We start from the raw sequence: 144,179 nt of genomic DNA, 5'->3' as shown, positions 1-144,179 counted from the left end.
CAACTATATAAACTGCGCATGACCGCACGGCCATGCGCTAGTGTACAATTGTTAATGTGTGTATGTTGTGAGTGCAAGTCGTCCTTGGATACCCCTACCCTATTGAATGTCTGTTCGCGGAAGGTGTATGGTTGCTATCTAGCGCCCGACTTATCCTACAGCACGAATCACACATTACAGCGTCCAGTTGCTGTGACCGCCAGTACGGCGCCGTGCACTTCCTCTGTGCTTTCCTTACCCAAGCCTGGGTGGTTAGTGGCGTTCGTCAGTGCGGCACCGCATGCACTCTTGTGCCTTAATATTGTTATTTGGTTTCCTTACACACCCAGTTGCGGTGTTGTGCCAGCAAGGGTCTAATCGGACTTCAATCCTAGTTGGGGTTGAGTTCGCTGACTACTTGCTCGCGCTCTATGTGCGGTACCGCGGTCCTGTGACGCAACAGGATCGCTTCCTTCACGCTGGGTGAAGTTTAACCCACGTGTGTATACTTATGAGTACCGCCATATAGTCCGTCATGTCCTAGCAGCAGGTTCCATCTCTGCACGGTGGACCCCGGGCTGCGAACGCACCATACTCTATCTGCCTTATTATTTGGTGCGTTCCGCTAGCCCTAACACTGTGGATGGCTGCGTACTCCCTCCCTGAAACTCCGAATACGCTCCGCCTACTTCTGTATGCATCCTGTTTTTCCCTGTGTACCTATCTTTAACATTGGGTACGCAGGGACATGCGTTGTATGTGCATGCGTCTGCATGTGGCGACTTGACTTCTGTGGTGACCACATGAAAATGCTAAATTTTGCGCTTGCATGCGGTCGCTGCACACGTCAAAACACTGCATGCGAACGCATCCGCATACAACGCATGTCCCTGCATACTCAATGTTAAAGATAGGTACGCAGGGAAACGCATGACGCATGCAGAAGTAGGTGGAGCATAAGCAGAGCTTCAGGGAGGAAGACGGGAGGAAGTACACAGGCATCCGCAACCATCCTGAACGCAAATGTGAAACCAGCCTAATACATGTAAAAAACATTGGGTACACCTTGTCGCAGTGGAAAGACTTTTACGCTTTTTTGATTAAAAAAAGTCAACTATGTGTCCAGTCAGGATGGTCCTTGAATCTAGTATTTCATTTCGCTGTGTACTATCAGGCCTCAAAATAGATGAGGGCCTAATTGTGTTTTAAACCTGCCTGTTAAAAGCTTATTATTTAAGAAAAAGAATGTTTTTTTTTCTCTGAAATGATGCAATAAGATTTTTCTGTAATTGCTCGCAGTACATATATATTTATGCACAGTTTAGTGAAAAGACATTTAATGAAATTACAATGTTATTCAGATAAATATTTGAAAATGAAAGGGGCATTATATTAATATGAAAAGGGTTGTTTAGTAGATTAAAGTCTCAGATCTGGAACCAGCAGTTATTTTTGGAATTGGGAGCTGTGGCCGCAGTGACAGGAGAAGTGACTCTGCAGTTCTTTCTATTCAGCGACATGGTATTTACTAATACAGCTGAGCGCGTTTGATTGGCTGATATTAGAACTCCTGATCATGACTATCTGAACACCTCCTAAGATACAAATGTATTTATGAAAGAGCCAGTGCCGTAACTATTTATAACAGTTTACTTGCCACCGCATCAGGGCAAATGTAAAGATCAAGGCAAAGCACCAGAAATGGCACATTTAAAGGATGTGCCTTTTCTGGAGTGGCTGTGGACTGCCAATTTTAGGGTGGGAGGGCCAATATTCCTAGTCCCTTCCCAGACTGAGAATACCAGCCCCCAGCTGTCTGCTTTAGTTTGGCTGATTGTCAAAAATGGGTGGGACCCCATGCTATTTTTCTACTTATTTATTTAAATAATTTTAAAAAACGGAGAGGGGAACCCTCTATTTTTTGTAATCAGCCTATATAAATCTGACAGCTGAGGTATGCAGACCTCGCAGCTATCTGTTTTAGCTTGGTTGTTATCAAAAATTGAGGGGACTCCATGTTATTTTTGAAATATTTCTTTAAATGCACTGAAGCTGCGATCCGTGAGACCCGGCTGCTGGGAACTAAGGTGATGTCAGTAAGGTTATTTCAGTTCACAACTCCAAGTTCCCACAGGGGCAGGGCCTCATTGGACTAAAACAAACTTACTGTAAGGTCACCTGAGTGCTGGATTGATGAATGACCGCTAGTCTGGCACCTGGTACTCTGGCATTCATCAGTCCATAACTTGAGCTAAGGTGAGACCCTGTGGCAGTAAACTCAGGTTACCAGAGTTCACACCCACCTGGTCTCCCTGCAATTTGGAGGCCTATAAACCTCATGGGGAAACTTTAAGGGACACGCTAAGGTTACTTGTGTTTCCAGCTTCTGGAACACCTGAAGGCTATCAACAAACGTGACCTTAGGCGTGTAATTTCTTATACTTGTTAATAAATTTAAAAAAATAAAAAATGCGTGGGGTCCCCCGTAATTTTCATAGCTAGCTGAGGGAATGCTAACGGCTGGGGGCTGATGTTAATATTCTAGGAAGGGTAAAAAAAGTGAAAACAAATGGAGTTAGGTGCCCCATGATTTTCATAACTAGCTGAGGGAAAGCCGTGGGCTGGGAGCTGATGTTATTATTCTGGGAAGGGACAATAGCCATGAAGGTCTCAGGCTATTAATATCAGCTTACAGCTGTTTGATTAGCCTTTACTGTTTATTATAGGTGAGATCCTCCAAAAAATGACCCTCCTTATATTTACTAACCAGCAAAGACTATGCAAACAGCTGTGGGCTGATATTAATATTCAGGAAAGGGAACATGGATATTGGCCCCCTTACAGACCAAGAACATCAATTTTGTGGTGGCAAGTGGGGTAGTAGTTGTGGGGTTGATTTCAGCTGACATCAAGCCCAGGAGTTAGTAATGGAGAGGCGTCAATAAGACACCCCCATTACTAACCCCATTGTGAAAATTAAATAAAAACACAGACACAGGATAAAGTCCATTAATTAAACAAAACACACATATAAATCCTTTAATTGAAATAAAGACTCTCCACTCTCTTTTGCCCATTTATTACTGTAAAATTAAAAATAATAAAATATTTCCTCACTGTGTCCAGTTTTGGTCACCGGTGCTCAGGAAGGATATAATGGAACTAGAGAGAGTACAAAGGAGGGCAACAAAATTAATAAAGGGGATGGGAGAACTACAATACCTAGATAGATTAGCGAAATTAGGCTTATTTAGTCTAGAAAAAAGACGACTGAGGGGCGATCTAATAACCATGTATATATATGAGGGGACAATACAAATATCTCGCTGAGGATCTGTTTATACCAAGGAAGGTGACGGGCACAAGGGGGCATTCTTTGCGTCTGGAGGAGAGAAGGTTTTTCCACCAACATAGAAGAGGATTCTTTACTGTTAGGGCAGTGAGAATCTGGAATTGCTTGCCTGAGGAGGTGGTGATGGCGAACTCAGTCAAGGGGTTTAAGAGAGGCCTGGATGTCTTCCTGGAGCAGAACAATATTGTATCATACAATTATTAGGTTCTGTAGAAGGACATAAATCTGGGGATTTATTATGATGGAATATAGGCTGAACTGGATGGACAAATGTCTTTTTTCGGCCTTACTAACTATGTTACTATGTTACTATGTTACTTTTTTGCCAACAATCCATTTGTCCTATGAAGAGGCCAACAATGCTTAATCTGGAGTGCATGGCTGAGTTGTGGCATGATGTGACCGTGCAGGAGACACTGAGCATCAGAACGCAGCTTCAATGCCAAGCTCTGATATCACCTTTCTGTCATCACTTTTCAGTGGTTGGCATGGAAGCTGAATTCTCAGGCTCAGCTCAGCTCAGTGTCTATTGGATTCGCAGCTATGCGGTTGCATCATGTCACTGCTCAGCCATGCAATCCAGATAAAGCAGAGTTGGACTTGGCAAATAGTTAAGTAATATGATGCTTTATTATTTTAAAATTTATAGTAATAAATATGTACAAGAGGCTGGGGAGTGTTTGTTTCCAATAAAGGAGTTTTTCTGTGTGTTTATTTCAAATGCCCCCTTCTCAGTCTGAGAATATCAGCACCCAGTTGTCTGCTTTAGCTTGGCTGGCTGTCAAAAATGGCAAGACTCCACACAGTTTTTTTTTAAATTATTTAAATAATAAAAAAAAAGATGTGGGAACCTTCTATTTTTGATAACCAGCCAATATAAATCTGACAGCAGGGGGCTGCAGCGTGCAGCTGTCAGCTTTATTTACACTGGTTAACACAAATAAAGTGGACCACGCATCTTTTTTTACACAGTGTGCCACGACCAATCATAGCCTTATCAAGTGATTCTGTCATTCTGGCTGCTAAACCCGAACAGTAGTACAGATTTCCATATTAACCCCTTGTACTGTAAAACTTTTGTTCCACTGGAGAGAGGCACAATTTCTTTTCACCTACTAGCAAAGCTGTACAATATTAACTAAAGTTGGTTACAAGAGCCCCACAACAACTCCATGTGCTGTTTTTATGGTATGAACACTGTTAAAACCATGACATGTACTTGCTCGTAGAAGGATAACTTAATTTCAAAACAGGGGAATTGGGGAGATTACTTCGTTAAGTGCTATAAATGTTATTTCCTTCAAACTGAAAAGCATTTTGCTGTTAAATAGAAATTCTGAAAAGTAGTGCTGCTTATATCCAACAAATTTCTTTTTTGAAAACAAAACACCTTCTTTTCCCAGCTGAGCTGCTTTTACATTTTAAGTGCAAAGAAAACTGTGAAATGCAGAACATTTTAATCAAACTGACCTAGCTATAAAAAATACAGAGACATCAGAAGTAGGAACATTATTTAGGTTTTTGTAGAATGGTATGAAAAAATACTGAAAGTTCACTTGCTGATGTTACAGTAAAATAGAGATTTCTGACTTATGAGTTTGATAACTTGAAGTCCTAAGCATTTACTGTAGACAAGGGCTTCATGGAAACTTGTGGCCATGAGACATTAAGATCTCAAATAATGTGCTGACTAGTGTTGAGCATTCCGATACCGCAAGTATCGGGTATCGGCCGATACTTGCGGTATCGGAATTCTGATACCGAGATCCGATATTTTTGTGATATCGGGTATCGGTATCGGAAGTGTAAAATAAAGAATTAAAATAAAAAATATTGTTATATTCACCTCTCCGGCGGCCCCTGGACATCAGCGGGAGGATCCGGCGTCCGGCACGGCTTCTTTCTTCAAAATGCGCGCCTTCAGGACCTGTGGTATGACGTCCCGGCTTCTGATTGGTCGCGTGCCGCCCATGTGACCGCCACGCGACCAATCAGAAGCCGCGACGTCATTCCTCAGCTAAAGTCCTAGAATGAGCGCCTTTTAGGACCTGAGGAATGACGTCGCGGCTTCTGATTGGTCGCGTGGCGGTCACATGGGCGGCACGCGACCAATCAGAAGCCGGGACGTCATTCCACAGGTCCTGAAGGCGCGCATTTTGAAGAAAGAAGCCGTGCCGGACGCCGGATCCTCCCGCTGATGTCCAGGGGCCGCCGGAGAGGTGAATATAACAATATTTTTTATTTTAATTCTTTATTTTACACTTTAATATGGATCCCAGGGCCTGAAGGAGAGTTTCCTCTCCTTCAGACCCTGGGATCCATGAGGATACCTTCCGATACTTGGTGTCCCATTGACTTGTATTGGTATCGGATATCGGTATCGGCGATATCCGATATTTTTCGGGTATCGGCCGATACTATCCGATACCGATACTTTCAAGTATCGGACGGTATCGCTCAACACTAGTGCTGACAGTTGAATCTAATCACAGTAAATGTGGTGTCATGGAGATCCAGCATACCGTATTTTTCATTCTATAAGACTCACTTTTTTTACAAAAATTTTTTGGGGAAAATGGGGGGGTGTCTTATAGTCGGAATATACATACAAATACTGTGGCAGCTGCAGGAGTCAAGTGATTCTACAGCGGTCCTGGTCTGACATTGCTGGGCGATGATCACACTCCCTTCTCAGGCTGGTTTGGCTGGTGCAGCATGTGCGGCAGGTTCGGCGGTGGTGATCTGTGGTGCGGGGGGCTCTGCTGCATTATGTGAAAGCCTGGAGGTCTCGCACATCCATTTCTGCGATGTGGTGGCCTCTGGGAATATGGTCACCAGGGGCAGTGCATGCTCAGATTGAGATCTCGGCAACGAGATCTCATACCGAGATCTTTTCTCCTGAGATCTCAGGACACCATCTAGTTGCCAAGATCTCAATCTGCTGCGATGTGGTGGCCTCCGGGAAAATGGCTGCTGGGGCAGGCGCATGCTCAGATTGAGATCTCGGAACGAGATCTCGGTGCCGAGATCTCAAACTCGGGGGCCATTTTCTCGGAAGCCACCACATCGCTGTATTGGATGTGCGGGGCCTCCGGACTTTCACACCCCTGCACCACAGAGCACCACCTCTGAACCTGCCCACACCAGCCTCACTTGTTCACACCACCCACAGCTACCCACACCAGTTTCACCTGCCAACACCAGCTGCACCTGCCCATGAAAGCCTCACCTCTCCACACCAGCCTCACCTGCCCACACCAGTCGCATCTGCCAACACCTTCCATACCAGCTTGGGATGGCATTTCCCAGAGGCCACCGCACCAGCCTGGGATGGGAGTCACATTGCCGGACCACCGAACACCTCTTATGACCACGCTCCACAAGCACTGCCGATCCCCCCTGGTAAGCTGAATTAGGACTGTAAGATGGACCCCCATTTGACACATTAATTTTTTTACCTACTTTGCTTCTGAAAATTTCGGGTGCGTCTTATGGTCCGGAGCATCTTCTAGCCTCAAAAAATATGGTATTTGGTTTTCTAACGATTGTTAGTCAAGATGATTGCATCAAATTTGAGTTAAATTTCATGAAATCTGTAGGTCTAGATTAATTCAAATAATGAGTAGATTCAATATTAAGTCCGGATTACGATCGTCAAATTTGCAATATTCTCCGATTAATTTGTTGAATATTCGCAAAAGATAATCGAAAGTCATTCATGTCAATGGGAGGCAAAAACAAACGCATGCACAACAAATTATAACGGTTAAAACACATCAAATGAGGAACAGCCGCCAAGAAAGTGGCATCAATTCACCCACTGTACAAATTGTAGCATGGCAATGCCGCAATCAGTCAGGTATGAGGTATCAGGTTCTGGGACATCATTTACAGCTTTCAATTGACCATCACAGTAAGACAAGGTGGGTGAGGGATCAATGTAATCCTCCTTTGCTTGGAGCCCTGGTATCACATGCAACACATACAGTGGGGCAAAAAAGTATTTAGTCAGTCAGCAATAGTGCAAGTTCCACCACTTAAAAAGATGAGAGGCGTCTGTAATTTACATCATAGGTAGACCTCAACTATGGGAGACAAACTGAGAAAAAAAATCCAGAAAATCACATTGTCTGTTTTTTTAACAATTTATTTGCATATTATGGTGGAAAATAAGTATTTGGTCAGAAACAAACAATCAAGATTTCTGGCTCTCACAGACCTGTAACTTCTTCTTTAAGAGTCTCCTCTTTCCTCCACTCATTACCTGTAGTAATGGCACCTGTTTAAACTTGTTATCAGTATAAAAAGACACCTGTGCACACCCTCAAACAGTCTGACTCCAAACTCCACTATGGTGAAGACCAAAGAGCTGTCAAAGGACACCAGAAACAAAATTGTAGCCCTGCACCAGGCTGGGAAGACTGAATCTGCAATAGCCAACCAGCTTGGAGTGAAGAAATCAACAGTGGGAGCAATAATTAGAAAATGGAAGACATACAAGACCACTGATAATCTCCCTCGATCTGGGGCTCCACGCAAAATCCCACCCCGTGGGGTCAGAATGATCACAAGAACGGTGAGCAAAAATCCCAGAACCACGCGGGGGGACCTAGTGAATGAACTGTAGAGAGCTGGGACCAATGTAACAAGGCCTACCATAAGTAACACACTGCGCCACCATGGACTCAGATCCTGCAGTGCCAGACGTGTCCCACTGCTTAAGCCAGTACATGTCCGGGCCCGTCTGAAGTTTGCTAGAGAGCATTTGGATGATCCAGAGGAGTTTTGGGAGAATGTCCTATGGTCTGATGAAACCAAACTGGAACTGTTTGGTAGAAACACAACTTGTCGTGTTTGGAGGAAAAAGAATACTGAGTTGCATTCATCAAACACCATACCTACTGTAAATCATGGTGGTGGAAACATCATGCTTTGGGGCTGTTTCTCTGCAAAGGGACCAGGACGACTGATCCGGGTACATGAAAGAATGAATGGGGCCATGTATCGTGAGATTTTGAGTGCAAACCTCCTTCCATCAGCAAGGGCATTGAAGATGAAACGTGGCTGGGTCTTTCAACATGACAATGATCCAAAGCACACCGCCAGGGCAACGAAGGAGTGGCTTCATAAGAAGCATTTCAAGGTCCAGATCTCAACCGTATAGAAAACCTTTGGAGGGAGTTGAAAGTCCGTGTTGCCAAGCGAAAAGCCAAAAACATCACTGCTCTAGAGGAGATCTGCATGGAGGAATGGGCCAACATACCAACAACAGTGTGTGGCAACCTTGTGAAGACTTACAGAAAACGTTTGACCTCTGTCATTGCCAACAAAGGATATATTACAAAGTATTGAGATGAAATTTTGTTTCTGACCAAATACTTATTTTCCACCATAATATGCAAATAAATTGTTAAAAAAACAGACAATGTGATTTTCTGGATTTTTTTTTCTCAGTTTGTCTCCCATAGTTGAGGTCTACCTATCATGTAAATTACAGACGCCTCTCATCTTTTTAAGTGGTGGAACGTGCACTATTGCTGACTGACTAAATACTTTTTTGCCCCACTGTATAAGCCTACAACCTGCAGTAACCACCGATCCACCAAACCGCTACACCACCAGCTCTGCCCTCACCTATTGTATCCTCACTAGTGTTGAGCGATACCGTCCGATACTTGAAAGTATAGGTATCGGATAGTATCGGCCGATACCCGAAAAATATCGGATATCGCCGATACCGATATCCGATACCAATACAAGTCAATGGGACATCAAGTATCGGAATGTATCCTCATGGATCCCAGGGTCTGAAGGAGAGGAAACTCTCCTTCAGGCCCTGGGATCCATATTAAAGTGTAAAATAAAGAATTAAAATAAAAAATATTGTTATATTCACCTCTCCGGCGGCCCCTGGACATCAGCGGGAGGATCCGGCGTCCGGCACGGCTTCTTTCTTCAAAATGCGCGCCTTTAGGACCTGTGGTATGACGTCCCGGCTTCTGATTGGTCGCGTGCCGCCCATGTGACCGCCACGCGACCAATCAGAAGCCGCGACGTCATTCCTCAGGTCCTAAAAGGCGCTCATTCTAGGACTTTAGCTGAGGAATGACGTCGCGGCTTCTGATTGGTCGCGTGGCGGTCACATGGGCGGCACGCGACCAATCAGAAGCCGGGACGTCATACCACAGGTCCTAAAGGCGCGCATTTTGAAGAAAGAAGCCGTGCCGGACGCCGGATCCTCCCGCTGATGTCCAGGGGCCGCCGGAGAGGTGAATATAACAATATTTTTTATTTTAATTCTTTATTTTACACTTCCGATACCGATACCCGATATCACAAAAATATCGGATCTCGGTATCGGAATTCCGATACCGCAAGTATCGGCCGATACCCGATACTTGCGGTATCGGAATGCTCAACACTAATCCTCACCCATCCCTTGTAGAGTGTGAGCCCTCACAGGCTGGGTCATCTCTCCTCCTGTACCAATCGTGACTTGCATTGATTAAGATTATTGTACTTGTTTTTTACTATACAAACCGCTCCTCACATGTAAAGCACCATGGAATAAATGGTGCTATAATAATAAATAATAATAATAATAATAACACCTCTACCTGCTTTCATGCTGAGCTACACAAAGGTGGCACAAATATCAGTTAGTAGATGACAAATGTCAGAAAAATTTAAGGATAGTAATACGGGTAGTTGAGTCCAAGGAAGTGGATGCCTGACTGTCAGATCTTTTGGAACCCCTAAAGTGAACCCGCAGAACCACGACAACGAACCTGCCAAGGGTGAGCTGGCCTGGTGGACCACCCCCAATACAGGGAGTGTTAGGGGCAGGCCCGAGGGAGACTATTGCTGCAGAAGTTGACACCAGGGGACAGGAAGTAGGCACGGAAAAGATGCAGAACTGGCTATAACGGAGACACAGGACAGACTGGCAATGACTGAGACTAAGAATAGGCAGGATATGGCGGATGCCCAGGATAGAATGGATATGGCGGAAACACAGGACAGGCAGGTTATAGTGAATGCCCAGGACAAACTGGATATGGCGGAGACACAGGACAGACTGGCAAAGACTGAGACACAGAATGGGCAGGATATGGCGGACACCGAGGACAGACTAGATATGGTGGAAACACAGTACAGGCAGGCTATAGCAGAAACACAGGACTGTCAGGAAATGACAGAAAAACAGGACAGGCAGGGTATGGCGGAAACACAGGACAGGCAAGGTATGGCGGAGACACAGGACAGGCAGGATATGGCAGACACACAGGACAGAGCAAGGCACAGAAGGACCTGGGTCAAATGAGGATAAATGACAATCAGGCATGGAGCAGAGGAATGAGTTACCTTAAATAGACCGAGTGCTGCAGAACTTCCGTGTCAAGATCCTCCAGAATCATAGAGTGGAGGAACGGAGCCTCTGCAGACCAGAGAGAGGAAGTGCGCGTGCATAGTGAGAGGCGCGCATCCGACGAGAGCCAGGGACCGGCGGTGAGTCAGGAGAAGAGACCGGTAGGCGTGCGCACACCACTGGAGTGCGCCGGGTCGGGTAAGTATGTCAGCGTGCAGAGTGAGAGGCTGGCGCGGCGGCAGGAGCGGCGGCAGATGGCGCCGTGACACTGACGGTCTTGGAGGTCTACTGCTGCACGAAACACACATATAGGAAACCCAACCAGGAGTCTACACATGTTCAAAAATTAGTGGCAGACATTACCACAGTTGCATCAATTTCATCACCATAGAAATAGTATAATAGGGACTGATAAGTCTTCAACTACGCACAATCCAGCAGATGGACACCCAACTCGGAGTGTACATATTTAAACAAATGAGGACCTTACACCACAGAAGTGGCATAAATTTCACGAGAATAGAAATAGTATAATAGGGACAAACATGTCTTCCATTACACTCAATCCAGCAGATGTGAACACCCAGCCAAAAATTATTGGCAGACACAACCGAAGGGGCATAAATTTCACCACACTAGAAATAGTATAATAGGGATCAACAGGTCTTCCACTACACCGAATCAGTCAGGCATGAGGTATCAGGTTCTGGGACTCCATTTACAGCTTTCAATTGACCATCACAGTAAGACAAGGTGGGTGAGGGATCAATGTAATCCTCCTTTGCTTGGAGCCCTGATATCACATGCAACACCTATAAGCCTACAACCTGCAGTAACCACCGATCCACCAAACCGCTACAGCACCAGCTCTGCCCTCACCTATTGTATCCTCACCCATCCCTTGTAGAGTGTGAGCCCTCACAGGCTGGGTCATCTCTCCTCCTGTACCAGTCGTGACTTGCATTGATTAAGATTATTGTACTTGTTTTTTACTATACAAACCACTCCTCACATGTAAAGAGCCATGGAATAAATGGTGCTATAATAATAAATAATAATAATAATAACACCTCTACCTGCTTTCATGCTGAGCTACACAAAGGTGGCACAAATATCAGTTAGTAGATGACAAATGTCAGAAAAATTTAAGGATAGTAATACGTGTAGTTGAGTCCAAGGAAGTGGAGGCCTGACTGTCAGATCTTTTGGAACCCCTAAAGTGAACCCGCAGAACCACGACAACGAACCTGCCAAGGGTGAGCTGGCCTGGTGGACCACCCCCAATACAGGGAGTGTTAGGAGCAGGCCCGAGGGAGACTATTGCTGCAGAAGCTGACACCCGGGGACAGGCTATAGCGGAAACACAGGACCATCAGGAAATGGCGGAAACACAGGACAGGCAGGGTATGGTGGAAACACAGGACAGGCAAGGTATGGCGGAGACACAGGACAGGCAGGATATTGCGGACGCACAGGACAGAGCAAGGCACAGAAGGACCTGGGTCAAATGAGGACAAATGACAATCAGGCATGGAGCAGAGGAAGGAGTTACCTTAAATAGACTGAGTGCTGCAGAACTTCCGTGTCAAGATCCTCCAGAATCATAGAGTGGAGGAACGGAGCCTCTGCAGACCAGAGAGAGGAAATGCGCTTGCGCAGTGAGAGGCGCGCATCCGACGAGAGCCAGGGACCGGTGGTGAGTCAGGAGAAGAGACCGGTAGGCGTGCGCACACCACTGGAGTGCGCCAGGACTGGTAAGTATGTCAGCGCGCAGAGTGAGTGGCTGGCGCGGCAGCAGGAGCGGCGGCAGATGGCGCCGTGACACTGACGGTCTTGGAGGTCTACTGCTGCAGGCAACATACATGTAGGAAACCCAACCAGGAGTCTACACGTTCAAAAATTAGTGGCAAACATTACCAAAGTTGCATCAATTTCATCACCATAGAAATAGTATAATAGGGACTGATAAGTCTTCAACTACGCACAATCCAGCAGATGGACACCCAACCCGGAGTGTACATATTTAAACAAATGAGGACCTTACACGACAGACGTGGCATAAATTTCACGAGAATAGAAATACTATAATAGGGACAAACATGTCTTCCACTACACCCAATCCAGCAGATGTGAACACCCAGCCAAAAATTATTGGCAGACACTACCGAAAAGGCATAAATTTCACCACACTAGAAATAGTATAATAGGGACCAACAGGTCTTCCACTACACCGAATCCAGCAGATGGACACCCAACCTGTCATGACCCACAAGTGTCGGTCCAGCAGACAGCTCAGTAAACACCAACGGGATGGAAAAAGGAAAAAAATGCCCTAACAGTAGGGAATGAGGAATGGGGCACCTCCTAACACAGCCTGATTCTATCCCTAAGCTCCCCTAACATCCTATGCAGGTCCTTCCCCCGCCGCCATCACGTGCCTAGTCTCTAGCTCTCACCTCACTAAACCCTGGCTAGTACACTTGCTGGCAAGACCCTAGCCTCACCACTGCAGATGGTGTAAACACAGGGAGTAGTGACAAGCATGAGACAGACAAGGAAAGAGATCAATGAAAGCTTAGCTCAAGCAGCTGCTGCAAAGCTCCACAGCAGAGGACATGGAACCAGGACCTCCAACTACACCGAAGCAGCTAATACCCTGCTGGCACCAGAGAGCTCTGAACTCCTAAGCTGGTCTTCAGAGAGAAACACTATTACCAACAGTCAGCTGATGCATCATGTGACTATTTAAAGGTTGGTGGGAGTGTTCACCACCCACATCAGCTGATGTAGCAACACAGCAGCTTTCAGCAACAAAACTGACATTAACCCTTGCTGGCACGAAAGCAAAAAACGTTTAAATTAAAGCAATTAAACAATGTCTTGCCAGCATCCATACCGATCAGACAGTGAGTCTGAACAAAGCGAGACTCCACCAAATTGACTGCAGCTCTACTATCCACAACAATACGTATGGTCTCAATTTCCCCACCAACCACCACTTCAGCTTTAATGGTAAACTGAGACATAAAAGTGGAGGAAATGTACACACCCTGGTCACCTCCCTCCATACTACCATGGGAACGCGGCTTTTGTGAGGGAGAATGTACTTTGGTGCAAGTTTTGCAGACATTGATGAAATGATCAGTAAGACCACAGTAGAAACATACCCTCTTCCCACAGCAAAGAGCATGCAACCTAGTTTGAGAAGAGGCTCCTCCCACCTGCATAGGTTCATCTGTCTGCACCAATGTGTCCTCCTCCCTTGAAAGAACAACAGGGGGTAAATTCGGTGTATGTCTCTCCCTGAGGCATCTATCCACCCGGATAACAAGGTCCATAGCATCCTCCAACAACTCAGGAGTGACATATTGCAGAGTATCCTGAAGCCTAGCTGAAAGACCCTGACAAAAATGGCTCCTAAGAGCAGAGTTATTCCACTGAGTATCAGTGGCCCATCTCCGAAACTTTGAGCAGTACTCCTCTGCTGGCCGGCCCTCATTCTTGATGTTACAGAGTCGAGAATCAGCCAGGGAGACGCCATCATGATCCCCATAAAGCAGAGCCAATGCCAAAAAAATCTCATCAACCAACCGCAAAGATGGTGAGTTGGTCAGCAGAATTGGGGATCAGCCTTGAGAAGGGAGACTTTAATCCCCACACATTGTCCCTCACTCCCTGAAAAACAAGGGCGAAACCTGAAATACAATTTACAGGCTTCATTGAATTCAATAAACTTAACTCTCCCTCCAGATAAACAGTCAATGAGAGATATATTGGGTTCTGGTTGAGCCTGGACATGAGCTGAGACCAAGAACTTTGACACCTGCTGAAGCTGCTGCACCAACTGACACCTCAACTCCTTAACCTCATCGATGAGGGTCTGGATCAGGAGAGCAAAAGCCTGCACTTGAGCCCTAGGTTCACCAGAAAAAAGAATAGTCGGGTTCGTAATAATGTCACGACACACAAGGGTCAGTCCAAAAGAAGATGAACAGCGCTCCAGCCGGGTGTAGTAGTATCAAAAAGATAATTTATTTCGCCATGAGACAGCAACGTTTCGACCAAAAACCTGGTCTTCGTGGTCCAGCGAACACCTAGGAAGCTACTTAGTTATGCCCCTTCCAGGGAAGTTTGGTCTGTGGTCCAGTGGGGCCACACCCCCAGACGCCCGCGCCAACCAGTCTCAGCGCGAGCGTTACAATTTACATCTGTTAGCCAGCATAAGTACATGTGGGGATTCCCTAGCAACCAGGCAACCCCCACATGTACCTATGCTGCTAACGGATGTAAATCATTCAGCAATAAAAACTAAAACTCCGAGCACTAAAAAATACTCGGAGGTCACCCGAGCGTGCTCGGGAAATCTCGAGTAACGAGTATATTCGCTCATCACTATTCATCAAGTGTAAGACTTGGACTCCGTTGTGCTTGTGCACGAGCTGGTCCCAAAAAAATTGTCAAAGGACTCACAGAAATTGCTTCTTCCACATACACTACTGCTGCTAATGTTTTGGCGTTGACAAATTAACGTGCCAAAGGTCTAGAGCTGCAATGCGCAGCAAGGAGGCATTCATATGTCGGGCTCTACCAGGAGGTCCAAGCCCATGTTATGTTGGTGGATGGGTAAAAATGATGCTTGTTTCTGCCGTCCCCTCCCGCCAAACATGAACAACAGAGAGGGAAGGATTATCCTCTTCATCTGACAGTTGATTGTCCATCACCTGTTCCTCCTCCGTTTGTTCCTCGGATTTTGCATCTTCGATAACCATTTGCCTGTTATCACCAGCCCCCCTTGATCACAGTAATCCACCCTCCTTTTGCACTGCCTGTGTGACAACAAAATGGAACTTAGATACAATGACCGGAATAGTGATGCTGATTTCAGCGGCATCAGTGCTCTCTTAATATCAACTTGTTGACTGGCATTGACAGAGAGCTCTGTATTGATGCAAGTCAATGTCCTGAGGGATGTGAACGGCAGAAATAAGCACACAGCTTCCATGCTTTCTGGAGCAGCTCAAACAGGCCAGGATAGTGGCTGAGAAAATGCTATACCACCAGGTTGAGAACAAGATCCATGCAAAGCACGTGTGTGAGCGTGCCTTGATGTAGGGCCACCACCAGGTTTGCACATTATTGGAAGTGTACTTCCCTGGATGCAGGTTCAGCAGAGACAGCAATTGCTCATTTTGGAGAGCTGTTCACAACTATTTAGCTGTATGACTGCGATTTCCAAGACGTATCAATTTTAACACTACCTGATTGCGGATCAGGCCTTTCTAGCACACTAGCTGCTACAAACTATTTTAAAGTCAGGTCCCCTACTGTATGACACTAGGAACAGAAGAATATTTTTGTGGCCTCTGGATCAGGCCTCTGTAACACACTAGATGCTACAAACAATTTGAAAGTCAGATGTCCCCAACTGTATGACTTGAAGAACACAAGTTTGCATTTGGTGGCCAATAAAGCACAGAGATACTATTGGTTTTAAACCAGGTTGTGGTAGTTTTGGCAGTGTGAACAAGTGCAAAGTCCTTCTGGAGAATTAAATTTCCATCTTCAAAAAGCTTGTTGGCACAGGGAAGCATGAAGTGCTCTAAAATTTCCTAAAATTTCCTGGTAGATGGCTGCGCTGACTTTAGTCTTGATAAAACACAGTGTACTAACACCAGCAGATGACATGGCTCTCCAAGCCATCACTGATTGTGGAAAGTTCACAGCAGACCTCAAGCAGCTTGGATTTTGTGCCTCTCCACTCTTCCTCCAGACTCTGGGACCTTGATTTCCATTAAAATGCAAAATTTACTTTCATCTGATAACAACACCTTGGGCCACTGAGCAACAGTCCAGTTCTTTTTCTACTTGGCCTAGGTAAGACGCTTATGGCATTTTATATTGTTCATGCTTGGCCAGGCACAAGAAATGCAACATTTGTAGCCTATGTCCTGGATACGTCTGTGTGTGGTGGCTCTTGAAGCAATGACCCCCACAGCAATCCGCTCCTTGTAAATCTCCCCCCAATTTTTTAATGGCCTTTTCTTAACAATCCTTTCAAGGCTGCAGTTATCCCAGCCAGTTGTGTGTGGACATATTTCTACCACACTTTTTCCTTCCACTTAACCTTTCATTAATATGTTTGGATACAGCAGCTTCTTTAGCAATGACCTTTTGTGGCTTACCCTCCTTGTGGAGTGTTTCAATGACTGCCTTCTGGACATCTGTCAAGTCAGCAGTCTTTCCCATGACTGTGGAGCCTACTGAAACAGACTAAGGGACCTTTTAAATGTTTGGAAATCTTTGCAGGTGTTTTTGTTAATTATTCCAATTAACCGAATGACATTTGGGTTTTCATTGCCTGTAAACCATAATCATCAACATTAACAGAAATAAACACTTGAAATAGATCACTGTGTTTGTAATGATTCTATAGAATATATGAGATTCACTTTTTGTATTGAATAACTGAAATAAGTTAACTTTTTGATGGTATTCTAATTTGGTGAGAAACACTTGTATCTGATCGCATGGTGCCCTCAATCAGGATGGACTAAACTGGCAGTTAGCATCACATGCTGTGTGTGCACCTAAAATTGGATATATTTCTTTCCTTCTTTCTTTCTTTCTTTCTTTCTTTCTTTCTTTCTTTCTTTCTTTCTTTCTTTCTTTCCCACTTTTCAATTACTAAGGTAATATTTGCATTAAAACCATTAAAATAAGTTGCATACAATTCTAGGAGAGCACAGAGTGTTAACCCCTTCCCGACCCATGACGCCACGTAGGCGTCATGAAAGTCGGTGCCAATCCGACCCATGACGCCTATGTGGCGTCATGGAAAGATCGCGTCCCTGCAGATCGGGTGAAAGGGTTAACTCCCATTTCACCCGATCTGCAGGGACAGGGGGAGTGGTAGTTTAGCCCAGGGGGGGTGGCTACGATCGCTCTGATTGGCTGTTGAAAGTGAAACTGCCAATCAGAGCGATTTGTAATATTTCACCTATTATAACTGGTGAAATATTACAATCCAGCCATGGCGGATGCTGAAATATCATTGGCCATGGCTGGAAATACTAATGTGCCCCCACCCCACCACACCGATCGCCCCCCCAGCCCCCCGATCTGGCCGGTACACTGCTCCGGCTCCCCTCCGTCCAGTGCTCCGCTCCCCCCCGTGCTCTTGTCCGCTCCCCCCGTGCTCCAATCACCCCCCCTGCACTCCGATCCACCCCCCCGGTGCTCCGTTCCACCCCCCCGTGCTCCATTCCAGCCCCCCCCCGTGCTCCGTTCCACGCCCCCCGTGCTCCGTTCCACCCCTCCCGCTCTCCGATTCCCCCCCCCGTGCTCCGACCCCCCCACCCCATCATACTTACCGATCCAGCCGGGGTCCCGTCCGTCTTCTCCCTGGGCGCCGCCATCTTCCACAATGGCGGGCGCATGCTCAGTGCGCCCGCCGAATCTGCCGGCCGGCAGATTCGTTCCAAAGTGCATTTTGATCACTGAGATAGATTATATCTCAGTGATCAAAATGAAAAAAATAATAAATGACCCCCCCCCTTTGTCACCCCCATAGGTAGGGACAATAAAAAAAATAAAGACATTTTTTTTTCCACTAATGTTAGAATAGGGTTAGGGTTAGGGGTAGGGTTAGGGGTAGGGGTAGGGGTAGGGTTAGGGGTAGGGTTAGGGTTAGGGTTAGGGTTAGGGGTAGGGTTAGGTCTAGGGTTAGGGCTAGGGGTAGGGTTAGGGTTAGGGTAAGGGCTAGGGTTAGGGTTTCGGTATGTGCACACGTATTCTGGTCCTCTGCGGATTTTTCCGCTGCGGATTTGATAAATCCGCAGTGCTAAACCGCTGCGGATTTATGGCGGATTTACCGCGTTTTTTTCTGCGCATTTCACTGCGGTTTTACAACTGCGATTTTCTATTGGAGCAGTTGTAAAACCGCTGCGGAATCCGCACAAAGAAGTGACATGCTGCGGAATGTAAACCGCTGCGTTTCCGTGCAGTTTTTCCGCAGCATGTGTACAGCGATTTTTGTTTCCCGTAGGTTTACATTGAACTGTAAACTCATAAGAAACTGCTGCGGATCCGCAGCGTTTTCCGCAGCGTGTGCGCATACCTTTAGAATTAGGCTATGTGCACACTGTGCGGATTTGGCTGTGGATTGGCCGCTGCGGATTCGCAGCAGTGTTCCATCAGGTTTACAGTACCATGTAAACATATGAAAAACCAAATCCGCTGTGCCCATGGTGCGGAAAATACTGCGCGGAAACGCTGCGTTGTATTTTCCGCAGCATGTCAATTCTTTGTGCGGATTCCGCAGCGTTTTACACCTGTTCCTCAATAGGTATCCGCAGGTGAAATCCGCACAAAAAACACTGGAAATCCGCGGAAAATCCGCAGGTAAAACGCAGTGCCTTTTACCCGCGGATTTTTCAAAAATGGTGCGGAAATATCTCACACGAATCCGCAACGTGGGCACATAGCCTTGGGGTTAGGGTTGGAATTAGGGTTGTGGTTAGGGTTGTGATTAGGGTTATGGCTACAGTTGGGATTAGGGTTAGGGGTGTGTTGGGGTTAGTGTTGGAGTTAGAATTGAGGGGTTACCACTGTTTAAGCACATCAGGGGTCTCCAAACGCAACATGGCGCCACCATTGATTCCAGCCAATCTCGTATTCAAAAAGTCAAATGGTGCTCCCTCACTTCCGAGCCCTGATGTGTGCCCAAACAGTGGTTTACCCCCACTCATGGGGTATCAGCGTACTCAGGAGAAACTGGACAACAACTTTTGGGGTCCAATTTCTCCTGTAACCCTTGGGAAAATAAAAAATTCTGGGCTAAATAATTATTTTTGAGGAAAGAAAACGTATTTATTATTTTCACGGCTCTGCATTATAAACTTCTATGAAGCACTTGGGGGTTCAAAGTGCTCACCACACATCTAGATAAGTTCCTTTCGGGGTCTAGTTTCCAAAATGGGGTCACTTGTGGGGGGTTTCTACTGTTTAGGCACATCAGGGGCTCTGCAAACGCAACGTGACGCCCGCAGAGCATTCCATCAAAGTCTGCATTTCAAAACGTCACTACTTCAATTCCAAGCCCCGGCATGTGCCCAAACAGTAGTTTACCCCCACATATGGGGTATCACCGTACTCAGGAGAAACTGGACAACAACTTTTGGGGTCAAATTTCTCCTGTTACCCTTGGGAAAATAAAAAATTGCAGGCTAAAAGATCATTTTTGAGAAAATAATTTTTTTTTTTTATTTTCATGGCTCTGCGTTATAAACTTCTGTGAAGCACTTGGGGGTTCAAAGTCCTCACCACACATCTAGATTAGTTCCTTTGGGGGTCTAGTTTCCAAAATGGTGTCATTTCTGGGGGATCTCCAATGTTTAGGCACACAGGGGCTCTCCAAACGTGACATGGTGTCCGCTAATGATTGGAGCTAATTTTCCATTTAAAAAGCCAAATGGCGTGCCTTCCCTTCTGAGCCCTGCCGTGCGCCCAAACAGTGGTTTACCCCCACATATGGGGTATCAGCGTACTCAGGACAAACTGGACAACAATATTTGGGGTCCAATTTCTCCTATTATCCTTGGCAAAATAGGAAATTCCAGGCTAAAAAATCATTTTTGAGGAAAAAAAAATTATTTTTTATTTTCATGGCTCTGCGTTATAAACTTCTGTGAAGCACCTGGGGGTTTAAAGTGCTCAATATGCATCTAGATAAGTTCCTTGGGGGGTCTAGTTTCCAAAATGGGGTCACTTGTGGGGGAGCTTCAATGTTTAGGCACACTGGGGCTCTCCAAAAGCGACATGGTGTCCGCTAACAATTGGAGCTAATTTTCCATTCAAAAAGTCAAATGGCGCGCCTTCCCTTCCGAGCCCTGCCGAGTGCCCAAACAGTGGTTTACCCCCACATATGAGGTATCGACGTACTCGGGAGAAATTGCCCAACAAATTTTATGATCCATTTTATCCTACTGCCCATGTGAAAATGAAAAAATTGAGGCGAAAATAATTTTTTTGTGAAAAAAAAGTACTTTTTCATTTTTACAGATCAATTTGTGAAGCACCAGAGGGTTTAAAGTGCTCACTAGGCATCTAAATAAGTTCCTTGGGGGGTCTAGTTTCCAAAATGGGGTCACTTGTGGGGGAGCGCCAATGTTTAGGCACACAGGAGCTATCCAAACGCGACATGGTGTCCGCTAACGATGGAAATAATTTTTCATTCAAAAAGTCAAATGGCGCTCCTTTCCTTCCGAGCCTTACCATGTGCCCAAACAGTGGTTTACCCCCACATGTGAGGTATTGGTGTACTCAGGAGAAATTGCCAAACACATTTTAGGATCCATTTTACTCTGTTGCCCATGTGAAAATGAAAAAATTGAGGCTAAAAGAATTTTTTGGTGAAAAAAAAGTACTTTTTCATTTTTATGGATCAATTTGTGAAGCACCTGGGGGATCAAAGTGCTCACTATGCATCTAGATAAGTTCCTTGGGGCGTCTAGTTTCCAAAATGGGGTCACTTGTGGGGGAGCTCCAATTTTTAGGCACACGGGGGCTCTCCAAACGTGACATGGTGTCCGCTAAAGAGTGGAGCCAATTTTTGATTCAAAAAGTCAAATGGCGCTCCTTCCCTTCCAAGCCCTGCCGTGCGTCCAAACAGTGGTTTACTCCCACATATGAGGTATCAGCGTACTCAGGACAAATTGGACAACAACGTTCGTGGTTCAGTTTCTCCTTTTACCATTGGGAAAATAAAAAAATTGTTGCTAAAAGATAATTTTTGTGACTAAAAAGTTAAATGTTAATTTTTTCCTTCCATGTTGCTTCTGCTGCTGTGAAGCACCTGAAGGGTTAATAAACTTCTTGAATGTGGTTTTGAGTACCTTGAGGGGTGCAGTTTTTAGAATGGTGTCACTTTTGGGTATTTTCAGCCCCTCAAACTGACTTCAAATGTGAGGTGGTCCCTAAAAAAAATGGTTTTGTAAATTTCGTTGTAAAAATGAGAAATCGCTGGTCAAATTTTAACCCTTATAACTTCCTAACAAAAAAAAATTTTGTTTCCAAAATTGTGCTGATGTAAAGTAAACATGTGGGAAATGTTATTTATTAACTATTTTGTGTCACATATCTCTCTGGTTTAACAGAATAAAAATTCAAAATGTGAAAATTGCGAAATTTTCAAAATTTTCGCCAAATTTCCGTTTTCATCACAAATAAACGCAGAATTTATTGACCTAAATTTACCACTGACATGAAGCCCAATATGTCACGAAAAAACAATCTAGGATCCGTTGAAGCGTTCCTGAGTTATTACCTCATAAAGGGACACTGGTCAGAATTGCAAAAAACGGCAAGGTCTTTAAGGTCAAAATAGGCTGGGTCATGAAGGGGTTAAACATATCTTTTCTGAACAATCGCACTACCTTCAATTCACACCTATTTTATTTGACGCAAACCAAATTTTGGGGAAAAATTACACAAGCTGACAAATTTTTATTTAAAAAGTTTCAATCATTTATAATTAGAGTTGAGCGACCTTGACCTTTCTAGAGTCGAGCCGGGTTTCGCGAAACCCGACTATCTCAAAAGTCGGGTCGAGTGAAATCAGCCGATTATGACGTAAAGTCGGGATCGACCGAAACACGAAACCCAATGCAAGTCAATGGGGCAGCATAGTCGGCAGTGAGTGGGGGCCAGGAAAACACCTAGAGTGCCCATTTTAATGTCAAAACCATCCATTCTTCTTAATGAAGCTTGTCAAGCGTAATTTACCTTATAATAATTGGAAGGCATTTGAAATTGGGGGTCATTTGGCTAAAGTTGTGGTGGGTAGGGCTGGTTCAAGTAATTAGTGGGCCCAGGAAATCTGGACCACGTCACGGCAGTGGAGCAGGGAGAGGTAAGTATTTCAACTTTGCAAGTGCTGTGAACCTGAGCAAGCAGGGGGGGCCCACTCGTTGGCATTGACACTGGCACAGGGCCCCTCAAAGTACAGCGGTGTGTTTGCACGGCGGGGGCGCCTCCCACCGGCAGCAACACTTTTGCGTACCATGAGAGGCCCTGTGCCAGTGACGTCGCCAACTAGTATTCCTCCCCCCACCTGATGAAGGAACCTGCACTTTCATCTGCACCTTCCTGTTTGTCCCCGTGTAAGGTGGTATGGTATGCGGGAAGGGGGACCTGACTTTCAGCAGGGTCACAATCTTGCAGTGTAGCGTGCACGGGAAATGTTGCGTTATGGGTCAATGTACCAGCAGACTCATCTATCACTGGCTGGGCAATGGGCAGGATGAGGAGGAAACACAGATATAGGCCCAAAGAATAAAGTGGGCTAAATGCAGTTCAAAATTGGTAACACAGGACTAATCAGGGGGCATTGCAGTGGAGGACAACTGGAATGAGAGGCTGACACAGAGAGTAGGCCCAAATCAGTAAGTAGTCGAAATGCAGTTCAAAATTGGCAACAGTAGTAAACAGGCGGCACAGCTTTGTTCAGTGGAGGAGAACAGCATATGGCAGACACCGATAGTAGGCCCCAACCCAACTAGTAGGGCAAATGCAGTCTAACATTAACAACTACTTAACGAGCGCCTGAAAACGGAATTTCAGGACAGGAAACCAGGAGAACAGCAAGGAGCGGCAGACACCGATAGTAGGCCCCAAACCAACTAGTACGCCAAATGCAGTTGTTCCGTTTAACCACAATTTAATGAGAGCCTGAAGATAGAAGTTCAGGAAAGGCAACCTGGAGAACACCTTGGAGTGGAACACACCATCTCTCTACACCCCATACCCAATTTGTAGGCCTAATGCAGCGTAGTTTCCAACAACTACTAAACGAGAGCATGATGATCGAAGCATTGGCGAGGAAACCTGGGGAACACCTTGGAGTGGAATACACCATCTCTCTACAGTGGAACACACCATCTCTCTACACCCCATACCCAATTTGTAGGCCTAATGCAGCGTAGTTTCCAACAACTACTAAACGAGAGCCGGAAGATCGAAGCTCAGGAAAGGCAACCTGGAGAACACCTTGGAGTGGAACACACCATCTCTCTACACCCCATACCCAATTTGTAGGCCCAATGCAGCGTAGTTTCCAACAACTACTAAACGAGAGCCGGAAGATCGAAGCAATGGAGAGGAAACCTGGGGAACACCTTGGAGTGTAACACACCATCTCTCTACACCCCATACCCAATTTGTAGGCCTAATGCAGCGTAGTTTCCAACAACTACTAAACGAGAGCCGGAAGATCGAAGCAATGGAGAGGAAACCTGGGGAACACCTTGGAGTGTAACACACCATCTCTCTACACCCCATACCCAATTTGTAGGCCCAATGCAGCGTAGTTTCCAACAACTACTAAACGAGAGCCGGAAGATCGAAGCAATGGAGAGGAAACCTGGGGAACACCTTGGAGTGTAACACACCATCTCTCTACACCCCATACCCAATTTGTAGGCCTAATGCAGCGTAGTTTCCAACAACTACTAAACGAGAGCCGGAAGATCGAAGCAATGGAGAGGAAACCTGGGGAACACCTTGGAGTGGAACACACCATCTCTCTACAGTGGAACACACCATCTCTCTACACCCCATACCCAATTTGCAGGCCTAATGCAGCGTAGTTTCCAACAACTACTAAACGAGAGCCGGAAGATCGAAGCTCAGGAAAGGCAACCTGGGGAACACCTTGGACTGGAACACACCATCTCTCTACACCCCATACCCAATTTGTAGGCCCAATGCAGCGTAGTTTCCAACAACTACTAAACGAGAGCCGGAAGATCGAAGCTCAGGAAAGGCAACCTGGGGAACACCTTGGAGTGTAACAAACCCTCTCTCTACACCACGGAAGGGCTGATTCTTAGGAAGGAAGGCTGTCGGAAAGAAGCAGGGCGCGTCCGAGGGTGATTATATTCTTATTAGGTATATACTCACCCTCGGACGCGCCCTGCTTCTTTATTTGTAATGAATGTTTATTTGCAATGTGGTTTTGACTTACTCTATTTTTTTGGTAAATAATGATTTTATTATTTTCATTGTTTTGCATCTTCTTGGCAATAATATAAAGAAGACGCGACAGGACAACACTCGGTGGATGCCATATCTGTGTTTAAAATTGAAAAAACCTTTCAGTTAACTACTTGCAGGAGAAAGTTATTGTAGCTGGTGGCCATTTTTAGTACTGTACCAGATTTTTGTTGTATGTGTTTGTTTTTAATGTTAAAATGTCTGCATTTGATATCTCTCCAGTATTTTCTTTTTTATAAGCAAAATACTTATTTTTATATTTTCTGATGTTGGTTCCAGGGGTACACGGGCAGCAGTGGTGTGGTCAGTGGAGGCCTAGTGGAAGGAGTGACCGCAGACAGGCATCGAAGGCCTAAAATAATAACACATGGCTGTAGGCAATTTTAAATTGGTTCCAGGGGTACACGGGCAGCAGTGGTGTGGTCAGTGGAGGCCTAGTGGAAGGAGTGACCGCAGACAGGCATCGAAGGCCTAAAATAATAACACATGGCTGTAGGCAATTTTAAATTGGTTCCAGGGGTACACGGGCAGCAGTGGTGTGGTCAGTGGAGGCCTAGTGGAAGGAGTGACCGCAGACAGGCATCGAAGGCCTAAAATAATAACACATGGCTGTAGGCAATTTTAAATTGGTTCCAGGGGTACACGGGCAGCAGTGGTGTGGTCAGTGGAGGCCTAGTGGAAGGAGTGACCGCAGACAGGCATCGAAGGCCTAAAATAATAACACATGGCTGTAGGCAATTTTAAATTGGTTCCAGGGGTACACGGGCAGCAGTGGTGTGGTCAGTGGAGGCCTAGTGGAAGGAGTCACCGCAGACAGGCATCGAATGCCTAAAATAATAACACATGGCTGTAGGCAATTTTAAATTGGTTACAGGGGTACACGGGCAGCAGTGGTGTGGTCAGTGGAGGCCTAGTGGAAGGAGTGACCACAGACAGGCATCGAAGGCCTAAAATAATAACACATGGCTGTAGGCAATTTTAAATTGGTTACAGGGGTACACGGGCAGCAGTGGTGTGGTCAGTGGAGGCCTAGTGGAAGGAGTGACCGCAGACAGGCATCGAAGGCCTAAAATAATAACACATGGCTGTAGGCAATTTTAAATTGGTTACAGGGGTACACGGGCAGCAGTGGTGTGGTCAGTGGAGGCCTAGTGGAAGGAGTGACCACAGACAGGCATCGAAGGCCTAACATAACAAAAATGTCAATACAATGGTATTGTCAGTGGCAGGCATTGAAGGATGTCAGCGCATAGACTAAACATTGGTGGAGCTGTGAGATAATTTTGCAAGTGGTAGAGCACTGTTTGAGCTGGGGTGGGGGGAACCTGTCTTGTGGCCGGCGGTACAGGCCCAGGGCCCCTCATATTACAACGGTGTGTCTGACGTTGGGTGCGCACCACCACCGCCAGAGAGACTTTATTGTACTAGGAGGGACCCAGTGGCAGTGCCGTCGACCAAAAGCGGGCTCACCCACCTCTTCAGACAAACTGCACTCTCACGGGTGCTGTCGCCAAGTGTCGATACCACGGCCCCGTGTGGGGAGTTTGGCCATTTAGTGAGGTGTAAACATGTCGTATGCTGGACAATCAGGTGCAGAAAATTACGAGATTGGAAAAGGCATTCAGAATAGTCCACAGGCAAGACCTTTTCATAGGAAAGCTAGGTGTCAGCCGGGCAAGGTGGGGCAAAAGATTTCGAAATCCAGTTGTGGTTCATTTTAATGAAGGTTAGATCATCTACATTTTGGGTAGCCAGACGAGTCCTTTTTTCTGTTAGTATTGAACCTGCAGCACTGAATACTCTTTCTGATAGGACACTAGCTGCCGGGCAAGCAAGCTCCTGCAATGCATATTCTGCCAATTCTGGCCAGGTGTCTAATTTTGATGCCCAGTAATCAAATGGGAATGACGGTTGAGGGAGAACATCGATAAGGGATGAAAAATAGTTTGTAACCATACTGGACAAATGTTGTCTCCTGTCACTTTGAATTGATGCTGCAGTACCTGTCCTGTCTGCGGTCATAGCAAAATCACTCCACAACCTGGTCAGAAAACCCCTCTGGCCAACGCCACTTCTGATTTCTGCCCCTCTAACTCCTCTGGTCTGCTGGCCCCTGCAGCTCGTGTGAGAACGATCACGGGCGCTGTGTGCAGGGAATGCCAGAAGCAAACGGTCAACAAGAGTTGATTGTTTGGTTGCTAATATTAGTTCCAAGTTCTCATGTGGCATTATATTTTGCAATTTGCCTTTATAGCGAGGATCAAGGAGGCAGGCCAACCAGTAATCGTCATCATTCATCATTTTAGTTATGCGTGTGTCCCTTTTGAGGCTACGTAAGGCATAATCCGCCATGTGGGCCAAAGTTCCAGTTCTCAAATCTGCGGTTGTGCTTGGTTGAGGGGCAGTTTCAGGCAAATCCACGTCACTTGTGTCCCTCAAAAAACCAGAACCCGGCCTTGCCGCGCCACCAATTTCCAGTGGCCCCGGAAAAGCTTCCTCATTAAAAATATAATCATTCCCATCATCCTCCTCGTCCTCCTCCTCCTCTTCGCCCGCTACCTCGTCCTGTACACTGCCCTGGCCAGACAATGGCTGACTGTCATCAAGGCTTTCCTCTTCCTCAGCTGCAGACGCCTGATCCTTTATGTGCGTCAAACTTTGCATCAGCAGACGCATTAGGGGGATGCTCATACTTATTATGGCGTTGTCTGCACTAACCAGCCGTGTGCATTCCTCAAAACACTGAAGGACTTGACACATGTCTTGAATCTTCGACCACTGCACACCTGACAACTCCATGTCTGCCACCCTACTGCCTGCCCGTGTATGTGTATCCTCCCACAAAAACATAACAGCCCGCCTCTGTTCACACAGTCTCTGAAGCATGTGCAAAGTTGAGTTCCACCTTGTTGCAACGTCTATGATTAGGCGATGCTGGGGAAGGTGTTGTGAATTCTGTGGCTGAGTTCACTCCTGTGGTCACAAGTGGTACTGCAGCTTCTGAGCTTCCTCCCTCAGGTGTTCTGGTGAGCTCGTTAACTGCTTCATTACTTAACTCCGCCTGATGCTGCTATCCTTGCTCCTTGTCAATGTTTCAGTGTTGGATCTGAGCTTCTCCTGATTGTTCCTGTGACCTGCTGCTCTGTATAGCTAAGTGCTTTTTGCTTTTTTGTTGCTTTTTTTCTGTCCAGCTTGTCTTTTGTTTTGCTGGAAGCTCTGAGACGCAAAGGGTGTACCGCCGTGCCGTTAGTTCGGCACGGTGGGTTTTTTTTGCCCCCTTTGCGTGGTTTTGCTTTAGGGTTTTTTGTAGACTGCAAAGTTCGCTTTACTGTCCTCGCTCTGTCCTAGAATATCGGGCCCCACTTTGCTGAATCTATTTCATCCCTACGTTTTGTCTTTTCATCTTACTCACAGTCATTATATGTGGGGGGCTGCCTTTTCCTTTGGGGAATTTCTCTGGGGCAAGTCAGGCCTATTTTTCTATCTTCAGGCTAGCTAGTTTCTTAGGCTGTGCCGAGTTGCCTAGGTAGTTGTTAGGCGCAATCCACAGCCGCTTTTAGTTGTGTTTAGGATAGGATCAGGTGTGCAGTCTACAGAGTTTCCACGTCTCAGAGCTCGTTCTTGTATTTTTGGGTATTTGTCAGATCACTGTGTGCGCTCTGATCGCTAAGCACACTGTGTTTCTGGATTGCCTTCATAACACCTGTCATTAGCAAACATAACAGTACAAGGAGCCTAACTAATGATTCTCAATAGAGGGAAAGAAAAAGTTCTGACATCATTTTTTTTTTTTTTTTCTGCTCTGTGTTCACTTTTTTTTTTTTCCCCTAGACATTTGGGTGATTCTGGACACAGTTGTGGACATGGATATTCAGGGTCTGTGCTCTTCAATGGATAATCTCGTTATAAATGTACAAAAAATTCAAGATACTATTGATCAGAAATCTATGTTAGAACCAAGAATTCCTATTCCTGATTTGTTTTTTGGAGATAGAACTAAGTTTCTAAGTTTCAAAAATAATTGTAAGCTATTTCTGGCCTTGAAACCTCATTCTTCTGGTAATCCTATTCAACAGGTTTTGATTATTATTTCTTTTTTGCGCGGCGACCCTCAAGACTGGGCATTTTCTCTTGCGCCAGGAGACCCTGCATTGAGTAGTGTCGATGCGTTTTTCCTGGCGCTCGGATTGCTGTACGATGAGCCTAATTCAGTGGATCAGGCTGAGAAAAATTTGCTGGCTTTGTGCCAGGGTCAGGATGATATAGAAGTATATTGTCAGAAATTTAGGAAATGGTCAGTACTCACTCAGTGGAATGAATCTGCGCTGGCAGCTTTGTTCAGAAAGGGTCTCTCTGAGGCTCTTAAGGATGTCATGGTGGGATTTCCTATGCCTGCTGGTTTGAATGAGTCTTTGTCTTTGGCCATTCAGATCGGTCGACGCTTGCGCGAGCGTAAATCTGTGCACCATTTGGCGGTACTGCCTGAGGTTAAACCTGAGCCTATGCAGTGCGATAGGACTATGACTAGAGTTGAACGGCAGGAATACAGACGTCTGAATGGTCTGTGTTTCTACTGTGGTGATTCCACTCATGCTATTTCTGATTGTCCTAAGCGCACTAAGCGGTCCGCTAGGTCTGCCGTCATTGGTACTGTACAGTCCAAATTCCTTCTGTCCATTACCTTGATATGCTCTTTGTCGTCGTTTTCTGTCATGGCGTTTGTGGATTCGGGCGCTGCCCTGAATCTGATGGATTTGGATTATGCTAAACGTTGTGGGTTTTTCTTGGAGCCTTTGCGGTGTCCTATTCCATTGAGAGGAATTGATGCTACACCTTTGGCCAAGAATAAACCTCAATACTGGGCCCAGCTGACCATGTGCATGGCTCCTGCACATCAGGAAGTTATTCGCTTTCTGGTGTTGCATAATCTGCATGATGTGGTCGTGTTGGGGTTGCCATGGCTACAAACCCATAATCCAGTATTGGATTGGAATTCCATGTCGGTATCCAGCTGGGGTTGTCAGGGGGTACATGGTGATGTTCCATTTTTGTCGATTTCGTCATCCACCCCTTCTGAGGTCCCAGAGTTCTTGTCTGATTATCAGGATGTATTTGAAGAGCCCAAGTCCGATGCTCTACCTCCGCATAGGGATTGTGATTATGCTATCAATTTGATTCCTGGTAGTAAATTCCCTAAAGGTCGATTATTTAATTTATCCGTGCCCGAACACGCCGCTATGCGCAGTTATGTGAAGGAATCCCTGGAGAAGGGACATATTCGCCCATCGTCATCACCACTGGGAGCAGGGTTCTTCTTTGTAGCCAAGAAGGATGGTTCGCTGAGACCGTGTATTGATTACTGCCTTCTTAATAAGATCACTGTTAAATTTCAGTATCCCTTGCCATTGTTATCTGACTTGTTTGCTCGGATTAAGGGGGCTAGTTGGTTCACTAAGATAGATCTTCGTGGTGCGTATAATCTGGTGAGAATCAGGCAAGGAGATGAATGGAAAACTGCATTCAATACGCCCGAGGGTCATTTTGAGTATCTAGTGATGCCGTTCGGACTTGCCAATGCTCCATCTGTGTTTCAGTCTTTTATGCATGACATCTTCCGTGAGTATCTGGATAAATTCCTGATTGTTTACTTGGATGACATTTTGATCTTCTCAGATGATTGGGAGTCTCATGTGAAGCAGGTCAGAATGGTTTTTCAGGTCCTGCGTGCTAACTCTTTGTTTGTGAAGGGATCAAAGTGTCTCTTCGGTGTGCAGAAAGTTTCATTTTTGGGGTTCATCTTTACCCCTTCTACTATCGAGATGGATCCAGTTAAGGTCCAAGCCATCCAGGATTGGATTCAGCCGACATCTCTGAAAAGTCTGCAAAAGTTCCTGGGCTTTGCTAATTTTTATCGTCGCTTCATCTGTAATTTTTCTAGCATTGCCAAACCATTGACCGATTTGACCAAGAAGGGTGCTGATTTGGTTAATTGGTCTTCTGCTGCTGTGGAAGCTTTTCAGGAGTTGAAGCGTCGTTTTTGTTCTGCCCCTGTGTTGTGTCAGCCAGATGTTTCTCTTCCGTTCCAGGTCGAGGTTGATGCTTCTGAGATTGGAGCAGGGGCGGTTTTGTCACAGAGAGGTTCTGATTGCTCAGTGATGAAACCATGTGCTTTCTTTTCCAGGAAGTTTTCGCCCGCTGAGCGTAATTATGATGTGGGCAATCGAGAGTTGCTGGCCATGAAGTGGGCATTCGAGGAGTGGCGTCATTGGCTTGAAGGAGCTAAGCATCGCGTGGTGGTATTGACTGATCATAAGAACTTGACTTATCTCGAGTCTGCCAAGCGCTTGAATCCTAGACAGGCCCGCTGGTCGTTATTTTTTGCCCGCTTCGACTTTGTGATTTCGTACCTTCCGGGCTCTAAAAATGTGAAGGCGGATGCTCTGTCTAGGAGTTTTGTGCCCGACTCTCCGGGTTTATCTGAGCCAGCGGGTATCCTCAAGGAAGGAGTCATTGTGTCTGCCATCTCCCCTGATTTGCGGCGGGTGCTGCAAAAATTTCAGGCGAATAAACCTGATCGTTGTCCAGCAGAGAAACTGTTCGTCCCTGATAGGTGGACTAATAAACTTATCTCTGAACTTCATTGTTCGGTGTTGGCTGGTCATCCTGGAATCTTTGGTACCAGAGAGTTAGTGGCTAGATCCTTCTGGTGGCCATCTCTGTCACGGGATGTACGTACTTTTGTGCAGTCCTGTGGGATTTGTGCTAGGGCTAAGCCCTGCTGTTCTCGTGCCAGTGGGTTGCTTTTGCCCTTGCCGGTCCCAAAGAGGCCTTGGACACATATTTCGATGGATTTCATTTCTGACCTTCCCGTTTCTCAAAAGATGTCAGTCATTTGGGTGGTCTGTGATCGCTTTTCTAAAATGGTCCATCTGGTGCCCTTGGCTAAATTGCCTTCCTCCTCTGATTTGGTACCTTTGTTCTTTCAGCATGTGGTTCGGTTGCATGGCATTCCTGAGAATATTGTTTCTGACAGAGGTTCCCAGTTTGTTTCAAGGTTTTGGCGAGCCTTTTGTGGTAGGATGGGCATTGACCTATCCTTTTCCTCGGCTTTCCATCCTCAGACTAATGGCCAGACCGAATGAACCAATCAGACCTTGGAAACATATCTGAGATGTTTTGTTTCTGCAGACCAGGATGATTGGGTGTCCTTTTTGCCGTTGGCTGAGTTCGCCCTTAATAATCGGGCCAGCTCGGCTACCTTGGTTTCTCCATTTTTTTGCAATTCTGGGTTCCATCCTCGTTTCTCTTCAGGACAGGTTGAGTCTTCGGACTGTCCTGGTGTGGATTCTGTGGTGGATAGGTTGCAGCAGATCTGGACTCAGGTAGTGGACAATTTGATCTTGTCCCAGGAGAAAGCTCAACTTTTCGCTAATCGCAGACGCCGTGTGGGTCCCCGACTTCGTGTTGGGGATCTGGTTTGGTTATCTTCTCGTCATATTCCTATGAAGGTTTCCTCTCCTAAATTTAAACCTCGTTTTATTGGTCCGTATAGGATTTCTGAGGTTCTCAATCCTGTGTCTTTTCGTTTGACCCTCCCAGACTCCTTTTCCATACATAATGTATTCCATAGGTTGTTGTTGCGGAGATACGTGGCACCTATGGTTCCATCTGTTGAGCCTCCTGCCCCGGTTTTGGTGGAGGGGGAATTGAAGTATATTGTGGAGAAGATTTTGGATTCTCGTGTTTCTAGACGGAAACTCCAGTATCTGGTTAAATGGAAGGGTTATGCTCAGGAAGATAATTCCTGGGTTTTTGCCTCTGATGTTCATGCTTCTGATCTTGTTCGTGCCTTTCATGCGGCTCATCCTGGTCGGCCTGGGGGCTCTGGTGAGGGTTCGGTGACCCCTCCTCAAGGGGGGGGTACTGTTGTGAATTCTGTGGCTGAATTCACTCCTCTGGTCACAAGTGGTACTGCAGCTTCTGAGCTTCCTCCCTCAGGTGTTCTGGTGAGCTCGTTAACTGCTTCATTACTTAATCCGCCTGATGCTGCTATCCTTGCTCCTTGTCAATGTTTCAGTGTTGGATCTGAGCTTCTCCTGATTGTTCCTGTGACCTGCTGCTCTGTATAGCTAAGTGCTTTTTGCTTTTTTGTTGCTTTCTTTCTGTCCAGCTTGTCTTTTGTTTTGCTGGAAGCTCTGAGACGCAAAGGGTGTACCGCCGTGCCGTTAGTTCGGCACGGTGGGTTTTTTTTGCCCCCTTTGCGTGGTTTTGCTTTAGGGTTTTTTGTAGACTGCAAAGTTCGCTTTACTGTCCTCGCTCTGTCCTAGAATATCGGGCCCCACTTTGCTGAATCTATTTCATCCCTACGTTTTGTCTTTTCATCTTACTCACAGTCATTATATGTGGGGGGCTGCCTTTTCCTTTGGGGAATTTCTCTGGGGCAAGTCAGGCCTATTTTTCTATCTTCAGGCTAGCTAGTTTCTTAGGCTGTGCCGAGTTGCCTAGGTAGTTGTTAGGCGCAATCCACAGCCGCTTTTAGTTGTGTTTAGGATAGGATCAGGTGTGCAGTCTACAGAGTTTCCACGTCTCAGAGCTCGTTCTTGTATTTTTGGGTATTTGTCAGATCACTGTGTGCGCTCTGATCGCTAAGCACACTGTGTTTCTGGATTGCCTTCATAACACCTGTCATTAGCAAACATAACAGGAAGGTTCAAAGAACGCTGATAGGTCTGCATACGGCTGGAGTGTACGGGCGAACGGCGGATATGTGAGCAAAGTCCACGCACTTTGAGGAGCAGGTCGGATAACCCTGGATAACTTTTCAGGAAGCACTTCACCACCAGGTTTAAGGTGTGAGCCAGGCAAGGAATGTGTTTCAGTTGGGAAAGGGAGATGGCAGCCATGAAATTCCTTCCGTTATCACTCACTACCTTGCCTGCCTCAAGATCTACAGTGCCCAGCCACGACTGCGTTTCTTTCTGCAAGAACTCGGACAGAACTTCCGCGGTGTGTCTGTTGTCGCCCAAACACTTCATAGCCAATACAGCCTGCTGACGTTTGCCAGTAGCTGCCCCATAATGGGAGACCTGGTGTGCAACAGTGGCAGCTGCGGATGGAGTGGTTGTGCGACTGCGGTCTGTGGACGAGCTCTCGCTTCTGCAGGAGGACGAAGAGGAGGAGGAGGGGGTGCGAACGGCTACAGCCAATTGTTTCCTAGACCGTGGGCTAGGCAGAACTGTCCCAAACTTGCTGTCCCCTGTGGACCCTGCATCCACCACATTTACCCAGTGTGCCGTGATGGACACGTAACGTCCCTGGCCATGCCTACTGGTCCATGCATCTGTTGTCAGGTGCACCTTTGTGCTCACAGATTGCCTGAGTGCATGGACGATGCGCTCTTTAACATGCTGGTGGAGGGCTGGGATGGCTTTTCTGGAAAAAAAGTGTCGACTGGGTAGCTCGTAGCGTGGTACAGCGTAGTCCATCAGGGCTTTGAAAGCTTCGCTTTCAACTAACCGGTAGGACATCATCTCTAACGAGATTAGTCTAGCTATGTGTGCGTTCAAACCCTGTGTACGCGGATGCGAGGCTAAGTACTTCCTTTTTCTAACCATAGTCTCATGTAGGGTGAGCTGGACTGGAGAGCTGGAGATCGTGGAACTAGCGGGGGTGCCGGTGGACATGGCAGACTGAGAGACGGTGGGAGATGGTATTGTTGCCACCGGTGCCCTAGATGCAGTGTTTCCTACTACGAAACTGGTGATTCCCTGACCCTGACGGCTTTGGCCTAGCAAAGAAACCTGCACAGATACTGCAGGTGGTGCGGAAAATGGTGGCCCTACACTGCCGGAAGGGATGTTGCGTTGCTGACTAGCTTCATTGGCCGAGGGTGCTACAACCTTAAGGGACGTTTGGTAGTTAGTCCAGGCTTGCAAATGCATGGTGGTTAAATGTCTATGCATGCAACTTGTATTGAGACTTTTCAGATTCTGTCCTCTGCTTAAGGTAGTTGAACATTTTTGACAGATGACTTTGCGCTGATCAATTGGATGTTGTTTAAAAAAATGCCAGACTGCACTCTTTCTAGCATCGGATACCTTTTCAGGCATTGCAGACTGAGCTTTAACTGGATGGCCACGCTGTCCTCCAACAGGTTTTAGCTTTGCCACGCGTTTTGGGCAAGATACGGGCCCGGCAGATGGAACCTGTTGCGATGTTGATGCCTGCTGCGGCCCCTCCTCCTCCGCTTCAGAACTGCTGCCGCCTGCACCCTGTTCCCCCAATGGCTGCCAATCGGGGTCAAGAACTGGGTCATCTATTACCTCTTCTTGTAGCTCGTGTGCAACTTCGTCTGTGCCACCGTGTCGGTCGGTGGTATAGCGTTCGTGATGGGGCAACATAGTCTCATCAGGGTCTGATTCTTGATCAGCACCCTGCGAGGGCAATGTTGTGGTCTGAGTCAAAGGACCAGCATAGTAGTCTGGCTGTGGCTGTGCATCAGTGCACTCCATGTCAGATTCAACTTGTAATGGGCATGGACTGTTAACTGCTTCACTTTCTAAGCCAGGGACGGTATGTGTAAAGAGCTCCATGGAGTAACCCGTTGTGTCGCCTGCTGCATTCTTCTCTGTTGTTGTTTTTGCTGAAGAGGACAAGGAAGCGACTTGTCCCTGACCGTGAACATCCACTAACGACGCGCTGCTTTGACATTTACCAGTTTCACGAGAGGAGGCAAAAGAGCTAGAGGCTGAGTCAGCAAGATAAGCCAAAACTTGCTCTTGCTGCTCCGGCTTTAAAAGCGGTTTTCCTACTCCCAGAAAAGGGAGCGTTCGAGGCCTTGTGTAGCCAGACGACGAACCTGGCTCCACAGCTCCAGACTTAGGTGCAATATTTTTTTTCCCACGACCAGCTGATGCTCCACCACTACCACTACCCTCATTACCAGCTGACAATGAACGCCCCCGGCCACGACCTCTTCCACCATACTTCCTCATTGTTTTAAAAACGTAAACAAACTAATGGTATTTGTTGCTGTCACACAAATTACACGGTGAGCTATAACTTCAGTATGATTTAGCTACCCCTTTACAGGTGAGTGAGACCACAACGAAAATCAGGCACAATCTTGCACACTCTGTTGTTGGTGGCAACAAATGAGAGAGATGCCACACACGCAGGACTGTCACTGAAGCACAAATGTAAATATTAATCTCCCACTGATTTGATTTTTTTTTTTTTTTCAGGGAGACTTTAGGAAAAAAAAAAATAGAATAAAATGATTTTTTCAGGAAGAATTTAGAAACCAAAGAAAATAAAATGATTTTTTCAGGGAGAATTTAGAAAACAAATAAAACAAAAAAAGGCTTTCTATGGCCCACTGAGTGAGAGATGACGCACACAGGAGTCAGGAGTGGCACACAAGCCCAGAGGCCAATATTTATCTCCCACTGATTGATGTAGTGATTTTTTCAGGTAGATTTTGGAACCCAAATCAAGCTAAAAAAAATAATAGGCTTTCTATGACCCACAATTGGAGAGAGAGAGAGAGATGGCACACCCAGGAGTCAAGACTGGCACACAAGCAGAAAGGGCAATATTAATCTCCCACTGATTTGTTGTTTTTTTTTTATTTTTCAGGGAGACTTTAGGAAAAAAAAAAATAGAATAAAATGATTTTTTCAGGAAGAATTTAGAAACCAAATAAAATAAAATGATTTTTTCAGGGAGAATTTAGAAAACAAATAAAACAAAAAAAGGCTTTCTATGGCCCACTGAGTGAGAGATGACGCACACAGGAGTCAGGAGTGGCACACAAGCCCAGAGGCCAATATTTATCTCCCACTTTTTTTTTTTTGTTCCAGGGAAAATTTATAAACCCAATAAAAAAAATAATAAATAGGCTTTCTATGGCCCACTGATAAAACAATGGAATTTATTTGAAATACAATCTAAAAGTGTGTAACACAAAACATAAAATTAGACATGGAATGGGGGAACGGAAACCTCCGAATACCAGGGGGGCACACTACAACACTAAAAAGTATAAACAGGGATCTCAGGACAGGCTGCAAGTTCAATCCATCACATGCGTATCTACAGACTAATGTATCTATTGCATGTGTGTCAAGCGGAAAAAAGCTACTTAAGAGATTCCAGATAACAAGTGTTAAGCGCACAGAGTGGTATACAGGTCCTTATTATATAGAGTATAAGAGTGGCAATGAGGTAATAGAGGCAGGGAAAACCCAGAATGTTAAGCAGAAAAGCTATACAGTGATTCTAGGAAGCAATAAGTATCGCTATGTGCCTATGTGCAGGGGGCCTCCACAGCACTTTACCCTCCATCTTTACTCGGGCGCACAGTCTTGGACACACTACAGGTAATGATCCTTGTTATTGTATACGGATTAGGTGCATCCATGAGTACTTTTTTAGGCACATAGCGATACTTATTGCTTCCTAGAATCACTGTATAGCTTTTCTGCTTAACATTCTGGGTTTTCCCTGCCTCTATTACCTCATTGCCACTCTTATACTCTATATAATAAGGACCTGTATACCACTCTGTGCGCTTAACACTTGTTATCTGGAATCTCTTAAGTAGCTTTTTTCCGCTTGACACACATGCAATAGATACATTAGTCTGTAGATACGCATGTGATGGATTGAACTTGCAGCCTGTCCTGAGATCCCTGTTTATACTTTTTAGTGTTGTAGTGTGCCCCCCTGGTATTCGGAGGTTTCCGTTCCCCCATTCCATGTCTAATTTTATGTTTTGTGTTACACACTTTTAGATTGTATTTCAAATAAATTCCATTGTTTTATCAGTATCTCCTTCACTTCAGTTTTTCTATTGGTACCTACCATGTGAAATGTGCTTATACTTTGTGGAAGTGACTCTAGCCTCTGTCACATAAGGACTATGGGAATAATTTCTATGGCCCACTATCTGAGAGACAGAGAGAGATGGCACGCTTAGGACTGGCACACAAGCCCAAAGGCCAATATTAATCTCCCTTTTTTTTTTAAGGGAGAATTTATAAAACCAAAAAAAAATAAATAAATAGGCTTTCTATGGCCCACTATTTGTGAGAGAGATGGCACGCTCAGGACTGGCACACAAGCCCAGAGGCCAATATTAATCTCCCACTTTTTTTTTTTTTCCAGGGAAAATTTATAAACCCAATAAAAAAAAAAAAAAATAAATAGGCTTTCTATGGCCCACTATCTGAGAGAGAGAGATGGCACGCATAGGACTGGCACACAAGCCCAAAGGCCAATATTAATCTCCCACTGATTGATTTATTGATTTTTTCAGGTAGAATTTAGAACCCAAATAAAGCAAAAAAAAAAAATGGGCTTTCTATGGCCCACTGAGTGAGTGATGATGCACACAGGAGTCAGGAGTGGCACACAAGCCCTGAGGCCAATATTTTTCTCCCACTGATTGATGTAGTGATTTTTTCAGGTAGATTTTAGAACCAAAATCAAGCAAAAAAATAAATAGGCTTTCTATGGCCCACTGAGTGAGTGATGATGCACACAGGAGTCAAGAGTGGCACACAAGCCCTGAGGCCAATATTTTTCTCCCACTGATTGATGTAGTGATTTTTTCAGGTAGATTTTATAACCCAAATCAAGCAAAAAAATAAATAGGCTTTCTATGGCCCACTGAGTGAGAGATGACACAGACAGGGATGGCACTCTAGCAGAAATGTCAATCTTAATCTCCCACAAAAAAAAAAAAAAAACAGGGAGTGTCCTTCAATTACTATCTCCCTGCAGTAATCTCAGCCAGGTATGGCAGGCAGCAATAAGGAGTGGACTGATGCACAAATTAAATAAAAAGTGTGTACAAACCAAAAAGATAGCTGTGCAGAAAGGAAGGAACAAGAGGATTTGTGCTTTGAAAAAAGCAGTTGGTTTGCACAGCGGCGTACACACAGCAATGCAGCTATCAGGGAGCCTTCTAGGGCAGCCCAATGAGCTACAGCGCTGAGGGGGAAAAAAAAAAATGTAGCTTCCACTGTCCCTGCACACCGAAGGTGGTGTTGGGCAGTGGAAATCGCTACAGCACAAGCGGTTTGGTGGTTAATGGACCCTGCCTAACGCTATCCCTGCTTCTGACGAAGCGGCAGCAACCTCTCCCTAAGCTCAGATCAGCAGCAGTAACATGGCGGCCGGCGGGAACTCCCCTTTATAGCCCCTGTGACGCCGCAGACAGCAAGCCAATCACTGCAATGCCCTTCTCTAAGATGGTGGGGACCAGGACCTATGTCATCACGCTGCCCACACTCTGCGTTTACCTTCATTGGCTGAGAAATGGCGCTTTTCGCGTCATTGAAACGCGACTTTGGCGCGAAAGTCGCGTACCGCATGGCCGACCCCGCACAGGGGTCGGATCGGGTTTCATGAAACCCGACTTTGCCAAAAGTCGGCGACTTTTGAAAATGAACGACCCGTTTCGCTCAACCCTATTTATAATTATCAGGTCTCAGTTGTAGCCATCACATTCACATTATTGAAATGTAATAGAGTGACATTCTGATCTTATGTCGAGTGATTACAAATCATTGTGTAGCCCTAGCCTAAGAGATTCTTGCCCAAGTTATATTCTTTAGGATTTTACTGAAAAACTTATGAGTAGTTCATGATGAAGCATAAAAAAATCTCCTTAATTGATTAATAATCAATTAATGTTTAGTTTCCTGCTAGTTTTACCCTAGCAGACAATGAATATTAAAACATGGCTCCATATCTTAGTCCACTGTATATCATGTTACGAAGGAAAAAAAAAGTATATATATATATATATATATATATAGATAGATAGATAGATAGATAGATAGATAGATATACAGTAGATATATATATATATATATATATATATCTATATATATATATATATAGATATATATATATATATATATATATGTAAATAAATATATATATACAGTATATATATATATATATATATATATATAATATATATATATATATATATGTATATATATATGTATTTATTATAGCACATAAATAGCACGTAAAGGAAAATTGACCCATTTGCGATTTGTGAACATTTCTTTTATTTAGCTCCAGGCTTTTCAACCCCATGACAAACAAGCTTTCAAGATTTACCAAGATAGTTCCAGATTTATGATACTGTCCTGAAATGCTTGATACAAGACATCAATCATTTATTGGTTTCCCTCACAGAATTATCCAGTACTGACCTCTGACTGATGGAGAAGATAAATATGTTGTATTTTACGGGCCATTTGTTTTTTCCATCTTTATGGCCTTTGCAGTAACAGTTGAACCATGTGATCACTGCTTCGTGTGTTTTTTTATGGTTACTGCTATGTGACTAGTATAATTATAAAATTATTAATATTTTTCTAGTGGATATGATTATATGGGAAATTTCCTGGATATGTTGTTACTATGAAGAGCGGATCAGGCAAAGTTCAAATTCACCTGTTCATGAAGATTGTACTGATAAATTCAATTAGCAGAGATGTTATTCTCTGCAACTTTAAAGTCTCTTGCTATACTTTCTCTAAGAGGCCAGATCATAATAAACATAATAAAAAAATACTTATACTCACCTCACTGCTCATTTCTCTGGCCAATCTGGCTGCTTCCTGACCGCTCTTTGGTCCACTGGACCTCCATCTCGTCACATATCTGGCTTTATGTTCATTCTAAGCCATGGCTTCTGGCCACAAGTAGGTCAAGAAGCATGCACAGTGTAATCCAGGGCCTTTTCGCTGCAGGAAGTCCCAATGTAGACTGAACACCAGAGCCAGATATCCGCTGCATTGGAGTCACACAGGATCAGATAGCGGCAATGAGCAGCAATGGCAGCTGGATAGGTAAGCAACTGGCAAAAGGCTAAAAATAAACATACCTCACTGCTCACTTTCCTGGCTATCCCTGTTGCTCTCTGCCCACTATCCAATTCTCTTGACCTATATTTAAGATCCAGTGTTCACTCTAAGGCAGGACTTCTGGCAACGAGTAGGCTCTGGAGTATGCACAGTGAACTCCAGGGTCTGATCGAGGCTGAAAGTTCTGGCCTTGATTGAACAACGTGCCAGAGATGCAATGCATCTGGAAGCACACAGGACCATACAGAGGACAGGGAGAAGCAGGGGCATCTGAAAAGGTGAGTGTAGAGACAACTTTTTTATTATTTTTAACCTGGCCTTCTATGGTTTAGCAACATAGCAGATGCAGCCGGCTGCCATTTTGCAGAAAATTCGCAGTGAGAAATCCAAAAAATGTGTATTCTTCAGAATAAAAAATAAAAATCAAATCCTCTCAAATATATTTTTCCATCCATAGCTTGATGTGTTTTAGCACCACAATTTAACCTACAGTGCTTCTCACAGCTGAACTGTGGAATATTTACAAACTGTCAGCTGTTAAAGGGAATTTACTGGACCTTCATGGACAACTTATGTGTTCTGTCCCCACATGAGGCGAATGGAGGTGTCGTTGACTAATAAGAGTTGTGAGAGAAAGAGTCGTACCTTCGTATTTCTTCGATGTGAGGCAGAGAGGACCAATGCTGCTCAGCGTCCGGAGAGATGATGCACACCAGGGATTGTGCAATCCAGACTTGTTTATTTTGTAAATCTGGACATACAGCGTATAACTGGTAATACAGGACTTTCTCCAGAAATGCAGGTGTAGACAGGGTACAGTAAGAAGTAGCACCAAGTATGACTGCAAGAGAGCAACAAAAGAGGTCAAAAGACTGATGCCTTCCTAAGCCGGCTAAAGAGCGTTCTCTCACAACAGCATAAAACTGAAACTGAAATGGCTGCCAGAGGAAGAGAAGACTTGACCCCTGAACCGGAAGTGGAGGCATGCACAAGAATTAATGAATAACACGCTGCCATACAGAAAAAGGCCATTGGGTGGCAGCAGAGTAAAATATAACAACATACATAGAAACTGAAGAACATACATAGAACAGCACATTATGCACTAACCACTCTGCTTAGGAGGTCCCAGGAATACTTTGGGGTTAACCCTTTCTTCCTTGCACAAGGATATGGCCTGAAGCAAAGGATGATATAAAAGACAAGATCAGCAGGTAGGGACATATAGCCTAGGTCAAAACCTGAAAGACTAGATCAAGACAATGACAATTTAAGGGTTATGGCAATGCAGTCAAGTCTATACAAAATAAATCAAACAGAAGAATTATATTTAAGGAATTAACTATCAGGAATCAAGCATCTGGAGTAAATACGTGATTGTAACTGGTGTAAGATGGCAGCCGGACAAGTCCTAGAGGGGAGATATGTGTCATCGCGGCTGTTTGCTGTGGTGATGTGAGCTCGGAATCATGCTCCAGCACATACAGCGCTGAGAGTTATTTGGCCATTTCAGGGTCGGGTTTTATGAGTGGTCATAAAAGATGGGTGGGAATGACAGCTCACATATCCCAGACCCAGGGGCGTGGTTTGGCAGATAAAATTGTAGCGAGTCTCTCATTCATTGCCTGTGGCTAGAAGTATGGAGACCACCAGTGTGTGTTGTTAAAGACACTGACCTGAGCGAGCGGACCCGCAGGGCTATATGGACTATTTACTTGCTGTTTGTGTTAACCTTCAGTGTGTGTTGCTAAAGGCACTGACTTGAGCGGGCGGACACACAATACCATATAGACTATTTGTTTTCAGTTTGTTTTCACTTTGTGCCAGAAAAGGCGGTGTTTTGTTTTGCCAACCAGAGCGGTCTATGAAGTTAAATAAACTTGCCTGGACTTTGCATGGAAACCACCTCCTGTGCCTATCTCAAGAGCATCTGAGTGAGTCCAAACCTCTACTCTAGCCAGTGACACGGTGTCAGTGAGGAATTTAAACATGAAGCAGTGCTCTCCCATTGTTCAATAATAGCTAGCATAATAACTGGTTTCTTATGCAAGACCTATTAGACTTTTGGTTTCTTCTGTAAGGCCTACAATGCTCACTTTACCTTCTGCAGTGACTCCTCGGGTACAGTGTGGCCTTATACAGATCCAATGACGTGATGTGGCCAGCCAATCAAAGAAATGCCAGGAGCCAACATGGCTACAGTATTACTGTGATTGGCAGGATATCTTTGCATGTTTAATGGCTAAAAATCAGCTGAGAAACATATGGTGCAGCCAGCGAACCAAGCATGGCAACCGAGTGCCTGGATACTAGCTTGAGTAAAAAGAGTCTCGAGCACCAGGGTGCTACAACGAATACAGAGCTGTGCCAAGCACGCTTGCTCATTACTACTTATAACTAGGGTTGAGCGAAACGGGTCGTTCATTTTCAAAAGTCGCCGACTTTTGGCAAAGTCGGGTTTCATGAAACCCGATCCGACCCCTGTGCGGGGTCGGCCATGCGGTACGCGACTTTCGCGCCAAAGTCGCGTTTCAATGACGCGAAAAGCGCCATTTCTCAGCCAATGAAGGTGAACGCAGAGTGTGGGCAGCGTGATGACATAGGTCCTGGTCCCCACCATCTTAGAGAAGGGCATTGCAGTGATTGGCTTGCTGTCTGCGGCATCACAGGGGCTATAAAGGGGCGTTCCCGCCGACCGCCATCTTACTGCTGCTGATCAGAGCTTAGGGAGAGGTTGCTGCCGCTTCGTCAGAAGCAGGGATAGCGTTAGGCAGGGTCCATTAACCACCAAACCGCTTGTGCTGTAGCGATTTCCACTGTCCAACACCACCTTCGGTGTGCAGGGACAGTGGAAGCTACATTTTTTTTTTTTTCTCAGCGCTGTAGCTCATTGGGCTGCCCTAGAAGGCTCCCTGATAGCTGCATTGCTGTGTGTACGCCGCTGTGCAAACCAACTGCTTTTTTCAAAGCACAAATCCTGTTGTTCCTTCCGTTCTGCACAGCTATCTTTTTTGTTTGTCCACACTTTTTATTTAATTTGTGCATCAGTCCACTCCTTATTGCTGCCTGCCATACCTGGCTGAGATTACTGCAGGGATATAGTAATTGTAGGACAGTCCCTGTTTTTTTTTTTTTTTTTTTGTGGGAGATTAAGATTGGCATTTCTGCTAGAGTGCCATCCCTGTGTGTGCCATCTCTCACTCAGTGGGCCATAGAAAGCCTATTTATTTTTTTGCTTGATTTGGGTTCTAAAATCTACCTGAAAAAATCACTACATCAATCTGTGGGAGAAAAATATTGGCCTCAGGGCTTGTGTGCCACTCCTGACTCCTGTGTGTGCCATCTCTCACTCAGTGGGCCATAGAAAGCCTATTTATTTTTTTGCTTCATTTGGGTTCTAAATCCTAACTGAAAAAATCAATAAATCAATCAGTGGGAGAAAAATATTGGCCTCAGGGCTTGTGTGCCACTCCTGACTCCTGTGTGTGCCATCTCTCACTCAGTGGGCCATAGAAAGCCTATTTATTTTTTTGCTTTATTTGGGTTCTAAATCCTACCTGAAAAAATCAATAAATCAATCAGTGGGAGAAAAATATTGGCCTCTGGGCTTGTGTGCCACTCCTGACTCCTGTGTGTGCCATCTCTCACTCAGTGGGCCATAGAAAGCCTATTTATTTTTTTGCTTGATTTGGGTTCTAAAATCTACCTGAAAAAATCACTACATCAATCAGTGGGAGAAAAATATTGGCCTCAGGGCTTGTGTGCCACTCCTGACTCCTGTGTGTGCCATCTCTCACTCAGTGGGCCATAGAAAGCCTATTTATTTTTTTGCTTGATTTGGGTTCTAAATCCTACCGGAAAAAATCAATAAATCAATCAGTGGGAGAAAAATATTGGCCTCTGGGCTTGTGTGCCACTCCTGACTCCTGTGTGTGCCATCTCTCACTCAGTGGGCCATAGAAAGCCTATTTATTTTTTTGCTTGAATGGGGTTCTAAAATCTACCGGAAAAAATCACTACATCAATCAGTGGGAGAAAAATATTGGCCTCTGGGCTTGTGTGCCACTCCTGACTCCTGTGTGTGCCATCTCTCACTCAGTGGGCCATAGAAAGCCTTTTTTTTTTTTTTTTGGTTTCTAAATTGTCCCTGAAAAAATCATTTTATTTTATTTGGTTTCTAAATTCTTCCTGAAAAAATCATTTTATTTTATTTTGTTTCTAAAGTCTCCCTGAAAAAAAAAAAAATAGGTGGGAGATTAATATTGACATTTGTGCTTGAGTGACAGTCCTGTGATTTGGTGCCACAGAAAACAGAGTGTGTAACATTGTGCCTGACTTTCCTTGTGGTCTCACCAACCTGTAAAGGGATATTGAAATCATACTGAAGTTATAGGTCACCGTGTAAGTTGTTTGACAGCAACAAATAAAGTTACTTTGGTTAAGTTTTTAAAACAATGAGGAAGTCTGGTGCAAGAGGTCGTGGCCGTGGGCGTTCATTGTCAGCTGGTAATGATGGTAGTGGTAGTGGAGCATCAGGTGGTCGTGGGAAAAAAATATTCCACCTAAGTCTGGAGCTGTGGAGCCAGGTTCGTCGTCTGGCTACACAAGGCCTCGAACGCTCTCTTTTCTGGGAGTAGGAAAACCGCTTTTACAGCCGGAGCAGCAGCAGCAAGTTTTGGCATACCTTGCAGACTCAGCCTCTAGCTCTTTTGCCTCCTCTTCTGAAACTGGTAAATGTAAAAGCAGCGCGTCGCTTGTGGATGTTCACGGTCAGGGACAAGTCGCTTCCTTGTCCTCTTCAGAAAAAACAACAACAAGAGAGAAGGATGCAGCAGGCGACACAACGGGTTACTCCATGGAGCTCTTTACACATACCGTCCCTGGCTTAGAAAGTGAAACACTTAACAGGCCATGCCCATTACAAGTAGATTCTGACATGGAGTGCACTGATGCACAGCCACAGCCAGACTACTATGCTGGTCCTTTGACTCAGACCACAACATTGCCCTCTCAGGGTACTGATCCACAATCAGACCCTGATGTGACTATGTTGCCCCGTCACGAACGCTATACCACCGACCGACACGGTGACACAGACGAAGTTGCACACGAGCTAGAAGAGGAGGTAATAGATGACCCAGTTGTTGACCCCGATTGGCAGCCATTGGGGGAACAGGGTGCAGGCGGCAGTAGTTCAGAAGCGGAGGTGGAGGAGGGGCCGCAGCAGGCATCAACATCGCAACAGGTTCCATCTGCCGGGCCCGTATCTGGCCCAAAACGCGTGTCAAAGCCAAAACCTGTTGGAGGACAGTGTGGCCATCCGGTTAAAGCTCAGTCTGCAATCCCTGAAAAGGGATCCGATGCTAGGAAGAGTGCAGTCTGGCATTTTTTTAAACAAAATCCAATTGATCAGCGCAAAGTCATCTGTCAAAAATGTTCAACTAGCTTAAGCAGAGGTCAGAATCTGAAAAGTCTCAATTCAAGTTGCATGCATAGACATTTAACCACCATGCATTTTCAAGCCTGGACTAACTACCAAACGTCCCTTAAGGTTGTAGCACCCTCGGCCAATGAAGCTAGTCAGCTACGCAACATCCCTTCCGTCACTGTAAGGCCACCATTTTCCGCACCACCGGCAGTATCTGTGCAGGTTTCTTTGCCAGCCAAAAGCAGTCAGGGTCAGGGAATCACCAGTTTTGTAGGAGGAAATATTGCATATAGGGCACCGGCGGAAACAATACCGTCTCCAACCGTCTCTCAGTCTGCCATGTCCACCGGCACACCCGCAAGTTCCACGATCTCCAGCTCCCCATTCCAGCTCACCCTACATGAGACTCTGGTTAGAAAAAGGAAGTACTTATCCTCGCATCCGCGTACACAGGGTTTTAACGCCCACATAGCAAGACTAATCTCGTTAGAGATGATGCCCTACCGGTTAGTTGAAAGCGAAGCTTTCAAAGCCCTGATGGAGTACGCTGAACCACGCTACGAGCTACCCAGTCGACACTTTTTTTCCAGAAAAGCCATCCCAGCCCTGCACCAGCATGTTAAACAGCGCATCGTCCATGCACTCAGGCAATCTGTGAGTACAAAGGTGCACCTGACTACAGATGCATGGACCAGTAGGCATGGCCAGGGACGTTACGTGTCCATCACGGCACACTGGGTGAATGTGGTGGATGCAGGGTCCACAGGGGACATCAATTTCAGGACAGTTGTGCCTAGCCCACGGTCTAGGAAACAGTTGGCTGTAGACGTTCGCACCCCCTCCTCCTCCTCCTCGTCCTCCTGCAGAAGCGACAGATCTTCCACAGACCACAGTCGGCCAACCACTCCATCGGCAGCTGACACTGTTGCACACCAGTTGTCCCATTATGGGCCAGCTACTGGCAAGCGTCAGCAGGCTGTATTGGCTATGAAGTGTTTGGGCGTCAACAGACACACCGCGGAAGTTCTGTCCGAGTTCTTGCAACAAGAAACGCAGTCGTGGCTGGGCACAGTAGATTTCATGGCTGCCATCTCCCTTTCCCAACTGAAACACATTCCTTGCCTGGCTCACACCTTAAACCTGGTGGTGCAGTGCTTATTGAAAACTTATCCTGGGTTCTCCAACCTGCTCCTCAAAGTGCGTGGACTTTGCTCACATATCCGACGTTCGCCTGTACACTCCAGCCGTATGCAGACCTATCAGCGGTCTTTGAACCTTCCCCAGCATTGCCTAATCATAGACGTTGCAACAAGGTGGAACTCAACACTGCACATGCTTCAGAGACTGTGCCAACAGAGGCGGGCTGTTATGTTTTTGTGGGAGGATACACATACACGGGCAGGCAGTAAGATGGCAGACATGGAGTTGTCAGGTGTGCAGTGGTCGAAGATACAAGACATGTGTCAAGTCCTTCAGTGTTTTGAGGAATGCACACGGCAGGTTAGTGCAGACAACGCCATAATAAGCATGAGCATCCCCCTAATGTGTCTGCTGATGCAAAGTTTGACGCACATAAAGGATCAGGCGTCTGCACCAGAGGAAGAGGAAAGCCTTGATGACAGTCAGCCATTGTCTGGTCAGGGCAGTGTACAGGACGAGGTAGCGGGCGAAGAGGAGGTGGAGGACGAGGAGGATGATGGGGATGAGTATATTTTTAATGAGGAAGCTTTCCCGGGGGCACTGGAAATTGGTTGCGTGGCAAGGCTGGGTTCTGGTTTTTTGAGGGACACAAGTGACGTAGATTTGCCTGAAACTGCCCCTCAACCAAGCACAACCGCAGATTTGAGAACTGAAACTTTGGCCCACATGGCGGATTATGCCTTACGTATCCTCAAAAGGGACACACGCATTACTAAAATGATGAACGATGACGATTACTGGTTGGCCTGCCTCCTTGATCCACGCTATAAAGGCAAATTGCAAAATATTATGCCACATGAGAACTTGGAACTAATATTAGCAACCAAACAATCAACTCTTGTTGACCGTTTGCTTCAGGCATTCCCAGCACACAGCGCACGTGACCGTTCTCACACGAGCTCCAGGGGGCAGCAGACCAGGAGTGTTAGGGGTGCACACATCAGAAGTGGCGTTGGACAGAGGGGTTTTCTGACGAGGTTGTGGAGTGATTTTGCTATGACCGCAGACAGGACAGGTACTGCTGCATCAATTGAAAGTGACAGGAGACAACATTTGTCCAGTATGGTTACTAACTATTTTTCATCCCTTATCGATGTTCTCCCTCAACCGTCATTCCCATTTGATTACTGGGCATCAAAATTAGACATCTGGCCAGAATTGGCAGAATATGCATTGCAGGAGCTTGCTTGCCCGGCAGCTAGTGTCCTATCAGATAGAGTATTCAGTGCTGCAGGTTCAATATTAACCGAAAAAAGGACTCGTCTGGCTACCCAAAATGTTGATGATCTAACATTCATTAAAATGAACCACAACTGGATTTCGAATTCTTTTGCCCCACCTTGCCCGGCAGACACCTAGCTTTCCTATGAAAAGCTCTTGCCTGTGGACTACTGTGAATTACTTTTCGAATGTCTAATTTGCTGCAGCTGATTGTCCAGCATACGACATGTTTACACCTCCCTAAATGGCCAAACTCCCCACACGGGGCCGTGGTATCGCGACTTGGCGCAAGCACCCGTGAGAGTGCTGTTTGTCTGAAGAGGTGGGTGTGCCCGCTTTTGGTCGACGGCACTGCCACTGGGTCCCTCATAGTACAATAAAGTGTCTCTGGCGGTGGTGGTGCGCACCCAACGTCAGACACACTGTTGTAACATGAGGGGCCCTGGGCCTGTACCGCCGGCCACAAGAGAATTCACCCAACCCCAGGTTAAACATTGCTCTACCACTTCCACAGTTATCTCTCACACTTCCACCAATGTTTAGTCTATGCGCTGACATCCTTCCATTCCTGCCACTGACAATACCATTGTGTTGACATGTATGATGGTACTTAACATAGTCAGGGGCAGTGTCCTCTATTTACCACAGTAAATACTTTGCGCTAAATTAGTAGGTCTGAACCTACGCAGAGGATCCCACCCCTGAACCTAATGCTTGCACCCTTTAGTGTTTTCGTTTTGTTGTAATGCGAGACATTCACATTTATTTATTGTTTTGGACTACTACCTGGCAGACACTCATTACAATCGGCCTCCGCTGACCAGACCACTGCTGCCCGTCTACCCCTGGAACCAATTTTAAATTGCCTACAGCCAGCCCATTTTATTATGTTAGGCCTTCGAAGCCTGTCTGCGGTCCCTCCTTCCACTAGGCCTCCACTGACCTGTCTACTGCTGCCCGTGTACTCCTGGAACCAATTATAAAGTGCCTACAGCCTGTCCAATTTTATTATGTTAGGCCTTCGAAGCCTGTCTGCGGTCCCTCCTTCCACTAGGCCTCCACTGACCTGTCTACTGCTGCCCGTGTACCCCTGGAACCAATTTTAAATTGCCTACAGCCAGCCCATTTTATTATGTTAGGCCTTAGAAGCCTGTCTGCGGCCTGTTCTTTCAACTACTACTACACTGACCTGTCTACTGCTGCCCGTGTACTCCTGGAACCAATTATAAAGTGCCTACAGCCTGTCCAATTTTATTATGTTAGGTCTTCGAAGCCTGTCTGCGGTCCCTCCTTCCACTAGGCCTCCACTGACCTGTCTACTGCTGCCCGTGTACCCCTGGAACCAATTTTAAATTGCCTGCAGCCAGCCCATTTTATTATGTTAGGCCTTTGAAGCCTGTCTGCGGCCCGTTCTTTCAACTACTACTACACTGACCTGTCTACTGCTGCCCGTGTACTCCTGGAACCAATTATAAAGTGCCTACAGCCTGTCCAATTTTATTATGTTAGGCCTTCGAAGCCTGTCTGCGGTCCTTCCTTCCACTAGGCCACCACTGACCTGTCTACTGCTGCCCGTGTACCCCTGGAACCAATTATAAAGTGCCTACAGCCTGTCCAATTTTATTATGTTAGGCCTTCGAAGCCTGTCTGCGGTCCCTTCTTCCACTAGGTCTCCAATGACCTGTCTACGGCTGCCCGTGTACCCCTGGAACCAATTTTAAATTGCCTACAGCCAGCCCATTTTATTATGTTAGGCCTTCGAAGCCTGTCTGCGGCCCGTTCTTTCAACTACTACTACACTGACCTGTCTACTGCTGCCCGTGTACTCCTGGAACCAATTATAAAGTGCCTACAGCCTGTCCAATTTTATTATGTTAGGCCTTCGAAGCCTGTCTGCGGTCCCTCCTTCCACTAGGCCTCCACTGACCTGTCTCCTGCTGCCCGTGTACCCCTGGAACCAATTATAAAGTGCCTACAGCCTGTCCAATTTTATTATGTTAGGCCTTCGAAGCCTGTCTGCGGCCCGTTCTTTCTACTACTACTACACTGACCAGTCTACTGCTGCCTGTGTACCCCTGGAACCTATTTAAAAGTGCCTACAGCCCTTTATTTTTTTATGTTAGGCCTTCGAAGCCTGTCTGCGGCCCGTTCTTTCTACTACTACTACACTGACCTGTCTACTGCTGCCCGTGTACCCCTAGAACCAATTTTAAATTGCCTACAGCCAGCCCATTTTATTATGTTAGGCCTTCGAAGCCTGTCTGCGGTCCCTCCTTCCACTAGGCCTCCACTGACCAGAACACTACTGCCCGTGTACCCCTGGAACCAATTTTAAATTGCCTACAACCAGCCCATTTTATTATGTTAGGCCTTCGAAGCCTGTCTGCGGCCCGTTCTTTCTACTACTACTACACTGACCAGTCTACTGCTGCCTGTGCACCCCTGGAACCTATTTAAAAGTGCCTGCAGCCCAATATTTTTTTATGTTAGGCCTTCGAAGCCTGTCTGCGGCCCGTTCTTTCTACTACTACTACACTGACCAGTCTACTGCTGCCCGTGTACCCCTGGAACCAATGTTAAAGTGCCTACAGTCCAATATTTTTTTATGTTAGGCCTTCGAAGCCTGTCTGCGGCCCGTTCTTTCTACTACTACTACACTGACCAGTCTACTGCTGTCTGTGTACCCCTGGAACCAATGTTAAAGTGCCTACAGTCCAATATTTTTTTATGTTAGGCCTTCGAAGCCTGTCTGCGGCCCGTTCTTTCTACTACTCCTACACTGACCAGACCACTGCTGCCCGTGTATCCCTGGAACCTATTTTTTATTGCATAGAGCATCCTTTTTTTAATAGTAGGTGTACAAAGTCTGTCTGCGGTCCACTATTGAAATTGTCCTCCACTGCCCAGAGCAATGCTGCCTGTGTACCCCTGTAACCTTTTTTAAGCTGCAGTGAGCCACATTTTTGGTTTAAGGCCTACTACCTGTGTCTGTCTGCGCCACTCAATTCAGCTGTGTTCCTTTTAAAAAAGCTGAGCGTCAATAGTCTTGTTTTCAGCCTCTAGGAATTTTAAAACTGCATTGGGGGTACAACTTTGGTAGGGCCTACTAACGGTGTCTGCCGCCCAAAGGTGTGCCCCAGGTTTCGTCCACATTGCTTCGGTCTTCCGACTCTCGTTTTGTAGTTGTTGAAAACTACACTGCATTAGGCCTACAAATTGGGTATGGAGTGTAGAGACGGTGTGTTCCACTCCAAGGTGTTCCCCAGGTTTCCTCGCCATTGCTTCGTCTTAATGCTCTCGTTTAGTAGTTGTTGGAAACTACACTGCATTAGGCCTACAAATTGGGTATGGGGTGTAGAGACGGTGTGTTCCACTCCAAGGTGTTCCCCAGGTTTCCTCGCCATTGCTTCGATCTTAATGCTCTCGTTTAGTAGTTGTTGGAAACTACACTGCATTAGGCCTACAAATTGGGTATGGGGTGTAGAGACGGTGTGTTCCACTCCAAGGTGTTCTCCAGGTTGCCTTTTCTGAGCTTCTATCTTCAGGCTCTTGTTAAATAGTGGTTAAATGGAACAACTGCATTTGGCGTACTAGTTGGTTTGGGGCCTACTGAAAGTGTCTGCCGCTCCTTGCTGTTCTCCTGGTTTCCTGTCCTGAAATTCCATTTTCAGGCTCTCGTTAAGTAGTTGTTAATGTTAGACTGCATTTGGCCTACTAGTTGGGTTGGGGCCTACTATCGGTGTCAGCCACTCCTTGCTGTTCTCCTCCACTGAACAAAGCTGTGCCGCCTGTTTACTACGGTTGCCAATTTTGAACTGCATTTCGACTGCTTACTGATTTGGGCCTACTCTCTGTGTCAGCCTCTCATTCCAGTTGTCCTCCACTGCAATGCCCCCTGGTTAGTCCTGTGTTACCAATTTTGAACTGCATTTAGCCAACTTTATTCTTTGGGCCTATATCTGTGTTTCCTCCTCATCCTGCCCATTGCCCAGCCAGTGATAGATGAGTCTGCTGGTACATTGACCCATAACGCAAAATTCCCCGTGCACACTACACAGCAAGATTGTGACCCTGCTGAAAGTCAGGTTCCTCTTCCCGCATACCATACCACCTTACACGGGGACAAAGAGGAAGGTGCAGATGAAAGTGCAGGTTCCTTCATCAGGTGGGGGGAGGAATACTAGTTGGCGACGTCACTGGCACAGGGCCTCTCATAGTACGCAAAAGTGTTGCTGCCGGTGGGAGGCGCCCCCGCCGTGCAAACACACCGCTGTACTTTGAGGGGCCCTGTGCCAGTGCCAATGCCAACTAGTGGGCCCCCCTGCTTGCTCAGGATCACAGCACTTGCAAAGTTTAAATACTTACCTCTCCCTGCTCCACTGCCGTGACGTGTTCCAGATTTCCTGGGCCCACTAATTACTTGAACCAGCCCTACCCCCCACAACTTTAGCCAAATGACCCCCAATTTCAAATGCCTTCCAATTATTATAAGGTAAATTACGATTGACAAGCTTCTGTAACAAGAATGGATGTTTTTGCCATTAAAATGGGCAGTGTAGGTGTTTTCCTGGCCTCCACTCACTGCCGACTATGCTCCCCCGATGACTTGCATTGGGTTTCGTGTTTTGGGCGATACCCGACTTTTCGCGATAATCGGCCGATTCCACTCGACTCAACTTTTAACCCCTTCATGACCGGGGGATTTTTCGTTTTTCCGTGTTCGTTTTTCGCTCCCCTCCTTCCCAGAGCCATAACTTTTTTATTTTTCCGTCAATTTGGCCATGTGAGGGCTTATTTTTGCGGGACGAGTTGTACTTTTGAACGACATCATTGGTTTTAGCATGTCGTGTACTAGAAAACGGGAAAAAAATTCCAAGTGCGGTGAAATTGCAAAAAAAGTGCAATCCCACATTGGTTTTTTGTTTGGCTTGTTTGCTAGGTTCACTAAATGCTTAAACTGACCTGCCATTATGATTCTCCAGGTCATTACGAGTTCATAGACACCAAACATGACTAGGTTATTTTTTACCTAAGTGGTGAAAAAAAATTCCAAACTTTGCTAAAAAAAAAAAAAAAAATTGCGCCATTTTCCGATACTCGTAGCGTCTCCATTTTTCATCATCTGGGGTCGGTTGAGGGCTTATTTTTTGCGTGCCGAGATGATGTTTTTAATGATAGCATTTTGGTGCAGATACGTTCTTTTGATCGCCCGTTATTGCATTTTAATGCAATGTCACGGCGACCAAAAAAACGTAATTCTGGCGTTTCGAATTTTTTTCCCGCTACGCTGTTTAGCGATCAGGTTAATACTTTTTTTTAATTGATAGATCGGGCGATTCTGAGCGCGGCGATACCAAATATGCGTAGATTTAATATTTTTTTTATTGATTTATTTTGATTGGGGCGAAAGGGGGGTGATTTAAACTTTTATGTTTTTTTTATTTTTTTCACATTTTTTTAAACTTTTTTTTTTAACTTTTGCCATGCTTCAATAGCCTCCATGGGAGGCTAGAAGCAGGCATAGCACGATCGGCTCTGCTACATAGCAGCGATCTGCTGATCGCTGCTATGTAGCAGAATTGCACGTGTGCTGTGAGCGCCGACCACAGGGTGGTGCTCACAGCGACAGGCAATCAGTAACCATAGAGGTCTCAAGGACCTCTATGGTTACCATTCACAAGCATCGCCGACCCCCGATCATGTGACGGGGGTCGGCGATGACGTCATTTCCGGCCGCCCGGCCGGAAGCGGTAGTTAAATGCCGCTGTCTGCGTTTGACAGCGGCATTTAACTAGTTAATAGGTGCGGGCAGATCGCGATTCTGCCCGCACCTATTACGGGCACATGTCAGCTGTTCAAAACAGCTGACATGTCCCGGCTTTGGTGCGGGCTCACCGCCGAGCCCTGCATCAAAGCAGGGGAGCCGGCATCGGACGGTATAGTACGTCCGATGCCGGTAAGGGGTTAAGATAGTCGGGTTTCGCGAAACACGGCTCGACTCTAAAAAGGTCAAGGTCGCTCAACCCTACTTATAACATAATCAGCCCTTTATGACATGTTCAGCTCAAGTCTACTGGGACTATTGTAATCTAGAGTCGCACACAGAGCAAAACATTATCTATGAGGTGTTTTGTACATGGTGTAGAATACTAAATATTGAAGCTTGTATTTACAAAAGTTTCAGTGACAGAATTTTTTTAGCTTCTTTTATAGAGTTTACAGAATAATAGCGCGCTAATATTGTGGCTCCCAACATGTGGTTAGACACACTTTTATGATCCCCAAAATTAGGGGGAAATGGGGCAGTGTCTTAGAACCCAAACACTGTACTTGCTGAGGGGTCAATGCTGCGGGCTCAGAGCTGGGGGTGTTCCTGGTGGTGGTGCGGCGGTCCTGCCATATGCGGTGGTGGTCCTGCAGTTTGCCGTTGTGGTCCTATGATGTGTGGTGGTCCTGCAGTGGTGGTACGGCCGTGAGCAGTGGCCCTGCAGCGGCCGCATATGGCGGCCGCCATTTTTCTTCCAGGGTCCTTAAGGTGCTTCACAGGAATTTTTGGAACATGAAAGGAAAAATTGAACATGTAACTTTTTCACAAAAATATTAATTAAGACCCACATTTTGCTATTTTCTAAAGGGTAACAGGAAAAAGTTTCTCCTGAGCATGCTGATACCCAATATGTGGGAAAAAACACGATTTTGGCACATGACAGGACTCGGAAGAGAAGGACCGCCATTTGACTTTTTGAACACAACCTTTTCTGTAGTTATTAGCAGATGCCATGTCATGTTTGGAGAGCTCCTGATGTTCTTAAACAGTGGAAACTGTGCTCAAGTGACACCATTTTGGAAACTATACCCCTCAGGGAACTAGATGTGTGAGTAGCACATTGAATCACCAGGTGCTTCACAGAAATTTATAACGTAGAGCAATAAAAATGAAAAAATCCAATTTCTCCCACAAGAATAATCTTTAAGCACCAAATGTTGCAGATCTCATCTCCCGAGATCTTGTTCCCCCCTAGCGGCCATTTTCCCGGAGTCCACCACACGGGAAACCATGGAACTGCGGTGGGCTCTGGCCTTTCACAAAATGTCAGCAGAGCTCCACGCAGTACCAGAGACATGGGCAGCAGCACCGGACACCCCCGCAGCACCACAAAACACCCCCTCATCCCAGCCTGCGGCCTGCAGCAACGGTACAGTAAGGTATATCCGAATTATAAGAGGCACCTCCATTTTCCCTCCAAATTTGGGGGAAAAGAAGTGCGTTTTATAATCCGAAAAAATACAGCATCTCATTTGCGCCAAGGGTTATTTCATATAGATGACCTGGTGGGGACAAGAAAAATATAGATGACCCAGGAACATGAAAAAAATTATATATTGTTTTGCAATATATAATAAGCATTCTTTCAGTTAACACACAAGAAAATATTTTGATGCAGGAACTTATCACTCAACACAAAAAGCCTTTCAACTTACATAGCTAGATGTTATGTGACACATTTCTTTTGCATCAGCTATTTTTAGACTGAAGGCAGTTCAATGAACATGGCCCTTTACCGGCCTAAGAATAACCGCCCTCAGCTGTCTGTTTTAGTTTGGCTGGTTGTCAAAAAGGGAGAGCAACCCATGCCGTTTTTCTTAATTATTTCAAGAAGATGACAGTGTGGCAGACAAGGGATGTCCAGGCATTCCATTCATCTGAATGGGGTCCGTGATTGGGTTCAGGTACAGTTTGTGTACTGGAAGCAAACTCTTTTTAGTTCACCGATCACTAGTCATAACAATGAATTGAAGTAATATAGGTAGTGTAACAAGAATGAAAACTAAACATTGGTGCATACAAGAAGAGAGACAGGTCTACACTGCATTGTATTCATTGTTGAAGTATTTATTTTTCAATAGAAAAAGTAATCTTTTCTTTATTTATTAGATATGAAGCTTTATAGCATGCTAATGGCCTAGAACAGGTATTTTTCCACAAATTTACTTACAGAAAAGACTTGAAGTCACTAAAATATCCATGTGAAACCACTAAATAGTTGTTTTTATTGGTTTCTAAATCTTTTCCTGTGTGAGATCGAAAGAAAATAAAAATGATTCAATTTAGTAAGCAATGCGGATGTTTCTGTGGGAAAATCCCACATCACACAACTGTAAATGTGTCCAAGCCGGATGTTCCATCTGGTTTCCTTTTCAGTATGTGAACTTGCTGATCTGTTCTTGACTTAAGAAAAAGTGTAACCTAAGTAATGTCATGAACTATAACTATTCATAGAACATATTTTTCTTTCATGATAAAGATTTTGCTTACTTCCAAAAAGTTGTACAGTTATAATTTTTAGCTACATAAAAGGGTAAAAATAGTCAATAGTTTTTATATGCTTTAAAATGACAGAATATGCTGATGAAACATTTCAAAACCTGGTGGATTGTAGAGGTGTTGTTACTGTGTTTTCCTATTAAAATCTATAAATACACTATGTATAATGTTTAAAAAGGCTTCAAGAGTTTGAACATTTTTAAATAGAAAAACTGCAATATATATCTGTTTATCGAAGTAAAAAAATAAAATCTAGAAACATTATTAGCTTGATTCTACTGTCTTAACTAGGGTTGAGCAAAACGGATCGGACAATTTCAGAAATCGCCGACTTTTGGCAAAGTCGGGTTTCGTGAAACCTGACCCGATCCCACTGTGGGATCGGCCATGAGGTTGGCGATCTGTGCACCAAAGTCGCGTTTCGTATGACGCTTTAAGCACCATTTTTCAGCCAGTGAAGGTGGACGCAGAGTGTGGGCAGCGTGATGACATAGGTCTTGGTCCCCAGCATCTTAGAGAAGGGCATTACAGTGATTGGCTTGCTTTCTGCAGCATCACAGGGGCTATAAAGGGGCATTCCCGCCGACCGCCATCTTACTTCAGCCGATCTGAGCATAGGGAGCGGTTGCTGCAGCTTCGTCAGAAGCAGGGATATAGTTAGGGAGGGAAGATTAACCCCCAAACTGCTTGTGCTGTAGCAATTTCCACTGTCCAACACCACCTTTACTTTGCAGGGACAGTGGATTTTTTTTTTGGTGCATCAGCTCTGTAGCTTCTTAGACTGCATTCTAAGGCTCCCTTAGAAGGCTCCGTTTATTGCTGCCATACTTGTCCTTTGATCATTGCAGGGAGATTGAAATTCTACTACAGCCCTTGTATTTTTTGATATATCTGCCAGCCACGTTCTGCCTTGTCCATTGTGTGGTGTAATACACAGGGCCTGTTTTTACCTGCAATCTCCCCCCCCAAAAAAGGGAGCTTTAAATTGCCACTTAGTGGATCTACGTGAGTTATGCTTGACGTATATTTGCCAGCCACGTTCTGCCTTGTCCATTGTGTGGTGTAATACACAGGGCCTGCTTTTTCCTGCAGTCCCCCCCCCCAAAAAAAAAGGGAGCTTTAAATTGCCACTTAGTGGATCTACTTGAGTTCTGTTTGGCGTCAATCTGCCAGCCACGTTCTGCCTTGTCCATTGTGTGGTGTAACACACAGGGCCTGTTTTTTCCTGCAGTCTCCCCCCCCAAAAAAAAGGGAGCTTTAAATTGCCACTAAGTGGATCTACGTGAGTTCTGTTTGGTGTATATCTGCCAGCCACGTTCTGCCTTGTCCATTGTGTGGTATAATATACAGGGCCTGCTTTTTCCTGCAGTCTCCCCCCCAAAAAAAAAGGGAGCTTAAATTGCCACTTAGTGGATCTATGTGAGTTCTGTTTGATGTACCACATTCTGCCTTGTCCATTGTGTGGTGTAATACACAGGGACTTTTTTTTCCTGCAGTCTCCCGCCCCCCCAAAAAAAGGGAGCTTTAAATTGCCACTAAGTGGATCTACGTGAGTTCTGTTTGGCGTATATCTGCCAGCCAAGTTCTGCCTTGTCCATTGTGTGGTGTAATACACAGGGCCTGTTTTTTCCTGCAGTCTCCCCCCCCAAAAAAAAAGGGAGCTTTAAATTGCCATTTAGTGGATCTACGTGAGTTCTGTTTGGCGTACATATGCCAGCCACGTTCTGCCTTGTCCATTGTGTGGTGTAATACACAGGGCCTGTTTTTTCCTGCAGTCTCCCCCCCAAAAAAAGGGAGATTTAAATTGCCACTTAGTGGATCTACGTGAGCTCTGCTTGACGTATATCTGCCAGCCACGTTCTGCCTTGTCCATTGTGTGGTGTAATACACAGGGCCTGTTTTTTCCTGCAGTCTCCCGCCCAAAAAAAAGGGAGCTTTAAATTGCCACTAAGTGGATCTGCGTGAGTTCTGTTTGGCGTCAATCTGCCAGCCACGTTCTGCCTTGTCCATTGTGTGCTGTAATACACAGGACCTGTTTTTTCCTGCAGTCTCCCCCCCCAAAAAAAGGGAGCTTTAAATTGCCATTTAGTGGATCTACGTGAGTTCTGTTTGGCGTATATATGCCAGCCACGTTCTGCCTTGTCCATTGTGTGGTGTAATACACGGGCCTGTTTTTTCTGCAGTTTCCCCCCCCCAAAAAAGGGAGCTTTAAATTGCCACTAAGTGGTGGATCTACGTGAGTTCTGTTTGGCGTATATCTGCCAGCCACGTTCTGCTTTGTCCATTGTGTGGTGTAATACACAGGGCCTGTTTTTTCCTGCAGTCTTCCCGACAAAAAAAGAGAGATATAAATTCTCCAAAAGTTAATATACACCTTCTACCTTGTTTAACAGTAGCATATAACGGTTGTTATTTTGGTAACATTTCCGCAAAAATGAGGAAGTCTGGTGGAAGAGACCATGGACGGTCGTTGCCAGATGGTACTGATGGTGGTGGTGGTAGTTTAGCATCTGGTGGTACTGGGAAAAGCAAGATAGCACCAAAGGCTCGAGGTGTTGAGGCAGCGTCATCATCTGGCTACACAAGGCCTCGAAGGCTCCCTTATCTGGGAGTAGGAAAACAGCTTTTAAAGCCAGAGCAGCAGGAACAAGTTTTGGCTTTCCTTGCTGGCTCAGCCTCTAGCACTTTCACCTCCTCTTCAGAAGCTTCGAAATCTAAAACCAGTCGTCAGTGGTTGCTTCCTTGTGTCCTTCACCCAAAACAAAAGTGAAGGATGCGGCAGGCAACACTACACTTTACTCCATGGAGCTCTTTAACATTGCGTGCCTGAGTTAGAGAGGGAAATTGTTAAAAGCCCATTACAGGATGAATCGGACATGGAGTGCACAGATGCACAGCCGCAGCTTGATTATTATGCTGTTCCATTGATTCAGATCACTACTTTGCCTTCTCAGTGTACTGAGCCCGAATCTGACCCTGATGAGGCTATGGTGCCCAGTCTCGAATGCTATAGCACCTTACATGGTGACACAGAGGACGGTGCACATGACATTGAAGAGGAGGTCATAGATGACCCAGTTGTTGACACAGATTGGCAGCCATTGGGGGAAGAGGGTGCCGCTGCCTGTAGCTCAGAAGCGGAGGAGGATGATCTGCAGCAGCCATCTACATCACAAATGCTGTCATCTGGCTGGCCGGCATCAGGCCCAAAACGTGTGTCAAAAACCACAACAGGTGTAGGACAGCGTTGCAATCCGGTGACAGTAGCATGGCGTGCAAAGCCTGAAAAGGTATTCCATAGTAGGACGAGTGCAGTGTGGCAATTTTTTAACCAAGATCCGAATGATCAGTCCAAAGTTATATGTAAGAAATGCTCCAAGACCTTTAGCAGAGGGAAGAATGTTCAAAATTTAAATACAACGTGCATGCGTAGACATCTAAGCAGCAGGCACTTGGAAGCATGGACTAACTACCAAACGTCCCGTACCGTTGTTGCACCTGCTCATATTGAAGCTAGTCAGCAACGCAACATTGCTTCCCTCACTGGAAGCCCACCGGTTATGACACCACCAGTACCAAATGTGGAGGTATTGTCGCAAGGCCAAAGCAGTCAAGGAATCACAAGCTTCTTGGTTGGAAACACTGTAGGTGGGCCCACATCAAGAATACCATCACCAAGCCTCTCTCAATCTGCCATGTCCACCACAACCCCCGCTAGTTCCACCATATGCAGCTCTCCAGTCCAGCTCAGCCTAAAAGAGACTCTCGGTAGGAAAAGAAAGTACTCTTCCTCTTATCCGCGTACACAGGGTTTGATCGGCTACATTGCTCGACTAATTTCGTTAGAGATGATGCCCTACCGTTTGGTTAAAAGCGAAGCTTTCAAAGCCCTGATGGCCTACGCAGTACCACGCTATAACCTACCCAGTCGACACTTCTTTGTGAGAAAAGCCATCCCAACACTCCACCAACATGTCAAAGAACGCACTGTCCATGAACTCAGGCAATCGGTCAGTAGAAAGGCACACCTCACAACAGATGCATGGACCAGTAGGCATGGCCATGGACGTTACGTGTCCATTACCGCACACTGGGATAATGTGGTGGATGCAGGGTCCACAGGGGACAGCCATAGTGGCACAGTTCTGCCTAGCCCACGGTCTAGGAAACAGTTGGCTGTAGGCGGTTGCCCCTCCTCCTCCAGAAGTGAAAGCTTGTCCACAGAGTGCAGTCGCACGACCACTCCATTTGCAGCTGCCAGTGTTGCACCCGTGGTGTCCCATTATGGAACAGCTAGTGGGAAACGTCAGCAGGCTGTGCTGCAAATGAAGTGTTTGGGCGACAACAGACACACCACGGAAGTACTGGCCGAGTACTTGCAGCAAGAAACTGAGTCATGGCTGGTCAGTAGTGTTGAGCGATACCGTCCGATACTTGAAAGTATCGATATCGGATAGTGTCGGCCGATACTCGAAAAGTATCGGATATCGCCGATACCGATATCCGATACCAATACAAGTCAATGGGACACCAAGTATCGGAAGGTATCCTGATGGTTCCCAGGGTCTGAAGGAGAGGAAACTCTCCTTCAGGCCCTGGGATCCATAGGGATGTGTAAAATAAAGAATTAAAATAAAAAATATTGATATATTCACCTCTCCGGCGGCCCCTGGACATCACACTGGTAACCGGCAGGCTTCTGTGTTTAAAATGAGCGCGTTTAGGACCTGAGAATGACGTCGCGGCTTCTGATTGGTCGCGTGCCGCTCATGTGACCACCACGCGACCAATCAGAAGCCGCGACGTCATTCACAGGTCCTAAATTCCTAGAATGAGGAGTTTAGTGCCTGAGAATGACGTCGCGGCTTGTGATTGGTCGCGTGGCGGTCACATGAGCGGCACGCGACCAATCAGAAGCCGCGACGTCATTCTCAGGTCCTAAACGCGCTCATTTTAAACAAAGAAGCCTGCCGGTTACCAGCGGTGATGTCCAGGGGCCGCCGGAGAGGTGAATATATCAATATTTTTTATTTTAATTCTTTATTTTACACATCACTATGGATCCGATACCGATTCCCGATACCACAAAAGTATCGGAACTCGGTATCGGAATTCCGATACCGCAAGTATCGGCCGATACCCGATACTTGCGGTATCGGAATGCTCAACACTACTGGTCAGTGTACATCTTGAGGCAGGCAAGGTAGTCAGTGATAACGGAAGGAATTTTATGGCTGCCATAGCCCTTTCAGAACTGAAACACATACTTTGCCTGGCTCACACGTTGAACCTGGTGGTGCAGTGCTTCCTCAAGAATTACCCTGATTTACCAGCCCTGCTCCTGAAGGTGCGCAGACTTTGCTCGCACATCCGCCGGTCGCCCGTACACTCCAGCCGTATGCTTAACCATCAGCGATCGCTGAATCTTCCCCAGCACCGCCTAATAATCGACGTTGCAACAAGGTGGAACTCTACACTGCACACGCTTCAGAGGCTGTGCGAACAGAGGCGTGCTGTCATGTATTTGTTGGAGGATACACATACACGGGCAGGGAGTTGGATGGCATACGTGGAGTTGTCTGGTGTGCAGCTGTCGAAGTTCCAAGACTTCTGTCAAGTCCTTCAGTGTTTTGAGGAATGCACACGGCTGGTCATTGCTTACGACGCCATCATAGTAACATAGTAACATAGTTAGTAAGGCCGAAAAAAGACATTTGTCCATCCAGTTCAGCCTATATTCCCTCATAATAAATCCCCAGATCTACGTCCTTCTACAGAACCTAATAATTGTATGATACAATATTGTTCTGCTCCAGGAAGACATCCAGGCCTCTCCAGATTCTCACTGCCCTAACAGTAAAGAATCCTCTTCTATGTTGGTGGAAAAACCTTCTCTCCTCCAGACGCAAAGAATGCCCCCTTGTGCCCGTCACCTTCCTTGGTATAAACAGATCCTCAGCGAGATATTTGTATTGTCCCCTTATATACTTATACATGGTTATTAGATCGCCCCTCAGTCGTCTTTTTTCTAGACTAAATAATCCTAATTTCGCTAATCTATCTGGGTATTGTAGTTCTCCCATCCCCTTTATTAATTTTGTTGCCCTCCTTTGTACTCTCTCTAGTTCCATTATATCCTTCCTGAGCACCGGTGCCCAAAACTGGACACAGTACTCCATGTGCGGTCTAACTAGGGATTTGTACAGAGGCAGTATAATGCTCACATCATGTGTATCCAGACCTCTTTTAATGCACCCCATGATCCTGTTTGCCTTGGCAGCTGCTGCCTGGCACTGGCTGCTCCAGGTAAGTTTATCATTAACTAGGATCCCCAAGTCCTTCTCCCTGTCAGATTTACCCAGTGGTTTCCCATTCAGTGTGTAATGGTGATATTGATTCCTTCTTCCCATGTGCATAACCTTACATTTATCATTGTTAAACCTCATCTGCCACCTTTCAGCCCAAGTTTCCATAAGCATGAGCATCCCACTAATGCGTCTGCTGATGCAAAGTTTGACGCACATCAAGGAGCAGGCGTCTGCAGCCGAGGAGGAAGGAAGCCTTGATGACAGTCAGCGACTGTCTGCTCAGGTAACTTTCCTGGACGAGGTGGCGGACGAAGAGGAAGAGGAGGAGGAGGATGATGAGGCTGAATATTTATGAGGATGCTTCTCAGGGGGCAATAGAAACTGGTGGCATTGCAAGGTCATGTACAGCGTTTTTGCGGGCCGCAATTGATGTCGATTTTCAAGAAAGTGCTCCTCAATCCAGCACAAGCAGTGAATTGACACCTGAAACTTTGGCCCACATGGCAGAGTATGCCTTGCATATCCTAAAACGGGACCCCCGCATTATCAAATTATGATCGATGACGATTACTGGTTAGCCTGCCTCCTGGATCCACGATACAAAGGCAAATTACAAAGTATCATGCCACATGAGAACCTTGAGCAAATATTGGCTACTAAACAAGCAACTCTTTTAGACCGTTTGATTCAGGCATTCCCAGCACACAGCGGCGCTGATGGTTCTCACACGAGCTGTAGGGGGCAACATGGCAGAGGTGTTAGAGGTGCACAAAGCCGAAGTGGCATTGGACAGAGGGGATTTATGACCAGGTTGTGGAGTGATTTCGCAATGACCGCAGACACGACAGGTACTGCTGCATCGATTCAAAGTGACAGGAGACAGCATTTGTCCAGTATGGTTACCAACTATTTTTCCGCCATTATCGATGTTCTCCCTCACAGGTCATTCCCCTTTGATTCCTGGGCATCTAAACTAGACACCTGTATAGAACAGAGAAACGGAGTATATAAATCCCAATACACATATTTAAAAATATACGTTTTTTTTATTAGTCATCAATATTATGAAAACATTACATCAATAGTATAAACACATATATAATGCAGGATAAGGTGAGGAGGAATCAGATGGTAGCGGTGAAACAAAGGGAAAAAATATATCACATCCCTAGGGCTGCTAGTAAAAGCTCACAGGTATAAGGACTCATGTGATAAATGTCACAATCCCCCATAGTTAAGTTACTAGTTAAAGTGCCACAGTGCAAAAATAATATCATTTATAAGTACCAAGCAGCTTACCCATCATGTATGGATGTCTTTCCAAGTTCCACACGCAGCCCCCCTGACGCACGTTTCGCGGTCTGCTTTTTCAAAAGGGGTCTGTTTGCTAACCGCTCTCACAAAAGTTAAAATAGGGCACATACTGGAAGTGTAATCAGGCACACCGGCGCGCACATGCTCACGATCAAGCTCCATTGTACCCGGCGGTCGTCAGGGCAACACACACATTGGGCGGAAATCCGCCAGGTGACGTCACAAGTTATGTGTGTGTAGCACCTAATGATAACCGCCTAGAAGTCAAGAGTAAAAGATAGAGGGTGCGTGCGCGTCTGCCTAAAACCCTCCCACCGAAGACCATAGGAGCCGCCATTTTGTAAGTGATAGGACAAGTACAACAGGGGGCCGCTACGTAAAGCACCAACAGGCACACAATCAGTGTACCCCTGACCCACCCACCGAGGGCCGCGGAAGCCGCCACTGCCCAGGTGATATTATACAAATCACTTATATGTTACAAAGACGAATACACCACATATACAGCTAAGGACCTCCCACCGAAGACCATGGGGGCCGCCATTTTGTAACTGGCATTACACTAATAAAAAGAAAAAGAATTGTGTTTAAAACAATAACCTGCAACGGTCATATACCCGCGGTCCTCCCACCAAGGCCACGGGGAATATCATATGGTGAATAGTGATACGTGAGTTGCTGACTATTACTGTAGCAACTACACCACATACGTTAAATAAGCCCCTCCCACCGGACACCATGGGAGACGCCATTATATAGGTGATAGTGAATCAAATGGGCGCTGTGTGCTACAGTGTCAAGTGCACAATCTAAATGCCCCTCTTACAGAAAGTCGTGAGAGTCATCATATTAGTGAATAGTGTCAAGGACACAATAAAAATCCTAACGACACAAAATGCGTACCTTACAAATACAGCACAAACAAATAATAAATCTATAAAGTGAACACATACAAAAATGTGAAAGAATATGAACAAATCACATGTTAATGCCACACACAGACAGTATAAAAATTAGCGGCTGAAGAAAAATCCTTTTCATCCATAAGTGGTGGTAAATTCAAGACGAATCCAGTAGATGGTCACCTGCTCCAATTCCACCATTTGCAGGTGCCGAATGTCCACCATAGGCAATTTGTATACCTCCCTAAATGGGCTGACTCCCCCCACAGGGCCGTGGTCACAACTTGGCGCAAGCACCCATGCGAGTGCCGTTTGCCTGTACAGGTGTGTGTGCCCACTTTTGGGCTACGGCACTGGCACAGGGTCCCACATAGTACAATGAAGTGTCTCTGATGGTGGTGGTGCACAGCCAACATCAGACACACCGTCGTAAAATGAGGGGCCCTGTGCCAGTACCGCCGCCCACGAGAGAGTGTTCCCCCCAGCTCGAACAGTGCTCTACCACTTGCAATACTTACCTCTCCCTGCACCACCACTTTGTAGTCTGTGCTGTTAAATCCTTAAATGGCACTGCCATTACAAATTTGTTGCAATGATAGATGATAGTAAAAATATACAGGGGCCCTGGCTTCCATTTAGACCCCTTAGTACTTTGCACCAAATACCACTGTCTGCAACTCTGCAGAGGAGCCCACCCGTGTACCTTCGCTATGCCACCAGTTTATTTATTATTATTATTATTATTATACATTTTTATAGCGCCATTTATTCATTGGCGCTTTACATGTGAATACGGGGCAAATATAGACAATTACATTAAACATGAGCAGATAACAAGGCACACGAGTACATAAGGAGGGAGGACCCTGCCCGCGAGGGCTCACAGTCTGCAGGGGGTGGGTGAGGATACACTAGGAGAGGGAAGAGCTGGCTGTGCGGCTGTTCAGTAGGTTGAGGATCACTGCAGGCTGTAGGCTTGTCGGAAGAGATGAGTCTTCAGGTTCTTTTTGAAGGTTTCTATGGTAGGCGCAAGTCTGATGTGTTGGGGTAGAGAGTTCCAGAGTATGGGGGAAGCACGGGAGAAGTCTTGGATGCGGTTATGGGAAGAAGAGATGAGAGGGGAGTAGAGAAGGAGGTCTTGGGAGGATCGGAGGTCGCGTGTAGGTAGGTACCGGGAGACCATGTCACAGATGTATGGAGGAGACAGGTTGTGGATGGCTTTGTATGTCAGTGTGAGGGTTTTGAACTGGAGTCTCTGGGCGATAGGAAGCCAGTGAAGGGCTTGACACAGGGGAGAGGCTGGGGAATAGCGGGGGGACAGGTGGATTAGTCGGGCAGCAGAGTGTAGGATGGATTGGAGTGGTGCCAGAGTGCTAGAGGGGAGTCCAGAGAGTAGGAGGTTGCAGTAGTCGAGGCGGGAGATGATAAGGGCATGCACTAGCGTTTTTGCAGTGTTGCGGTCAAGGAAAGCACGGATCCGGGAAATATTTTTGAGTTTGAGATGACAGGAGGAGGCAAGGGCTTGGATATGTGGCTTGAAAGAGAGGGCAGAGTCGAGGATCACCCCGAGGCACCGGGCGTGTGGGACTGGGGATGGTGAGCAGCCATTGACATTGATGGATAGATGTGGTGGAGGGGTAGAGTGAGATGGGGGAAAGATGATGAATTCTGTTTTGTCCATGTTCAGTTGTAGAAAGCGAGCAGAAAAGAAGGCTGAAATGGCAGACAGACAGTGTGGGATTTTGGTAAGCAAGGAGGAGAGGTCAGGTCCGGAGAGGTAGATCTGCGTGTCGTCAGCGTAGAGATGGTACTGCATACCGTGGGATTCTATGAGCTGTCCCAGGCCGAAAGTGTAGATGGAGAAGAGTAGGGGTCCTAGAACAGAGCCTTGAGGAACACCGACTGACAAGGGGCGAAGTGAGGAGGTGGTGTGGGGGAGGGAGACACTGAATGTTCGGTCTGTCAGATATGACGAGATCCAGGAAAGGGCCAAGTCTGTGATGCCAAGGGATGAGAGGATTTGTAGCAAAAGGGAGTGGTCAACAGTGTCAAAGGCAGAAGACAAGTCCAGGAGAAGGAGGACAGAGTAGTGTCGCTTGCTCCTGGCAGTTAGTAGGTCATTGGTGACTTTAGTTAGGGCAGTTTCAGTTGAGTGATGGGAACGGAAGCCTGATTGTAACCGATCAAAGAGGGAGCAGGAGGAGAAGTGGGAGGACAGTTCAAGATGGACGTGTTGCTCCAGCAATTTGGAGGCATAAGGGAGAAGAGATATTGGGCGATAGCTAGACACAGAGGATGGGTCGAGGGAGGGCTTTTTGAGGATGGGTGTGATCTTGGCATGCTTGAAGGATGAGGGAAAGACACCTGTTGTGAGTGAGAGGTTGAAGAGGTGCGTTAGGGTTGGGATGAAGACCGTGGAAAGGTTAGGGATGAGGTGGGATGGGAGCGGGTCAAGCGTGCAGGTGGTGAGGTGTGATCTTGACAGGAGGGTGGAGAGCTGATCTTCTGTCATGGTGGAGAAGCTGGTTTTGGAGGAGCAGGGTTGAGCAGCTAAGAGGGGCAGTGGGCGCTGTGGGCCAAAGCTTTCTCTGATCGTATCGATCTTCTGTTTAAAGAAAGAGGCGAAGTCATCAGCAGAAATGAGGGGGGAGGGAGGAGATGCGGGGGTACGGAGTAGAGAATTGAAAGTGTTGAAAAGCTGTTTAGGGTTGTGGGACAGGGAGGATATGAGGGATGAGAAGTAAGTTTGTTTTGCGGCAGTGAGCGCAGACTTGAAGCTGGCGAGGGATTTATGAACAATTCCTTGGCAGACATTTAGCCCAATTTATTTTTTTCGCCTACTAACTGTGTCAGCCACTTATAACAGTTGTCCTCCGCTGAACAAAGCTATGCCACCTGAGTAATTGTTACCAATTGTGAACTGCATGTAGTCTACTTACTTATTTGTGCCTAGTAACTGTGTCAGCCTCTCATAACAGTTGTCCTCCCACGCAGAAACAAGCTAGGCCACCTGGTTAGTCCTGGTAGCAGTTTTGAACTGCATGAAGCCACCTTTTTCATTTTAGGCCTCTGTCTGTCTGTCTGCGCCACACATTGCAACTGTCCCCCTCTGAAACAAGCTAGTTAGTCCTGGTAGTAGTTTTGAACTGCATTTAGCCACCTTTTTTTATTTTAGGCCTCTGTCTGTCTGTCTGCGCCACACATTACAACAGTCCCCTGCTGAAACAAGCTAGGCCGCCTGGTTAGTCCTGCTTGCAGTTTTGAACTGCATGAAGCCACCTTTTTTTATTTTAGGCCTCTGTCTGTCTGTCTGTCTGCGCCACGCATTACAACTGTCCCCCCTGAAACAAGCTAGGCCGCCTGGTTAGTCCTGCTAGCAGTTTTGAACTGCATGAAGCCACCTTTTTTTTATTGTAGGCCTCTGTCTGTCTGTCTGTCTGTGCCACACATTACAACTGTCCTCCGCTGAACAAAGCTATGCCGCCTGTGTACTACTCAAACAAATTTTGAACAGACATTAGCCTACTTTTTTTATTTTAGGCCTGCTCTGTCTGTCTGAGCCACTTTTTACAGTTGTCCTTCGCTGAACCAAGCTATGCCGCCTGTGTACTCCTGTTACCAATTTTGAATTGCATTCAGCCAACTGTTTTATTTTAGGACAACTCAGTCTGTCTGAGCCACTTATTACACTTGTCCTCCTTCGCTGAACCAAGCAATGCCACCTGTGTACTCCTCTTACCAATTTAGAACAGCATTTAGCCTACTTACTTATTTGGGCCTAGTAACTGTGTCAGACTCTCACAACAGTTGTCCTCCACCGCTGAACCCAGCAATGCTGCCTCTGTAGTCCTCTTACCAATTGTGAACTGCAATTAGCCACCTTTTTTAATTGTTGGCCTACTCTGTCTCTCTGAGCAACTTATTACAGTTGTCCTCCGCTGAACAAAGCTATGCCGCCTGTGTACTCCACTTACCAATTTTAAACTGCATTTTGCCTACTTACTTATTAAGGCCTACTAACTGTGTCTGCCTCCCATTACTGTTGTCCTCCACTGAACAAAGCTGAGCCTCAATTTTCATCCAGTGTCAGATATTAAACTGCATTTGGCCTACTTCTTTGGTTGGGCCTGCAAATGGTGTGTGCCGCAGCTTGGTGTTCTCCACTGAATAAAGCTGAGCTTAAATTTACAGGTTATCAGCCTATAACAAATATTAAACTGCATTTGGCCTACTTTTTTGGTTGGGCCTAGTAACGGTGTCTGACGCTGCTTGGTGTTCTCCTCCACTTTACAAAGCTGAGCTTCAATCTTCAAGCTTTCGGCCTACATCAGATATTACACTGCATTTGGGCTACTGATTTGGTTGGGCGTACTAACGTTGTCTGCCGCTGCTTGGTGTTCTCCTCCACTTTACAAAGCTGAGCTTCAATCTTCAGGCTTTCAGCCTATATCAGATATTAAACTGCATTTGGCCTACTTGTTTAGTTGGATGTACTAACGGTGTCTGCCGCTGCTTGGTGTTCTCCTCCACTTTACAAAGCTAAGCTTCAATCTTCAGGCTTTCGGCCCGTAAACCTTCGCCTACTAAAGTTGCTTCTTTCAGACTGCAACACAGGGCTATTTTAGTGAGCAAATGTTTACTGCTTGCTAAGGCATGGGATATATGCCAACTTTACATTCTTAGACATTGGAGCAGAAACTCCTTGCTAACTACAGTGATTCTTGGACTTTAAACTTGGATCTCTAGCCAAATGTGTGACTGTATTCGAGACTCAAATACACTTTTATGTGAAATTGTATACCTTTACATTTTTTTCTGCTTTTGTCTGTTCAGGAAGGAACAAAAAGTACATTTAACAAAATACAGGGTTGGCCATTTATATGGATACACCTAAATTAAATGGGAATGGTTGGTCATATAAACTTACTGTTTGTGTCACATTAGTATATAGGAGGGGGAAAAGTTTTCAAGATGGGTGGTGACCATGGTGGCCATTTTGAAGTCAGCCATTTTGGATCCAACTTTATTTTTTCCAATGGGAAGACGGTCATGTACATCAAACATATTAAGAATTTCACAAGAAAAACAATGGTGTGCTTGGTTTTAATGTAATTTTATTCTTTCATTAGTTATTTACAAGTTTATGACCACATATAAAATGTGTTCAAAGTGCTGCCCATTGTGTTGGATTGTCAATGCAACCCTCTTCTCCCACACTTGACACACTGATAGCAACACTGCAGAAGAAATTCTAGCACAGGCTTCCAGTATGGGAAGTATGGGAAAAGATTTATTTTTATAAAGTTGATCAGATACTGTACAGTGGCAACTATTATACAGAAAAACACTGTACATGTATGGCATTTTGTTTCACTGGAACTAGATACACTGGATCACTGTGTAGATGCCTTAAACACCGGTAAAGAAAAGAAAAACTTTTCAAGTTTGAAATCTTCAATTATGACAAATTTTTCTAAAAGCTTTGATTTGCTGCTAATCAATTTACCTGCAATGCAAAGCCTCTAATTTTCTTAAAAATATGTGGGAAACACTCGGAGGTCTTCTAGGACTTGTGATGCAGTTACCAATGTTACAGCCGGGGGGCGCTGCGTGTGCACTTCAAGATGCACTTGGAGGCATAATAGTGATGAGACAAAATCCGGCAGAATTGTAGATGGCTGGTATGTGTGTCGCAGAGGTGGACACTCTGCGCTGTCAGTCCGATGTTGTGTTGTGGTCTGGGACCTGTAGACCCACATAAAAATGTGTAGTTCTAATGGGAGACTGGCAGGCTAGTTATAAGAGATGGGAGGGTCAGACAAGTCACACATCCACACTCCCACCTGGGGGAGTGGTTACACCTAGATAATGTGACCAGGGTGTGGGTCACATGGTGAGAGTGTTTGGACCTGAATGGTCCATGCTGAAGGTCCTAGAGAGCCCATGTGTTGGGAGAGCTATCTCCCTGAAGGGAACGTGGTGGGGGTTAGGACCTGGTACATGCCAGTGCTGTGGAATGGTCTGATAACCGTGGGTAATGCTGATTGGGGTCAGTGAGAAACGTCTGAAGGATACCTCTGTGGAGAAGAGGTATCCAAGAACCTGTGCGGCACCAACAGGTAACGGAAAGGGATCCGTGTTATGCTGACTGGGTTTAGAGGAGAGAGACATTGTGTATGGGGCACCTCTGAGGCCAAGAGGTGTCCAGGAACCTGTGAAGGTCGCCAACAGGTAACGGACGAGGTCCGTGTGTTATGCTGATCAAGGTCAGGGATGGACTGTGGTGAAGTTGAATATGTACAGACGGTGTTCAAGCTGTTACCAAGTTCGTCAGGATGTGGTTTATGCTGATGTGAAATAAACTTAAGAGACTGTGTTTTATAAGAAATCCGTGCCTGAGTGCATTAATCCCATGCCAAGCGAGTGTCCCCCAAGACACAAAGTCTGTGAAATGCTACAATTGGTGCTCGAATGCAGGCAAAGAGGTCCAAGAAGCACATGTGCAGTGAGAAAATGTGTTTAGGCTGTAAAGCTGAGTGTGTAACAGACAGGAGTCTGTGTTATGCTGATCAGGATCAGTGAGAGACTGTGTTTTTTTTCTCAAAACAACTTGCTGTGGATCGGCGGGTCCACGAAGTCTGTGGTAGAGCCTTGCGGAGTGTAGCCACGGTTGCAACAAGAGGTTCTGCAGCAGCAGGAGCTGCAGGGGGGGCAGCAGCTATTTGTAATCAGCACCCGGAGATGCCAGTGATTTCTGACTGCAGAAGGAGCTGTAGCAGTGCCAGCAGGATCTGGTGAAGTGTTGGGAAAAAAAAATTGTGCTCCAGGTTGTGTAGACTCTTAAAGGGCCAGTGCAAGCCCAGGGACATTCTGGTGTATGGTGCGAACTGGGGCCTGAGAGTACCGTTGGGTGTACCCCAGAGAAGGGATGGTTGCCAAAAAAGAAACGGAGTCCCAAAAGTTGGTGGTAGCCCAAAAGGTTGTAGTTGCCCAAAAAGGGGTGGAGTCTCGCAGAATGATGGCTTCCCAAAAGGGGGCGGAGCATCCCAAAAGCATGACACAGTCGGGCTGTTGTCTGGGGCAAATGAATTATGTGTGTCCAGTCTGTTATGTGAGCTATTCACCCCGCGAGAGTTTACGGGCATGTGCCCTGCTGATAAATGCTGAAGAGGTATTTGGGATGATCGATCCTGGGAGCTCGGTGACTCTGGTGAGGGTTGCGCCCAACGGATGGGTAGTGCCAAATAGGAGGATTGGGGTCATCTGCATTTATGGGGTCAGTAAGAACTGTCCAGTGGCCAGGTTGACTCTCGAGACAAACGGAGACATTGCATTATATGATGTTGCCATAGTCTCAAATTTACCTTGTCCGGTGATAATTGTCCGGGACTCGGGGTTGTTCACAGACCTGTGGGAGAGGGGAGTTTCTCTACAGCAGGAGAATGGAGGGCTCTCAGCTGGTGAGGTTGAGTACTTAAAAGCAGTGACATCTCCCAAAATTGACGGGTCAGACGTAAGGGATGCGCCTGACCAACTTACTGACATGATGTCACCTGACATGTACCCCAAGATGACTGGTAGTGTTGTATTAAATAAGTCCTGTGTAGCTGACACCCGATTAGAAAGCAACTTGAGTGTTCACTGTGCTGTGGGGTGTGACACAGACTCCGGGGGTGACTGTGATGTTTCATTACCAGTAGCAACCACTAGAGCTGAGTACGAGGTTGTGCTGACAGAAACACTGACACAGGGGAACAACAGTGCTCCGCAAGGTAAAGTCAGGATGGCAGGGTCAGCCATAACAGAAAGTATGACCTGTGTAAGGGGCGACTGCGGGTTACAGGATGAACGATTGAGTGGTGGTGACTCCCATTCAGATGATGACGCCAGCGGAAAAGAGTACATTAAGGTTGACTCAGGAACAAACAGCAAGCCTTCCACCTGTCGCCGGATGTGTAAAAGAGGCAAAGGGATTGAACCAGTTGCTACTTTTGAAGATTTAAATAAAGATGAGGTGACGGAAGATGCTGAGGACCTGGAGTGTGTGAAGTACTCTGAAATCCCTGAGAATCGGGACGAGGCTAAGGTTTTCACTTCTGAGACCCAAGGGAGGGCTGAAGATGACTGTGCTGAGTCCAAGAGTGTAGAGGTGGAGGAAGCCATCAAAGGAGTGGGGCCTGAAGCAGATACCTCCTTGAGTGATGGAAGCTCATCCAATACAGAGGTTGGAAGAAGTGAGTTAAGGAGGATTCAGGAGGCAGTAGAAACCCAGTTGAAGCAAGAGGAGCTTCTGAGACAGGCTGCTGAGGGCCGAGTTGATACCTTGGAGAAAGAGGTGTCTGAGCTCAAAGGTCACCTGTCAATGTGGCAAAATATGACTAATGCCCTAAAGAAAGATATGGAAGTGCTCAGACAAGCACTAAGAGGCCCTCTACAAGAGAAAGAGTTGGTGGTAGCAGACTTACCATGCCTGTGCCAAAGTGGTAATGAGGTAAAGCTGCCAATGCCTAGCCTGGCTAGGGGTCTGGAAGAGTGTAAAGTGGAGGAAGAATTGGCACTAAAAGCAGAACAAGACAGTCACCCGGTCATGGCAGATGTCTTAATGGAAAGGTTCATGGCAAAACGAGAGCCGTCCGTCCATGAAGAGAGTGAGACCCCGCTCTTCAAGTGTGTGATAGATGTACCCGAAGATGTGCAAGAAGCCTGTACCGGTGAAGGTGTGCATGAGGCCTTTAAGAAGGGGATCGAAGCGCATAGTGTGAACTGGGCACCAGAGACAAAACAGTTGGTGATACTGTCCACTAAAGAAGTCACAGTAAAGTGGGTGGCTATCCTGAAGGATATGCACCTACAATATCTTCACACGAAACAGATGATTCTGTTGAGGAACAAGGAAGCAGCTCGACATTTGGAGCATGCCAGGAAAGCGCAAAGTCGGTTGGGCTTTGTGGAAGACGTCGTTCGAGTACCCAGAAATCTGGTGAGGAAAGTCATTGGTAGGTTTGGAAAAGTGATGCAGGACCTGGTGAATAGATTCGGTGTGGCAAGAGTGAGGATTCCAGATATTGGCGAAGTCGAGGTAGCTGGTGAATATGGGATGGTTCCATTTCTTGTAATTGGCTCAGTAGATAGCCTCAGGAACATTCGAATGCTTCTTAAATACCGGGTGACATATCTGAAGGAGATGGAGCAGCTAAGAGTAGACCGTCTGAAAATTAATAAACAGCTGCAGAATATAAGATGGCGACCACTTACAACCCAGGGTATGGAGATACGAAAAGATTCCCTAAAGAATAGAAGAATCCAAAGAAGTGACTCCTCTATGAGCTCAGGGCTGAGTGACCGAGGTGAGAGACCCGGTAGCAGACGTAGTAGTGAAGCGTCAGACTCAGACCAAACAGTCGGCTCAACTGTAGGTGGGACTTATGACCGTGTCAAATGGGGAAGTCGACTATGGAAAGAAAGGTCATGTGAAGGGGTACATGTGGAAAGTGGGTTGACCAAAAAGGGTCTGGTGACACAGACAGATGATGACTCAAGGGTTGAAACCCAAGGCCGATAAACTGACTTCTGGGGCGGGGGAGGCCTATCAAAGGTGACTTGGGTTCCCGGTATCGGAACCTTGGGTTTATGTTACGTGTCCACCCCAGTAGGGTTGAACAAAGGGGAGGTATGTAGTGCAGTGACCAATGTTACAGCCAGAGGGCGCTGCGTGTTCACTTCAAGATGTTCAAGCTGTTACCAAGTTTGTCAGGATGTGGTTTATGCTATGTGAAATAAACCTAAGAGACTGTGTTTTATAAGAAATCCGTGCCTGAGTGTGTTAATCCGGTGCCAAGCGAGTGTCCCCAAGACACGTAGTGGGTGAAACGCTGTTTCCATCACCTTTTAAGATTTGTAATATAAACAGAGCCTTAAGTGACATACCAAATAAATAATTAGTGAATGGTGGTAAACAACAGCACTTTTAAAGAGGAACTTCCCCAAATTTGTCTTATTGAACTGGACACAATATGTAATAATGGTTTCAGCGCAGACTTTTTTTTTTAAATTGTGCATCTCATTTGTGGAGATACTAACAATCAAATTATTTGACAACTAATGTACAAGTGGGAGTTGCCAGGTAGTTTTCACTGAGGGAATGTACTTCATTTTCATGCAGGACGATTATCATAACCAGGCAGCAACACTCAAGAAAAAAAAAATACTCCCACACCATGGCTCAGAGCAGATTTACCAAAGATATGTAAGATGTAATAATACGCATCTGATTTCCTGATCTAACCTCCTGCATGAATAAGTGGGGATGGGACAGTGCAGCTGAGTTTAGCTGTTTCACATAATAAACCCTTCTATCAGCTCTCCTCTTATTTGTCACTGACATTCTGTGCCCTTTCAACTTTCTATGTTGTCTCTGTGTCTATCATGGTGTCCTGAAGATAGGAAACATAGTATCAGCTCTATTCCCAGTTTGACTACTCTTTCAATTATGTGACAGAAAATAACACTACTTCAATGTTCCTAGGCAATCCAAGGGGGCCCTGATGGGGGCACATGAATAAACATAGGGAGTGCAGAAACAAAGCACACCGAGCCGAAGGACCTAACACTAATGCAGTGAACAGGACCTGGAACTGAGCAGTCACATGACCGGGGCGGAGCACATGAATGCAGAGAAGACACAGAACACACAGAGTGCAGGGCACAGACAGAAAATGTAGTCAAGGACAGCAGAGGGTCAAAGCCAGGAAGGAGCGAAGTACCTAAGGATAAGACAAAGAGTAAACAGGGACCAAGCCACGGGGTCTGATTACCGGGAGAGACAGAACAGTACAAAGCAGAATGCAATGTCAGAAGTCATGGAACAGAACCGAGTCATACACAGAAAGGCACACAAGCACAGAGGCACAAAGTTTACGGACGAGTAAACCTGGGTCAGCAACCACAAGCCGACTATACAGAAGTATAGCCGCCCCAGAACCAAAGGGAAGCAGACTAAAATTAACCCTGACCTGACCAGGATGGAGACCGCACCATCCTGTCCAGAGTCATGACAGGCAACATCTTAAAGGGTTGTCCCAAAACTGTGATAGAATGGCTCATGTTAAATAATTTAAAAAAATACTGCTCCTGAGTCCTGTGTCTCAATAGAGGTGCTGTACGGTGACACATATACTAGTCTGCTTCTGGAAAAGGGTTGTGACAAATAAATAAATCTTGTCAATGGCTGACTGAGCGCAAAAGATTTCTTTCTACAGCCTCAGTCTTTTGTGGGCAGTCACTGCCCTGCTTCTCTGCTCATGGAAGTATATGTTCTTATGATAAAGTTCCTCTGTCATTTGTGACACAGGTCTTGAAAGCAGTGGTTTTTTTAGAATGCAATCTGTCCAAAAAAGTAACCTGGATGGGTTGTTTTAATTATGGGACAGGATCATTTTATAACATTTTTAGAGAACTGCTTAAATTTTGCACCTACCAGAGGAATTCAAACCAATCAAGGTATTAAAACTGTTAACTTAAGCAAAAAATGAGGATGATAGTAATCACAGGAGCGCTGAATTTTTCTTAAAAAAAAAAAAAGCCTTTTATGCCTATCCAGTTTATTCACAATTCTGCCTTCGAAATTCACCTTAGTCAAAAAATACAAGAATTCACAAAGAAAATGGTAAAGGAAATTAAACGCACAAAGTTTTGTTTAAATTTGTTTTTTTGAACTTTTGTGCCCAGCCCTGCACAGGTGCCAAATTCCTCACAAGGTTCTACTGAGGAAGAGTCAAAATACAGATAATCATTTAAAAAAAAAAATGATAATGATGGTAAATTATTAATCAATGGTTTTTTTAGACCGTGACAAAACAATTTTTTGGGCATAGAAATAAAATCCTTAAGAGTATTTTCTTGCTCACCACACCCCAAAAAAACATTTTAAGAAGATATTAAGGGCATTTGTAAAATAGCGTAAAACACCAGGGATGGGCACATACACTGCTGCCTTTCAAAAAGCAATGGAAAGCATTACATCATGAGACCCAAACAGACGCAAGGTGGCAAGATAATTTTGTAAGTTGCTATTCTTCCTGCTTCCCCATTCAATATAATTAAGAAAGGAATGGCATCGCTGATTAAACAGTTGCCTCTACCAACAAATTTTAAAGACTCTTCATAATGTCTAAGTAATCTACTGGCGTCCTCCATCACCTGTCAATGACATATGTCAATGGGTTCTTGTTTCTGAAGTGTGTAAGAAGAAATGATGTGGGTGGCACGCACAGTCCCATTTAAAAGTCCTTATATTTGATCACATAAAATACGGACACAGGAGAGTCATGTGTGGAGCATGCCGGATGACTGCCGTTTCGCGCTGAATGCGCTTCCACAGGTTTCCAAGGCAAAGGATGCCAGTTGAGCTGGTTCCAAAAGTGGTGGTGAGGCTGCAGATACTCGCAGCTCCCATATTCCACATTCTTTTTGGGAGATTCCCTGATATAGTATATTTGTTTTCTTTTACATTACTCAATACATTTCTATTGACAGAATTTCTTTCTTTATATATTTTTTACTACTCTATGATTAACTTTTCGCTGTTTTTAATCATAAAACCAATAAAAATGAAACAAATACAAGTAAAAGGACCAAAAGATAGATAAAAAAGAACATGTACATGAATCTAGGCCATGTGAAAACACAGATAACTATAACTTACTATAACTAAGTTTCATGAAAAAAAAATTTGTGAAAAAATTTTTTGTGAAAAAATATTTTTGAGAAGTATATTTCATATTGAATATTTGTCTGTTGTGTTCTTTTTTATCTATATACTGCAGCTTGCAGCTTGCATGTGTTCACATTAGGAGTGCTGGTTGGCTTTTTTTCTCTATTTAATATATGGATGTGGCTGCATCCAGACTGATCTTGCACTCCTCCCATTGTCCTTGCAGGTGGCGGTAATCAACTCTACCTGCCCAAAAATTGTAGGTTTAGCCCAAAGTGACATGTTTTGTCCAGAGTTGTAGGCTGGTGGCCCAAAAGTGGCATGTGTGGTAGAGTAGGACCCATCAGAGGGAGATCACCTTGGCACGGTTGATGGGCACACATGAATTGTCCAATTTATGCGCTAAGAATCTTCATTTCATCTATAACTGTAAATTTTATGAAAAAATGTTTTTGAAAAAAATGTTTGTGAAAAAATATTTTTGAGAAGTATAATTCATATTGAATATTTGTCTGTGTTTTCACATGGCCTAGATTCATGTACATGTGCTGCTGTGTTTTTTTTATCTATATGATGCAGCTTGCACGTGTTCACATTAGGAGTGCTGGTTGGCTTTTTTTCTCTATTTCTCTCTCTCTCTCTCTCTCTCTCTCTATATATATATATATATATACATTAGATAGATAGATAGATAGATGAAAAGCCGGTAATTCAGCAGCTGCGTAGTGTAAAATCATAGCAGGAGCCGACAGGATAGAATAGATGGATTACATACAGGAAATACAGATGCTGAAGTGTAAAATAGTTTATTGAAATTTTTGTGGAACCATGGAACTACTGTCCAGGGGGCCCTGAAGGGGGCGTGACTATGCAAACCTTAGACACTCGTAGTAAGACCTCTCAAACAGGGTGAGATTGGATTGCCCGGGGAATGCAAGGTGCTACCTCCAGTTAGACCCCGGACGTGTGGAAGCTTACCCAGCTGGACAGGCAGCCTGACAGGAACTGTAGCTAGTGGAGAACTTGACAGCAGGTGAGCGGCCAAATCGGGTAGCGGGCAACAGCTGGCACGGAGAGGTGCAAGAGATACTGGCGTCGTCCTAGGAGGTGTGGAAAGGCATGGCGGTCACACTGACGAGAAAAAACGGTGTTAGCAAGATACAGGAAGAACATAAGCACGCTGGTGCGGGGAACCTGGGAAATAGCAGCAGGAAACACTTGTTGCTCAGGCACCAACCATACAACAGATGAGCCTAAAATAGTTCAAGACACTCAGCCATAGGTTGAGAGCCTTTAGGAAATAGGGCGCTGTCTCTTTAAGAGACCAGGAGTGCACCCTCATGCACCCTAAGAGTCGTGCCTGGAGACATGCTGGATGCGCGCAGAGTCAGTGATGCCACAGCAGAGGACGGAAGTGTGGGACCTGATATGAAGGCTACAGAGGATCGGTGTCCCTGCTGGGGATCTTGAGGAGGCACCGGTCCCGAGGTAACAGAAGGCTACTGGAGAGCTGGCTGGGATCCCAAGATAAAGCGACATCCCTGCAGGAGATGGAGAACACCCTTCCCCTTACACTCCCTCTTCTTTAAGCCTGCAAAAAAATCTCTCCAGTAGGAGAGGGGCCTGGATTTTCTCCTTGAGCTCCCACGACCTCTCCTCTGGACCGAAGCTCTTCCAATCCACCAAGAAAAAGGTCTTTCCTCTTACTCTTTTTGTGGCCAAGATATTCTCTATCTCAAAGACATACTCTTCGCTGACGGGATCAAGAGTTGTACTCGGGTCCTTAAAGAAGGAGCTCAAGATTACCGGTTTGAGGAGGGAAACATTAAAGGAGTTAGGCACACGCAAAGAGGAAGACAATTTCAACAGCATTAATTTGTTTTATGACCTCGAAGGGACCAATGAAGCGAGGTCCCAATAAGTAGGATGGCATCTTCAGATGAATGTACTTGGAGGAGAGACACACTTTATCCCTAGGCTGAAAGGTTGGAGCATCCAGGCATCTCTTGCTGGCATGCCTCTTCACATGCTGCAATGCTCTCTCTAGAGCAGTCTTGGTGTCCCTCCACACTTTAGAGAAGTCCTCAGTAAGAGCATCAGCAGCTGGAATGCCTAGAAACCCAGAGATAGGAAGAGGAATTCCGGGTTGGAGTCTAAACACAACCTGAAAGGGAGTTTTGGCAGTGGACTCACTTACATGGTTGTTATAGGAGAACTCCGCCTATTACAGTAGCTCTACCAAGTCATTGTGATGCACATTGATGAAGTAACGTAGGAACCCACACACGATCTGATTGATTCTTTCCACATGACCATTGGATTAGGGATGAAAAGCAGAAGACAAATCTAGCTCCACATTCATTAGTTTACAGGTCGCCCTCCAAAACTTAGAAGTGAACTGGACATCCCTGTCAGACACAATGTGGAGAGGAAACCCATGGAGATGGAAAATATGCTGGATGAAGTGGTCGGCAAGTACAGGAGCAGAAGGAAGACCTGGCAAAGGAATAAAAGGAACCATTTTGGAAAAACGATCCACCACAACCCAGATAATGGAGCAGCCAGAGGAAACTGGAAGGTCTGTAATGAAGTCCGTAGCAATGTACTGCCAGGTGACTGAAGGAATTGGAAGCGGCAGAAGGTGTCCCGACAGAAGGTGCTTTGCAGTTTTGTTTCGGGCACAGGAGGGTCAAGCTGAGACATACTCCAAGATGTCTTTTCCCATGGTATACCACCAGTAGTGAAGGGAAATCAGTTGCAAAGTCTTCCTCTGCCCAACATAACCAGCCAACTTGGAAGAATGACCCCACTGAAGAACTCACCTCCTGTCTGAACTGGATACCAATATCTTACCGGGAGGAACCTGAGACAGATTGACAGAGGCTACAGTCACCATTCTGGATGGCTCAATGATGTGTTGAGGCTCTTTCTCCAAGTCAGGAGGCAGAAAATCCCTAGAGAGTGCATCGGTCTTGATGTTCTTGCTGTCAGGGTGAAAATGAAGAACGAAGTTGAATCGAGCGAGGAGCAAGGACCACCTGGTCTGGCATGGATCCAGCCTCTGTGCAGACTGAAGGTAGGCTAGGTTTTTATGGTCGGAGAATATAATGATCTGGTGGACGGCTCCCTCGAGAAGATGATGTCACTGTTGCAGAGCCAACTTGATTGCCAGCAACTCTCGATCCCCAATGGATTAGTTTCTCTCTGAAGCAGGAAAAATCTTCGAGAGGAAACCACAGGGGACCATATGTCCAGTGGAAGACTTCTGGGAGGGTACTACCCCAGCGCCTGTGGAGGAAGCATCTACTTCAAGGAATAATCGTTTATCCGCTACAGGACGATGGAGCGCAGGTGCAGAAAAGATGGCTTTCTGCAGTGAAGTAAAAGCCTCCACCGCCTCAGGAGGCCAATCTTTGGAATTGGCACCCTTTTGGGTCAGAGCTGAGATGGGAGCCACCCGAGATGAGAAGTGTGGAATAAATTGGTGGTAATAGTTAGCGAACACCAGGAACCGTTGCATCGCCTTAACCCCGGTCAGGTGAGGCCATTTGATGATAGAGGCTAACTTTTCTGGATCCATATTCAGATTACTGGCATAGACAATATAGCCAAGGAAGGGCAGAAAGGGTTGCTTGAAGACACACTTCTCAAACTTGGCATACAGACTCTTCTCCCTGAGCCTCTGAATGACCTGTTGGACACTCCTTCGGTGTGTAGTTAAGTCTGGGGAGTAGATCAAGATGTCATCCAGGTAGACAACAACACAATAATAGAGGAGATACCTAAAAATGTCATTCACTAACTCCTGAAACATCGCAGAGCCCGAATGGCATGAACTGGTATTCATAGTGACCATCTCGGGTGTTGAAGACCATCTTCCACTCGTCTCCCTTTTGAATGCGGATCAGGTTGTAGGCCCCTCTGAGGTCCAGTTTGGTAAAGATCTTGGCTCTCCTGAGATGGTCAAACAGCTCTGAAATAAGTGGCAATGGGTGTTTGCTTTCCACAGTAATCTGGTGTATGCCCATGTAGTCAATACAGTTCCTTTGAGATCCATTCTTCTTCTTGACAAAAAGAAACCTGCGCCCACCAGAGACGATGACTACTGGATGAATCCTCTAGCTATATTCTCCTTGATGTTCTCCCACATGGCTTTGGTCTCTTCCTAGGAGAGAGGGTAGATACCACCTCGAGGAGGAGATGACCCTGGGAGCAGATCAATAGGACAGTCATACAACCTGTCGGGAGGCAGCATCTCTGCCTCTTTCTTATCAAAGACATTGGAGATTGACCAGTAGGAGGATAGTAACCCCGGCAGGGTAGATGGCGTGACAGCAAGACGAACAGGATGGATAGGAGGGAGACATCTATTAAAACAGAAATTTTCCCAGCGCAAAACTTCGCCTGTCTTCCAATTCAACACAGGCTCGTGCGCTTGAAGCCAAGGGAGACCTAAGAGCAGAGGTTGAAATAAACCAGGCAAAACATGAAAAGAGATTTTCTCAGAGTGTCTCAGGCCTACCCGAAGGTCCACTGGCTCAGTCTTGAAACGAACAGGCTTGGTCAGGGTTCTGCCATCCACAGAGGTCACCAGCACAGGGTTCTGGAGGCGCAGGACAGGAATCCGGTAACGGTCCACCACGGCTTGCTGGATGAAGTTACCAGCGGACCTGGAATCCAGGTAGCCTGACTCAGAAAAACTGACAGTGCCAAAGGACAAGAACACAGTTGTCAGCAGAGAAGGAGAGGAATGATCCTCACCCAGGGAAGCCTCTCCTACAGATTTTAGGCTCTGTAGTTTACCGGCATCTCAGGACAGGTGCGGATCAAGTGCTCAGAACTGCCACAGTAGAAACACCTTCCCTCCAAGCGGCGCACCTCCTGGCGCTGTTTTGCCAAGCTCACTCGGTCCACTTGCATAGCCTCCAGGGGCAAGGCCGAGATCTGAGAAACTATCGGCCTCTGGATACTGGCAGCCAAACGAAAAGATCTCCTCTCTCACTTAGTCTCCCTTGTGCGTTCTTGAAACCGAAGGTCAATCCGGGTTGACAGGGATACCAGGTCATCCAAAGACATAGGAACATCCCGGCCCACCAGTTTGTCCTTTATTCTTCCTGACAGACCCTCCCAGAAGGCAGACACAAGCGACTCATCATTCCAGGACAGCTCAGAGGAAAGGGTGTGGAACCAGACAGCATATTGGGCCACCATGAGATCCTCCTGGCATAGATGAAGAAGAGAGGAATCTGTCAAAGTAACATGACCTGACTAGTCAAAGGTCCTGTGGAAAGCACTAAGGAAAGGCTGGAGGTTGTTGACTAATGGATTCCCACTCTCCCACAATGGATTCAGCCAAGTGAGGGCCTCTCCAGCAAGGTAAAACATAACAAATGCTACCTTGGCCCAATCAGATGCAAACAGATGGCTGAGAAGTTCAAAGTGCAGCGTGCACTGATTAATGAACCCCGACACTGGGGGGAATTGCCATCGAACCGGGTGGGTGCTACCAGATGAGTTCCTTTACCTGATGCATACCTGAGAGCCTGGAAACCTGCAGCTGAGGTGGACACAGCCTGAACAGGAAAGGATGAAGACGTAGGCATCACCGAGTCCACACGAGCAGTTAGGTTCTGCAGATAAGTCGTGATCTTCTCCTGCTGGTGTCTTAAGCGGTTGACTTCCTGATATAGCTCCGCAGCCGGAGGTGGTTGGGAACCAGTAGGTTCCATGGCCTGAGCAATCTGTAAGGAATGGAAATGGAGGCACAGTTGTTGAAGTGTATATTTGTTTATTGAAATTTTCGTGGAACCACGGGACCATTGTCCAGGGGGACTCCGAAAGGGTTGTGACTATGCAAACCTCAGACACCCATAGTAAGACCTCAAACAGGGCCAGATTGGATTGCCCATGGAATGCAAGTTGTTACCTCCACTTAGACCCCGAACACATGGAAGCTGACCTAGCTGGACAAGTGGCCTGACAGGAGCCGTGGATAGTGGGGAACTTGGCAGCAGGCGAGCGGCTGAATCTGGTAGCGGGCAACAGCTGGCACAGAGAGGTGCAGGAGATACTGGCATTATCCTAGGAAATGTGGAAAGGCACGGCGGTCACATTGAGGAGACAAACCGGTATTAGCAAGAAACAGGAAGAACAAAAGTTCGCTGGTGTGGGGAACCTGGGAAAAAGCAACAGGAAAGACATTTTGCTCAGGCACCTCCCACAGAACAGAGGTGCCTGAAATAGTACTAGACACTTAGCCATAGGTTGAAAGACTTTATGAAATAGCACCCTGTTGCTTTAAGAGACCAGAAGTACAAGCGCCTTCAGAGTCATGCCTGGAGACGTGCGGGCCACACGCAGAGTCCAGTATGTCGCAGCAGAGGAAGAAAGTTCGGGATCTGAGGCAATGGCTACATAGGATCGGCGTCCCTGCTGGGAATCGTGCAGAGGAGCCAGTCCCAAGGTAAGTGAAGGGTCCCAGAGAGCCGGCCTGGAATGGAAGGTAAAGTGGCATCCCTGCAGGGAAAGGGGACCGTAACTGTACAAGGATGCCGGCGCTACACAGATGTCTGTGACAAATACACTTAGTACAGTGTGCATGCAGCTTACTGCACATGTATTTAATAAAAGATAATTTTTCTGAAAAAAATGGCATGGACCTCGGTGTAATTTTTGCAATCAGCAGAGGTAAAGCTGATGGCTGGGGGCCAACAGCATGTGAAATTGATTGTCAAACAGTGTTGCTTCCTAAGTGGACAGTTTTATTTCACAGAAGTTTGATTTACTTGGAGTGATATTTTGTTGGTTAAGTGTTCCCTTAATTTTTTTGAGCAGTGTATATATATATATATATATATATATCTGTGTTTGTGTCACTGACATCTATATATCTTTATGCATTTATGTGTTCTATGTGTATATATCTATCCTATCCTAAGCTGTCACTCCGTGATTTTACTGTATGCGGCAGATGAATTGCAGGCTTTTATTCTATCTATCCATCGATATATATATATATATATATATGTATATATATATATATGTGTTTTGACTAATATTTCCATGTGAAAACGATGTGTAAATGACAGAGAATTGCTCTACGTAAAAGCTCATGTTAAAATCGCATTGCAATTGGATGTAAATTGGATGCTAGGTGTGTAAAATCGGATTGTACTCACATGACACTCGCATGACACTTGCATTACACTCGTGCGACTCTCGGTAGGGAGACTTGGACCAATTTTTCATACGTTTAGTGTGACTCCGGCCTAACACTATTGCTAAGAACGGGGACACCCTTGCATGTGCAATGTGAGAAACTTGCGTGAGTCTCCTGCCTCAGTTCCCGGCACTGCCGTCGGCACTCGCATGTATTTCTATGAAGCTGAATGCTCTGGTCCTGAGTTCTGGCAGCACTGTATTGAGGCGAGAGACAATCGCGAGTTTCTTGCGTTGCACTCGCAAGTGTGACCTCGGCCTAAGCTTTGAAATTCTCTCTTTACCCTCTTTATAGACTCCATGAGTCCCTTCTGGTTGTCTGTGCTATACAATGAGATGTAATAGCTGCAAGTAGGGTTGAGCGACCTTCACTTTTATAGGATCGGGTCGGGTTTCACGAAACCCGACTTTTGGAAAAGTCGGGTCGAGTGAAATCGGGCGATCCTATAAAAAAGTCGGGGTCGGGGTCGGCCGAAACTCGAAACCCAATGCAGTGCATTGGGTTTCCATGGTTCCCAGGGTCTGAAGGAGCGGAAACTCTCCTTCAGGCCCTGGGATCCATATTTAAGTGTAAAATATAGAATTAAAATAAAAAAATATCCTTATACTTACCCTCTGACGCGCCCTGGTACTAACCGGGAACCTTCCTTCCTTAGAATCAGCCTTCCAGGACCTTCGGTGACGTCGCGGGTGACGTCGCGGCTTGTGATTGGCCGCGCGGCCGCCCATGTGACCGCTCGCGCGGCCAATCACAAGCCGCGACGTCACCCGCGACGTCACCGAAGGTCCTGGAAGGGCTGATTCTTAGGAAGGAAGGCTGTCGGAAGGAAGCAGGGCGCTTCCGAGGGTGAGTATATTCCTATTAGGTATATACTCACCCTCGGAAGCGCCCTGCTTCCTTCCGACAGCCTTCCTTCCTAAGAATCAGCCCTTCCAGGACCTTCGGTGACGTCGCGGGTGACGTCGCGGCTTGTGATTGGCCGCGCGAGCGGTCACATGGGCGGCCGCGCGGCCAATCACAAGCCGCGACGTCACCGCGACGTCACGGCAAGGTCCTAGAAGCGCGGATTCGAAGGAGGAAGGCTGCCGGTTAGTACCAGGGCGCGTCAGAGGGTAAGTATTGCAATATTTTTTATTTTAATTCTATATTTTACACTTTAATCTGAATTCCGATACCAATTCCCGATATCTTAAACATATCGGGAATCGGGATCGGAATTCCGATTCCAGATTCAAAAGATCGCCGACTTCATGGCCGACCCCCCACTGGGGTCGGGTCGGGTTTCATGAAACCCGACCTTGCCAAAAGTCGGCGACTTTTGAACAATTTCGACCCGTTTCGCTCAACCCTAGCTGCAAGGCATTATGAGATAGCCCACTCAGCTGCAACCACAGCAGGATAAATTTAATTATGTTTTATTCAACTAAGTATTTCTGCTGATTCTATTTTTTACCTTCTTGTGTGTTTCTTTCCCTAAAAATATGCAAACAACTGCAATTGACCACAATTATAGCTCTCTTCATTCCACATATTTTATTATAGTAACAGGAAATTCAGATTGATAATTTCACTATTTTAATATAAAAATATAAAGTGAAACATGCTTTATATATAATACTAGATGGTGGCCCGATTCTAACGCATCGGGTATTCTAGAATATGCATGTCCACGTAGTATGCTGCCCAGCCATGTAATATATTGCCCAGCGACGTAGTATATTGCCCAGCGACGTAGTATACAGCACAGAGCCATGTAGTATATAGCCCAGTCACGTAGTATATTGCCCAGCTACATAGTATATTGCCCAGCCACGTAGTATATTGCACAGCCCACATAGTATATTGCCCAGTCATGTAGTATATTGCACAGCCCATGTAGTATATAGCCCAGCCACGTAGTATAGTGCTCAGTTACGCAGTATATTGCCCAGTTACGTACTATATTGCCCAGTGATGTACAGCACAGAGCCACGTAGTATATTGCCCAGTGACGTAGTATACAGCACAGAGCCACGTAGTATATTGCCCAGCCACGTAGTATATTGCCCAGCGACGTAGTATACAGCACAGAGCATATTGCCCAGTCACATAGTATATTGCCTATTGCCCAGTTACGTGGTATATTGCCCAGTGACGTAGTATATTGCCCAGTGATATAGTATACAGCACAGAGCCACGTAGTATATTGCACAGCGACGTAGTATACAGCACAGAACCACGTAGTATATTGCCCAGCTGCGTAGTATATTGCCCAGCCACGTATGTCACAGGTTAAAAAATAAAAAATAAACATACTCGCCTTCGGATCCAAGGGCTCCTTGTAGTTCTGTCGCCTGTTCGCCGGCTTCCTGTCCCAGGGTATGATGACGTCACGGTCACATGACCGTGACATCATGGCAGTTCCTTCTCGTGCAGGACCTGTGATGACGTCGCGGTCACATGACCGTGACGTCATGGAAGGTCTTTGTCGTGCAGGCACGCAGGACCTGTGATGATTTCGCAGTCACATGACCGTGATGTCATGGAAGGTCCTTGTCGCATACCATCTTTAGCACCGGAGGAGCGAGGAGCGGGAGAGGTGCCGGAGGGTGAGAATATAATGATTTTTTATTTTTTAAAATTATTTTTAACATTAGATCTTTTGACTATTGACGATTGTTGATTCTCATCTTCAGCTTCGTTCACCGCATTACTTTGTGCACTGGTGGGGATATGGTCCAGAAGAGAAGATGTAGGTTTCAGCATCAGAGTTGAATGCCCCTAGACTGGTTCATTCATTCCATGACTCTCATCTTGTGAAACAGGTCCTGAGTATCCTGAGGTAACTAATAGAAGGTGGGGGTTCTGTCACGGGTGTGTCAGGTGTGGCAGTCATCCTGGAACCAGCTGTAGAGTGTCTTTGCGATTTCCTCAAGCACCTTCTTGATTTTTGTATCTCTGTTGTGAAGCAATATGCTTCACTCTTTAGGACCTAACGGTTAACTCCACCTTCTGCTGCTAATTAGAAATCTGAGTTGAAGGTTTATATTCATTCCATGGCTGCAGCAGGTTGCTGGTGTTAGCGCTTACATGTCTCTGTCTAGATGGACGCACTAACAGTTGGTTAGTTCCCTTTCAGAGGACTCTTGGAAGATTGCTGGTGTGACATCTCAATTGTTTTCTCAAGCTCAGTATCCCCTTGTTAGTCTACTCTCTTCGTCATTGGTTGTAATGGAGACTCACTAGTTCACACCTCATCCCCTCCCTAACTAGGGCCTATCGCTAGGCTTAGGCAAGGATTAGGTTCCTGCTTGGCGATAGGTGCAGAACCTATATAGGGATGGTTAGGGCAGTCAAGGTGATTTTAGATCTGCCTAGGGGTCTCCACTCCCTACTTCCCTAGTGTTTGGGCTCCCCCCTCACTTTCCCCTTTGTTATGCACTTACTTATTCGTAACTTACCATGACATTATACTTGCATGCACAGGCGCATAACCGTCCAAGGACTCATTTGAGCCAGAAGTCCTGGCCTAGCATGATAGTTCTGCGGATATTAGTGTTCATGTAATGATCAGAAAATGTGATGATGATCGAATGAGCAATGGAGAGGAGCGAAGAAGTTGGAGAGTTGAGCTATAAAGTGGTTATTTTCTTTCTTTATCATATTTTTTTAACCTTTTGATGTTTCTTTATAGTTCAAAAGCAGGTCTCCATTTTTTGTGAATCAGTGTGGAGGCAAATTCCAAAAATCTGCTTTATGGCGATTGCAGATTGTTGTAAAATTCGAGTAGAGTTCAATTACACTCAAATAAATTTGCTAATTTCTAGTCTTTACATTCACATGGATGCTACTTTGGCACAAACTACACCCTTTCATAAAAAACATTATTATCATCAGTGTTATCATTTAGCAAGATAAACCATCCTGTTACTCTGTTCAGGAATGGAATAGGGAGCACAATAAGTGTTAAAACTCCCTAAAGGTGATGAGACAATAAGGAATACTATAGGAGAAAGAAGTGCAAAAAGGGTCTTATCCGATAGATAGGAAATATTATAAAATCAGATTGCACTCACCTGATATCTTTACACTCGCGCATGGAAACTCATCAGAGTTGACAGCTGCTGCAGCTCCACTGGTCAAACCAGTGACCAAGTCAAGTCTTAATGCTAAACTGGAGAAAATGTGTGGATGATATCTGCGCTGCTGTTAAAAACAGGGTCATACAATTCTGAAATAAAGATGATGGTTTATTTTACTCAACGTGTTTCAAAGTCGCTAGGACTTCTTCTTCAGGAGTAGCTGTACATCTATAAATAACATATAGCATCTCCTGAAGAAGAAGTCCTGGCGACTTCTAAACGCGTTGCAGAAAATAAATCATCATCTCTATTTCAAAATTGTATGACCGGGTTTTTAACAGCAGCGCAGGTATCATCCACAAATTTTCTCCAGTTTAGCATAAAGGCGATGAGACAGAGAGAATGGGATCCAATGAAAAAAGCTCTTAAAAGTGAACTGGTTTGCAAGTTAGACAGTTGATACAGTATGTATTTTCATGAGCCGTAATACATTTAGCATCATATTAGGATATTTTGCTCACAGCTTGAGACTCAATCTCAGAGTGTGTGCTGTAGGTTGGGAAAAAAAGAGGTCATGTCTAAAGGAACCAACCAGGGGATTACTAATATGGGATCTGCATCTCTAGTTACCGTCCTCCTGAACAAATTGGAAGGTGTTAGTGGCACTAACACTTAGACAGGGTATGCTTTGTTAGAAAGTAGCTTACTTAAGACGTAGAGACACCTAAGCTCAGACAAAAGCCTTTAGTTGTCTTGAGGCACAGCTCGACCACGTAGCCTCATCTAAACTTGCAACACATTGATTTAATGGTGCTGTAAATAAGAAGGATTTACATGCAAAACCCAAGTCAAAATTACAATGAACAACTAATAGTGACAGACGGGTACAGAAGGGAGATGGCCTTGCCCTTGCAGGCTTACATTCTACACTTACATTATTTATTAATTGGCTGCTTAAGACATTGTGTCCACCAAGGGTATTATCGCCAATCATCGTGTGTACTACATTTTGTACAAACTGTCAATCATTTGGCTCAGGTGATCTTATAGTCTAAGTCAGAAGAACCTTTGAGTTCAGTGAAATGCTTCAGTGCTGTAGATGTGATGTCATGGCTGCATGAGTTACACAATTGCCTAATCAGTTGTGAAGACACAACGTTGTACCTGGGTAGGGAAAACTTGAAGTTCCAGTAATAAAAACCCTCTGTGCTTCTTTGTGAAGTATTTCTCCTGGGATGTAAAATGTACCAACAGTATGGTTCCCAGTCAGATTAACATGCATTGTCAAGGACTAGGAGAATCATCTTCACCATGAGGAATGCTATGGGAACAATGTTATGTTTGAGGAAGGAGGTGATGGGTTTTATACCAGTGCAGCCAGGGAAGAGATACTATGTTTAGTTAGAGACTAAAGGTACCGTCACACATAACGATTTCTTTAACGATATCAGTGCTTTTTGTGACGTAGCAACGATATCGTTAACGAAATTGTTATGTGTGACAGCGACCAACGATCAGGCCCCTGCTGGGAGATCGTTGGTCGCTGGGAGTGATCAGGACCACTGTCATCGCTGAATCGGTGTGTGTGATGCTGATCCAGCGATGTGTTCACTGGTAACCAGGGTAAATATTGGGTTACTAAGTGCAGGGCCGCGCTTAGTAACCCGATATTTACCCTGGTTACCATTGTAAATGTTAAAAAAAACACTACATACTTACATTCCGGTGTCTGTCACGTCCCTCGCCGTCAGCTTCCCGCACTGACTGTGAGCGCCGGCCGTAAAGCACAGCGGTGACGTCACCGCTGTGCTCTGCTTTACGTCCAGCCCTCACAGTCAGTGCGGGAAGCTGATGCCGGGGGACGTGACAGACACCGGAATGTAAGTATGTAGTGTTTTTTTGTTTTTACATTTACAATGGTAACCAGGGTAAATATCGGGTTACTAAGCGCGGCCCTGCACTTAGTAACCCGATGTTTACCCTGGTTACCCGGGGACTTCGGCATCGTTGGTCGCTGGAGAGCTGTCTGTGTGACAGCTCTCCAGCGACCACACAACAACTTACCAACGATCACGGCCAGGTCGTATCGCTGGTCGTGATCGTTGGTAAATCGTTTAGTGTAACAGTACCCTAACATTACACAGTTATTGATCTTTGTTGCATAATTTTCAATGTACATTAAGTATGCCAAGATTCTTGATTTTAAAAAATCTACCCTACTGTTTTTTGTATTTTTCCCCTTAAATAATTTCAGATACGACAAAAGATTTTAGGCTTGCTAACAGGACACATTTATAATGTACTGGATATCTATCATGCCATTTCCAACCATCATTTAAAGAATAGATTTGCTTCCTGCAAAGTGCACGCAGTATTTATTTAATGAGGCATCTACCAGCAATTAAAGTAACTTCATAATGTAAAACATTTATGTGCTGCGGAATATATTTTTAAATATTTTTCACATGTAAAGTATCCCTAATTATTATTATTTCACCATATTAATGATATATTAATTATTGATGTTTATATTTCATTTGACTTAATGTGTTTTTAAGTAGATATTTCTTGCTAATCAGTTACTTTAGTGCTGCGTTAATCCATGGGATGCTAAAATGGATTTTTCATTTTCAAATTCAAGCTGTGCCCCAATCTGTAGTGAAGCCGGGCTTCATTGAATGCATCACGTCTTATCAGTAAAGAGGGGAGCAATTAACATAAATTCATCATTTATAGATTTCTGTATTAAGAAATTATTATTCTTGCATAGAAAGATGAAGTATCTGCTGTTTTCTACAAACAGGAACACTGTGTGTAATGATAAATTCTTATTTTCCAATTACATTTCATATTGATGCAGAACAGCAATTATTTAATCATTTTTATAAAATACTGTATAAATTGATATAAAGATCAATTCATTCATACCAACAGTGAGTTGCCATTTACAATAATAGGAGAGGGGTTTTCATTGAGATATGATGCGTCCTTCTCATAATCTGTTACTTTAGGTGGTAATTGCGTGGAAAGAGTTTAAATCCCTTTTTCATGCCTTTAAAGGGGATTTGTAAGCAGGTTTTCGCTACTTAGTCTGAGAGCAGCATAATGTAATGGCACAGAGCCTGATTCAAGCGATGTCACTTATAAGGCAGTGTGCTGTAGTTTCAATACAATCAGTGTTTCATCAGCAGAATATTATCACGGCTTGACTACATGTCTCATTCAAGAAAAGAGGAGGGGGGAGAGGGAAGGTTAGGAGCTTGACACGCCGAGACATGCATCTGTAAACCGTTGCAAATGAATGTAGCTGATGGGTGCAGTACCTGCTGGTGATTTCAGCTGAAGTGGAAGAAAGAAAAAGGGAATATCCAGCACGTCCATCCAGTGTAAGTAAAATATCCAACATTTATTGAAGCATTTTAAAAAACAATATTAAAAAAGAGAGAGAGAGAGAGACTCTCTCTGCCTGACGCGTTTCTGGCGCACCACGGCGCCCTTAGTCATAGGAACTAATACCATATAGATGAACAGGTTTATATATAGCAAGGAACCAATCACAGACATAGCAATCAATTACATTGAAAAAAGCTGCAGCTAAACACACATAACAAGACTTTTTTCTCCTATTTCAAATACATTGAAATTGCATAAATATATACTTTAAGTTGCCGCAAGATCTATCTGTTAGTTCAATATATGTAAAAAAGGTCATTCCTGTAATTCATACCGTGTGGATGTTTAGTGTCTAAAGTCAGAATCCAAAAGGCTTCCCGCAGTGCTAATTGTTTCTTCCAATCTCCACCTCTAGGTGACTGACTAACCCTTTCTATGCCAAAAAATGAAAAATCTGATAGGTCTCCTTTATGTACAGAAATAAAATGTTTCGTAGCCCCAGAATAGCCTGAATTATTGTTATTTATATTTGCTATGTGTTCTGAAATTCTTTTTTTGATTTTCCTTGTGGTGTAACCTATATAGCAAATGTTGCAAGCCTTACATTTTATGCAGTATATGACGTGGTCAGAATCACAATTAATAAATGATTTTATATTATAAGTAACATTGTGATTCGAGGAAAAAGTAGTTCTTTTGTTATCTGCAAATTGGCAGACATTACATCTGTTACCAGAACATTTAAAAAAACCTTTTATTGATAGCCATGATGTGGGAGTTTTTTTCTGGCGCACCATACTGGGAGACAAAATATTCCCCAGTGTGCAACCTCTCCTGGCCACTACTCTGCATCCATTCTGAAGAATTGTGCATAAAGATTTTTCCTGATTGACTACAGGGAGATATTTAAGAATTTTATTGTACTGACTGCTATAAGCGGTAGAAAAAGTAATCTGCCTTTCAGGAGCGGCACTTGCATTTTCATTGTCAGAATACAATAAATCAGCACGTGGAATTTTGGAAACATGTCTGAATGCATGTCTTATATTGGATTGTTTATATCCCCTATCAAATAATCTATTAGAAATAAGATGACTTTCCTTGTGGAAAATTTCCTCACTAGAGCAAATTCTTCTCGCTCTCGTGAGCTCACTCCTAGGAATGGCATGAATGGTATGTCGAGGGTGTGCGCTTGAAGACATCAGGATTGTGTTTCCAGAATTGTCTTTTCTATAAAGAGAAGTATTAACCCTATGTGTTGTATTGCTGCCTGTAAGGAGCACATCCAAGAATGAAACCTCGTGCGATGGAATGCCGCTGGTGAAACGCAGGTTACACTTGTTGTTATTCAAATAGAGCATGAAATCAGAAAACTTAGTCACGCCCCCTTGCCAAATTAGCAGAATATCATCCACAAATCTCCCATACCAATTAAGGTATGGGAGAAATGGATTATCATCTGTGAATATGTAGGTTTCTTCCCACCATGCCATAAATAAAACGGCTAAAGATGGGGAGAATTTAGACCCCATAGGAGCACCCATGGTCTGGATGAAGTACTCATTTTGAAACATAAAAAAATTATGCTTTAGTAAATAATGTAGAGACGCAAGAATGAACCATTTCAATGAATCTGAATAGCTACTATACTTACTTAGATGATGTTCAATTGCTGATGATTGTTCTATTGCATGAATATAAATTTGTGACATTGCAAGTTACAAAAGAATAATTATGACACCATTGAAAAGTATCAAAAACCTTTAAAACTGTTGAGGTGTCTTTAAGGTACCCTGGAATTCTTGGGATCAAAGGTTGGATCAATCAAATGACTGAGGTTTTCATTAAGGGAACCCATCCCAGAAATTATAGGTCGTAACGGTGGGGGACTACATGTCTCATGCAGGTAATTCAGGCTAACCTGTGTAACCCCGCCCCCAATACTGATTGGCAGCTTGATGACAATTCACAGTGTATAGAGAAATCTGCCAGTCAGGGGTATGTGCAGGGGTTAAACACAGCTCAGCATTCTTAGCTCTGCTATATCTACATTGGACAAAGCACCGGTTCTATGAAAAGTGTACCAAGTAGTCCAATAAGTAATACATCACTGGCATCAGATTCTTTGTCTCCACATTATGCTGCCATCAGATCCATCAGAGCCATCCATAGCAAAAACCTGGTGACAGATTCCCTTTAAGACACCCTACAGGGACATTTTAACATAACTTTTCACCAATTTATTCACATTAAACATGAACATGATGTAATAGGGACTACAGAGCAGAATAAAACCTTTGTATTTTTTGTTTAACCCCTTTACCCCCAAGGGTGGTTTGCACGTTAATGACCGGGCCAATTTTTACAATTCTGACCACTGTCCCTTTGTGAGGTTATAACTCTGGAACGCTTCAACGGATCCCAGTGATTCTGACATTGTTTTCTCGTGACATATTGTACTTCATGACAATGGTAAAATTTCTTTGATATTACCTGCGTTTATTTGTGAAAAAAACTGAAATATGGCGAAAATTTTGAAAATTTCGCAATTTTCCAACTTTGAATTTTTATGCAATTAAATCACAGAGATATGTCACACAAAATACTTAATAAGTAACATTTCCCACATGTCTACTTTACATCAGCACAATTTTGGAACCAAAATTTTTTTTTGTTAGGGAGTTATAAGGGTTAAAAGTTGACCAGCAATTTCTCATTTCTACAACACCATTTTATTTTAGGGACCACATCTCATTTGAAGTCATTTTGAGGGGTCTATATGATAGAAAATACCCAAGTGTGACACCATTCTAAAAACTACACCCCTCAAGGTGCTCAAAACCATATTCAAGAAGTTTATTAACCCTTCTGGTGCTTCACAGGAATTTTTTGAATGTTTAAATAAAAATGAACATTTAACTTTTTTTCACAAAAAATTTAATTCAGCTCCAATTTGTTTAATTTTACCAAGGGTAACAGGAGAAAATAGACCCCAAACATTGTTGTACAATTTGTCCTGAGTACGACAATACCCCACATGTGGGGGTAAACCACTGTTTGGGCGCATGGCAGAGCTCGGAAGCGAAGGAGCGCCATTTGACTTTTCAATGCAAACTTGACTGGAATTGAGATGGGACGCCATGTTTCGTTTGGAGAGCCCCTGATGTGCCTAAACATTAAAACCCCCCACAAGTGACACCATTTTGGAAAGTAGACCCCTTAAGGAACTTATGTAAATGTGTGGTGAGCACTTTGACCCACCAAGTGCTTCACAGAAGTTTATAATGTAGAACCGTAAAAATAAAAAATCATATTTTTTCACAAAAATTAACTTTCCGCCCCCAATTTTTTTATTTTCCCAAGGGTAAGAGAAGAAATTGGACCCCAAAAAGTTGTTGTACAATTTGTCCTGAGTACGCTGATACCCCATATGTGGGGGTAAACCACTGTTTGGGCGGATGGGAGAGCTCGGAAGGGAAGGAGCGCCGTTTGACTTTTCAATGCAAAATTGACAGGAATTGAGATGGGACGCCATGTTGCGTTTGGAGAGCCACTGATGTGCCTAAACATTGAAACCCCCCACAAGTGACACCATTTTGGAAAGTAGACCCCCTAAGGAACTTATCTAGATGTGTGGTGAGCACTTTGACCCACCAAGTGCTTCACAGAAGTTTATAATGCAGAGCCGTAAAAATAAAACAAAAAATTTTTCCCACAAAAATCATTTTTTTAGCCCCCAGTTTTGTATTTTCCCGAGGGTAACAGGAGAAAGTGGACCCCAACATTTGTTGCCCAATTTGTCCTGAGTGCGATGATACACCATATGTGGGGGGGAACCACTGTTTGGGCGCATGGGAGGGCTCGGAAGGGAAGGAGCTCCATTTGGAATGCAGGCTTAGATGGAATGGTCTGCAGGTGTCACATTGCATTTGCAGAGCCCCTAATGTACTGAAACAGTAGAAACCCCCCACAAGTGACACCATTTTGGAAACTAGACCCCATAAGGAACTCATCTAGATGTGTTGTGAGAACTTTGAACCCCCAAGTGTTTCAGTACAGTTTGTAACGCAGAGCCGTGAAAATTGAAAAAAAAAATCTTTACCCCCAAAATTATTTTTTAGCCCACAGTTTTGTATTTTCCCGAGGGTAAGAGGAGAAATTTGACCCCAAAAGTTGTTGTCCAATTTGTTCTGAGTACGCTGATACCCCATATGTTGGGGGGAACCACCGTTTGGGCGCATGGGAGGGCTCGGAAGGGAAGGAGTGCCATTTGGAATGCAGACTTAGATGGAATGGTCTGCAGGCGTCACATTGCGTTTGCAGAACCCCTAATGTACCTAAACAGTAGAAATCCCCCACAAGTGACCCCATATTGGAAACTAGACCCCCATGGAACTTATCTAGATGTGTTGTGAGAACTTTGAACCCCCAAGTGTTTCACTACAGTTTATAACGCAGAGCCGTGAAAATAAAAAAATCTTTTTTTTCCCACAAAAATTATTTTTTAGCCCCCAGTTTTGTATTTTCCCAAGGGTAACAGGAGAAATTGGACCCCAAAAGTTGTTGTCCTATTTGTCCTGAGTACGCTGATACCCCATATGTTGGGGTAAACCCCTGTTTGGGCACACGGGAGAGCTCGGAAGGGAAGGAGCACTGTTTTACTTTTTCAACGCAGAATTGGCTGGAATTGAGATCGGACGCCATGTCGCGTTTGGAGAGCCCCTGATGTGCCTAAACCGTGGAAACCCCCCAATTATAACTGAAACCCTAATCCAAACACACCCCTAACCCTAATCCCAACAGTAACCCTAACCACACCTCTAACCCTGACACACACCTAACCCTAATCCCAACCCTATTCCCAACTGTAAATGTAATCTAAACCCTAACTGTAACTTTAGCCCCCATCCTAACCGTAACTTTAGCCCCAACCCTAACTGTAGCCTTAACCCTAGCCCCAACCCTAACTTTAGCCCCAACCCAAACTGTAGCCCTAACCCTAGCCCTAACCATAGCCCTAACCCTAACTTTAGCCCCAACCCTAACTGTAGCCTTAACCCTAGCCCTAACCATAGCCCTAACCCTAGCCCTAGCCCTAACCCTAGCCCTAACCCTAGCCCTAACCCTAACCCTAACCCTAGCCCTAACCCTAGCCCTAAAACTAGCCCTAACCCTAGCCCAAACCCTAGCCCAAACCCTAGCCCTAACCCTAGCCCTAACCCTAATGGAAAAAATGGAAATAAATACATTTTTTAATTTTTCCCTAACTAAGGGGGTGATGAAGGGGTGTTTGATTTACTTTTATAGCGGGTTTTTTAGCGGATTTTTATGATTGGCAGCCGTCACACACTGAAAGACGCTTTTTATTGCAAAAAATATTTTTTGCGTTACCACATTTTGAGAGCTATAATTTTTCCATATTTTGGTCCACAGAGTCATGTGAGGTCTTGTTTTTTGCGGGTTGAGTTGACGTTTTTATTGGTAACATTTTCGGGCACGTTACATTTTTTGATCGCTTTTTATTCCAATTTTTGCGAGGCAGAATGACCAAAAACCAGCTATTCATGAATTTCTTTTGGGGGAGGCGTTTATACCGTTCCGCGTTTGGTAAAATTGATAAAGCAGTTTTATTCTTTGGGTCAGTACGTTTACAGCGACACCTCATTTATACCTTTTTTTTTGTTTTGGCGCTTTTATACGATAAAAACTATTTTATAGAAAAAATAATTATTTTTGCATCGCTTTATTCTCAGGACTATAACTTTTTTTTTTTTTTGCTGATGATGCTGTATGGCGGCTCGTTTTTTGCGGGACAAGATGTCGCTTTCAGCGGTACCATGGTTATTTATATCTGTCTTTTTGATCGCGTGTTATTCCACTTTTTGTTCGGCGGTATGATAATAAAGCGTTGTTTTTTGCCTCGTTTTTTTTTTTTTTTCTTACGATGTTTACTGAAGGGGTTAACTAGTGGGCCAGTTTTATAGGTCGGGTCATTACGGACGCGGCGATACTAAATATGTGTACTTTTATTGTTTTTTTTTTTATTTAGATAAAGAAATGTATTTAGGGGAATAATATTTTTTTTTTTTTTCATTATTTAGGAATATTTTTTTTAATTTTTTTTTTACACATTTTGAAAAATTTTTTTTAACTTTTTTACATTGTCCCAGGGGGGGACATCACAGATCAGTGATCTGACAGTGTGCACAGCACTCTGTCAGATCACTGATCTGACATGCAGCGCTGCAGCCTTCACAGTGCCTGCTCTGAGCAGGCTCTGTGAAGCCACCTCCCTCCCTGCAGGACCCGGATCCGCGGCCATCTTGGATCCGGGGCTGGAGGGAGCAGGGAGGGAGGTGAGACCCTCGCAGCAACGCGATCACATCGCGTTGCTGCGGGGGGCTCAGGGAAGCCCGCAGGGGGCCCCCTTCCTGCGGGAAGCTTCCCTATACCGCTGGCACATCGCGATCATCTTTGATCGCGGTGTGCCAGGGGTTAATGTGCCGGGGGCGGTCCGTGACCGCTCCTGGCACATAGTGCCGGATGTCAGCTGCGATAAACAGCTGACACCCGGCCGCGATCGGCGGCGCTCCCCCTGTATGTCATCTCCCACTGTATATAGCATATACCTGTATGTTATCTCTCCTGTAAATAGTATATACCTGCTGTATGTCATCTCCTCCTGTATATTGTATATACCTATGTGTCATCTCATCCTGTATATAGTATATACCTGTATGTTATCTCTTCTGTATATAGTATATACATGTATGTCATCTCCTGTTTATAGTATATACCTGTATGTCATCTCCCCTGTATATAGTATATACCTCCTCTATGTCATCTCCTCCTCTATATACCTGTGTCATCTCCTCTTTTATATAGTATATACCTGTATGTCATCTCCTCCTGTATATAGTATATATGTGTGTCATCTCCTCCTGTATATAGTATATACTTGTATGTCATATCCTCCTATATATAGTATATACCTGTATTTCATCTCCACCTGTATATAGTATATACCTGTATGTCATCTCCTCCTATATATAGTATATACCTGTAAGCCATCTCCTCCTGTATATAGTATATACCTGTGTGTCATCTGCTCCTGTATATAGTATATACGTGTGTCATCTCCCCTGTATATAGTACTTGCCTGTATGTCATCTCCTCCTGTATTAGACCTCGTTCACACATTATTTGGTCAGTATTTTTACCTCAGTATTTGTAAGCTAAATTGGCAGCCTTTTAAATCCCCAGCAAACAGGAAGCTCTCCCCCAGTTGTGTGTGTTGAGTTGCATGTGGCGACATGCATTTAGTGACTTTTGTGAGATGAGTTTTGTGAGGTGACTTTCGTGTAGCAACTTTTTGTGTGTTGAGTTACATGTGACAGGTTAGTGTAGCAACTTTTGTGCAGCAAGTTATGCGCATGGCGAGATTTGCGCGTGGCGAGTTTTATGTGTGGTGCGTTTTGAGTATGTGCAAGTTTTGTGTGAGGCAACTTTTGCATGTGTTGCAACTTTTGTGCATGTGGCAATTTTCTCGTCCCAGAGTAGTAATGCCAGTGACTGAGGGCAGATATTAATAGCCTGGAGAGGGTCCGTGGTTATTGCCCCCCCCCCGGATAAAATCATCTGCCCCAGCCACCCCAGAAAAGGCACATCTGGAAGATGTGCCTATTCTGGCACTTGGCCACTCTCTTCCCATTCCCGTGTAGCGGTGGGATATGGGGTAATCAAGGGTTAATGTCACCTTGCTATTGTAAGGTGACATTAAGCCAGATTAATAATGGAGAGGTGTCAATTATGACACCTATCTATTATTAATTCAATAGTATGAAATGGTTAAAAAAACACACACATTATTACAAAGTATTTTAATGAAATAAATACACAGGTTGTTGTAATATTTTATTATACTGGTAATCCACCTGAAGACCCTTGTCACCTGAAGCAAATGTAAACAAAACAAACAACAATATTCCATACCTTCCGACGATTAGTCTCGTCCCACACTGTTAATCCATCTGAAAGGGTTAACTAATTTTACAAGCAGAAGCCTGCTTATGCAGCCGCCCCTGCCTGTAAAAACCCGGCAAATGAATGGAATGTACTGTAGGTGAATGACCTGTAGATACCTCGAGTTGTGGTGATTCGCCCTCTGCTTGATGTCCTCATATGAACTCGAGCCTGGGAAAATATTCTGAAAAGTTCCCAGGCTCGAGTTCATATGAGGACATCCAGCAGAGGGTGCATCACCGCAACTCGAGGTAACTACAGGTCATTCACCTACATTCCATTCATTTGCCAGGTTTTTACAGGCAGGGGCGGCTGCATTAGCATGCTTCTGCTTGTAAAATTAGTTAAACCTTTCAGATGGATTTACAGCGTGGGACGAGACTGATCGTCGGAAGATATGGAATATTGTTGTTTGCTTTATTTACATTTGTTTCAGGTGACAAGGGTCTTCAGATGGATTACCAGTGTAATAAAATATTACAACAACCTGTGTATTTGTTTCATTAAAATACTTTGTAATAATGTGTGTGTGTTTTTTTTAACCATTTCATACTATTGGATTAATAATGGATAGGTGTCATAATTGACGCCTCAAAATTATTAATCTGGCTTAATGTCACCTTACAAAAGCAAGGTGACATTAACACTTCATTACCCCATTTCCCACCGCTACATGGGATTGGGAAGAGAGTGGCTAAGTGCCAGAATAGGCGCATCTTCCAGATGTGCATTTTCTGGGGTGGTTGGGGGCAGATGTTTTTAGCCAGGGGGAGGCCAATAACCATGGACCCTCTCCAGGCTATTAATATCTGCCCTCAGTCACTGGCTTTACCACTCTAGTGGAGAAAATTGCACGGGAGCTCACACCAGTTTTTTCCGCGATTTAACCCTTTAATTTAATAGCTAGAGCGCCCAAATTTTGCACATACACACTACTAACATTAGTAGTGTAGAATATGCAAAAAAAAAGGGATATGAGATGGTTTACTGTATGTAAACCATGTCTCATATCATGTCGGGTTTGAGAAGGAGATAGCAAAAGCCGGTAATTGAATTACCGGCTTTTAAGCTATCTAGCGCTGTATGATATATTAATATATATATATATATATATATATGTGTGTGTCTCACTGAGATAGATAGATAGATAGATAGATAGTTAGTATATATGTTTTTACGATTATTTGAGCCCATGGATCCATTGTATGTCCGTATTGCAAGCCTGCGAGAAAATCTCGCAGTACGGATGCCATACGGATTACATACGAAGGATGCCATGCGGAAAATATGCTGACACACCCTGCCTACGGATGACATACGGATCACTATTTTGGGAACTTTTCTGCGTATTACGGCCATAAATAAGTGGACCGTGTTTTCATACACTGAGTGTGACGCCGGCCTAAAGCAATGCAAAAAAAGTTTTCTATAAATTAGTTTTTATTGCGTAAAAGCCCAAAAACATAAAAAAGATATAACTGTGGTATCATTGCAATCGTACTGACCCGAAGAGTAAGACTGCCTTATCAATTTTACCAGATGCCAAACAACATAGCCTCCCCCCCCAAAAAAAAGAAAAATTCCTGAATTGTTGATTTTTGTTCATTCTGCCTTCCAAAAAATAGAATAGAAAGCGATAAAAAAAGTCATGTGATGAAAATGGTAGAAATAAAAACGTCAACTCGATCCGCAAAAAACAAGCCATCACAAGACTCTGTGGGCCAAAATATGGAAAAAGTATAGCTTACAAAATATAATGATGCAAAATTTATTTTTTGCAATGAAAAGCATCTTTTAGAGTGTGACTGCAGCCAAACATAAAAATCCAATTTAAATCTGGCATCAATGTAATAACGACCGGAAGAATAAAGTTGCCAAATCACTTACACTGCTTCGAGGAATGCAAAAAATAAATAAAACCACTTCTTCACCTGCTGTTGATTTTTCATTCTGCCTCCCAAAGATCGCAGTAAGGCTTGGTGCACATTTATCCTGTGCTCTTTGCGCACTTCCACTGAGATTTCCATGTAAATCTCTGAAATACATGATTCAGACAGAATCCTCAATGGAAGATATCCTATAATGAGGCAGATGGAGGCACTGTGGATGCCGTCTGACCTTTGATTCGGCTGTGTCCGTCTTTTTGGATTGCATAAAAGTGCCATCTGCAACAGTTTTGTGCACTTCCGAAAAAAGAACACCACTGACCAGAGACCAGATGGAGTCCAGAGTAACTCAGCTGCCTCATTATAGTGAATGGATCCCTCGGGGGTTTCTTCTTCATCACATCGCTCGGAGATTTAGATGGAAACTCCAATGCAAGTGGTCAGCATAGAGTGCCCGATAAATGTGATCCTAAACGTTATGTAAAATGCTCAACTCAATCCAAAAGAAAAGCAATTTCCCGCTAAGGTTTGTCATCTGTTAACAGAAATATAGGGGGCTTCCACTTTACTTGTAAGGCCGGCGTCACACTTGGCGTAAGACAATACGGAACGTATTATACGTCCGTACTACGCGTTCAATACGCCAAAATGTCCCCGAAATCTACTTCCGTAGTTGATGCTGACCGGAATCCAGACGGGACTACCACCTTATCCCACATGGGTAATTAACCCTTTTTGCATCTTACCTATTGCATGCACATGAGATTACGGGCATTGTTACAGCATTTACTTATATGTGTATACTATTAAGCCGGGCTGACTGGATACTAGGATACATTCTTATGTGTATATGTTGGCAATACATCTAATGCATACTTTAAGACAACCTGTCTCGGTCTGTGATTCATGGTCTCTTGTGTACCTATGGATTTAGTCACAATTTGTCACTTCTATTTATATGGTAATTTTATGAGTATATGTTTTCAATAAAGTTTGTATTATTTTTGCATAATTTTCTGGCTACTTTTTGACTCATGGTTCTCCTATTTTTTGATGTTTGTTGTTCCGTAGTTAATGCGTTGCTTAGGTGTGGTCGCGTATTTTGCGCATGTGCTTGTGCGTGTGTAATCCGTATGTGATCCGTATGGCGTATTTTTCACGCACCATCACAAAATGGACATTTAACGGTTTTCAGGCCTGCAAATCATTTAAACCATCATTAACCACACTATTTAAGCCCTCTACAACAGGTGGATCCCTCCCATCTGCCCTATATGTTCTCTAGCATATTTTGGCTGTGTTGCTTTGACCTTACAAACATGTCTGACCATGTGTATTTAAGCACAACTCAGCGGGTGTTGCTTCACTGGGTGTTGTCTCGTCGCTTTGGCCAGCCATATCCGGTCAATGTTGATCCGCGAAGGAGGAGACGAAGATTGTGGGTACATCCTCTATTGACCCAATGCCAGAGTAAAGGACATTTCCAGAGACTATATTCAGCTTTGAGGGCACATCCTGACAAGTTTTACCTGTATAGTCGCATGTCCATCTGGACTTTTGACATGTTGTTGGAGATCTTACGTCCTGGGCTCACCTATTAGGACACTTGGATGAGAAAAGCCATCTCTGCTGAGGAGCGTCTGCTCCTAACCTTACGGTATGTATTCAACATTCGCACATACTGTATGTTTTTTTTTTTTTTTAAATATGTGTTGTGTCCTACTATGTTTCAGTAACTTTACTTGGACATGAAGCCACAAGCACATAAAAAAAATGGTGTTAATATTCTAGTATAGTAAGAATGTTAAATGAACCTTTTTATATTGTAAATAATGTCATAGTAAATGAAATATACACTTGTGCTTCTTCATGTTTTCTTAGTCCTCATGTTAATGTTTTTTTTAAATTTTTCTTGTATTTCAGCTTCCTGTCCACAGGCTTGTCCTATGCGGGTCTACACCTGGAGTTTCTGATTGGGCGGTCGACAATTTCAGGCATTGTTAGGACAACCTGTTCCCAAATATGGCAGAAACTTCAGGAAGTTGTGATGCCTGAGCCCAAACAGGAGGATTGGCTCAAAATCGCCACTGGTTTCAAAAATACTTGTGACTTCCCTAACTGCATTGGAGCTGTGGATGGGAAACATATCATGGTGCATAAGCCGCCGAACTCTGGTTCCCAATTCTACAATTATAAGCAGTTTTTCTCTGTAGTTCTGTTAGCAGTTGCTGACAGTAACTACAGGTTTATAATTGTAGACATTGGGGCCTATGGGCGAACTGGAGACTCTAGGGTCTTCAATTCGTCCATAATGGGTCGGCGGCTACGTGACAACCAGTTGAACCTCCCACCACCACAACATCTCCCAGGCTCCAATGCGGAAGCAGTGCCTTTTGTTTTGGTTGGAGATGAGGCCTTCCAACTGACGAGGCACGTCATGAGGCCTTACCCCAGGCGCAACCTTGACCACTGGCGGAGGGTGTTTAATTTGAGACTTGCCACGGCACGGAGACTGGTTGAGTGCGCCTTTGGGATTCTTGTTGCCAAATGGCGGGTTCTTCAGTCTGCCATCCAGCTGAGTGAGGCTACAATCAATGAAGTGATCAAAGCCTGTGTAATTCTACATAATTTCACCAGAATACATGATTGTTCCTCTCCAAATTTTGAAGATCACCTCATGAGCAATGTTAGTAGGCCTACCCCATATGTCCCTCCTCCGCGTCGTCCACTTTCTGGCCTCAAAGTTCATGATGTCTTGACAAATTATTTTTTGACTCCTCAAGGTGCTACTCCCTGGCAAGACTATGCAATTTTGCATGTGTAATTAGTTAGATATATAAAGTTTGTGTTAACCAATTTTGAAACTAGGTCTGTTGTATTTAATTATTTCACATATGGTTATGAGCATATCATGTGTGTGTGATGTAAGAATGAATAGAGCGCATCCAGAGTTTGATTGTTATTAACGAAAATTTTACTTATGTAAATTTTTTTGGGGGTTGGTTATTGTTTTGGCATAACCATTTTTTTTAATCTAAATTCCACATTTTTTTGTGGCCAAAAAAATTAGGAACAACATCCACATTCAAGATTGCTATGTAAGCACAAGCCAAAAAAATATTGTCTATACAAATCAAAGATAAAAAATAAACAAAATGGTTAAATTAAAATGAAAAAACCAAACAAAAACAAAACAAAAAAAATTACAAGTCCTGGTAGGTAGGTGCTGGAGATGTAGATTGCTCAGGGTCAGCATCAGGTGGCCTTTGTAGGCCCAATTGTCCAGCACTCTGTGCGGATGTTGTAGTGGCCTGAGGGACATTAGGCCTGCTATGATGCTGGGCACTTTGAAGAGTGGGGAGAGGATTTTGGAGATACCCCTGATGTTGATGACCATATGGGCGGGAATTATACCCCAACCCAAAATGACCATATTGTCCAAACCCAGGTTGGGACCAGCCTCCAGCACTGGGTGTGGACAAGTGGCCATATTGGGATGGTTGCTGATATCCCGCCATATGGTGCTGAGGTTGCCATTGTGGGTTTGTTGTGGGTTGGGGTTGAGGTGTTGGCTGACGTGGAGGGGGTGCTTCAGATCCTTGTTGAGCATGCATGCCTTGTAATCTCTGAGGCCGCAGAATATTTTCTGGTGACATCTGCCACTGTTCAATCATCTGCAAGAGATTGTATGGGTTATTTGAGGGGGTGCATGCATTAATAAGGATCTGAAAACACCCTCTCACACGAAGCCTCAACTCCCGCTCTATGGACCATAAGTACTGGGCAAGGCTACGTGTAAATCCCTCCTCCCCATCATCCTCTCGAACCCGAGCCAAATAGTTCATGACCCCAGCATCTACGTTTCTCCTGCTTTGGAGAAGCTCTCTCCTGTGGCGTGAACGCTGTGGTCTGACTGCAGCCTGTGGGGATCGCTCCAGGGCAACAGTTGGGCTGCTGCTATTTCCAGGGTCATCCTGGCTAGGTGGTGGTGCTGCTGCTGCGAATTGTGGGGCCTCTTGCTGTTGTTCTGCTGCAGCTGGAGCTGGCTGGCCAGATGAGGAGGATCCTGGAGGGATGGAGCAGAAGGGAGCAGCAGATGGACCAGCCACCTCTTCACCTTCACCAACTGGGTCAATGACCAGTTCAGAGTCAGACCCTGTCTCCCTGTCAGTGAGGTTAGACTGAGTTCTGAAAAAAAAAATTTATTTAGTTTAAATTTTATTTGGAATCATTTCTCCAACTTAAAAAATTAAAAAAGTTTGTGATGTTTTTACTTACGGCCTGAGGTCCATGCTGAGGTTCAGAAAGGTTAGGCAGTCGAAATACACGTATTTCCATTTTTTAGGAGGTGCCCCGGCTGCACTTCTCTCCCGCTGCTGCCTCTCCCTCCTATATTGGTCACGGATACTCCGCCACCTTGTTGTAACATCACCCACTGAAACAACAAAAATTAAACACATTGATTAGCCCATTATGCAGAGTGCTCACACAAGGTGTAATTGACTACACAGATTTAAGTGTAGCATAGAAATAGGCATTTGTGGAGCACATTTATTATTAAATTTGAAAAACTCACACAATTATGAAGCAAGGCCACAAGGACAGAGTCCGCTACCCTCTATCCCAGAAAGCACAATTACTGGGAAACACTTTTAGTAAGGGACACCTATTCAAAACATTAATGAAATCAGTTTATCATGTACAACACCATGTATCTACTGGTGTGCTTTCTATTTCTTTCAGGATTAATTTATAAATTCTTGTTTAGAAATTCAAAGTAGTAAGGGCCTGTGTTTAACAAGAACATTACATTTCAAACATGGGTGTACTTATTATTTGTCGCTGTGCCTCACGTGGCTGCTGGTCATAATGTGGGAAGAGGGACCCACACACGCTCCTCCATGCTGCCTCTTTTTGGGCCCTATTAGCATAGTTGGGGTCTCTTTGGTCCCAGATCACAGGCCTCTCTTGAACCAAAATGATCAGCATGTCGACATTTATTATGCTGGCCATGCTGAATCTCACTCCGTGGAGGCGTGCAGCAGACTTCCGGGTTCCCTGTCTGGCTTTTTCAGCTAATTAGCATGTCTCACCTGCCTGATTGAGGCCTTTGGACATTTCCTGACATCTGCCAGTGAGTTGCGTATTTCTCGCAAGTCACACGCATGGTCCGTATGCATTCCGTATTATACGCTCTCCCATAGACTTGCATTGGCGTATTTTTTGCGCAATACGCTGACAAACGCAGCATGCTGCGATTTTGTGCGGCCGTAGAACGCCGTATATTACGGATCCGTAATATACGGCTGATAGGACTAGACCCATTGAGAATCATTGTGCCGTATGTTATGCGAGTTTTACGCACGTAGTTTCTGCGCTCTTACGTACGTAAAACTCGCAAGTGTGACGGCGGCCTAATACAAAGGCCCTGGAAAAGTGAAATGGCTCTTCACCCTTCAAAACAAATCCAGCAAATTCTGCGCTCCCAAATTCAAATGCCAACCTCCCTTCTGAGCCCCACAGTGTATCTAAACCACATACGAGTATAGCATCCACATGTTTGACATTTCTGAAGCGATGAGAGCTCGCCTAACTTACGGGTTCATGTCTCCAGAAGCATGGGCTTGGCATAACATACTGGTAACTGCAATGTACTGGTCACTACAACATACTGATCACTACAGCATACTGGTCACTACAACAGAAGTTTGATATATTCACTCGGCAACATTCATTGTCAATACACCTGTAGATTAATTCTCAAAGGGGTATAATTTCCAAAATTGGGTCATTTGAGGTGGGATTCTGCTCTTCTAGTAATTAGGGGCTCTATATATGGATCAGCAAACTGTTCTAGGAAAATCTGCATACCAGGAGGTAAATAGCGCTCCGTTCCTCCCGAGTCTCTCCATATGGGTAGGTAAGTAGTTCTGAACAGCCATATAAGGAGTATTGCAAAGTTCAGTAAAAATTGTGGGACAAATTATGGTGCCATTTTTATCCACTTCTAGTGTGAAAATGTAAAATCTGGGGCTAAAACAAAATTTCTGACTTCTGAGGTACTATCCCGTCGAGGAGGGGTGGGCCCGTATGCCCACTGATTGGATAGTATGTCATATGCGATCGGCCACGCTCAAGGGGGGAACGCGGATGATCGCGGAAGGGGGTCAGCTGACCATCACAGCTGACATCCGGCACTATGCACCAGGAGCATTCATGGACCGCTCCTGGCATAGCCCCCGGAACACTGTGATCAAACATTATCGCAGCATTCCGGCGGCATAGGGAAACATCGCACAGGGAGAGGGCTCCCTGCATGGTTCCCTAAGACCCTCGGAGCAACGCGATGTGATCGCGTTGCTGTGAGGGTCTCTTACCTCCTTCTCCCTGCAGGCCCTGGATCCAAAATGGCCATGGGGCTGCTTCCGGGTCCTGCAGGGAGGTGGCTTACAAGCGCCTGCTCCGAGCAGGAGCTGGTAAGCCAGGAGCATTGCCTGTCAAATCGCTGATCTGACACAGTGCTCTGCAAAGTGTCAGATCGGCGATCTGTCACTATAGTATGATGCCCAACCCCCAGTGACAATGGAAAAAAGTAAAAAAAAAATATTTATATATATATATTATATATATATATATGTGTAAAAAAATGATAAAAAAATCGTAAATAAAGAAAAAAAATATTGTTCCAATAAATACATTTCTTTATCTAAATAAAAAAACAAAACAATAAAAGTACACATGTTTAGTATCGCCGTGTCCGTAAAGACCCGACCTATAAAACGGTCCCACTAGTTAACCCCTTCAGTGAACACCGTCACAAAAAAGAGGCAAAAAACAAACCTTTATTATCATAAGGCCAAACAAAAAGTGGAATAACACACAGGCAAAAAAAAGGATATAAATATCAATGGTATCACTGAAAACGTCATCTTGTTGCGCAAAAAACGAGCCACCATACAGCATCATCAGAAGAAAAATAAAAAAGTTATAGTCCTCAGAATAAAGCGATGCAAAATAATTATTTTTTCTATAAAATAGTTTTTATCGTATAAAAGTGCCAAAACATAAAAAAAGATATAAATGAGGTATCGCTGTAATCAAACTGACCTGAAGAATAAAACTGCTTTATCAATTTTACCAAATGCAGAATGGTATAAACGCCCACCCCAAAAGAAATTCAAGAATAGCTGGTTTTTGGTCATTCAGCCTCACAAAAACTGGGATAAAAAGCAATCAAAAAATGTCATATGCCCAAAACTGGTTCCAATAAAAATGTCAACTCGTCTCGCAAAAAACAAGACCCTACATGACTCTGTGGACCCAAATATGGAAAAATTATAGCTCTCAAAATGTGGAGATGAAAAAACAATTTTTTGCAATAAAAAGTGTCTTTTAGTGTGTGACAGCTGCCAATCATAAAAAATCCGTTAAAAAATGCTATAAAAGTAAATCAAACCCCCCTTCATGACCCCTTTAGTTAGAGAAAAATAATAAAATAAAAAAATGTATTTAATTCCATTTTCCCATTAGGGTTAGGGTTGGGGCTAAAGTTAGGGGTAGGGATGAGGCTACGGTTAGGGTTAGGGTTGGGGCTAGTTTTAGGGTTTGGGCTAGGGATAGGGTTAGGTTTGCAGCTAGGGTTAGGGTTGGGGCCAGGGTTAGGGTTAGGGCTAGAGTTAGGGTTAGGGCTACAGTTAGGGTTGGGGATAAAGTTAGGTTTAGGGTTGGGGCTAAAGTTAGTGCTAGGGCTGGGGCTAAAGTTAGGGTTAGGGTTTGGATTACATTTACTGTTGGGATTAGGGTTGGGATTAGGGTTAGGGGTGTGTCATGGTTAGGGTTGTGGTTAGAGTTACCGTTGGGATTAGGGTTAGGGGTGTGTTTGGATTACGGTTTCAGTTAAAATTGAGGGGTTTCCACTGTTTAAGCATATCAGGGGCTCTCCAAATGTGACATGGCGTCCAATCTCAATTCCAGCCAATTCTGCTTTGAAAAAGCAAAACAGTGCTCCTTCCCTTCCGAGCTCTCCCGTGCGCCCAAACAGGGGTTTACCCCAACATATGGGGTATCAGTGTACTCAGGACACATTGGACATCAACTTTTGGTGTCCAATTTCTCCTGTTACCCTTGGGAAAATACAAAACTGGGGGTTAAAATATAATTTTTGTGGATAAAAAGGATTTTTTATTTTCACGGCTCTGCGTTATTACTGTAGTGAAACATTTGCGGGTTCAAAGTTCTCACAACACATCTAGATAAGTTCCATGGGAGGTCTAGTTTCCAATATGGGGTCACTTATAGGGGGTTTCTACTGTTTAGGTACATCAGGGGCTCTGCAAATGCAACATGATGCCTGCAGACCAAACCATCTAAGTCTGCATTCTAAACGGTACTCCTTCCCTTCCGAGCTCTGCCATGCGCCCAAACGGTGGTTCCCCCAAATATGGGGTATCAGCATACTCAGGACAAATTGGACAGCAACTTTTGGGGTCCAATTTCTCCTGTTACCCTTGGGAAAATACAAAACTGGGGGCAAAAAAATAATTTTTGTGAAAAAAAAAGAATTTTTATTTTCACAGCTCTGCATTATAAACTTCTGTGAAGCACTTGGTGGATCAAAGTGCTTACCACACATCTAGATAAGTTCCTTAGGGGGCCTACTTTCCAAAATGGTGTCACTTGTGGGGGGTTTCAATGTTTAGGCACATCAGGGGCTCTCCAAACGCGACATGGCATCCTATCTTCATTCCAGTCTATTTTTCATTGAAAAGTCAAATGGCTCTCCTTCCCTTCCGAGCTCTGCTGTGCGCCCAAGCAGTGGTTTACCCCCACATATGGGGTAACAATGTACTCAGGATAAATTGCACAACAACTTTCGGTGTCCAATTTCTTTTGTTACCCTTGGGAAAATAGAAAAATTGAGGGCGAAAACATTTTTGTGAAAAAATATGATTTTTTATTTTTACGGCTCTGCATTACAAACTTCTGTGAAGCACTTGGTGTGTCAAAGTGCTCACCATTAGTGTTGAGCGATACCTTCCGATATCAGAAAGTATCAGATTGGATCGGCCGATATTCAAAAAATATCGGATATCGCCGATACCAATACCCGATCCCAATGCAAGTCAATGGGACCAAAATATCGGAATTAAAATAAACCCTTTCTTTCCTTGTAGGTTCATTCTACATGAAGAAAAACAACAAAGAATAATGCAGGATGTATTTGGGGAGGTGGCGGAGACATTAAAGTCATAGAGGTTTAGCCCAATCAAATAGAATAGCCTTATTTTTTTTTTTTTAAAGACGTTCGGAGTGACAAAGATATTGACTATGTAATTTTTTTTTTATTTTGTCAGATATTGATGTTTCACTATTCCACGCCCTTCCCCTTCTTTTTTTTTAACTTTTCCCACACTTTCATCTTCATCATCATCAGCATCTTTGACATCAAGTTCTTCTTCACCTTATTCATCTTCTTCTTCATCTTCTACCTTTTTTTATTACATTATTCATATTCATTTTCTTCAACTATTATTATTCTTCCTATTCTACTTCTTCATCATATTCTCATTTGTGACAGGCATTCCCGTTATCTATAAAAGTTTGAAGATTACACCTTCCGTTCTGCCAGTCACAAAAGTTACATTTGTCCGCGTTCAGTTTGGCCTGCAGCATCAGGCTTTATCCAGGGGCACCACGAGGAGGAACGGACTCACCCCCATACACTGCTTAGTCTTCTTCTGCATATAATTTAGATAATATCTTTTGCTCTGATATTAAGTGTTATGCTTAATGTTCTTCTGCTCTTTGTTCTGCAGCCTCTTGTTCTTCTGCTTCTCGGTCTTCCATGTCGTCGTCTCCAGGGTCGTCGTCTCCAGGGTCGTCGTCTACGCCGTCGTCGTCGTCATCGGGGTGGTCTTCTGGGTCGTCGACTTTAGGGTCTTCAACTTGGAAATGTAGCAGAAGGTACAAGAAGGCTGAGAAAATGCCAAGAACCAGCTGATGGAACTGGAACTCGGATGGCTACCCGAAGGTTCAAGAGCCTATGGAACTACCGAGGACCAGCTGCCGTTACTGGAACCCGGTTACTAAGCAGGAGGTACCCGTGCTAAAAAGCACTACCAAGGACCGCCTGACGTTGGCGGAACTCGGATACCCAGAAGGAGGCACCTAAGCCAAAGGCTCTGCCCGGAACCAGCTGACGTTACTGGAACCAGGATGGGGAGCAGAAGGTACAAGAGCAAAAGACACTGCCGAGAACCAGCTGACGGTACTGGAACCCGGATGGGTAGCCGAAGGTCCAAGAGCCAATGGAACTACCGAGGACCAGCTGATGTTACTGGAACCCGGTTACTAAGCAGGAGGTACCCGTGCCTGAAAGCACTACCAAGGACCACCTGACGTTGGTGGAACTTGGATACCTAGAAGGAGGCACCTAAGCCAAAGGCTCTGCCCGGAACCAGCTGACGGTACTGGAACCAGGATGGGGAGCAGAAGGTACAAGAGCAAAAGACACTGCCGAGAACCAGCTGACGGTGCTGGAACCAGGATGTGGACCAGAAGGTCCACAGGAGAGGAGAGAACAGCTAGGCCGCGAGGCAGCCGCAGTTACCGAACCCCAACAGTCCTACAGGGGGAGCTGGGCCTACTGGCACTACAGAACCAGCCTTGACTACCAATTCACGCAGCCCACATAGGAAGCTCCTAAACTGGAGGCACCCTAGAGTTGGCTAACTCGACCACAACACGACGGGGCAACGCATAGGTGTCTCAGTGAGTTTGACAGTACCCGGAAACAGCTGACGGTGCTGGAACCAGGCTGGGCACGAGGGAGTACCCATGACAAAAACACTGCCGAGAACCAGCTGGCGGTGCTGGAACCCAGATGCGTTGCCCCAGTGTGCAAGAGCCAATGGCACGACCGAGGACCAGCTGACGGTGCTGGAACACGGTTACTAAGCTGTAGGTGCCCGCGCTTAAAAGCACTACCAAGGACCGCCTGACGTTGGCGGAACTCGGATACCCAGGAGGAGGCACCTAAGCCAAAGGCTCGGCCCGGAACCAGCTGACGGTGCTGGAACCAGGTGGTGGACCAGAAGGTCCACAGGAGAGGGGAGAACAGCTAGGCCGTGAGGCAGCCGCAGTTACCGAACCCCAACAGTCCTACAGGGGGAGCTTGGCCTACTGGCACTACAGAACCAGCCTTGACTACCAATTCACGCAGCCCACATAGGAAGCTCCTAAACTGGAGGCACCCTGGAGTTGGCTAACTCGACCGCAACACGACGGGGCAACGCATAGGTGTCTCAGTGAGTTTGACAGTACCCGGAAACAGCTGACGGTGCTGGAACCAGGCTGGGCAAGAGGGAGTACCAGTGAGAAAAACACTGCCGGGAACCAGCTGGCGGTGCTGGAACCCGGATGCGTTGCCCCAGTGTGCAAGAGCCAATGGCACCGAGGACCAGCTGACAGTGCTGGAACCCGGTTACTAAGCTGTAGGTGCCTGCGCTTAAAAGCACTACCAAGGACCGCCTGGCGTTGGCGGAACTCGGATACCCAGGAGGAGGCACCTAAGCCAAAGGCTCGGCCCGGAACCAGCTGACGGTGCTGGAACCAGGTGGTGGACCAGAAGGTCCACAGGAGAGGGGAGAACAGCTAGGCCGTGAGGCAGCCGCAGTTACCGAACCCCAACAGTCCTACAGGGGGAGCTTAGCCTACTGGCATTACAGAACCAGCCTTGACTACCAATTCACGCAGCCCACATAGGAAGCTCCTAAACTGGAGGCACCCTGGAGTTGGCTAACCCGACCGCAACACGACGGGGCAAGCATAGGCGTCTCAGTGAGCTTGACACTACCCGGAAACAGCTGACGGTGCTGGAACCAGGCTGGGCACGAGGCAGTACCCGTGACAAAAACACTGCCGAGAACCAGCTGGCGGTGCTGGAACCCGGTTGCGTTGCCCCAGTGTGCAAGAGCCAATGGCACCGAGGACCAGCTGACGGTGCTGGAACCCGGTTACTAAGCTGTAGGTGCCTGCGCTTAAAAGCACTACCAAGGACCGCCTGGCGTTGGCGGAACTCGGATACCCAGGAAGAGGCACCTAAGCCAAAGGCTCGGCCCGGAACCAGCTGACGGTGCTGGAACCAGGTGGTGGACCACAAGGTCCACAGGAGAGGAGAGAACAGCTAGGCCGCGAGGCAGCCGCAGTTACCGAACCCCAACAGTCCTACAGGGGGAGCTTGGCCTACTGGCACTAAGGAACCAGCCTTGACTACCAATTCACGCAGCCCACATAGGAAGCTCCTAAACTGGAGGCACCCTGGAGTTGGCTAACCTGACCGCAACACGACGGGGCAAGCATAGGCGTCTCAGTGAGCTTGACACTACCCGGAAACAGCTGACAGTGCTGGAACCAGGATGCGTTGCCTATTAAAGATTGTCTTCCTGCAGCCCCAACTAGCGGTGTTGGAGCAAAGGGTAAGCAGGGGGAGCAGAGTGTAGGCCGAAGCCTGCACTGGAGGCAGCTTTGTGTCTGCGTTGCGTTTGCAGGACACTTTGCCGGCTACACAGTGGGGGAACAGCTGGCGTTGCTGAACCCCACTGACACAATGGCGGGTGTTTTTATCTGTGCAGCTAGGACTTCCGGGCAAAAACTAGCGGTGTTAGAGCCCAGGGGCAGCAGGAGGAGGAGAGGAGCAGAGTGTAGGCCGAAGCCTAGTTGAACCAATTTCAAAGGTAACCTTTAACCCCCCCTCAGGTGTTACAAAGTACAAGAGCCACACCTTGTGCAGCATTAATGCTGCACAAGTCAAAGGTTGCTCTATTAATTTGTCTACTTGCACACGCTGAATGAAAGATGTACACAATTTAGCCCAATTCTACAGTCAAACTGTAGTGGAGGCGTGACTTGTATTTTTAAGGAGACGCAGCACAGGTGTCCCAAATAACGCCTTGGTGCTTGGCGCAGCTTCCTGAGCGTTGTTATTTGCTGTACAGGAGTCTGCGCTCTTGTGTTATCCCTTGGCAATGCCCTGTTAGCGCTGCCCGTCTTATGACCTCATTTCATGTTGGCCGATGCCGTTAACGATGGCCATGAATCCCAGACCCACAGTGCCTTTTCATAAAGTCACACTGCGTGGCTGGGATTCGTGGCCTTGTGCAGTAAATATGTTTGCCGCTCACACATGTCCTTACACCTGCTTCAGACTGGGCGGCCTCTGCTGATCCCTTCTCGCATGCCGCGGCCATGAGGCCGCACAGTCTGAAGAAGGCGGAAGGAGATGAGTGACGACAGGCGAACATATGCACTGCTCATGCCCATAAACCACACCCTCGCTGACAAAATAAATAAGACAACGAGGGGCATTGTTTCTAGCAGGGCGGACGCACAGGTGCAGCCAGCTAACCAATGATGTCAAAAGACGGGAAGCGCTACCAAGGGGGGTGCTGCGTATCATTAGAAAGGAAAGTCACACCTCAGGGACAGTGGAATGGTCTCAATGAGACACATTTAGTACGTGTTTAATTAAACGTGGGCAAGGAGAAAAAGTCTGCCACCTTGTACAAATGCAGCATACTTCCCCTGACGAAGACGCCTTAGCAGCGTCGATACGCGTTGGGCTCCTATCCTCCTCCCCCTCTCCCCATACCTTTCTGGACTTCTTTGATCCCAGCTCCATTGTCTGGATAACCCCGTCACACTTGGAAGCACTAGTTAGTGCATGCCTGCTGTGCTTACATCTTCCTTAACGGCACGTTCATTCACCTCTCCCCCCTGGATACTCATGAGGGATTGATTTTCCAGTAACAGGCTCTGTGATGTTTTGGTGACGTATTATTCGGGGTGCCTGATTAGGGGCATGGTATTAACGGGTCGTACCAGTGATATTTTCTGGTTCAGTGTCTGACTTTTTTTTGGGACATAATTGTATATTTGTCACAGACCCGTGGTGTGATTGGGTTATAGTGGTCGCATCTAGGATCAAATTGATATATTTCTTTCATCTAGACTTCTTCAGTTGGCAGTATTAGATATTAAATATAAATATATGTGTTGATGTTATTCTGCCTAACTCCTGTATGTCTGTTATATTATTTACATATTGATTGTATATGACTATATGGATCCTTGTGACCGTATTGAGGGGGATGTGGATAGGTTGTTTTAGTTTTTAATTGTTTTTAAATGTGTTTTTTCTTACTGTGCTTTTGTGCGTGGTGAGGTGTTATGTACAATAAAATTTGTTATATGAAGCTGATCCCACTGTGTGCATAGTCTTTCTCTTTTTTGTGTTCTATGGATCTTATATATGCACGTGGTTGATCTCTTTAGTATATTTTCTGTGCGGTGCCCGCTCCTCTGTTTTTCAGAATTATTAGAAAGGAAAGTCACACCTCAGGGACAGTGGAATGGTCTCAATGAGACACATTTTGTACGTGTTGAGTTCCACGTTGGCAAGGAGAAAAAGTCAGCCACCTTGTACAAATGCAGCATTACTGCTGTACAAGGTGGCTGTTATACATAGAAACACCTTGGGGTGGGTGGCAGGGTCCCTTTAATTTCAGTTCATGTGCCTGCGTGGCGTTTGCAGGTCACGTTGCCGGCTACACAGCAGGGGAACAGCTGGCGGTGCTGAACCCCACTAACACATTGGCTGGTGTTTTTCTCTGTGCAGCTAGCAGTTCCGGGCAAAAACTGGCGGTGTTAGAGCCCAGGGTCAGCAGGAGGAGGAGAGGAGCAGAGTGTAGGCCGAAGCCTGCACTGGTGGCAGCTTTTGTTCTGTTGTGCCAGCGTGGCTTGTGCTGGACACGTTGCCGACTACACAGCAGGGGAACAGTTGGCGGTGCTGAACCCCACTGACACATCAGCTAGTGTTTTTTCTGTGTAGACAACACTTCCAGGTGGCAACTGACAGTGTTGAAACCCAGGGAATCAAAGAGGAGCAGAGTGTAGGCCGAAGCCTGCAGTGGAGCAAGTTGAAAGGGAACCTTTAACCCCCCCCCCCAGGCATTTGTTGCTGAAAGAGCCATCTTGTACAGCAGTATTACTGCACATGGAAAATGGTGGCTCCTAAAATTATGCTCCTTGCAAACGCTGAAGTACACACTCATATAATGTGTCCCCTCACACCATCAAACCGTCACGGAAGTGGGACTTTCCTTTGTAATGTGACACAGCACAGCGTCATTCCAACCCCCTTGGTGCCGTGCGCCACCTCCTCAACGTTGTTTGGTTCTGTCACGGAGCCCGCGCTGTAATTTTATCCCTTGGCCATGCACAGTTAGCGGTGCCTGTCTTCTGACATCATTTATGTGTCAGGCTGGCAGTGCCTGTGCGTCAAAGCTGCCCGAGATCCAACCTCGTAGTGTCATCTAATGTAATCCCACTGCGGGCCAGGGATCCATGGGCATGCGCAGTGCATATCATCGCCTCTCACTCACCTCCTTCCTGCTTCTTCAGACTGTGCGGCGTCACGGCCGTGGCATGCTATTAGGGATCAGCTGACGCCGCCTAGTCTGAAAAAGCGTGAAGAAGGGGAGTGAGAGGCTAGTGTATGCACTGCGCATGGCCATGGATACCAGGCCCACTCTGGGATCACATTAGACGACACTGCGAGGTGGGATTTTGGGCAGCGTGGACGCACAGGCGCAGCCAGGACGACAACAAATGATGTCAGAGGACGGGCAGCGCAAACTGTGCATGGCCAAGGGATAACATAACAGCGCAGGGTCCATGATGGAATCAAACAACGCTAAGGAGGCAGCGCACGGTGCCAAGGGGGTAGCAATGACGGCTGTGCTGCGTCACATTACAAAGGAAAGTCCCACCTCCGGGACGGTTGGACGGTGTGAGGGGACACATTACATGAGTGTGTAGTTCAGCGTTTGCAAGGAGCATAATTTCAAGAGCGACCTTTTCCTTGTGCAGTATTAGTGCTGCACAAGGTGGCTCTTTCAGTAATAAACGCCTAGGGGGGGGGCAGGTCCCCTTACATTTTAGTTGTGCCAGCGTGGCGGTCGCATGACACGTTGCCAGATACACAGCTGGGGATCAGCTGACGTTACTGAACCCCAATAACAGAGGAGCGACTGTTGACTGTGCAGACAGCACTTCCAGGCACCAACTGGCGGTGTTAGAGCCCAGGGACAGCAGGAGGAGCAGATTGGAGGAATTGCCGCACACACAGCTGGGGATCAGCTGACGTTACTGAACCCCAATAACAGAGGAGCGACTGTTGACTGTGCAGACAGCACTTCCAGGCACCAACTGGCGGTGTTAGAGCCCAGGGACAGCAGGAGGAGCAGATTGGAGGTATTGCCGCACACACAGCTGGGGATCAGCTGACGTTACTGAACCCCAATAACAGAGGAGCAACTGTTGACTGTGCAGACAGCACTTCCAGGCACCAACTAGTAACATAGTAACATAGTTACATAGTAACATAGTTAGTCAGGCCGAAAAAAGACATTTGTCCATCCAGTTCAGCCTATATTCCATCATAATAAATCCCCAGATCTACGTCCTTCTACAGAACCTAATAATTGTATGATACAATATTGTTCTGCTCCAGGAAGACATCCAGGCCTCTCTTGAACCCCTCGACTGAGTTCGCCATCACCACCTCCTCAGGCAAGCAATTCCAGATTCTCACTGCCCTAACAGTAAAGAATCCTCTTCTATGTTGGTGGAAAAACCTTCTCTCCTCCAGACGCAAAGAATGCCCCCTTGTGCCCGTCACCTTCCTTGGTATAAACAGATCCTCAGCGAGATATTTGTATTGTCCCCTTATATACTTATACATGGTTATTAGATCGCCCCTCAGTCGTCTTTTTTCTAGACTAAATAATCCTAATTTCGCTAATCTATCTGGGTATTGTAGTTCTCCCATCCCCTTTATTAATTTTGTTGCCCTCCTTTGTACTCTCTCTAGTTCCATTATATCCTTCCTGAGCACCGGTGCCCAAAACTGGACACAGTACTCCATGTGCGGTCTAACTAGGGATTTGTACAGAGGCAGTATAATGCTCTCATCATGTGTATCCAGACCTCTTTTAATGCACCCCATGATCCTGTTTGCCTTGGCAGCTGCTGCCTGGCACTGGCTGCTCCAGGTAAGTTTATCATTAACTAGGATCCCCAAGTCCTTCTCCCTGTCAGATTTACCCAGTGGTTTCCCATTCAGTGTGTAATGGTGATATTGATTCCTTCTTCCCATGTGTATAACCTTACATTTATCATTGTTAAACCTCAGCTGCCACCTTTCAGCCCAAGTTTCCAACTTATCCAGATCCATCTGTAGCAGAATACTATCTTCTCTTGTATTAACTGGCGGTGTTAGAGCCCAGGGACAGCAGGAGGAGCAGATTGGAGGTATTGCCGCACACACAGCTGGGGGTCAGCTGACGTTACTGAACCCCAATAACAGAGGAGCGACTGTTGACTGTGCAGACAGCACTTCCAGGCACCAACTGGAGTTGTTAGAGCCCAGGGACAGCAGGAGGATCAGAGGAACAGAGTGTAGGCCGAAGCCTGATTGGAGCAAGTTGAAAGGGAACCTTTAACCCCCCCCCTCCAAGACGTTTGTAGCTGAAAGAGCCATCTTGTGCAGCACTAAGGATGCAAAAGGAAAAGGTTGCTCTTTTAATTATGCTCCTTGCAAACACAGAAGTAAACACTAAAAATGTGTCACCTTATACCGTAAAACCGTCCCGGAGGTGGGAATTTCCTTCGTAATGGGACGCAGCACAGCTGTCATTCCTATCCCCTTGGTGACGTGCGCTGCCTCCTCAGCGTTGTTTTAAGCTGTCACGGAGCCTACGCTGTTCTGTTATCCCTTGGCCATGCCCAATTAGCGCTGCCTGTCTTCTGACATAATTTGGTGTCAGGCTGTCAGTGCCTGTGCGTCCACGCTGCTCCAGATCTCACCTCGCAATGTCGTCTAATGTAATCCCACTGCGGGCCTTGGATCCATGGGCATGCACAGTGCATATCCTCGACTCTCACTCCCCTCCTTCCCTCTTCTTCAGACTGTGCGGCGTCAAGGCCCAGGCATGCTATTAGGGATCAGCTGACAGCGCACAGTCTAAAGAAGGCGAAGGGAGATGGGCGAGAGCCCGAGGTGAAGATATGCACTGCGCATGCCCATGGATCCCAGGCTCGCAGTGTGATTCAATCAGAAGACACTGCGAGGCGGGTTCTCGGGCAGCGCGGGCGCACAGGCGCAGCCATCCTGACACCAAATTATGTCAGAAGACAGGCAGCGCAAACTGGCCATGGCCAAGGGATAACAGAACAGCGCAGGCTCCGTGACAGCTTAAAACAACGCTGAGGAGGCAGCGCATGGCACCAAGGGGGTAGGAATGACGCCTGTGCTGCGCCACATTATGAAGGAAAGTCCCAGCTCCGGGACGGTATAACGGTATCAGTGAACACATTTTATAAGTGTTAAGTTCTGCGTGTGCAAGGAGCTAAAATAAAAGAGCTACCTTTTCCTTGTGCAACATTACTGCTGCACAAGATGGCTCTTTCAGTAACAAACGCCGAGGGGGGGGTACAGGTTCCCTTACATTTAGTTTGTTGTGCCAGCGTGGCGGTCGCAGGACACATTGCCGGCTACACAGCTGGGGATCAGCTGACGTTACTGAAACCCAATAACACTGGGTCGTATGTTTTGACTGTGCAGCCTGCACTTCTGAGCCGCAACTGGCTGTGTTGGAGCCCAGGAATAGCAGTTCAGGTGGTAGAAAGATGAACACATCAGGAGACCTGGATGACACCCAATTACTTAATCAGGCAGAGGAGTGGCAAATTCCTGCGAGATCCAGGCCTGGTTCATTTTCAGGAAAGTAAGCCGGTCAACGTTATCGGAGGATAGTCGCATGCGACGGTCTGTTAGTACACCACCTGCGGCACTAAAGACACGTTCCGATAAGACACTAGCCGCGGGGCAAGCCAGCACCTCCAATGCATACTGGCTTAGCTCTGGCCATGTATCCAGCTTAGAGACCCAAAACTTGAACGGGGAAGAGCCGTCTGGGAGTACAGTAAGAGGACAAGCCATGTAGTCTGTCACCATCTGACGGAACCGTTGCCTCCTGCTGACTGTAGCCGCCGGTGATGGTGTAGACATTTGGGGCGGGCACACAAAAGTTTTCCACAGTTGTGCCATACTGGGTTTGCCTTGGGCAGAGGCACTGCTTCTGCTCCCTCTTTGTGCAGAGCCTCCTCCTCCACTGCCTCGACGCACTGAGCTGCTTTGTAAAGCACTAGCAGCACTCCTCTCAGTTGGACTGGAGAAGATGATGGAATTCACCAGTGTGTCGTGGTACTCCCGCATCTTACGCTCCCGTGTCAACACCGGGATGAGGTTTTGGACATTGTCACGGTAGCGAGGATCGAGGAGGGCGTACACCCAATAATCAGGCACGTTGAGAATGTGGTCTATGCGGCGGTCGTCTCTCAGGCACTGCAACATGAAATCAACCATGTGCTGCAGACTGCCAACTTGCCCAGAAACGCTGTCCCCTGCTGAGACATGATCTCTGCCCGCTCTTCATCACCCCACCCTCGCTGTACACACTGACCACTGGACAATGGTGTAACTCCCTCCTCTGGACGTAGCTCTTCCTCGTCCATTGACTCCTCCTCATCCTCCTCACAAAGGGTCCCCTGCCGACCCCTTTGTGAGGAACCACGTGGCGCTGACTGCCCAGAAGCTGATGGAAAAGGCGACTCCTCATCCTCCACCTCTTCCACATCATCCCTTATCCCTTGCAGGGTTTCTTGAAGCAAGCAGATAAGGGGGACAGTCATGCTGACTAGTGCATCATCTGCACTTGCCATCCGCGTGGAATAATCGAAAGGACGCAAAACCTGGCAGACGTCCTTCATAGTGGCCCACTCTGTGGTTGTGAAGTCTGATCGGCGCTGACTGCGACTTTTTTGCACCTGATGCAGCTGGTACTCCATTACTTCTTGCTGCTGCTCACACAACCGCTCCAACATATATAACGTGGAATTCCACCTGGTAGGTAGGTCACATATGATGCGATGTTCAGGAAGGCGAAACCGACGCTGCAGAGCAGCAATGCGGGATCTTGCCAAGCTGGAACGCCGCAAGTGAGCACACTCTAGGCGGGCCTTGTGCAGAAGTGCATCAAGATCCGGATAGTCCCTCAGAAAACTCTGCACAACCAAATTGAGCACATGTGCCAGACATGGGATGTGAGTGAGATTGCCAAGGCCTAAAGCTGCCACCAGATTTCGGCCATTGTCACACACTACCATGCCTGGCTGGAGATTCGCTGGCACAAACCACACATCGCTCTCCTGCTTTAGGGCATTCCAGAGCTCCTGCGCTGTGTGGCTTCGATTCCCCAAAAAAACTAATTTCAAGGCGGCCTGCTGACGTTTGGCCACGGCTGTGCTCATGTCAGACGTAACAGGTAAACGTTCACGGGTCCATGTGGAGGTGGACTGTGACGGATCCTGCAGCAATGAATCTGAGGAACTGGTGTAAGAGGAGGAGTCAATGCGTACAGACTGGATTCCTGCAATCCTTGGAGTGGGCAGGACACGTCCTGCGCCACTCGCACGGTCTGTACCCGGCTCAACAACATTAACCCAATGGGCAGTGACGGAAAGGTATCGCCCCTGTCCATGTTGACTGGTCCACGCATCGGTGGTGAGGTGGACCTTGCTACTGACGGCGTTCAGTAGCACGTGTTTTATTTGTCCCTCCACATACTTGTGCAGGGCAGGGAAAGCTTGCCTGCTGAAGTAAAAGCGGCTGGGCACCTTGTACTGTGGGACTGCCAATGCCATCAAGTCACGGAAGCTGTCAGTCTCCACCAGCCTGAATGAGAGCATTTCCAGCGACAGAAGTTTGGCAATGCCTGCATTCAGAGCCTGTGCTCGGGGGTGGTTTGCCGAGAATGCCCGCCTTTTCTCCCATGCCTGTACTACCGATGGCTGTAGACTAGGCTGGGAGTGTGAGGATGACTGGGAACGTGGTACTGTGGGTGGAATTACACTAGGTCTCTGGACAACAGTGCCAGAGGTTCTTCCATGGCGATCCAAGGAGGAAGCCGAACCAGCTGTGCGTGAGCTGGAGGAAGAAGCAACACGAGCTGAAGAGGTGGTAGCTGCCGCTGTTGGTTGGCCTAGGTCTTCAGTGTGTTTTTGTAACTCCACCGCGTGCCTGTTCCACACATGTTTCCACATATTTGTGGTATTGAGGTTGCTGACACTTTTACCTCTTTTTACTTTCTGATGACACAGCTTGCATTTGACAAAACAAATGTCATCTGCAACTGTGTCAAAAAAGGACCAGACACTGCACGTCTTGGGAGCGCCCTTTTTGACTTTTGAAAGAGACAGGCTACTAACTGGTGCCAAAGTGGAGGCTACAGGCTCCGCAGTCTTCCCCCTCCCTCTCCCTCTTTGGCCCGTTAGGGGAATCTCTTCCTCTGAGCTGCTCCCACCACCTTCCTCTTCCTCACGCCACGATGGGTCAAGGACCTCATCATCTCCACTACCCTCTGCCACCAACTGCTCCTCCTGGGTAGTCTCGGCAGCACAGTACGCACCAGAAAGCGGCACCTGAGTTTTTAATCATCAGATGCGTACTGCGCTGTGGTCACCGCAGGCACTGACCCACCCGCCTCTTTAGAGTCAGAGAGACAAAGCTGTTGGGCATCACTGCACACTGCCTCTTCTTCCATTTCTCCAATACTGCTTGGCTGGCCCCCTGTTTCCAAGCCAAGAGATTCAGAGAACAGAAGTAGAGACGGCTCCTGTCCTGGGCTGTCTGACTGCCTGGCCAATTTGGCAGGTGGTGAAGAGACAGATGGCTGCTCTCCAGTGGTCTGTGCCTGAGAGGATGTGGCACTAATTGAAGTCGATGCATTAGCTGCCATCCATCCGACAACGGCTTCAATTTGATCTTCACGCAGCAGCGGTGCACGGCGCTCTCCGACAAAGCTGCGCATGAAGGACTGTTCCCTGCTGAAACTGGGTGATGGTGAGTCACCGTTGCCCGCAGCAGGCACAGAATCACCACGTCCTCTCCCTGCTCCTCTCCCTGCTCCACGCCCACGACCCTTACTCCCTGCCCTCTTCATCTTGGTTGACAGATAAAGATAAGCAGAAAAGTACTAAGGCCTTAGTGTGCTTATTCCTGAAATGCTCCTCCTAACAGGTGTAAGAAACACTAATGTTGTAAAGTGTGGACTAGACTTTATTATTGATAAAATGTGGCCTACACAAGTGTTAAGTGGTGTTTGGTGAACTTTACTTTTTTTTTGTGCAGATCGGGCTACAGAGCGAGTTTAACTCAAACGGAAACCGTGCAGACAGCCGTAAACGGCGCTGCAAGGCCCAAAAACCCTCCTCTAGGTTATCCTATCTAGTGTTTTTCCACTATTTTGCTGGAGACGGGTGGAAAGACACTAATAGGAAATTGTTTACAAAATTTTCAACAGGCTGCAGTAGTTGAAAATAAAGGACAAGTTATTTAACGGTATCAGGCAGTGACAAACCCTGAGCTTAATACAACCGGCTGTGGCTGCACACAGACTACAGGGCGAGCTGCGCTCACACGGAGACCGTGCAGACAGCCGTAAACGGCGCTGCAAGGCCCAAAAACCCTCCTCTAGGTTATCCTATCTAGTGTTTTTCCACTATTTAGCTGGAGACGGGTGGAAAGACACTAATAGCAATTTTTTAAATAATTTTTAAACAGGCTGCACTAGTTGAAAAAAAGGACAAGTTATTTAATGGTATGAGGCAATGACAAACCCTGAGCCGAATACAACGGGCTTTTGGCTGCACACAGACTACAGGGCGAGCTGCGCTCACACGGAGACCGTGCAGACAGCCGTAAACGGCGCTGCAAGGCCCAAAAACCCTCCTCTAGGTTATCCTATCTAGTGTTTTTCCACTATTTAGCTTGAGACGGGTGGAAAGACACTAATAGGAATTTTTTAAATAATTTTTAAACAGGCTGCACTAGTTGAAAAAAAGGACAAGTTATTTAACGGTATGAGGCAGTGACAAACCCTGAGCTGAATACAACGGGCTGTGGCTAAACACAGACTACAGGGCGAGCTGCGCTCACACGGAGACCGTGCAGACAGCCGTAAACGGAGCTGCAAGGCCCAAAAACCCTCCTCTAGGTTATCCTATCTAGTGTTTTTCCACTATTTTGCTGGAGACGGGTGGAAAGACACTAATAGGAAATTTTTTCAAAAATTTTCAACAGGCTGCACTATTTGAAAAAAGGACAAGTTATTTTACAGTATGAGGCAGTGACAAACACTGAGCTGAATACAACCGGCTGTGGCTGCACACAGACTACAGGGCGAGCTGTGCTCACACGGAGACCATGCAGACAGCCGTAAACGGCGCTGCAAGGCCCAAAAAACCCCCTCTAGGTTATCCTATGTAGTGTTTTTCCACTATTTGGCTGGAGACGGGTGGAAAGACACTAATAGGAAATTTTAGAAAAAATGTGCAGCATGCTGCACTATGAGCAAAAAAGGACAATGGATAGAACTGTGTGAGGCAGTGTGAACCTCCCCTGAGCTGAATACAACCGGGTATATGGCTGCACACAGACTACAGAGTGAGCTGCACACACACACACACACAGAGACCTTGCAGAACGCTGTTAAAACAGCGCTGCAAGGCAAGAGCAAGGTGAACTGAACAGTGAACACAGCGTTTGCTAAATTAGCCTTGGAAAAGCAAAATAAAGCAATTAGCTATCTCAACTGGCCCTCAGTTAGAACACAGCCTCCTGTCCCTAACTGAAATCACAGCAGAGTGAGCGCAAAATGGCGGCAGCGTTTTTTATAGTGCAGAGTGACATCATTTCAGCAGCCAATCACAGCCTTGCCAGTACTTACATGCCCACCATGCTAAACAGGATGTGCCCACACTTCCATTCATTCCTCATTGGCTGCTGCGTTCAGTTTGAATTCTGGGAACTTCCGATTCCGGTATCCGATACGCGGGAAGTATCGGAATTCGGTATCGGAATTCCGATACCGCAAGTATCGGCCGATACCCGATACTTGTGGTATCCGAATGCTCAACACTACTCACCATACATCTAGGTAAGTTCCTTAGGGGGTCTACTTTCTCAAATGGTGTCACTTGTGGGGGGTTTCAATGTTTAGGCACATCAAGGGCTCTCCAAATGCGACATGGCATCCTATCTCAATTCCAGTCAACTTTGCATTGAAAAGTCAAATGGCGCTACTTCCCTTCCGAGCTCTGCCGTGCGCCCAAACAGTGGTTTACCCCCACATATTGGGTATCGGCGTCCAATTTCTCCTGTTACCCTTGGTAAAATAAAACAAATTGGAGCTGAATTAAATTTTTTGTGAAAAACAAATGTTCATTTTTTTTAAATATTCCAAAAATTTCTGTGAAACACCTGAAGGGTTAATAATATTCTTGAATGCGGTTTTTAGCACCTTGAGGGGTGCAGTTTTTAGAATGGTGTCACACTTGGGTATTTTCTATCATATAGACCCCTCAAAGTGACTTCAAATGTGATGTAGTCCCTAAAAAGAAATGGTGTTGTAAAAATGAGAAATTGCTGGTCAACTTTTAACCCTTATAACTCCCTAACAAAAAAAGTTGGTTCCAAAATTGTGCTGATGGAAAGTAGACATGTGGGAACTGTTACTTCTTTACTTACTTTACTTCTTTACTGTTACTTCTAAGTATTTTGTGTGACATATCTCTGTGATTTAAGGGCTAAAAAATTCAAAGTTGGAAAAAAAGAAATTTTTGCCAAATTTCCGTTTTTTTCTCAAACAAATGCAGGTAATATCAAAGAAATTTTACCACTATCATGAAGTACAATATGTCACGAGAAAACAGTGTCAGAATCATCAGGATCCATTGAAGCATTCCAGAGTTATAACCTCATAAATGGACAGTGGTCAGAATTGTAAATATTGGCCCGGTCATTAACGTGCAAACCACCCTTGGGGGTAAAGGGGTTAAAATGTAGCCATTTTTTCTTCATTGCGCAATGATATAAAATTATGTGGCACACCCGTGGTATCAATAAAATCACTGCATTCCTAGAGTAATTTATTGGGAGGTTTAGTTTTAAAAATGTGGTCACTTATAGGGGGTTCTACTGTTCTGGCACCTCCACGGGCTCTCCCAGTGGGTCATGACATCCGCTAGACATAACAGTAAAATCTGCTCTATAGTATGGCGCTCCTGGGCCTTCTGAGCTTTGCAGTGTGCCTGAAAAATATTTCCCAATTGCATGTAAAGTATTAGTGCACTCTGGAAAAACTGAAGCTCGTTTTGTTGGAAAAAAATTCCATTTAGCCCTTGCAAATATTAAAATGTTGGGGCTAAAACAACATTTTAGTGGTAAAACTGTAATGTATTCTCTCTTCACCGCCCAAAGTTATAAACTTCTGTAAGGCACAGGTAGAGTCAATATGATCACTGCACTCCTAGACGAATTAACTAGGGAGTTTAGTTTGTAAAATTAGTTCACACATGGGGAGTTTCTGTAGTTCTGGCACCTCAGGGTCATATGCCAATATGACATGACACCCTCAAACCATTCAAGCTAAATTTGAACTCCTCTTCCCAACTGAGCTTTGCACTGTTCCTCAAAAGTAGTATTCAACCACATATTGGGTATTGGCGTACTCAGGAGAAATTGCACTACAAATTGTATTGTGCCGTTTCTCCTATTACATCTATAAAATGAAAAATAACATTTTTGTGGGGGAAATGTGATTTTTTTATTTTCATGGTTCAGCGCTACAAACTTCTGTGAAGCATTTGGTGGTTCAAGGTGATCATCACACATCTAAGTACATTCCTTCAAGGGTCTATTTTCCAAAATGGGGTCACTTATGAGGGGTTTCCACAGTTTAGACACATCAGAACCTCTCCAGAAAGGACACATGATGTCCGCTACTGATTCCAGGAAATTTTACATTCAAAAAGGCAAATGACGCTCCTTCACCTTCCGAGCCCTGCAGCGTCGGACTGCAGCACCTTGGGCCCACCAGAGAAAATCAATCTTGGGGCCCACTATGTAGCTACATAGAAATAAATACAAGACCACCAATTGTGCTGTAAAACGCGCTAATATCAGGGTATAATATAAAGTAGTACATATCTTAATTATGTGGCAGTGATTGGGGTACCCCCTTCATAGAATATAAAGTATCCCCCTCATAGAATATAAAGTAGATCCCTCATAAAGTACATTGTATCCCTCTCATAGTATATAAAGTAGCCCCCTCATATAGTATATTGTAGCCTCCTCACAGAATATAATGCATGCCTCATAAAGAATATAATGTAGCCCCCCATAGGGTATAATGTAGTCCCCTTAGAGTATAGTGCAACCCTCATATCAGGTATAATGCAGCACACTCACAGAATATAATGTAGCGCTCTCATAGGCTATAATGCAGGCCCCTTCAAATAGTATAATACAGCCCCCACAGAATATAATGTAGCCCCTTCAGAGTATAATGCAGCCCCTTCATAAGGTGTAATGCAGCCCCTCCATAGAATATAATGTAGCCCCCTCCAATCGAGTATCATGCTGCCCCCCTCCAATAGGGTATCATGCTGCCTACCTCCACAGGGTATCATGCTGCCCCCCTCACCAGGGTATCATGCTGCTACCCTCCACAGGGTATCATGCAGCTTCCTCCCCATAGGGTATCATGCAGCTCCCTCCCCATATGGTATCATGCAGCTCCCCCCATAGCATATGATGCAGTTCCCTCCCCATAGCGTATGATGCAACTCACTCCCCATAGGGTATTATGCAGCTCCCCCATAGGGTATGATGCAGCTCCCCCATAGGGTATAATGCAGCTCCCCCATAGGGTATCATGCAGCCACCCATAGGGTATCATGCAGCTCCCCCTATAGGGCATGATGCAGCTCCCTCCCCAAAGGGTATGATACCCTATGGGGAGCTGCATCATGCAGCTCCCCTTATAGGGTATTGTGCTGCTGTGCCCCCATAGGGAGTGATGCAGCCCCCATAGGGTATCATGCATCTCCCCCCATAGGGTATCATGCAGCTCTCTCTCCATAGGGTATCATGCAGCTCTCCCATAGTGCATGATGCAGCTCCCTCCCCATAGGGTATGATGCAGCTCCCCCCATAGGGTATGATGCAGCTCCACCATAGGGTATAATGCAGCTCCCCCATAGAGTATCATGCAGCTCCCCTCATAGGGTATCATGCAGCCACTCATAGGGTATCATGCAGCTCCCCCTATAGGGTATGATGCAGCTCCCTCCCCATAGGGTGTGATACCCTATGGGGAGCTGCATCTTGCAGCGACCTTTGTAGGGTATTGTGCAGCTGTGCCCCCATAGGGAATGATGGAGCCCCATAGGGTATCATGCATCTCCTCCCATAGGGTATCATGCAGCTCTCTCTCCATAGGGTATCATGCAGCTCTCCCATAGTGCATGATGCAGCTCCCTCCCCACATGGTATGATGCAGCTTCCTCCCCATAGGGTTTCATACAGCTCTGCCCCCCATAGGGTATGATGCAGCTCCCTTCATAGGGTATCATGCAGCACCCCCCATACAACCAGGACTCCCTGATATACAGACAGTACAGATCAAAAGTTTGGACACACCTTCTCATTCAAAGATTTTTCTGTATTTTCATGGCTATGAAAATTGTAAATTCACACTGAAGACATCAAAACTATGAATTAACACATGTGGAATTATATACTTAACAAAAAAGTGTGAAACAACTAAAAAAAAAAGTCTCATATTCTAGGTCCTTCAAAGTAGCCATCTTTTGCTTTGATGACTGCTTTGCACACTCGTGGCATTCTCTTGATGAGCTTCAAGAAAAGTTAATTGTTAATTTTTTCCACATGTCTAAAATTCCTATGAAGCACCAGAGGGGTTAATACATTTTTAAAAGTAGTTTGAGCACCTTAAGGGGTGCAGTTTTTAGAATGATGTCACTTTTTTGTATTTTCTATCATATAGCCCCCTCAAAGTCACTTCAAATGTGAAGTAGTCCCTAAAAAAAAAAAGGGTTTTGTAAATTTTGTTGTAAAAGGAGAAATCATTGGTAAACCTTTCATCCTTACAATTTCCTAACAAAAAAAATGTTGCTTAAAAATTGTGCTGATGTAAAGTAGATCTGTGGAAATATTATTTACTAAATATTTTATGTGACAGAGAACTCTGATTTAAGGGCATTATTTTTACATTTTTTTTTACCAAATTTCCTTTTTTTTCACAAATAAAAGCAAGTTATTTTGAAGAAAGTTTACTATCATGAAGTACAATATGTCACATAAAAGCTATCTCAGAATCAGTGGGATCTGTTGATGCATTCCAGAGTTATTACTTCATAAAGTGACCTGGTCAGAATTGTAAAAATTGGCCTGGTCATTAACGTGCGAATTGTAAAAATTGGTATGGTCATTATCGTACAAACCACCTTGGGAGTAAAGGGCAATGATCTAGGAGACAGCGATGCTTCCAGGGGCCTTCCCATGCTTTTCTCCTTCCATTATCTGTAGAACTGCAGAACATACTGCTTGGCTTTTAACACTAATCTCAGAAAATAAACGCCAAGCATGTGCAACTCCACTCAATTCAAGACTTGGCTGCAAAGCTGCATTCTGGGGGTTCTTGTGTTCCAATTTTAAGATTGCTTGGGTTCCCAAAGCCCAACAAGTTACTATAATAACCCTTTAACATAGTAACATAGTAACATAGTTAGTAAGGCCGAAAAAAGACATTTGTCCATCCAGTTCAGCCTATATTCCATCATAATAAATACCCAGATCTACGTCCTTCTACAGAACCTAATAATTGTATGATACAATATTGTTCTGCTCCAGGAAGACATCCAGGCATCTCTTGAATCCCTCGACTGAGTTCGCCATCACCACCTCCTCAGGCAAGCAATTCCAGATTCTCACTGCCCTAACAGTAAAGAATCCTCTTCTATGTTGGTGGAAAAACCTTCTCTCCTCCAGACGCAAAGAATGCCCCCTTGTGCCCGTCACCTTCCTTGGTATAAACAGATCCTCAGCGAGATATTTGTATTGTCCCCTTATGTACTTATACATGGTTATTAGATCGCCCCTCAGTCATCTTTTTTCTAGACTAAATAATCCTAATTTCGCTAATCTATCTGGGTATTGTAGTTCTCCCATCCCCTTTATTAATTTTGTTGCCCTCCTTTGTACTCTCTCTAGTTCCATTATATCCTTCCTGAGCACCGGTGCCCAAAACTGGACACAGTACTCCATGTGCGGTCTAACTAGGGATTTGTACAGAGGCAGTATAATGCTCTCATCATGTGTATCCAGACCTCTTTTAATGCACCCCATGATCCTGTTTGCCTTGGCAGCTGCTGCCTGGCACTGGCTGCTCCAGGTAAGTTTATCATTAACTAGGATCCCCAAGTCCTTCTCCCTGTCAGATTTACCCAGTGGTTTCCCGTTCAGTGTGTAATGGTGATATTGATTCCCTCTTCCCATGTGTATAACCTTACATTTATCATTGTTAAACCTCATCTGCCACCTTTCAGCCCAAGTTTCCAACTTATCCAGATCCATCTGTAGCAGAATACTATCTTCTCTTGTATTAACTGCTTTACATAGTTTTGTATCATCTGCAAATATCGATATTTTACTGTGTAAACCTTCTACCAGATCATTAATGAATATGTTGAAGAGAACAGGTCCCAATACTGACCCCTGCGGTACCCCACTGGTCACAGCGACCCAGTTAGAGACTATACCATTTATAACCACCCTCTGCTTTCTATCACTAAGCCAGTTACTAACCCATTTACACACAATTTTCCCCAAGACCAAGCATTCTCATTTTGTGTACCAACCTCTTGTGCGGCACGGTATCAAACGCTTTGGAAAAATCGAGATATACCACGTCCAATGACTCACCGTGGTCCAGCCTATAGCTTACCTCTTCATAAAAACTGATTAGATTGGTTTGACAGGAGCGATTTCTCATAAACCCATGCTGATATGGAGTTAAACAGTTATTCTCATTGAGATAATCCAGAATAACATCCCTCAGAAACCCTTCAAATATTTTACCAACAATAGAGGTTAGACTTACTGGCCTATAATTTCCAGGTTCACTTTTAGAGCCCTTTTTGAATATTGGCACCACATTTGCTATGCGCCAATCCTGCGGAACAGACCCTGTCTCTATAGAGTCCCTAAAAATAAGAAATAATGGTTTATCTATTACATTACTTAGTTCTCTTAGTACTCGTGGGTGTATGCCATCCGGACCCGGAGATTTATCTATTTTAATCTTATTTAGCCGGTTTCGCACCTCTTCTTGGGTTAGATTGGTGACCCTTAATATAGGGTTTTCATTGTTTCTTGGGATTTCACCTAGCATTTCATTTTCCACCGTGAATACCGTGGAGAAGAAGGTGTTTAATATGTTAGCTTTTTCCTCGTCATCTACAACCATTCTTTCCTCACTATTTTTTAAGGGGCCTACATTTTCAGTTTTTATTCTTTTACTATTGATATAGTTGAAGAACAGTTTGGGATTAGTTTTACTCTCCTTAGCAATGTGCTTCTCTGTTTCCTTTTTGGCAGCTTTAAAAAGTATTTTTCTCCCTATAGTTTTTTAGAGCTTCAATGGTGCCATCCTGCTTTAGTAGTGCAAATGCTTTCTTTTTACTGTTAATTGCCTGTCTTACTTCTTTGTTTAGCCACATTGGGTTTTTCCTATTTCTAGTCCTTTTATTCCCACAAGGTATAAACTGCTTACACTGCCTATTTAGGATGTTCTTAAACATTTCCCATTTATTATCTGTATTCTCATTTCTGAGGATATTGTCCCAGTCTACCAGATTAAGGGCATCTCTAAGCTGTTCAAACTTTGCCTTCCTAAAGTTCAATGTTTTTGTGACTCCCTGACAAGTCCCCCTAGTGAAAGACAGGTGAAACTGCACAATATTGTGGTCGCTATTTCCTAAATGCCCAACCACCTGCAGATTTGTTATTCTGTCAGGTCTATTAGATAGTATTAGGTCTAAAAGTGCTGCTCCTCTGGTTGGATTCTGCACCAATTGTGAAAGATAATTTTTCTTGGTTATTAGCAGAAACCTGTTGCCTTTATGGGTTTCACAGGTTTCTGTTTCCCAGTTAATATCCGGGTAGTTAAAGTCCCCCATAACCAGGACCTCATTATGGGTTGCAGCTTCATCTATCTGCTTTAGAAGTAGACTTTCCATGCTTTCTGTTATATTTGGGGGTTTGTAACAGACCCCAATGAGAATTTTGTTACCATTTTTCCCTCCATGAATTTCAACCCATATGGACTCGACATCCTCATTCCCTTCGCTAATATCCTCCCTTAAAGTGGACTTTAGACAAGACTTTACATAGAGACAAACCCCTCCTCCTCTCCGATTTTTACGATCCTTTCTAAACAGACTGTAACCCTGTAAGTTAACTGCCCAGTCATAGCTTTCATCTAACCATGTCTCGGTTATTCCCACTATGTCAAAGTTACCTGTAGATATTTCTGCTTCTAGTTCTTCCATCTTGTTTGTCAGGCTTCTGGCGTTTGCGAGCATGCAGTTTAGAGGATTTTGTTTTGTTCCAATCTCCTCACTGTGGATTGTTTTAGAAATGTTCTTACCTCCCTTTAAAAGCCAACAAAACACAGAAGCAAAGTCTATTTAACATTTCATGCAATCTTAATTTGCATGACTTGAAAATATTTCCCAAAATCAAATGCTCAAGACCTATACAGAAAAGAAACATAAAATAGTAAGGTCACTTTGCCGTAAACTAAATTCAACATATATTATTTCAATGCTGTCTTTTTGGTAGCCTGAAGAGAGGCATGCACATTCAAGGTTGAAAGGAAGTATATAAATAAAAGACCTTTCTTAGATAAAATAAGACTTCAGAAAAAAAAAATAAAGGTAATGATTTGTTTTTTTGCAACTTTTTTGTGCATTATGTTGCTGTAGCAAGAACAAACTTTTTAAAAACTTCCAAAATAAGCCTATTACTTTGTTAAATGGTAATAGTAAGAAATATCTTGCTGTTTATTTAAAAAAAAATAAACTACATATGGTGAAACAGTTACAAAAGATGATATTACAAAGAGATTGTTAAAATATGACAACAATTTAAAATGTTTTGTACAGTGTTTCCAGTTTTTAGATGGGTATACATATTCTTAATTATTAGTGATGAGTGAGCGTGCTCATCACTACTCTTTAGTCACTCGAGCATCAGTGTCCTCAGGATTGGAGATGAGCGAATATTTCAATGTTCGGTTCAGATTATGATATCCAAATTTGCAATATTCGATTATTAATTTGTCAAATATTCACCAAACATAACCAAACGCTATTCATGTCAATGGGAGGCAAAAGCAAATGCATGCACAACACCTTATAATGGCCCCAAATGCTGGCAAAAAACCATCTACTAAGGGACTTAAACCAGGAAAGTGGCTTTAATTCACCCACAGTACAAATTTTAGCATGGCACTGTAGCCATCAGCCAGGCATGAGATTTCGGGGTCTGGGACAGCATTTACAGCTTTCAATTGAATGTCACAGTAAGACGAGGTGGGTGAGGGATCAATTTAGGCCTCCTTTGCTTTGAGCCCTGATACAACACGCAACTCCTCTACCTACTTTCATGCTGAGCCACAGAGGTGGCATAAATATCAGTTTTCTAGACTACCATTGTCAGAAAAATTTAAGGATATTAGTAACACGGGTAGTTGAGTCCAAGGAAGGGGAGGCCTGTCGGTATTGGAGGCTTAATGTCACAGGCAACATGCATGAAGGAGACCCAACCAGGAGTGTACTGTTCACATTTCAAAAAAAAATGTTTGGCAGACAATACCAAAGTGCATCAATTTCACCACAGTAGAAACAGTATATTGGGACCAACAGGTTTTTCACTACACCCAATCCAGCAGATAGATACCCAACTAGGAGTGTTAATATTTAAACAAATGATGGACTTACACCACATAATTGGCATAATTGGCATAAATTGAATGAGAGTAGAAATAGTATAATCTGGACCGACAGGTCTTCCACTACACCCAGTCTAGCAGATTGACACCCAACAAGGAGTGTTCACATTTCCAAAAATTATTGTCAAACACTACCAAAGTGGCATCGATTTCACCACAGTAGAAATAGTATAGTAGGGACTGACAGGTCTTCCGTTGCACCAAATCCAGCAGATGGACACCCAACCAGGAGTGTTCACATTTCCAAAAATTATTGGCAGACAATACCAAAGTGGCATCAATTTTTCCACAGTAGAAATAGTATAATAGGGAATGACAGGTCTTCCACTACACTCAAACCAGCAGGTGGACAATCAACCAGGCGTGTTCACATTTAAACAAATGAGGGCCTTACACCCCAGAAGTGGCATAAATTTCACGAGAGTAGAAATATTATAATTAGGACCGACACACCTTCCACAAGAGCCAACAAAGCAGATGTAGACCAACCATGACTGTTCACATTTACCCAAACACTGCGTGTGCCAGCCTGTCACCCAGGTCCCCCACCTTACAGCGTCTGTATATTCAGCTGATCGTGCCTCCTCCTAGCAATCGCCGGGAAAGAATTGCTAGGAGGAGGCACGATCAGCTGAATATACAGAAGACGAAATTTTCAACAATTTTATTGACTGATCAGATCAGAGTGACTCTTGATGGACCAGATGGATAGGCATATGGCCGGATCATTATTGGGCACAGACCTCCAGTTTGTCTCTGATGCCAGAATAGTGGTGGTGGGGTACTGCTATGGGCTGGTATTTATAAAGATAATTTAGTTGGACCTTACCAGGTTTAATGGCGTAGTCAAATTCAACCCCCCAAAACTACAGACAGTTTTTAGAATACACTTTCTTCCAGCAGTGATTCAAGAAAAAAAATCTGCATTTTTCCAAAAAACCATAATCGTTATGGATGAAAATGCTCCATCCCATGCATCGAAGTCATGCACTGCCTGGCTGCCAGTAAATACTTTTAAAAATTAAAGAAGAATGACATATCCCCCTTACTCACCTGAGCTAAACCCATTTGAAAACTTGTGGGCCTTTCTGAAATTGTAGCTTTAAGGTAAAGGGAAACAGCACACCACTCTGGTGTCTAGGAGGCTGTGGTTGGCACTGCCCAAAAAGTTGATCAGACACTGAGAAACTGCATGGATGGAAGTTTTATTATTGAGATTAAAACTTTACATTTTTCTTTTAGTTATACTGTACATAATATTTCTGCACACTAATATTTGCCCAATAACTGCACACATAGATATTCTCCTAAGAAAGACTAAACTTTACTTTTACTTCTTGAATATTCAAGATTCCTTTTGGATTGACCAATAGTACTGTAGATGATCGATAATAAAATTAATCAAATTGCCTAATAATTGTGAACACAGTGTATTTTCATGTATTTTTTTCTATGTGGTGAAAGGTCTTTTAAGATAATTGTGAAACTCTACCAGGTTTATAGATCAATATTGCTACCCTGCACTTGATAAAATATGTTCAGCTTCTAAACTTTTAGATTTTCATTTGCATTTACTTGCTTTGGATTAATTAAGTGATAATATCAGTTAATTAATCTTGCTTAATGAATTAGCTAATTAAGATAGGATTGGCAAAGAGAGCAATTTGTGTCAGGTGAAAGGGGAAAATGTGTCTGAAAAATCAATTGTAAGAGACGACTTCACTTTAGGCTGTGGAGGCATATCAGATGAAATCAGTTGCGCTACTTTATTGTTGTGGTATATCAGAGAACTTTAAATTTATATCTCATTCACATGAACGTATGATATAGTGATCAACATCTGATCATTTTAGAGAACTGCCAAATGAAGCCATACAATGAGGTGGCACCATCTGCAGACATATATATGATAAATACATTATATACAGAATATTTCTCTGCTGAGAAATATGTTAACAAATACATTGATTAAATACAAAGAAAGTGTTGGAATTCACCAATGGTGAATTACCGTATATTTATTTTACAATATAAATAATCATTAAACCGTGCAAAACAGAGACAGGAGAAATTATCATGTCGAGCTCCAGAAGTCGCATCAATAGCCGCGAAACATCAGATGGCCATATCGCTCTCCCCGCTTCTAGTATGCAGTTTTGTGGATGTTTTAGAATAAATGAAAATCATAATTAGTGAGTGCTGCCACTTTACTATTATCTATTTAATGAATCTACAACTTTTAGCAACAGAGCATCGCCAAGAGTGGTTCTAGACCCATTTTTTTTTATCTGAATCCAATAAACTAGTAATTGTGCAAGTCTATGAAATGTTTTTATACTGTCTGTTGCATTGGATAAGTGCAGTGAACACCTATTTATCTGGAATATAATTTACAATTCAATTTTCCTAAATCTTGAGTAAATTCTAACACCGACCCTTACCAAATGACTAAATAGAAGATTATCAAAATCATTTGGTGCATAAGGTTTCCTTCTTAAATATTTTTTTCTTTGTCGTTTTCAAAAGCTTGTCAAAACTAAAAGTATTTCTAAAGAGGCTTTTATTTTTTTGTATCAATTTAAACATGTATTTTTCTACATTTTGTTACAAGTTTACTTACAAGTTTACTTACTTTAAGTACTTTACAAGTACTGTAAAGAAGTCTATTGGGAAAAAAACAGAAATACTATTGTATTTAGATCATTCTGCAATTTCATTTCTTATGCAGGAAATAAAACAAAACCACCAAAAACACTTCCAATAAAGCAAAAAAAAAAATGCAAAGTAATATCTGATGTCATTATATAAAGCAAAAAATGTTTAAACATGGAAAAAAAAGCACCTAAAAGTGGTCAAAATATGAAAACACTACATGTGAGAGCAAGTCTCTGTTTTCCAATGTGGCTTTTGAAAATGCTGTGTTTGCATGTGAAACACACTTCAAAATGTGTGTTACTTCCAAACCTGACATTGCCAAAAGCCACAACACAAAATTGCATCAATCTGAGTTAAAATTGTGTGCATTTTTTCATAGATATGTGGTTGAGTACTCAGTTTAACATAGGGATAGGAGGAGGATCACACATTATAGATTCTCCTCCTGCCCTTGCAGCCTGTCAGCACTGCCCTCCTTTCTGAGTCAAACTCACTGGAGGCAGATAAGAAGGAAGAGGGTTATGTCAACTGAATGTATCTTAGTCATGCTGGCAGCTACCGTCATGAATATGCTCTTAAAGTAAAGCAAGAGTCTGGCAATTTAGAGCAAACATTAAAAAGCCTCTAGCTGCTTTCTGGGCTCAGATAGTTACTTTTCATTGAAGGATCTTCATCACAGTTAGACATTCCTCCTGACTGCAGCCAGCCAGATCTGCACTCACTATGATTTGTACGGCCAAATATTGCCTGATTGGTGATTCTCAGTCAGAGGTGTAGCTAGGGTTTTAGTTCAGGTGGTGCGAAACTTCTCAGCGGGCCCCTAACCAGGTAACCTTGATTACAACTGGGTGATGCACCCCAATCGTGGATGCAGGAGAACCTCAGCAGATGACAGCGATATTGCTGAAAATAATTTCTATATAAAGACCAACATTGATATTGCCACCATATGGTAACTGGTAGGTACCTGTCCTACAGAATATACAAGAAATTACAGCACAGTTATAGATTGTGACTTACAGCTGACATTCTTTCTAATGGAATCGTTCACTTTTCACGTATTTTCCATCTGGCCCAGACCGACATGACAACTTCTTCCAGCCAGGACTCGTCTGCAGAGATTACAACAAAGACACATTTCACATCTCATATCTTTAGCACTGTATACAATGGGACTATTCCCAACCTGCACAAACTCCTTATCCTGCTGATACGCCAATGCTGAGTCGCTGCTGCTGTATGTGTTCCTATTACTGCACCTGCTGTGTGGTTCTCTCTGCTCTCTAAATTCTAATGCAACCCTCTAGAATATAGTAATGCCATGTGCAAGTGCCCTAGACAACAGTGCCAACATTTTACCCCCTAGAAAGTATTAATGCCCTGTGTGCCCCTTTGACCGTCGCAGTAACCTGAGGTTTCCTATATCAATAAGTGCCCAAAAAACATTTAATAATGTCCCGAGTTTCCTCCCTTTACAGCTCCCCTATACACAGTGTAATGCTCTATTATACACAGTATAATGCCCCCTCACTGTATATATACTGACTTCTTCCTTTCCCCAAACTGTTTGATGGCTCCAACACTGTATGATGGCCCTGTCCCTGTAATCTCCACATTGTATGATGGCCCCCATAGATTGTCTCCATATAGTATAATGCACAAGATAGTCCTCAATATAGTATAATGCACTCCCCATAGGCCTCCATATAGTATAATGAACTCCCCATGAACAGACTTTATATAGTATAATGCATTCTCCATAGGCAAACTCTAGATTGTATAATGCACCCCCTTAGGCAGACTCTAATGTAATGCACCTCAAAGGCATATTCTATAATATCAAAATATAAGAGGTAGAACGGCACTAGGGTAGAGCAAATCCAGGTAGATAGGACTATTAGCGGACAGCTATGTGTTCAGGCGCCACAATCGCTAAGGGGACCGGTGCTCAGCATAAACGTCCACAAAGTAATCCAAGTATAATAGAAGAGAAGAAAAAATGCGGCACTCACCCCGAGATAGCTGTGAAGATTGTGGTCTTTTATTGGAGAACAATAGACCCGTCGAAGCACCTGCGTGTGCGAAACGGCCGTCGTCCGAGCTCCTATACCGCACCCTCGTACATACCTGATGTCCTGACGGATGTTATTTTCATTTGTTCTCCAATAAAAGACCACAATCTTCACAGCTATCTCGGGGTGAGTGCCGCATTTTTTCTTCTCTTCTATTATATTCTATAATATATTGCACCTCCATAGGCAGACTCTGCAACCCCCATAGGCTGACTCTATAGTGTAATGCACTCCCCATAGGCTACCAGGTTTTAAATTTTGTATGTTCCTATGTTAAATTACATTTTTTATTCTAATAAAGATTTTTTCTATATACGCATCCTCCGTATATGTTTTCTGTATAGTATAATGCACTCCCCATAGCAGACTCTAAAATAATGAACCCCCACACAGGCAAACTCTACAGTATAATGCACCACCCATAGGCAGACTCTATATTGTGTAATGCCCCCCCATTGACGGACTGAGTAGAATAATGCACCCCATGACCAGACTCAATATTGTATAATGCACCCCCATAGGCAGACTCTAGATTGTATTATTCACCCTACATAGGCAGGCTGTGTAGTATAATGCACCTCATAGGTAGACTCTATATTATACAATGCACCCCACCATTGGCAGACTCTACATTATAATGCACCCCATAGGCAGATTCCATAGTACAATGCACCCTCAATATGCAGACTCTCTATAGTATAATGCACTCCCCATAGGCAAATTCTATAGTATAATGCAGCCCCCCATAGGCAACCTCTATTGTATAACACAGCTCCCTTAGGCAGACTTTAAAGTATAATGCAGCTCACCATAGGCAGATTATATGGTATAATGCAATCCCTATAGCTAGACCCTATATAGTATAATGCAGCCCCATATAGGCAGACTCTATGGTATAATACAGCCCCCCATATATAGACCCTATATAGTATAATGAAGCCCCCATAGTCAGACTCTATAGTATAATGCAACCCCCATGGTCAGACTCTATAGTATAATGCAGCCCCCCAAAGGCAGACTGTATAGTATAATGCAGACCCTTAAAGGCAGACTCTGTAGTATGAAGCAGCCCACCATTGGTAAATAATAATCTTTATTTTTATATAACGCTAACATATTCCGCAGCGCTTTACAGTTTGCACACATTATCATCGCTGTCCCCGATGGGGCTCACAATCTAAATTCCCTATCAGTATTTCTTTGCAGTGTGGGAGGAAACCAGAGTACCCGGAGGAAAACCCACACAAATACAGAGAGAACATACAAACGCCTTGCAGATGTTGCCCTTGGTGGGATTTGAACCCAGGACTCCAGTGCTGCCAGGACTGCAGTGCTGCAAGGCTGCAGTGCTAACCACTGAGCCACCATGCTCCCTCCACAGGTAGACCATATATAGTGTAATTCAGCCCCAATAGTCAGACTCTATAGTATAATGCAGCCCTCCAAAGGCAGACTATATAGTATAATGCATCCCCCTAAAATGCAGACTCTATAGTATAATGCAGCACCCCGTAGGCAGACTCTATAGTATTATGCAACCACCCATAGGCAGAATCGAGAATATAACGCAGCCCACCATAGGCAGACTTTTTAATATCATGCAGTCCCCATAGGCAGACTGTATAGTATAATGCAGCCAATCAGCGTTAGTTTTCTATGTGTGATCACACAGCACAGCTCAGGCAAGGAGCTGTGTTGTGATTGCTTGGATGTCCTGTACAAGCAGCACAGCAGTAGTGTATAGAGGAGAAGAGGGACAACGTTGTAGTATATTGAGGATCTGTCATCTCTCCTGTGTGGTGTAGTTTATAGAGGATCTGTCAGCTCTCCTGTATGGTGCAGTTTATAGAGGATCTGTCAGCTCTCCTGTGTGGTGTAGTATATAGAGCATCTGTCAGCCCTCCTGTGTGGTGTAGTATATAAAGTATCTGTCAACACTCCTTCGTGGTGTAGTATATAGAGGCTCTGTCAGCTCTCTGTGTGGTGTAATATATAGAGGATCTGTGAGCTCTCCGTGTGGTGTAATATATAGAGGATCTGTGAGCTCTCATGTGTGGTGTAGTATATAGAGTTTCTGTCATGTCTCCTGCGTGGTGTAGTATATAGTGGTGTAGTATATAGACGCCATGTCAGCTCTCCTGTGTGGTGTAGTATATAGAGAATCTGTCAGCTCTCCCGTGTGGTGTAGTATGTAGAGGATCTGTCAGCTCTCCTGTGTGGTGTAGTATATAGTGGTGTAGTATATAGAGGCCATGTCAGCTCTCCTGTGTGGTGTAGTATATAGAGAATCTGTCAGCTCTCCCGTGTGGTGTAGTATATAGAGGATCTGTCAGCTCTCCTGTGTGGTGTAGTATATAGTGGTTTAGTATATAGAGGATGTCAGCTCTCCTGTGTAGTGTAGTATATAGAGAATCTGTCAGCTCTCCTGTGTGGTGTAGTATATAGAGGATCTGTCAGCTATCCCGTGTGGTGTAGTATATAAAGTATCTGACAGCTCTCCTATGTGGTGTAGTATATAGAGGATCTGTCAGCTCTCCTGTGTGGTGTAGTATATAGAGGATATGTCAGCTCTCCCATGTGGTGTAGTATATAGAGGATCTATCAGCTCTCCCGTGTGGTGTAGTATATAGAGCATCAGTCAGCTCTCCGTGTGGTGTAGTATATAGAGGATCTGTCAGCTCTCCTGTGTAGTGTAGTATATAGAGAATCTGTCAGCTCTCCTGTGTGGTGTAGTATATAGAGGATCTGTCAGCTCTCCTGTGTGGTGTAGTATATAGAGGATCTGTCAGCTCTCCTGTGTGGTGTAGTATATAGAGGATCTGTCAGCTCTCCTGTGTGGTGTAGTTTATAGAGGATCTGTCAGTTCTCCTGTGTGGTGTAGTTTATAGATGATCTATCAGCTCTCCTATGTGGTGTAGTATATAGAGGATCTGTCAGCTCTCCCGTGTGGTGTAGTATATAGAGGATCTGTCAGCTCTCCCGTGTGATGTAGTATATAGAGGATCTGTCAGCTCTCCTGTGTGGTGTAGTATATAGAGGATCTGTCAGCTCTCCCATGTGGTGTAGTATATAGAGGATCTGTCAGCTCTCCCGTGTGGTGTAGTATATAGAGCATCAGTCAGCTCTCCGTGTGGTGTAGTATATAGAGGATCTGTCAGCTCTCCTGTGTAGTGTAGTATATAGAGAATCTGTCAGCTCTCCTGTGTGGTGTAGTATATAGAGGATCTGTCAGCTCTCCTGTGTGGTGTAGTTTATAGAGGATCTGTCAGTTCTCCTGTGTGGTGTAGTTTATAGATGATCTATCAGCTCTCCTGTGTGGTGTAGTGTATAGAGGATCTGTCAGCTCTCCTGTGTGGTGTAGTATATAGAGGATCTGTCAGCTCTCCCGTGTGGTGTAGTATATAGAGGATCTGTCAGCTCTCCCGTGTGGCGTAGTATATAGAAGATCTGTCAGCTCTCCCGTGTGGTGTAGTATATGGAGGATCTGTCAGCTCTCCTGTGTGGTGTAGTATATAGAGGATCTGTCAGCTCTCCCGGGTGGTGTAGTATAGAGGGGATCTGTCAGCTCTCCTGTGTGGTGTAGTATATAGGGGATCTGACAGCTCTCCTGTGTGGTGTAGTATATAGAGAATCTGTCAGCTCTCCTGTGTGGTGTAGTTTATAGAGGATCTGTCAGCTTTCCTGTGTGGTGTAGTATATAGAGGATCTGTCAGCTCTCCTGTGTGGTGTAGTTTATAGAGGATCTGTCAGCTCTCCTGTGTG

Source organism: Ranitomeya imitator, chromosome 1, assembly GCF_032444005.1.
Source record: "Ranitomeya imitator isolate aRanImi1 chromosome 1, aRanImi1.pri, whole genome shotgun sequence".
In the NCBI taxonomy this organism is placed as follows: Eukaryota; Metazoa; Chordata; class Amphibia; order Anura; family Dendrobatidae; genus Ranitomeya; species Ranitomeya imitator.
Note: the sequence above shows the minus strand (reverse complement) of the source record.